General features: G+C 41.0%; 6 protein-coding genes across 11 annotated transcripts; 3 read left to right on the forward strand and 3 right to left on the reverse strand.

The window, feature by feature from the left end:
* Positions 1-16467: 16467 nt before the first annotated feature.
* On the reverse strand, positions 16468-36056 carry LOC134224207 (anillin). Of its 2 annotated transcripts, XM_062703501.1 has the most exons (9): positions 35745-36056; positions 35353-35688; positions 33356-35001; positions 19169-19310; positions 18861-19001; positions 18109-18652; positions 17725-18023; positions 17045-17670; positions 16468-16984 (listed from the first exon to the last, which is right to left on the reverse strand). In XM_062703501.1, exons 1-9 carry the CDS (start codon positions 35760-35762, stop codon positions 16867-16869), a joined length of 3870 nt encoding a protein of 1289 aa, XP_062559485.1. In that variant the 5' UTR covers positions 35763-36056; the 3' UTR covers positions 16468-16866. The 2 variants fall into 2 exon arrangements, with proteins under 2 accessions (XP_062559485.1, XP_062559486.1); XM_062703502.1 differs by lacking the exon at positions 18861-19001.
* A 10033-nt stretch (positions 36057-46089) lies between these two features.
* Positions 46090-47756, forward strand: LOC134219661 (chorion transcription factor Cf2-like). The gene is made up of 2 exons (XM_062698465.1): positions 46090-46323; positions 46410-47756. The coding sequence occupies exons 1-2, from the start codon at positions 46301-46303 to the stop codon at positions 47410-47412; spliced, it is 1026 nt and encodes a 341-aa protein (XP_062554449.1). The 5' UTR covers positions 46090-46300; the 3' UTR covers positions 47413-47756.
* A 12955-nt stretch (positions 47757-60711) lies between these two features.
* On the reverse strand, positions 60712-62553 carry LOC134224218 (HIG1 domain family member 1A, mitochondrial-like). 2 transcript variants are annotated; one of them, XM_062703520.1, is made up of 3 exons: positions 62370-62553; positions 61712-62053; positions 60712-61296 (listed from the first exon to the last, which is right to left on the reverse strand). In XM_062703520.1, exon 2 carries the CDS (start codon positions 62039-62041, stop codon positions 61772-61774), a length of 270 nt encoding a protein of 89 aa, XP_062559504.1. In that variant the 5' UTR covers positions 62042-62053; positions 62370-62553; the 3' UTR covers positions 60712-61296; positions 61712-61771. The 2 variants fall into 2 exon arrangements, with proteins under 2 accessions (XP_062559504.1, XP_062559505.1); XM_062703521.1 differs by lacking the exon at positions 62370-62553 and having other exon boundaries at positions 61712-62059.
* Positions 62554-64546: 1993 nt separating this feature from the next.
* Positions 64547-66108, forward strand: LOC134222457 (uncharacterized). Its single transcript, XM_062701602.1, has 4 exons — positions 64547-65105; positions 65180-65425; positions 65477-65845; positions 65894-66108. The coding sequence occupies exons 1-4, from the start codon at positions 64547-64549 to the stop codon at positions 66106-66108; spliced, it is 1389 nt and encodes a 462-aa protein (XP_062557586.1).
* Positions 66109-67750: 1642 nt separating this feature from the next.
* LOC134219664 (uncharacterized protein K02A2.6-like) lies at positions 67751-68783 on the forward strand. The gene is made up of 2 exons (XM_062698468.1): positions 67751-67973; positions 68345-68783. The coding sequence occupies exons 1-2, from the start codon at positions 67751-67753 to the stop codon at positions 68464-68466; spliced, it is 345 nt and encodes a 114-aa protein (XP_062554452.1). The 3' UTR covers positions 68467-68783.
* A 5836-nt stretch (positions 68784-74619) lies between these two features.
* Positions 74620-109546, reverse strand: LOC134224258 (uncharacterized). Of its 4 annotated transcripts, none has more exons than XM_062703587.1 (4): positions 109418-109546; positions 76074-76454; positions 75774-76005; positions 74620-75708 (listed from the first exon to the last, which is right to left on the reverse strand). In XM_062703587.1, exons 2-4 carry the CDS (start codon positions 76292-76294, stop codon positions 74764-74766), a joined length of 1398 nt encoding a protein of 465 aa, XP_062559571.1. In that variant the 5' UTR covers positions 76295-76454; positions 109418-109546; the 3' UTR covers positions 74620-74763. The 4 variants fall into 4 exon arrangements, with proteins under 4 accessions (XP_062559571.1, XP_062559570.1, XP_062559569.1 ...); XM_062703586.1 differs by having other exon boundaries at positions 76074-76356; positions 109418-109543; XM_062703585.1 differs by having other exon boundaries at positions 76074-76356; positions 109399-109527.
* Positions 109547-138328: the final 28782 nt, after the last annotated feature.

The following is a 138328-nucleotide window of genomic DNA, read 5'->3' on the forward strand; positions in this document are numbered from 1 at the left end:
AACAAATTCACCGAAGAAGTCGGCCCGGAGACAAGTTCAGCCGAACTGTGGTCAAAAATCCGACGACTTACTGGAAAAAAATCGAACAAACGAAATAACATAATTCAAGATAGCCCAGATCTGGCTAAGGAATTTATAGATCTTCACATCGGACCAAACGACATTTACCAGAACGTAGAAAACAGTTATTTTCCTGCAACCAACTACGACATCATCGATCAACATAAATGGGACGTCATCCTTAGTCGGAAAAGATCGTCGGCCCCAGGAATGGATCGTATCACATACGAAATGCTAAAATCACTGAAACCCCAAGTGACGAAGCTCATTCTAATCGACCTGAACAGCTATTGGAGACGAGGAAGCCTCCCGGACCACCTAAAGGAAATCAGGATCATCGCAGTACCAAAGCCCGGCAAGGATAGCACCACAGCATCTGGAAATCGGCCGATATCGATGCTTCCAACCCTGACGAAAACCATCAATAAGGCAGTATTAGATGGACTAAACCAGTACATTGACAGCATGGATCTATTACCGAAACGATCCTTCGGTTTTCGCAAAGGACAATCAACGAGCACGTGCACCACTTACATCACCAATCTTATCCAAGCAAACAAAAGAAACGGACTCACCACCATTGGAGTGTTCTTAGACCTGAGCAACGCTTTCAATGCCGTCCGCACGGACAAACTAGAACAAATTATGGGTCAGCGAAGGATACCTCAAGAATACATCCGTTGGATATCCAACTTCCTACGTAATCGAACTGCTACAATTAGGTGCGGAGAAGAGGAGATCAAAAGAACAGTAAGCAACGGTTTACCGCAGGGTGACGTACTCTCACCAACACTCTTCAACATATACACGATCGATCTGCATGATACAGAAGATGAAGAAGTCGTAATAGTGCAATATGCGGATGATTTTACAATCATTGTCGCTGGAAGTAACGAATAACGCCAAAACAAAGGCGCAGGCGTGCATAAACAAATTTGAGGATAAAGCTAGAGAACTGAATCTGGAAATCAACCCGGACAAATCCAAGTTGATTCTCTTCAAAGCGGTCAACGTAGACCTAAAATTACAAATTGGTTCAAAGACAATCGAAACTGTTAATAGATATAAACAGCTAGGAGTATACCTGGACCGCACCAATAGCTTTGGAATTCACATCCGAGAACTTCGCTACAAAATACAGGACCGTCTCAACATGTTGAAAGTACTTTCAAGAATAAGACATGGAGGACACCCAGAAACCATGGGATTACTGTATAAGGCTTTAATACGCAGTGCCCTCGAGTATGGCTGCACGGTTTACGGCAACGCCTGTAAATCAAACAGGGAAAAATTGCAGATCATCATCAACCAATGCTGGCGGAAATCTACCGGATGCTCAAGAACCACCCCAAGGAACACTTTGGCAGCACTCGCTGGAGAGAGTCCTTTAGATCAACGTCTTGAACAAGCAACCTGCAAAGAAATAGCCAAACATTTCCAGAGTAACAGCGTAGTCGTGAATCAACTTACGGAACTGAGAGGACAAAATATTCCAGAAGAAAAACTCACATTAGTAGAACGAACCTATCTTCAACACCAGCACATTTTTGAGGCAATAATTCCGGACATGACAGGACATCACCAACAATCACTCGAAGTACAAACCGCGCTACTAGAGGGGATGGCTGCCAAGAAAAATTGCGATCCGCGAGTGCTCAAACAGGCATTTTTGTATTTAACAAACACTAAATACAAACACAGACCCCACATCTATACAGACGCTTCAAAAATAGGTGAGGCCTGTGGTGTAGGGGTTTTCTGCATTCCAACGAATCGCAGGATCAGCTTGAAACTGCAGCGAGAAACTTCCATAATGACTGCCGAACTCTACGCTATACTTGTGGCACTTAATCATCTAAACGAAGAACACATCACAGGAGCGGTCCTGTTTACAGACTCTCTATCATCGTGCCAGCTGATTGAAGGTGCACAGCCAGGTGAGAGACGTAACATAATGATCCAAGAGATAATTGAGAAGGCAACAACACTAAAGGTGACCGTTCAATGGATACCAAGTCACATCTCTATCAAGGGTAATGAGGTGGCTGACGAACTGGCTAAGGCAGGAATCAACTCGAACCTCATCCTGGAAAATGGAATATTTATAAAAGATGCACTAAATATTTTCAACCAAAGGCGAATAAAGAACACCAATGACTGGTATACCACATACGCGGAGGAAAAAGGAAAACACTTCTTCTCCATCCAGCCACATTTTAACGACACACCCTGGTACAAAAACAAACCATTGAACAACAAAGAGGTTCGATGCATAAATCGTCTGATGGCCGGACATAGCTTTGCTAATAACTGGCTAGCAACAATGAAGATTGTCGAAGATCCAGACTGTGAGGTGTGCCTGACCATAGACACAGCCGATCATGTTATTTTGCACTGCAATAAATACGCTATAACCCGCTCGAAGTACAGTTTCGACGGTAAATTCTGGACGCTAATTGACCTCTTCAAAACAAATGATATGAACACTTTCCGAGACGTCGTCAACTTTCTAAACGAAGTGAAAAAGGAGTTATAAACAATCCCACGGGTGCTGGAGTTTGTGCCCAATAACGGACGATGCCCGACTGCGAGACATCAACAAAACACGCAAACATCCAAACTCACTGGGCATATGGTCTCTGTCACCGGTCCCATCACAACATAGAATGAAGAAGAAGAAGAAGTGTAGTTCATGAATGATTTATTTTCTACAATTTTTTTTTTTCGAGAGTTGACCAGTTGTAGTCTTAATAGACTGGTATCTCGGCTGGGCTCTCCATGTGATACACAATACTAACAGACGACTCAAGCTATGTTTCTCACTAGGTCACTGCGGTCTGGGTTCGTATTGTGATCATACCGATACATTTCCCTTCCCGCAGTCTGTCAGTTTAAAAAACAAATAATAATAATAATGAAAGCTCATCACGCGCATGAATGTTTTCCAAATAATTAACATGTAAAGTTGATTTAATGTTTTCTTGGAGCCGACATTCAATACCGAATAGTAGTCTATGTTGACAACGGGTGGTACTGATGCCATCTCCAAGTAAAGGTCGTTCTACAGCGATTAACGCAACGGCGCATCTTGACAGTAATTCTGTATAAGGCATTTTATGAGACGTTTCGCGGTGGCCCGTTTATTTACTTCTGATGTTTTGTTTTGGTATGATTCTGCGTGAACATTCCGTTAGGTCCGAACACAAAATAATGTTTGTAACGTTTTACTGTTGGTGTTTTCTTCAGCATTTCATGCTTAGAATGCAATGGTATGAATTATCTAACGATACATTTTAAGAATCATATGAAAATCTATGTTCTAAAACCCTGGTAGACGAAAAGTAAAACAGGCAGAATTGATGATGGGACCCATCGGAATGTACGGCGCGAAATTACCAAGCAAACGGGCTCCCACTAATTGTCAAAGTAGATAAACACGAGAAAAACAGCTGTTTCGATCTGTCTCATAAAATGCCTTATTCTCTGTCAAAACGCGTCACCACGCCCACCACCGCAGCCGAGCCATAACACTTTGATGTAATGTGATGGGATCATACTAGTGGACTTTGTTTCAACATGGAATAATTTAAATGGTATCGTAAATATACAATAAATTAATTTAAGTACTATTGCAATAAATCGACATATTAATCTGAGAGCTTCCATTATTTGGCGGTTGATCAAGATTATGGCGTCATATCCTTTACAGTACTGTCTGATATAATAAATTTCAGTAGTCAAATGATCATGTTCTATTCCGCTCTTCAAAATTCAAGTCTTTAAAGTCTGGTCCAAGATTCAGTTATCAATGGTATGGTAATGCTTCATTGCGTCTATTTCCTAGCTAAATGAATGAATTTTACGATTATGAAGCATTGATTTATATGAATAACATCATTAAAAATATGTACTACTCGTTGGATCTTTTGGTCACATAAAATACAATTATGTTGATGTGTATATGGTATAGGTATACACGATACACCTCGTTAAATTTGAATTGCTGACTATATTTCTAATAAACACCTTTCATGAAAACTTATTTTGAAACTAAAATATCGTATTACAATTTGATGAATATCAATAATCGTCCAAAGTTTTGAAAGTGAAAGCAGTCGAAACTGAATCGAAAAGCCAAAATTGGCCACAGTTTAGAACCGTTCATCAAACAATTTTAAAAAAATTGAGCCTGCTATTTTAACAACTACATATTTTGAACCATGTTCCAAGAAAACGCCTAATACTATCTTTGTGGACTTATGACGGCCTTGCATAGCATCATCATCGTCTCGGAACTAGAATCAGTCAGTAAAGATTTCAAACCATTTCGTGAGCTTCCATTCCATGATGGGCTCAAAAAGACATTGATTGATCCTCCTCACTACCTTAGGTGGTGAAACTATTAGTCATGTAGAGAAAAGGATAGTGGATGAAAACATCATAATATGGTCTATATATATGGTCTCATGTACATAGGTGGCTAAGGTCTCAGTTAAACGTGACTCTATCTCTTGTTTTACCGTCTAGCGCTGATCATGAGTTCATTCCCTATCGGTCATTTACTGTGTTATAAGGTAGTCAACTAATTTTATTTGTTTTTCAGAATACACTTAGTCACGTCTCCTATGTCCTTCAATCTTTCTTTACATTGGAGTATGTATTATTTTTTCCTAACCCAAAAAAATGAAGAGCGAAACAGGTTTGTTTATACGTTTATCCATGCAGTAAAAGTAAGAGTAAAATAACAAATATTACTGAGAAGAAATAACGAATACAATCTCCGTATATAATGCAAAATTAGTAAATCTACAGTATCTACTTTCACTACTTACTGTATACTGAACTATGAACTACAATTGGTGCAATGGATGATCGTTTGCTTCCCAGTCTTTTGTGTTAGTATTTTGTTAGTTAAGACTGGTACTAGACCCTGCCGGAACCTCCGCAGCATATACTCAAGAAGATGGTGTTAGATCATGCGACACCTTCTCTAAGTATTTGCATGGAGGTATGATATATCAAGTGTTTAATTATTTTCTATATATTGGCAAAAAATACTCGACGCGTTTCTGTTAAATTGAAATGTTACCGGGATTAAAATACGTACTTCAGTACTGCTTATAGTGTAACCTTACTCGGATGCAATTAAATTCAACTCGTTTTCGTCTAACGGTAATGTGGTGAGTACTAATAATACTAGCAATGTGTACTATAAAAGAACAAATTATTTCACAATGACAGACACTTGACTTATCAACGTTGACCCCATCATCCGTGGACAGGGATTTATTTTCTACAAATTAAGTGTATATGTCAAAGAAAAATGTAGCAGGTTGTCTTTTACGATCAATGAATAGCTTTGTACTATTGGAATAGAAAGCTAAGACAGTTAGACTGAACTGAAGACGGTCAACTAAAACTAATTTATTGATTCTCTTCATTTCATATCGATTACATCCTTAGATTCGGGTTTCTACGATTCGTTAACTCTAACATGTACAGGGTGTCTGCAAATTATCCGTATAACAAGACAGGTTTATAATTGTGTTTTAAAACAAATTAAAAAACCAGCATGCTTTGTATGTTATCATAATAGGATTATATGGTTCAAAGTTAATTGCCTATATTCCGGGATTAAACCACCCGACTTGGACATTGATTTACAATGTTGTGAAAATTCATATGTGAATATGTTTCATTTTGTGGAAGATATTGATTTGAAAAATGTATTGGAGGTAACCACTCGAACCCACGACCCTCAGTACACTAGACTGGTGCTTTAACCAGCTAAGCTACGAAGGACCTCCGTCGGCCTTCGCAACTTAGCGGCTACTGAATGAGCTCGAGATTCCCAAATTGGACGCATAGTCAAATCACTCACAATCCATTTGTCAAGCAAACACTTCCACATGTGCATAGTACACGTTCACATTAGAGGAGCGTGAGTATTTAGAATGTCTGGCGGCTACACACATTCTTTATCAGCAACTGTACTGATCAGGATTACCGTCAAACGGGGTGACTTGCAACACTTTTCAAGTTTCTCTTTCAATAATTCTGAATTAAAATGATTTATTCATTCTACTAGTACAAGATACTTTTAATGTGTCCTAATATTAGTGATTAGACATATAATCAGATATTTAACAATAATAAAAATATGAAAATAATATCAAAATGATGGGTGTTGCAAGCCACCCCTACTGCGGAGTGACTTGGAACACTTCATCGTATTCAATCATAACATGTTTTAGAACAACTTAAGGTGATTATAGAATGAAGCCAGTGGTGAATTTCAAATTCACCACACGTTTATCTACATACACTTCCAAAAGCCCAAATCTGGCATAATAGTTTTCGTACAGTGCCGAAACTCAAATTATGATTGTTCAGCATAACTAAGCAAACGATCTACCATTATTTTAGCCCCATACGCGTTATGGTTCTTTCATCTCGTGTTCTTGAAAAAAAATATTGGAAAGGCACGTGGTTTACAAAATGGCCGATTACTGGCTTCATTGTATAATCACCTTAATCATAGTGATTTTTCATCCTGGGTCATTCTGCTCCACTGTCAATGCAGGGGCCTTACTTGAGGGATCCCCCTCCCCTCATTCCGATTTTTTTACGATTTCAACGGATTGATTGATATTTTTAAGTCATCGGTTTGAAAGTGCTTTATGTCGGTTTAAGAATGGTGTGCACCATCACCATTCCCTGGATAGTTGTTTTTAGAACGGTTTTCCTTTCTTTCCCCGCCATCAAAATTACCACGATTATGTTAAGATCATTATTTTGAATCAAAGTATTCTTTGAAAAATTAACATACATGCGACTTCCTGCAGGTTTCTTGTAGTTTCGCGGCATGATAAAGGAATTCTGTAACATAAAATCAATGCTAGTTTGAAAAAAAAGTTCAAAAACTGAATCAGCAGTTTTTGAAAAATAAACTATCGTGTATCAGTTGTTGCAAGTCACCCCGCAGAGGGACAAATTTTAAAAAAAGTTGATATTTCAAAAACAAACAAATTTATTATTTTATAGTTTTTGCGGAATTACATACCTAATTAGGTACTGTAACTGGAGAGGGGATCGATTTTGGTGATATTAATTTCAATTTGTTACACGAACTTACGATTTACGACGTTCGACTTTCAATTAACGAAACAGTTTCACAAAATAATACAAAAAACAAAATTGAGTTATATGTTCACCTAAATACCAACTAGGCACAACAAATACAATGTAAACTAGGGATGCGTGATGACATAAGTCGATGTTTGGGTATATTTTTATTGTAAAAAAAAAAACAAAAACTTGTGGAAAACCCAAGTGTTGCAAGTCACCCCGTTTGACGGTATATGAATCAAGCTGAATTTGTTCACTTCAAAATGACGCTGTATCCCGAGTTATACGCCTTCGACCTTGTCGGAAAAAATACAATGGTCGCAAGTTTCTATACAGATACTTTTCAGACAACGATTGTGCCATATTTTGCTGGTTGTTGTTTTCAAGCTGAATGATAAATTCAATTCAAATCCGGTTGGCAAGCAGGCAGCAGGGACTAAGTCCAAGGGCTTGACGATCCCTCCCCAGGCCATTTGTGAGTTGTGGCGCCTGCCTAGGATGTGGTGGGGTTTGACAGTGGGCCCTGTTAAACCTCTATAAAAAGCTGCATGTATCCGCAAGTATCCGCCAAAGCGACCGTGTACCGCTCAAAACGCACAAGCCCAAGTCCTGGTGTTAGGTGGGACGCTAAACAGCCCTGACCCGACGGCCCTCCGACGAGACAGGAGGTTTGCGCAGGCCCAATAAGCCGCCTTTAAAAGCAACCATTACGAACGACATAGAAGATAATACGACTCGATACAATCGGCAACGACCTAGGCGACGAATAAAGGATCACGATTGAAAGCTTGGAACATGGAACTGCAAGTCGCTAGGCTTCGCAGGTTGCGACAGGATAATCTACGATGAATTACATTCCCGCAACTTCGACGTCGTAGATTATCCTACAAATTTTATGCCGTCGACTAACACCAATTGCAAGAGAGTTCGTGGGGCAGTACCAGGCGGGATTTATGGGTGAACGCTCTACCACAGACCAGGTGTTCGCCATACGTCAGGTATTGCAGAAATGCCGCGAATACAACGTGCCCACACATCATCTATTTATCGACTTCAAAGCCGCATATGATACAATCGATCGGAACCAGCTATGGCAGCTAATGCACGAAAACGGATTTCCGGATAAACTGATACGGTTGATCAAGGCGACGATGGATCGGGTGATGTGCGTAGTTCGAGTTTCAGGGGCATTCTCGAGTCCCTTCGAAACCCGTAGAGGGTTACGGCAAGGCGATGGTTTTTCGTGTCTGCTATTCAACATCGCTTTGGAGGGATTAATACGAAGGGCAGGGATTGACACGAGTGGTACGATTTTCACGAAGTCCGTCCAGTTATTTGGTTTCGTCGACGACATTGATATCATGGCACGTAACTTTGAGAGGATGGAGGAAGCCTACATCAGACTGAAAAGCGAAGCTAAACGGATTGGACTAGTCATCAACACGTCGAAGACGAAGTACATAATAGGAAGAGGCTCAAGAGAGGTCAATGTGAGCCACCCACCACGAGTTTCTATCGGTGGTGACGAAATCGAGGTGGTTGAAGAATTCGTGTACTTGGGCTCACTGGTGACCGCCGATAACGATACCAGCAGAGAAATTCGGAGACGCATAGTGGCTGGAAATCGTACGTACTTTGGACTCCGCAAGACGCTTCGATCGAATAGAGTTCGCCGCCGTACCAAACTGACTATCTACAAAACGCTTATAAGACCGGTAGTTCTCTACGGACACGAGACCTGTACGATGCTCGTGGAGGACCAACGCGCACTGGGAGTCTTCGAAAGGAAAGTGTTGCGTACCATCTATGGTGGGTTGCAGATGGCGGACGGTACGTGGAGGAGGCGAATGAACCACGAGTTGCATCAGCTGTTGGGAGAGCCATCCATCGTTCACACCGCGAAAATCGGAAGACTGCGGTGGGCCGGGCACGTAGCCAGAATGTCGGACAGTAATCCGGTAAAAATGGTTCTCGACAACGATCCGACGGGAACAAGAAGGCGAGGTGCACAGCGGGCAAGGTGGATCGATCAGGTGGAGGACGACTTGCGGACCCTCCGCAAACTGCGTGGTTGGCGAAGTGCAGCCATGAACCGAGCTGAATGGAGAAGTCTTTTATGTGCAGCACAGGCCACTGCGGCCTTAGTCTGATGATAAATAAATAAAAACTTCGACGTCGTAGCGCTGCAGGAAATCTGCTGGACAGGACAGAAAGTATGGAAAAGCGGGCATCGAGCGGCTACCTTCTACCCTGAGACGAGACCTGCAAAGACGCTGCTTCTTTTCTCTTGTTTTGACACTTGTTCTTCTTTTCATCACAGTTGACCATCGAGTTTCAACTGTTTACTTGACTGTTTCACCTAAGCCCCAGGTGGACCCTTCTGAGCACAATAAAAGTGTATCCAATTCACGAAATAGTTAATTCATTTTCATAAGGATTTTTATACCGGGAACAAAACACAGGTTTATTACTGATTATTAACAAGTAAACGGAAGGTTTGGAATACTCGTTAAAGTAAAAAAGTCCTGGTAAAACAAAAATGATGTGGAATATTTTATTTGGGATACCAATACTTTCACTCAAAAAGCTGCTGGTTGCACCTGACAGTTCGTGACAGCAGTTGACTGGCAGCAGCTGAAGTTACATTTTACCCTCTTTGCAGGTCTCGTCTCAGCTTCTACCAAAGCTGTGGCAAAACCAACGAGCTGGGAACCGGTTCATAGCGCTGGGAAAGATGCGCCAACGCTGGGTGGCAGCCAATCAACGCAAGGATGTGCAAGCTGAGGATGAAAGGCCGTTTCTTCAACTATAGCATCATCAACGTACACTGCCCACACGAAGAGAGATCCGACGACGAGAATGAAGCGTTCTATGCACAGCTGGAGCAGACATACGATGGATGCCCACTGCGGGACGTCAAAATCGTCATCGGTGACATGAACGCTCAGGTAGGAAGGGAGGAAATGTATAGACCGGTCATCGGACCGGATAGTCTGCACACCGTATCGAATGACAACGGCCAACGATGCATAAACTTCGCAGCCTCCCGCGGAATGGTAGTCCGAAGCACCTTCTTTCCCCGCAAAAAATATCCACAAGGCCACATGGAGATCACCTAACCAAGAAACGGAAAACCAAATCGACCACGTTCTAATCGACGGTAAATTCTTCTCCGACATCACGAACGTCCGCACCTACCGCAGTGCGAATATTGAATCCGACCACTACCTCGTTGCAGTATGCCTGCGCTCAAAACTCTCGACGGTGTACAACACGCGTCGAAGTCGGACGCCGCGGCTTAACATTGGGCAGCTACAAGACGGTAGACTATCCCAAGATTACGCGCAACAGCTGGAAGTGGCACTCCCAACGGAAGAGCAGCTAGGCGCAGCGTCTATTCAAGATGGCTGGAGAGATATTCGATCCGCCATTAGTAGCACTGCAACCGCTGCACTTGGTACGGTGCCCCCGGATCAGAGAAACGACTGGTATGACGGCGAATGTGAGTAGTTAGTTGAGGAGAAAAATGCAGCATGGGCGAGATTGCTGCAACACCGCGCGAGGGCGAACGAAGCACTATACAAACGGGCGAGGAACAGACAAAACTCGATTTTTCGGAGAAAAAAGCGCCAGCAGGAAAATCGAGACCGTGAAGAGACAGAGCAACTGTACCGCGCTAATAACGCACGAAAGTTCTATGAGAAGTTAAACCGTTCGCGTTATGGCCACGTGCCACGGCCCGATATGTGTAAGGACATAAACGGGAACCTTCTTACAAACGAGCGTGAGGTGATCCAAAGGTGGCGGCAGCACTACGAAGAGCACCTGAATGGCGATGTGGCAGACAACGGTGGTGGTATGGTAAAGAACCTAGGAGCACGCGCGCAGGACATGCGACTTCCGGCTCCGAATCTCCAGGAACTCCAGGTACTCTCCCAAATTTTATGCCGTCGACTAGCACCAATTGCAAGGGAGTTCGTGGGGCAGTACCAGGCGGGTTTTATGGGCGAACGCTCCACCACGGACCAGGTGTTCGCTGTACGTCAGGTATTGCAGAAATGCCGCGAATACAACGTTCCATCATATCATCTATTTATCGACTTCACAGCCGCATATGATACAATCGACCGGGACCAGTTATGGCAGCTAATGCACGAAAATGGATTTGCGGATAAACTGATACGGTTGATCAAGAGGAAGATGGATCGGGTGATGTGCGTAGTTCGCATTTCGCGTATTCAACACGAGGATTAACACGAGTGGTACGATTTTCACGAAGACTCCGTTAGTGATTATGATTTTCCTTATGTTAATCTTCATTCTTCGATTATTACTTAATAATTTTTCCGAAAAGATGTACTTTGTTTGTTTATTTCGATTATATAAATTTGTCATCGGGTCATGTTAAAGTCCCTGGATAATGTTTTGTAATATAAAATGGAGCAGATCTAATAAATACGACATTCAAATCAATCGCTATGTTTCTTAATAATCCTAACATCCGAAAAATGCGTATGCTTTTATGGATCGGTATGTTCATCAAAGTCTCACTCTTCTTTGGAAGCGAAACATAATTTATGTGAGGTTTGGAACTCAAAACCATATTTTTTACTGGCATTTTTAAGCAAACTTCACTGTATTAAAATAAAAATAAGTCACGATTGCGTGAGTATGCGTGAAATGTTTTTTATGGAGTGTATGAACGAAACTCCAATCTTTCCAACGCTGACAACTTTGTTGCTTGGAGTGGTTTGGAACCTAATTAAAAGTTTCATTTTGTAAAACATATTATTGTGAAAAGGTAGGAAAAAGCTAGCAATTAATATCATGATTATTGATCACTTGAAAATGGTTCCAGTTCGAATCATGCTTGAAGACGTTTTAGATATACTCATTATTGATACCTATATTGATTTTTATCTGAAAAATTATTATAAATCTAGAAAAACATGATAAAACGTGAACATTTTTCAATGCACAATTGCGATAAAACTAGCAAATTATGGTGAAGTTTTTACAGCCAGCATCGCTCACAAGTAAACAATATTGTTTCGAAAATTCCATTGGAAATTAGTATCACTATTTGAGAAAAACGATAAATAATATGGAAATATCTAAAATTTTTGTTTTTGATTTTTGGCCAGGATTTGGGCTGAAATACTCCTTAGAGTGCCGTACCAAACTATCTGCACGTACGACTATCTACAAAACGCTTATTAGACCAGTAGCTCTCTACGGACACGAGACCTGGACTATGCTCGTGGAGGACCAACGCGCACTGGGAGTTTTCGAAAGGAAAGGTCTGCGTACCATCTATGGTGGGGCTCAGATGGCAGACGGTACGTGGAGGAGGCGAACCACGAGTTCCATCAGCTGTTGGGAGAACCATCCATCGCGTAAATCGAAAAACTGCGGTGGGCCTGGCACGTAACCAGAATGTCGGACAGTAAACCGGTGAAAATGGTTCTCGACAACGATCCGACGGGAACAAGAAGGCGAGGTGCACAGCGGGCAAGGTGGATCGATCAGGTGGAGGACGATTGGCGGACCCTCCGCAGACTGCGTAGTTGGCGACGTGCAGCCATGGACCGAGCTGAATGGAAAACACTTTTGTGTACTGCACAGGCCACAAAATTAAAAACCAAGTGTACAAAAAGGCTTATAAAATACGGCAGATTATAGTGGGCTGGGCATGGAGTGCGTATGCCGGAAGAGATACTAGCAAAAGTGATGTTTGCAGAGAACCAGAAAAAGAACTGAGGCTCCGAGGTAGATCCCGCACTTGCTGGTTGTGTGCAATCGGGGAAGATGCGCGTGCGGTCGGTGTGCAGGGGGACTGGCGATTAGCGGCCCAAACACGAGCGACATTACATTCAGTTTTACAATCTAATTGATTAATTCAGTTTTATGTCTAATTTCGGGCAAATACATACTTTGAAAAAAGGAATCGTACTATTTGCCCTATTTTGGGCATATGCGTACTTTTAAATAAGAAATCATATACTTTTGGCCTCACTCCGCACAAACGCGTACTTTCAATGAAAAGGGAAAAACTGTTTCCTTATTCCAGGAAAATGCTTCCTTTTAAAGAAGGAATAATACTCTTCGCCTTATTCAGGGCAAATGCGTACTTTTACAGAAGAAATCACCCTTCGACCGATTTCTTTGGGTCGATTTCTTCACACGACCCCTTAAACCAGGGGTGGCATTGTGCATCTCGATTCGAACGTAATTCTATCGAGTCGAACATGTTTGGCATTACGGGTTTCGATTCGATCTCGAAAACGACTTATCGTTCGAGTATGCTCGAGGAGGTACAAGAATAACGAGATGTTTTGGCATTATGGAAACTCGTTAGCACACTGAAAAACGACTCAAGTCGAATGAAAAACACTCGTCACCTTTATAGCTTTCGAATGTTGTTCGAGAGTTATTTCTTGCTGAAAGTTTTTAATTATATTTGTTATTATTTCTCTACGGAAAGAGAATAAATGCTTTTATAGTTTCCAGACAATATGTGATCTCTAATTATCCCGAAATCTGCGTAAAAACGACTTCAACTAAAATCGTTTTTTCGCAGTTTTTACGTATTTTTTGACGAATTTGTGTATATTCCAAAATTTACGTAAAAACAGAGTTAAATAAAAAAAAAACGCGCGTGAGATGACCATTTTACTAAAATACATGGAAACATCAAAGTAATTTATTATCGAATCCTTCTTTAGCTTCCAATATTTAGCTCAAATGTGGATCTGTGGCATACACTCGAATAAACATAAAACTTATAATTTGTGTCGTAACAATATCTCAATTTACAAAACATGTCGTATCGGCATAATGTTTTAATCAGTTGCAACTACTCAATAAATAATATTGCTGTTTAAAGTCATTGATTGTGCTCGTGCTTGCTTGTTTATAAATTAACCGCCAATTCATGCCCTGAAGGATGCCTTTCCAACAGGCAGCATACTACACGCAGATGAAATTACTCTTATTCTCTCTGTTTACTCACATTCGCCATGCGCTGAAGGTTGTCTCTCCAGCGGGCGGCATACTAAACACGGAGACAGCTATCTTTATTCTCTCTGTTTACATTTCGTTTGACAGAACATACTCGATTGAACTAGTACAGCACCATTCGAAATCTTGTACTGCGACTGAATGAAGTCGAACGAAATAGATAATGCCGCAATTTTTTCGAAACGAATCCAAAAACTTACGAATCGAGTGATTCGATTCGAGATGCGCAATGTCACCCCAGCTTTTCCACGCGCGCGAGCCATTTCGTTCGAGATGTCGCGGAGAGCAGACCGTGGTACCACCTTCGGCATCGGCGGAGCTCCTACCGGAAATTTTATTCCCGGCATAATGTTTTAATCAGTTGCAACTACTCAATAAATAATATTGCTGTTTAAAGTCATTGATTGTGCTTGTGCTTGCTTGTTTATAAATTAACCGCTAATTCATGCCCTGAAGGATGCCTTTCCAACAGGCAGCATACTACACGCAGATGAAATTACTCTTATTCTCTCTGTTTACTCACATTCGCCATGCGCTGAATACTTGTGACACATATATGATACCAATATCACTGTACAGCATAAAATCATATGTCTGTCACCCAAAATCACGCTGGTATCACGATAGCACGATGATTTCCGTACCCTGCCCTTCGACCGTTGTATTGTACGAAACAGAACATAATTTGTTGTTTGAAATGTCAAATACGCCGTTTGACATATGAAATAAAAACAAACATTTGCAAGCTGACTGAGTAAAAATCGGGTTTTCTGCAATTCCGGATGATATTTTTCACAACATTGCCAAAATAATTATTCGTAAGCCCATTACTTACTACAATTATGCTCTGAAGATGACTTCCTATTGATTTTGCCAGTTCTTGGGTTGTTACCGGGAAGATCTACAGTCACTTTTGCATGATATTCAATGGTTTGAGTTCTGTATCGTGTGATTTCGAACATTTTGTGCAAGGATTCCATTAGTTTTAATTGGTATGAGGTCTAGGGATTCGAAAGGATGCGGGATCTTTGATTTGCCATTAGTCAGCATCTTCTTCTTCTTATTGACATTACATCCCCACACTGGGACAGAGCCGCCTCGCAACTTAGTGTTCATTAAGCACTTCCACAGTTATTAACTGCGAGTTTTCTAAGCCAAGTTACCATTTTTGCATTAGTATATCATGAGGCTAACACGATGATACTTTTATGCCCAGGGAAGTCGAGACAATTTCCAATCCGAAAATTGCCTAGACCGGCACCCGGAATCGAACATAGGCAGCATGGTGTTGCTTTGTAGCCGCGCGTCTTACCGCACGGCTAAGGATTAGTCAGCATCTACTTTTTAAATGGGAAGAATGTTTTGTACCGTTGTTTTGGACAAATTCAAAATTGTATCTATGACCCAATTGAACGGTGCTGGCTTTATCCTTCAAAAAATCTAAATGAATTAAATGATCAGTGCCGTTTGCACTGAAATCACCCCAAACCATAGAATAGAGTGATTAACGTCCGCAGAAATAATCGTCCTGCGGAATATTTGCAAGAACTCGCATATTTCTGCTAAAATACCAATACGAAGAATTGGAAAACTATGACGTTTTCATATCGATGAATGAACTGCCGACGCGAATTCACAATTTATTCAAAAAATATGGGTAAATATTGTGTAATACTCTTAAAAAACTATAGTAACAGTTTATGATTTCTATACATTTTGATGAAAAATATAGTTTTGGAAAGCAGTAGAATCAGTTTCAAAACAAGCTGTCAAATAGATACAACGGTGGAAAGAAAACATGTGTGTCACTGTCATCTTGTCACTGTACGCGTACAACATGATACGAAAATCATTGTGCGGAAATCATATATCTGTCGATAGTAGAAGGTTGTCTCTCCAGCGGGCGGCATACTAAACACGGAGACAGCTATCTTTATTCTCTCTGTTTACATTTCGTTTGACAGAACATACTCGATTGAACTAGTACAGCACCATTCGAAATCTTGTACTGCGACTGAATGAAGTCGAACGAAATAGATAATGCCGCAATTTTTTCGAAACGAATCCAAAAACTTACGAATCGAGTGATTCGATTCGAGATGCGCAATGTCACCCCAGGTTTAATCGTATGGGTAAGCATCGCTCTGACTATCGACCGTCTTTCGACGCTTGCTTTTCTTCGATTGCTCGACGGCTTCCCTGATTTGTATACAAGATTGGACGATTTCTTTTGCTCTATTCAACATAAAGATTTGGTACTAGATAAAATAAAATACATATATTCATTTTCCAATGGATCTTCGAGACTTGCTAGCCACTGGCTGAAAATCTCTTTTATCAATATTGATAGTATATTTAAATAGTTAAAAAAAACAAATGTATTCAATTGCCAATAAGTTGTTTCAATAGTCGTAATATCCTACAAGCTACATAACGTTGGTGGATGTTTACGTAATAAGAATTTCGAATTTTGTTTTTTGGTCTAATAACACTCGGTTGAAAGACACATACTTCTAATAGTATGACAAAAAAATGTATCGCTTTTGCGTATAAGCACTGATGCATGGCAAAACTTAAAACTATAAACTAATCTGATCAGTAAGGATATATAATACTTAATCAATGACTGTACAACACTCACCCTTATGGTCCCGTCAATCAGCAACTTGTAGTTCGATTATTCGGTTGACCCCATGCTTTTAAGAGAGCTAATGTTTTATTCAAATGCGCGGTCCACTCTTCTCGTTCTTCCTTCGAGTCGGCTGACAGTAAATGCCTGTATGATAAAAAAAACAATAAAACGTTTGCGACATATTTGACAAAATCACGAGCATACCGATGGATCGTAGTGTTTCCCTGTCGAACCAAAACTAATGATTCGACATCATCGGGCTGGGCTGGTCTTCGGAATTCCAGCAACAATGTATTCAATCGAGCGCACACATCTCGTGGTGCAACTGACACTTTCTGAGTGCAGCAGTGCTGCAAATCAATGCTCCCAATAGGAGCTTTCCGCTTCTCATCGTCCGGATACTTCCAGTAGCTAATCACGTGGCCGTACAGGCGACACCACCGTCGATGCCATGCGCCAAATCCGGATATATCTTCAAACATGGTGAGAAAACCTCGATAGTCGACGGTGACTGTCAGCTCGCAGTTCACCTTCATGTGTACGGTTCCCTCCAGGGGACTAACACCGGCCACCGGATTCAGCGTCCAGTTCGTGCGTTGAATTTCTCTCAAAGAAAAGATAATGAAGCCATATTGAACGAGTGCGGGAGTGCGAACCGCTTGGGGTCCAGCTGGCGATTGAACTGGTGGCATGATAAGGCGCGAGTTGCTTTTCACTCCCTTCGGTGTGTGCAGTTTGCTCGATCCCTTTTTGTTCATAGCGATGTGGTATTTGATCTCATGCGGAAGAACTTCTCTCTGGGCGGTCATTCCATAAATCTCCATTGTTATCTGCAGGAGAAAATTATAAAAATGCGGAGAATGATGGGGATTCAATAATCGTACCTTAAAATCAGCGAAGACATTGTTCAATTGGAGCACATCGGGGAATCGAACCGAGAGCAGACCTGGCAGCGTTGGTACCGATTGGGTAGCCAGAACCGTGTCGTTGTACTTGAGCAGACAAACTAAATGGTGCCCGCTGATGGCATCGGAAGCAAGTTTCCTAATATAGTCCTGCTTCAGCGGTATTGTAATTTCTTTGACCGTTAGACGTCCTTTTTCGGTCGGGGCTCCAGGTGGCCTGATGCATCCTTCCACCCGTAGTCGTTGAACCTCGTCGAGGATCGCTTGCCGGCGATGAGCTAAATTAGAACGAAATCGGTTAATTAATGAATGTGAACAATACTGTTTGAGAGTTGGAATTATCAAATAACAATATGTACTCACTTGCAACCAAAAGGTGACGTTCACCTTCGACGGATTCGGTGGAGCCGGAAAATTCGATCGTAGCTGCACACAGATTCAATGCTTGGCTTGTTTGCGATATAATCGTTTGCTGTTTGCAAACTTCATCCAGAAGCTTCTTCACTTTTTCCTGCACCAGGTATTCGTTTTCGTTGTCCGTAGCCGTATTGCTGGAATTGCAATCGTCCGAATCTTCCGTAGTGGAATCCACACTAGGTCGTGCTCGTACTGGTGTGCGGAGAATTTTCTTGACGGGAGTTGGGTTGTTCGAACATTGCTGGCGCCGGTAGAAGCTAACAGTGTGCACCAGAGTGACCATATTATTGTCATCCGATGGGTTGATCTTCAGTTCGGATTTAACGGGGCTGCCAAATTCTTCGTTAACCATTTGCTTCTGTTTGGGCGTAGGGGATGGTTTTTGAGGGTCTGTCTTCTCTTCCGTTTCTTCTTCATTGATTGTGTGACATTGATTCGGATGGGGATTCTTCTGGTAGGAGAAGCTGTTGGAAGACATCGACGATTTCCTCTGAAAAAATATTTCGAATAAGTGAGGTTCAAATACACATTCACAACATTTAAAAATGAAAGTAGTTCAGTTAGTAGTTTCGACATAAGTTAAGTTCTACCAATGCTCGTTTCCCATGAATAATCATGCCTAATGGTTAAGGATTCCGGAATGAAAGTCAGAGTCATGCAACAGTCTTACAATAATGCCAATCAACACAGATTCTTACAGGTGTGTCGAAATCTCCTTCTTCATCATCGTCCAGTGCTTCCTCCAGGTATTGGTCCATATCGTCAAGAACGGCAGAGATTTCGCTCGTCGAGCTGTTCTGACTGAACCCGGATTGGCGCTTACCGTTGTCAGGATTAATCTATAAAATTTTGACCGATTGGGGCAGGGTGCGCAATTAAAATCTCTCAAACGTGCTAATTCTAAATACACTACTTTATACAAAGTCTAGAATCTATTATTTCAAACTAATTTGATACTCAAACATAACAAAATACGGGATAATATGGATCTAATACAATTACATACCCTCTTGTCTTGGCTTTGCCGTCTTCCACCGTGACTGATACGGCGATCTTGCAGCTTAACGGCCTGCATTATTTCGTGACCGAGACTAACATCGCCCATGTTAGTGTCCGGATCAGAGTGATCGTCATCGGAGTACATATAGCTGAAAGTAATTTTGCTTTAATAGTTTAAATAACAGACTATGGGATAAATATGAAATAGATGCAGAATGCTCGTTGTTGGTTCATTATTGTACCAGAATCTGATGACCAGATCGTCCATGACGGTATCCAGTAATTTTGCAAAGCCATATTCTATAACATGTCTGTGACATTATGGGCTTTAAAATGGTGGGTTGACATCAAGGAAGGAGCGCCAAACACAGCACTGGTCCCCACAAGTACCTATCTCACGCCTCCACGGCTCGACCATTGACAAAATACCGCCATCTAAGGGTTGCGTACTTAGCTGCTAGTGCAGCCTGGGCACTGTTGTTCTTCTGACATCAGCTAGAGTGAGAAGGTACGCTTGGAACGTCTGTTCACCAGGAGGTGCTACTCAAAGAGCGACTGTCTGTTACTCAGCGGTTGATTAACGAAACGCTGTATCGGGTCAGCTATACCTAAGGTGGCAGCCCCACCAGCGCAATGTAGATAACGCGACCCCGGTAGGGTAGCTTACTGAAGCCTTTCAAACACCACGAAAAATTAAGATAGAAGAACGTTAGAGAACGGTATTTTTGGCAACCGGCAACGAAAAAAGGACTATGATTGGAAACTCGATACCTGGAATGTCAGCACCCTAAATGAACCTGGACGAGTGAGTCATCGGGCTCAAGAACTGCAGAAGGTTGGAGTGAACGTGGCCGCTAATCAAGAATTCCGATGGCCTAGATCCGGAGAACGTGAATTCAGAGCCATATCATGGGCCCTACGGCCAACACTACATTCAAATATAACTTCTATCACAGCGGCGGCGAAAAAGTGGAGCATTGAGTTGGTTTCGTAGTTAACGAACGGATTTGTATGTTAAGGATACGGGACAATTTTGACGTAAACTACGTCTAAGAGGAAGACTCGGATACAGGGTGTAAACTGAAAATTTCAAAATTGGGGACCGTCACGAAATCATGTAAGATTTATAACATTAATACGTCCTTTAACTTTCAATGGATTTTTAAGATTTATATATCAATCGATTCGCAAGCTCTCCACCAATTTGCCAGTAGTATTGAAACTTTTGATTATCAACGCTAAACTATTGAAAATTTTAGTTCTTTCATGCATCATGCATCCCCTATACAGCGTGTTCCAATCCTTGGTAATTGCCTACTTTTAGGGTATTATCAATTATTGAACTGGGGTGGTCCAGTTGCTAGACAGTGGAGTTCCTATTCCCTCACAGAGTGGGAGGGCTGCTAAAACTGTGAAGTTGTGTCGGTGGGATGGTCCTTTCTCTTATATGTAGAGCGGAATGATTTGTCCGGTATATTGTATTTGGTTTTACGTAGTTTACGTCGAGCGGTCGTGTCTTGTATACAACCCCATGATTTTTTTACCTAATTACAGCCTAATCCAGTGGCGTAGCCACGGGGGTGGTTTTGGACATAAAACCCCCCCAGAGACAAAATTTTTAGAATTTTTTTTTAATTGGGGTTGTATACAAGACACGACCGCTCGACGTAAACTACGTAAAACCAAATATAGCAAACTGAACCAATTATTCCGCTCTATATAGAAGAGAAAGAACTATCCCACCGACACTACCCATTCATACACCCAGGGCCGGATTTAGCCGGAAGTGGGCCCCGGGGCCGACAGCTTGTGGGGGCCCCAAAATGTACCAAAAAGGTTGATTTTGGTACACAATATTTGTGGGGGCCCGGGGCCACGGTGTCTATACTTCGGAAGTGTCTATAATTTCACTTTGTATGCGTTACGCAGGTGTGTTACGTATTAATCTATCAAGAAATCTCGTTAATTATTAAATAAAATGTATGGTATTTGAAACAAATTCACTTTGACATTGAAAATATTATTATAACAAATGATATGATATGGAATTATACCTATTTTTTTGATTTGTTTCAAAGAAACAAATGATTTTTATTGAGGAACATATAGAAGCATGTACAAAAAAATCTTCTCAGAAAAGCAAAAACGTAAAAATTGAAAGGGATTTCAAAAATTTCTTCAGTAGAAACTAGATAGCAAATGTGAGCATGTTTTGAGACACTAATAGATCACTTTTTTTTTTTTTTTCCTAAACAATGGAGGGAATCTGCTCAACAGACATCCTGGGTTGACCAGGAAGTGCTGGAGTTAGGGGCCACCTCCAATGAGGGAAAACAGGACTGCATCCCCGACCAGCTAAACCGTTTCCATTGCCAAGCCCATCGTCCCTTCGGTACAACCAAGTAATGCTTCAAAGAGGGGCCAGTGCATGACGCACCCTCGAGGTTAGCTGCGTGTCCTTGCAGCATCGAACATCGTGACTCGCTTTTTTAGAAGAACACCATGGTATCGTGCCAGCGCATTGCCGGCTTTCCAGGTGGCCTTACCACGCCCTATGTCCTCGGAAGGTGGGCAGGGTCGACTTCGCGCCTGCTTCCCTCTGCACGACTGGTATCAAGAATGATGATGCCGCGTGCACCCCAAATTGACCTTTCTGCGATAGGGCCTATTCGCCAGCACACAGAGGGACTTGCCGACGCGAGGCCTACGCCTGCCCCAGCCTTGACGATAATAGATCACTTGTATGCATGTATGTGTGCGTATGTGTGCAAATTCTGAAATTTACTACCATAAAAATCTCGCTCATTTTTAAGGTATTGAACAAGTTTAGTTTTACCAAATTAGGCATCTATAAGGTGAAATATATGTTATTATTGAACGCTATTGAGTTTCGCTTAGATCAATGACTGATTTAGTTAGTTCTGGATTAATTAATATCGAGGTCTCTGGAAATTACGAGTACAATATATGCAACCAGCGTTACGATAGTTGCTAACCATGTCATAATAGTTATTCAATCCTGTTGAATAGCAACCGAGCGCTATGAGCTAGCAACATTAAATAACAATTACTGTGGTAGGCTAGAACTTGAAAGAATAAAATTATGTCACTTCCATTGTTACCGTTACACAAACCAGACCTGTTTTACTACCAACTCTGCCTATCTCAATAGGTTATGGGCCCAGGTCAATTTGAAAAGGAACTTGTAATCGGAACATTATTAGCAAGTGTCTAAACTTATCAAGATGACGGAAGATAAGCTTTGGTTGTTCGATGGAACAAACTTCGGAAATTGGAAGTTCCGGATCGAAGTTCTTATGGAAGACAAGAACATGCTAGGTTGCTTAACGAAGGCCATCGGCGATGAAGAGTTTGCGAAGGATCTTGCGACGGACACTCCCGAAGTACGTGCCGAAAAGAAGAAGAAACTCGAAGCGCGATGGGCCCTGGATAGGAAATGTAAGAACCTACTGATTCATCGAATCGCGGAAGACCAATTAGAATATGTCAAAGACAAGAAGACAGCAAAGGACGTCTGGGATGCATTGCGGAACGCTTTCGAACGTATTGGAATTACTGGAAAGTTGATTTTGAAGAAACAATTTCAAGAATTGAAACTCTCTGAATCTGACGATGTGAAACAGTTTTTACTGCGTTTCGAGAAGATATTAAGAGAGCGGTAGGTGTGAATTTGCAGGAAGAGGACGTTGTTTGTCAACTGCTGCTGGCCCTTCCAAAATCGTATGATGCACTAATCACAGCACTTGAAACGATCCAACCTCAACAACTGACCCTGGGATATGTCAAGAAAAGGCTTCTGGACGAACAGGTCAAGCGAGCAAACTCTAGCCAGATTGGTAATACAGAACACGTTGGTGATTCGGCGTTTGCAGGCAAGAAGATGGGCGGCTTCAAGTGCTATGCATGCGGCAAATTTGGCCACAAGCGAGCGGAATGTCCAGAAAACGGCTTATCAAACGATCCTGGACGTCAAGAACACTGGAAAAGTGGAAGAAAAGTGAATCGTAAATACAAATCAGGAGCTAATATTGCGAAGGAATTTGAAATGGCATTTGTTGCGAACGATGAATGTTTGTCAACGATTACTACGACAAACTTGAAAATTAACTGGTTTCTTGACTCTGGTGCAACTGACCACATGGTCAAAATCAAGATGTTTTTCGAAGAGTTGCATTCATTGGAGGAAAAGGTTCATATAGCTGTGGCAAAATCTGGACAAGCGCTTATTGCGGAATATGCGGGAACCATAAGAGTAAACATGATGATTGGAGACCGTAAACTACCGGCGGTGATGAAGGATGTACTGTATGTGCCAGAATTACAGTGCAAATTATTTTCCTTGCGACGAGCTGAAGACAACGGTATGGCGGTAAAGTTTTCGAGTGGACGTGTGACGATTACGAAAGATGGTCGTGTAGTTGCTACCGGAGAGAGCTGGACAACTGTACAGAATAAACGTTGAACTACGTAGAAACGAAGGTGAATTATCCGAACAAAGTTCATTGATCGCAAACCAAGATTATTTTGAACTGTGGCACCGGCGCTTAGATCATCTCGGGGGAGCAAATATGAAGATCTTATGGAAGCATGGAATGATTGAAACAACGACAAAAATTCTTGACTGGCCTGAAAAATCCCTCTGCGAAGTATGCTTGAAGGCGAAACAAACTAGGCAACCATTCGGTGATGTTGGAGAAAGGCGTGCATCGCGGGTCTTAGAAGTTATCCATTCAGACGTGTGTGGGCCGTTTACCCCAACGACTTGGGACAACAAGCGGTTCTATGTTACTTTTATCGATGGATACAGTCATTTTACGGTTGTCTATCTTCTGCGGAGCAAGGATGAAGTGCAGGAAAAATTTTAAGAATATTATGCTCGTGTTACTGCTTTCTTCGGTACCCGGATAGCTCGATTGTGATGCGATAACGGCGGAGAATATTTGGGCAAATCATTTCGTCAGTTTTGTCGTTCGAAAGGAATCAGCATTGAAGCAACCGTCCCATACAGTCCGCAACAGAATGGCGTGGCAGAACGAATGAACCGCACCACGGTGGAGTAGCTAGAACAAATGGCTGGCCAAAAACCCTTTCTCGTTTTTCGAACTTTTGCATAGTATTATATTTTTAGAATATTCTTCAATATTATCTCCATTATGTGTCATTAAAATTTTTACGTTTGTTCCTTATTAGTATTAATGACAACCTATCAAAAGTCATGTTAATTTGATGGTTTTAAGCGTGCCGTAAGACAAAGATCAGTTACCACTGCTGACTAATCTAAACAACACATATAATGTTAGTTTTATAGTACACAAAACATCATTTATAGGCTGTCCTAGGACCTCCATGAGTTGAAATGAATTATATTTAACATTAAGATATTATTACATAAACATAAATAACATGGAGTATTTGACATTTTTGAACAAATTTCATTATTAAAGAGGTAGAAGTACTCCCTTGTATTCCGCTACGAGATTGTACACACATGAAAATATAGGCTTTCATCTTTCCATTGCGGGTTAAAGATCATCCGCACTCGTCCGCAAACGAATTTGCGAGTAACTTCAAAATAGGTTGTTTTCATATTTTCCGCCATTGTTTTCAACAGTATATAGGCAGAAAAATTCCGCAGATAACTTTTCTGGTTTTCGAGGCATTTGACTCATAGACATGATTGAATACAAAAGTAACATACTCTTTTTATGTTATTCATTCGTTCATTTGGTAGGCTCAAATGCTGTAGGGCGTTACGGAGCCGATTAAAAAAAACTTTTTAATGCATTTTTGTAACCTAACCCTCAAATAATAATGTTAGTTTGGGGCATCTGCTGCTCATTTAAATCTCTACAAAGCATAGCGCATGCTCCATTATATTTTATCTCCTTCCCACTAACCAATCTTATGAAATATCTAAATATCAATTGTATTGAATTTGGCGATTGCATTGACAACAGATATGTAAATCTCGATATAACTTAAATACATCATAGTTGATATTATGTACACAGACTGTGTTATGTAGACAAGTTGAAGCAAAGAAATAATATGGGGTAGGGGTTAAAACGGGCAAGTGCCACTTCAAGCTAAATAGAAACAATTCGAATAAGCAGTCTACTTGGTCTTAAGTGAAGTAACCACTTGAGGCAACCTTGTACATAGAACCAAAACAGGAAATAAAAAGAAACATTTCCTCCCCAAAAATAATCGATCCTATGTTATTGTAAGATGAAGATGATTTAAGCAAAAAGTATATGAACGACCCATTAGGGTGCACAAACAATAGCCAGACTTTTGTTTAATCAATTTCAATTTTCCGATGCAACTGATATTATGCGTGAGTAATCAGTGTTGATTGTACGTTCTGGGTAGCTTTCGCTGCTAAAAATATAATAAACTTGTGAAATAAGAGCTGAAAATCTAATGTTTTGTTTTGAATCGATTAATGTTTACCTTTCTGTAATAGGCCCTTATCAAATGCTACATGAGATTTTTCATTTTTCACGATTCCCACGCGAATTGAGGACAAAAGTGAGTGAAGAAATGAACTGTCATGGAGCTGTCGCTTCTGTTTATAATTTCATTTTTGAACATATCAAGAAAGGTCATTTATCACTGGTAGGTGAATTTGCACCTGTAAAAACGTTCGAAAATCGATTGTTACTATGTTTTTGCATCATAAATGCAAAACCTACCAGAAAACGCCGAAATATAATTTTGGCCAGGATTTTGGTCCAGTTACCCCTTAATGCGCACGTTGCTGGAGAAATCGCGGTCAATGATTTATGATGCCAGTTTGCCTAAATCCATGTGGGGCGAGGCAGTATTGACTGCAGCTTACGTGAGTAATCAAAGTCCGACATCAGCTCTAGAAAACAAAATAACACCATTTGAAGCTGGGATTTGAAGCATGGTACGGCAAAAAGCCCAATATTGATAAAATGCGAATTTTCGGGTCGGTGGCGTACTCCTTAGTACCAAAAGAGAAGCGTGGTAAGTTGGATTCGAGATCGGAAAAAAACATCATGGTCGGCTACACCACGAATGGATATAGAATTTGGGATTCACGCAAGAAGAAGATTTTCATATCAAGAGACGTGATATTCGATGAGAGCCAATGTGGTACTCAACATGAACACCAGATGTTATATAAAAGATATACGGAATCAGAAATGTCAGAAGAAATTGAAGAATTGCAACCAAATCCTGATAACCAAGATATTGTGGAACTGACAAATAATCAAACTGATGAAGGGCATGAACAAGTAGAAGATTACCTAACTTCTGATGACGAGGACAGTATCAATGACTCAACAAACGACGCGCTCCCTTCGCAATCAGAACGTGATGATTGCTCTGCAAACACACTCACGAGGCGAAGCGGACGGGAGCGCAGACTTCCCGGTAAGTTACTAGATTTTATTACCGGTTCGAGAGCATCTACTGCTGCAGAATGTTTCTCAGGTAAATCCAATAACGACTATACTGATTCGACGATGGCTTTTGCGCTGAATGCTGAAACGTTCGTGGATGACTTGCCAAGTACGATCATTGGGCTGCAGAAACGGAACGACTGGAACCATTGGAAGGATGCCATCAAAAGTGAGCTGGAGTCGTTGCATAAAAATAAAACGTGGGAGCTAGTTCCGAAACCCCAAGGAAAGAATATTGTCGATTGTCGATGGGTATATTTTAAATCAAAAAAGACGAAGCTGGAAATATCGACCGTTATAAAGCTCGTTTGGTTGCCAAGGGTTATTCTCAGAAGAAAGGCTTCGATTATGACGAGACGTATGTACCAGTAGCCAAGGGAACAACAGTACGTGTGCTATTAGCAGTGGCAAATCAAATGAAGTACCATATCCACCAAATGGATGTAAAAACCGCGTTCCTCAACGGAACATTGAAAGAGGAAATATTTATGCATCAACCAGAGGGGTTTGGGAAAACAGATCCAAGTCTTGTGTGCCGACTGAAGAAATCACTCTATGGACTGAAGCTGGAATTCGGAGTTTCACAACTTTGTGTTGCAGCTTGGATTCAAAAGATCAAATTTGGATAGCTGCCTCTACTCGTGGAGAAAACAAAGGGACGTGATATATATTCTTCTCTATGTCGATGACATCATCCTTGTGTCTAACCGTTTGAACTTGATAAAAGATATGAAGAATAAATTCGCATCAAAATTCGAAATGACTGACGTTGGAGAATTGAAGTTTTTCCTAGGTTTAAAGATTGATCGAGATCAAGATGAAAGAACTTTGAAGATAAGTCAACCAAAGTATGTCAAGGACCTGTTGCGACGTTTTGGTATGAGTGAATGCAAACCAATATCTACGCCGTTGGATGCAAACTATAAATTAGCAAGACGTCAAGATGAACCTGTCACTTCTGAACCATACCGTGAGTTGATAGGATGTTTGACATATCTAGCACTTCCATCAAGACCGGACATCAGTGCAGCCGTCAACTATTTCAGCAAGTTTCAATCTGCTCCTACGAATGTACACTGGATTCATCTCAAACGTATTCTTCGTTACTTGAAAGGGACTGTGGATCATGGCTTAGTATTTCAGGCGAACGATAATTCGGAACCACTCAAGGGATACGCTGACGCTGTCTGGGGTAATGTAATGATCCAGATGACCGTAAATCAATTTCTGGAAACGTTTTCCAAGTTTCCGATGCGACAGTTTCATGGATGACCCGGAAGCAGAATACCGTAGCCCTTTCTTCGACGGAGGCTGAGTACGTTGCACTTAGCAATGCCATATGTGAAGCAATTTGGTTACGAAATCTTATTCTGGAATTTGGAATCAAATTACAACATGCTGTACAGCTATTTGAAGTCAATAAGTCATGTATTTCTATCGCCAAAGAACCACGGGACCACAAAAGAATGAAGCATGTGGACATTCGCTACAACTTTATTCGGGATAAACTACAAGAGGGACTTTTCAAGATACACTATATACCTACAAATGAGCAGTTAGCAGACCTGTTCACTAAAGGATTGGCGCGTGGACCGTTTGAGAAATTGAGAACTAAGTTAAGGCTGTTCGGTTGAGAAGGGGTGTTGAATAGCAACCGAGCGCTATGAGCTAGCAACATTAAATAACAATTACTGTAGTAGGCTAGAACTTGAAAGAATAAAATTATGTCACTTCCATTGTTACCGTTACACAAACCAGACCTGTTTTACTACCAACTCTGCCTATCTCAATAAATCCGACGAGCGCCTTATAGATAGGCAGCAGTACGTTATCATTCGTTAAGTTGTCACTCAACCCAAGACATCCGCCTTTGGGTAGGCAATTATTTTGTCACTTTCACGGTAAATCGCCGTGGGAAGCTGAGTAGTTTTATCTCGTTTTAAATACTGGAGTCTGGAAAAAAAATCCTTATAACTAAGGAAGAGTCAAAATCTCACTGTAGGTGGATTAATCTGTTTTTTTTTTGTTAAATATCTTGGCTGTGCATATGCACAGCATATGTTTCGAAATGGACAAATTGATATGAAATTTGCGAAAAAGAATCCACGTGTCTTGGAGGGAATCGAACCCTCAACTTCCTACTCTCTAGATAGGCGTGATAACCCCTACACAACAATACCACTTAAAGGTCACGTTTGCGGAAAAGCCATCAGAATCCGAGTACCAACCTCCACCGCGGTTAGCTTTCTTTTTTGCAAATTGAATATCTTTCGGATGCTTGATTTGTCCAATCTTCACATGTGCTTTACTGTTGTATATCCACAGTCAAGCGAGTGCACATTGTTTATTAAACGAGAGGATCGCACTCCATGCCGCCGTGACCTTTAAGTGGTCTTGTTGTGTAGGGGTTATCACGCCTATCTAGAAAGTAGGAGGTTGAGGGTTCGAGTCCCTCCAAGACACGTGGATTCTTTTTCACAAATTTCATATCAATTTGTCCAATTCGAAACATGTGCTGTGCATATGCACAGCCAAGATATTTAACAAAAAAATGGTTTCGTACGGCAAATCATGGAACGTTAGTGACGTGCGGTAATGAACCCACGAGATGAAAAGGCATAGAGTAGAGTGGGGCAAGAGTGCGCGTGGGGTAAGAGTACGTTTTCGATTTTTTGAAGTAATAAAAAAAGATAAACTAGCAGCACTGCATCAGTTTGACTGGTATTCTGGCCAACTATTATCATGTGTAATTGTAAACGATTTGAATAAACAACAAGGGAGATATGGAGTTAGATAACTTTTTGGTCATTTTGCTAAAAATAATTGGATTTCCGCAACTAGTATTTCATTACCATATAAACGTTCAATCAGGTGAACATTATACCATTTCGATAACCTATTGTATAGAGTACTTTATGGTATAGAACACCAATCCGGTTGGTTTTCCAAGAAGTCAAAACCATTACTTGAATATTTTTTGGGACTGTGGGGTAAAAGTACGCAGGAACCGGTGGGGCAAGAGTACGCATATGAATCTTCAAGTTATGATGTCAAACCCGTATCTCCGGCCGAAATAAGACTTCTTCCAAAGCGTAAAGATCCACAACTAAAAAAAAAGGGGCAGAACTTGAAATTATCACAAGTTTTTAGGATAAGTTGAATTAATTTGGTGTTAGAAAGGACTTAGCGAACAAAGCACTGAAGCGAAATAATGAAAGTGTATTAGGACTTGTTGTACACCTAAACATAGTACGAAAACACAATTTCATCTAAATGATAATTTCATTTAATCAAAAGAAACATTCATAAATTACGCAACGTTTAGCTGGGAGGGGTTGTGAGATGTGTGACGATCCATATAATTTTTAGAGGATTCATACAAATAGTGTAAGATAGGGGTGGAGGGGTGATGAAATAGCCAAATTTTACGTTACGTGATTGGTGGACTTTCTTTAAGGAAAATGCCTTTGTATACGCCACGCGAAACCTGATATATATTTTTACCTCTGTAGTTTTTTGTATATATAAAAAACAATGGTTTTTCCGTATGAAAGTGCACATTTTTAGGACCCCCTCCCCCTTTTAAGAGTTACGTAATCTTTAAACATTCCTTAATATATGCTCATTAAACATCAATTAAATGTTATTAACTCTTATTTATGTTAATATATACTTAAAGCACATGATTGGATAAATGCGTACTCTTACCCCACCCGATGCGCACTTTTACCCCACCGGTGGGGTAAGAGTGCGTTTTTCACTTGTCTTGCAATAAGGGTTCTACTAAAACGAATCTCAATAATTTCAATATTTTTTCCACTGGGTAACATAAAGGAAGAGTATATGAATCATCGACACTGATTTGAAATGCAGAAGCTTGCTTTATAAGGGCCACATGATCGAATGAAAACTAAGTGCGTACTCTTGCCCCACTCTACTCTATTGCAGCTGCGAATAGGACTTATTACGGACTTCGTAACCAGCTTAAGTCCCGTAGTCTGCAAACGAATACAAAATGTGTGCTGTATACTACTCTGGTTCTTCCGGTGGCTTTATACGGACATGAAACGTGGACGTTAAAGGATACTGATCGGAGAGGCTTCAGAGTGTTTGAGCATAAGGTGCTGCGGACAATACTCGGTTATAAACTGGAGAACGGCATCTGGTGACGTCGCATGAATCACGAGTTATACCAGATGTATAAAGGGCTTATACAACACGGCAGACTATGGTGGGCTGGACACGTTGTTCGTATGCCAGATGAGCGGCAAGCGAAGATAATATTCAGTAGAGAATCCGGAAAAAACATAAGAGAGCAGATGCGTGATTTGGTCGAAAGATCATTCAAGATTACCTTTGTATGGGTCCCATCCCATTGCCTAATCTATGGCAATGAGAAGGCGGACACGCTAGCAAAGGTGGGCGCACAGGAAGGTGAAGTTTATGCTAGACAAATCTCGAATAACGAGTTTTTCTCCTTAGTCCGTCAGAGTACTCTTCAAAATTGGCAAATGAATTGGTCACACAATGAACTTGGACGGTGGCTATTTTCCATAGTTCCTAAAGTTTCTGCGCGAGCGTGGTTCAGAGGTGAGTACTTAAACCGAGGCTTCATTCGCACGATGTCGAGGCTTATGTCCAATCACTATTCACTAAACGTACATCTCTTTAGAATAAATCTGGTCGATAGCAACCTATGTAGGCGTGGAGCCAATTACGATGACATCGATCACGTAGTTTGGTATTGCACGGAAAATGAGTACAGCTATTGGATACCTTTGTGGCCCGAGATAAACATCCCTACAGGGAAGTAAGAGGTGTTTTGGGGGATCACGATGTGGTTTATATGCATGCCATCTATACCTTTCTTTGCTCACCTGACATTAAAGTCTAATACCACTATTTTTTTTTCTTTCGTAGTTTTTTTTCTTGTCTTTGTCTTATTGTTCCGTGTACCACGAAGCTATAACCATCCGGTAGATGCCCCCTGACGAACTGAATCATACGAACCATAATTCGAGCACGACGCTACGCCACACCAGTCACAACGTCAATAACCCGGATGTGCAGCTGAAATAATCTAAACTTAAATCCCTACCCCGTCCGTCCTGAATAAAGTAATCTCTAACCTTGAGTCACCACGAGTATTTTGGTCTTTGTCCCTTCCCAACTAACTGTTAATGATAAGATGATATACACATTGTATTGATATCATACTTAAGAATTGCGGCTCCGCAAAGTGTCACACACGACTGAGCCTTCCAAATAAATGAAATGGTAAAAAAAAAGAGAACCCGGAAGAGGCTATAGGCTTCGTGGAAGGCCGCGTACACAATGGCTTTTTGCAGTATAAGAGGCAGGCGCTAAACTTCAGGGCGACTGGAAATAATTGGCTAGGATCGTGTCCAGTAGAGGAGGATACTCCATTCGGCGTAGGTTCATCGAGGAGCTGTATCCCATCCCATCAAGTATCAAGTAAGTATTGGCAGGCATTGCCTTGACAGCCCTTTGCAATTAGATGGCGGATCTTTGGGAGGCAAATCCGGCGGATTGTCTTTCACAAAATCACATGCGGGTACTATTTCCGCTCAGGTTGATCCAGCGATCGGATCGGCTACTAAATCTCTCATAATGGGACCGGGCGAGAAGAACGGCCCAGATCGACTGTGCAGCAAAGGATTGTGAAACTCAGAACAGTCATCCACCGTACAGTGCTTCCTTATACGACATGGCCGTTCCCTGTGATCGTACATGCAAAACGAACACAGATCCAACCCGCTCTACCGTATTCCATCGTTCTTCCATGCTTTGCGACACGAACTCCGAAAAGTTTCAACCAAAATATTCCAATTTCTGGCAATTTCCGATCGGTCTCAGACTGCCCTGGTACTTTGGTAGACGATTCATATTTGTAGTTGTTGTCAGCTACGGCTTCTCTTGGACAAATTCCGGAGTTTCATCCCCGCTCAATCCCAAATCTTCTTTGCCAGTTCCATCTTCTATGATGTACTTCAATTACAGACGTCTTTGCATCACTTTTTTCTGTCGAGCAATCCACTTCCTCTGAAGCTCAAAAATGTGTCGTTGATTCTCTTCCTCGAGTTCTTTTAAACGGTTCCATTCGTTTAGTTCCTTCATTTACTTCAACGCCAGGATTTGCGTCGACTCCGCCAACGTTACGTTGACAGTTTACTTCACACGTTCACGAACATAACTACTATCTCTCTGAACCGGAACAGACTCGGATCGCTCAACACGCTGACTTACCGACTCCCGAGCTATTACTCTTCATTTTGCCAGCATGCTCAAGTGCCAGTAGATGAATAGCTGTGTAACCTGCAGCACCCTCCCAAATCGACTAAAACTAATTGCATGAGAGTTCGTGGTGCAACCAACCAAGCGCGAATGCTCGACCACGGATCAGATATTCCCCGTATCCCAGATATTGCAGAAACGCCGCGATTGCAAATTGTTCACACATCAAATTGGAGGAAGGATGGTATAAAACCGCGAATATCGGACGTTTACAAAGGATCTGGCCACATAACCACAATGTCGGAAAATGAACCGTAAATTTTTCTCGATAGCGATTCAACGGGCACGAGAAGACAAGGTGTGCATTAATCGCTGTGCGGATCTTATATTTATATTTTTAGTCAGCCAAACATTCGCACAATTAACAATAGAAAATCTTGTCAATTGTAACACTACTAAATTTACAACCATAGAAACATCCTTACCTGTCCTCATCGTCGTCCGCTGGATGTTCCTCCTCGTCTTCGTACTCTTGCTCCTCCTCTCCGTAACAGTCCTGGTAACGACTGTTGTTCCTTTCACCGTCATCCCCGAGCAGGCTAGCCGTAACATAACCCTCCCCATCTTCGGACTCGGTCGTCGTAGCGCTCTCCAGATCACTCAACGTCGGATACAGACGGCCATCTTTCGGGGCCACCACGCGGATCCGTTTGACATCGTCCAAGGTGGACCGAACTTCCGGACTATCGTGCTCCTCGCCGCTACGCCTCTTGCTGCCGGCCGAATCACGATTGGTGGACTTCTTCCCGCTCAGGGTAAGATAGCCCTCCGGGGGCATAGGTGGGGCACACGGAATCGGCTTGTCCTCAGCACCGTCCGATGACATGTCTGTTGGTTTCGAGAATCGGTTGAGCAGCATCTCCATTTCCTGCTGCCGCTGGCGACGAGTTTCTTCCGCAATTTGCGATTCCGAAATGGTGCTGTTGTTGGACATTAGTGCCGCTAGGGTGCTCTTGATTGCAGAGCCGGTCGCATTTGAGTCCGTCAATTGGGGCTTATTATAGTTGTCAACTTTCTGCTTCTGATGGATGACTGGTTCTTTGCTGACTATACCAAACCCAGCACCTTGGATCGGTAAACAGGATGATGATGGTTTGGGGGCATATGAGTTATCGCCGGATATTTGACGAATGGAAGGAGAAATTCCGAAAGCAGCTTTGGGAACCAAGGCTTGACCTTTGTTTTTCTCGAATATGGCTAAACGCTCTTTGAGGGACATTTCCGCAGGGTCTTTCTGGTTTCTAAGAATAGAGTGACGTGGTTTGGAGCTTTCGAACATTGCTGTTCGCCCCGAGACGAGCCCTTTGCTTATTTCAGGTTTTTTCGTCAACGGCTTCGATGGTTGCGTTGCAGTGATTTGACGTTCTCTGGAAGGCCCTGGTACTTCTGGTGCTCGTGACTTTGTCACTTTGACCAAAGCTTTTTCATTTAATTCTGTTTCCTGCTTCTCATGTTTTGGACGGTCTTTATAATCGTACACCAACTTTGAGGTGGTTGACTCACGCCTTTGGAAACCTTGAAGCTCCAGAGCGTCCATAACTTTTTGATCCCACTTCAGGGTTTTGGTACCAGCTTTTACGCCATCTGTTTCAGACGTCTTCGCTGGACTGAGGATCGATTTGGGAGGGTTCGGTGCTGGATATTTTCTTGGCGTTGTTGTAGCTCTTTTGGGACTGTCTTCCTTACGTTTAGGACTCTTCTCTTGCCTGACTGGACTTTTATCTTTCTTTGATGCGCTAATGGTTTCACGGTGATAGCGAATATCCGGGTGAGAAGTATCATCCTCCCAATTATTAATCGTATCTGCAAGCATCGCAAGCTTGGCTAACTTCTGTTTCGGTTTTAAGTTCTCTTTGCCTGACATATTTTCCTCATGGAACTTCCCTTCGGTGCGGTGCACCGGAGATGATAGATCCTGGGTTTCAGAATATAACGTTCCTAAGCGCTGCAATTGATTGCGAGATGAGTCACGTATCAATCCCTTCACATCAGATTCATTTGATTTGTCTTCAGTTCTTCTAATGACTTTTCCTGTTGCATCCATTTCGCATTCCGCAACTTCCACTTCAACCTAAAAATATTGTAATTAGGCCAAATATTACATACGGTTGCGGAACGTATTATAACAGAAAACTATTTTTGATAAAAAAAAATATTCAATATGACTTGAGATGACGGCACCAACATACAAATTCAAATGAATTTAACTTTGTTTGATCAATTACTTGCCTGATTCAAACTTAGTGCCATGATAGCGAACATTACCTACTCCTTATCGGTAGAGAGATTCGACAAATTCACAACCATTTTAAAAAATGGTTTTAAAGTGTTGCAATTTTTTAAAAAGTGGGTGGCAAGTGGCAAATCTAGATTTTTTTTACAATATTGTTCAATAATATATCGTAATAAACACAAAACTGACCTGAACGTTCGAGCCTGTAGTAATATTGATTTCCACCGCCACATCTACATCCTTCCCAGATCCGGAACTTTGCTTCCTCGTTACATTGACGGTTTCTTTCGGACGACCAGGGCTTTTCTCCCCTGTTGCTGCTGGCGAATAACGTTTCTTCGGGGTTTTGGTGTATGTTCCAGTACCACCAATAGCAGCGCTCTTCTTTCCTGGTGATTTTGGAGGAGCAGCAGGACCTGATGACCCGGAACCGGAGACGTCGTAGTTAAATTCCGACAACGGAAACTTGGAAGTGTTGGTTATTCCTAGTGCGGCGGCACGTTTCTCCGCCCGTTCCAATATATTCTACGAAATTAAACGTTTAAAAATAGAAATTTACATGGATTAAAAAACATTTTTACCTGCGTGAAGGGATCCATTTTCCCTCATAAACCCAAGCAGTGAATTTACCAACGGTCGTTGTTTCGCCTTCTCTAACGAAAACACAAAATTTCACCTCAATTCGCACTGAAAATATATCTTTATACTTTTTTTCTACTCGGTACACTTCGGCACAAAATATAAGCCACTTTTCTCAAAGAAAAGTCAGTAATAAGAAACAAAATCAGAAAATAAACAGCATTTACAAAACGAGACGAACGAAATCACCAACGGACTTCTGATTTGACTTCGGCTTCCTGATGTTTGGCTGACCGGGTGGATGTTTGTAGCGAAATTTAAAAACTTGAACTAGAATGCAACCGGAGATAGAGATCGTAGGAGGAAAGAAAGAGATAAAAGCATAATTTTCATTGCGGTGACATTGGTATTTGTAACGGTGCACCGACATATGTGATGGTATGAGTGCAATCAGAATCAGAGGGGTTCAAGCGAAAAGTCGAAAGAAAAAGTCGATTTTTTTAACAGACGCCAGACGACACGATTATTGACAATAATACATTTCTCTTCAATCTTTTTTTCAATATTTTCACTGATGACGACCTGGATAAAAATGTATTGTCTATCCGGAATAAAGTTAGAACGCTTTTTATACCGAAGCTGGATTTTTCTTCAGATACAGGCAATTTTCCCAACTTCGGAAGTAGTGCGCTGGATTCGCCTAAAGATGCGCTAAACAACGCATCAATTAGTTTGACAGATAAAACTTCGGAGGAAAGTTCGGTTCGGAAGTCCCGACTTCCGAATTCTAAGTTGGTGCTACGCCGACAATATTGTCTATCCGGAATAAAGTTAGAACGCTTTTTATACCGAAGCTGGATTTTTCTTCAGATACAGGCAATTTTCCCAACTTCGGAAGTAGTGCGCTGGATTCGCCTAAAGATGCGCTAAACAACGCATCAATTAGTTTGACAGATAAAACTTCGGAGGAAAGTTCGGTTCGGAAGTCCCGACTTCCGAATTCTAAGTTGGTGCTACGCCGACAATATCATTGGTCTCGGGTTGGGTTCAGTTTGTAGGAGTCAGCGACGATACAGGATTCACAAGCATGCCATGATTACCAAACTGTTACTATGTATAGCAAATAAATAATTGTTTTTTTCATTCACTATCTGAACATCGTAGTAGTAGTAGTAAAGTTCTTCTTTATTTAAAACATTTTTTGTTCTACAATCATTTTTAACATGTACAGTGATCGGCCGGCTTGGCCCTACAACTTCAATTTCAATTATTGTTATTATTATTATTATTATGTTTTTACTTGATTTTTAAAATATAATGTATCATGACGGCCTTCAGGAGGCGCTAGTGTGTTTTTTAAAATTTGATAACCTAACTACTGTGTACACTAATATTTACAATAAAAATTTGATAACCTAGATTGGAACTAGCGCCCTAAGCGCTTCTTGGTCCGAGTGCAAGCAACGGACCCTAAACTTTTCTTTACACTCACCAAAGCGTTCATGTAAGGTTTTTATTCCAGCCAGACGGTGGACCTCGGATGTTCTTGTCCTGGGAGGGGTGTTGAGGATCATCCTCAGGAATTTGTTTTGGACCCGTTGAAGTTTGAGGTGGTGGGTTTTAGCGCAGCTCTCCCAGACCGGTATGCCATATTCGATCACAGGGAGGATGATTTGCTTGTAGACAACAAGCTTATTTTTCAGGGACAATGACGACCGGCGGTTGATCAAAGGGTACAGTAGTTTCAACAAGACGTTACACTTTGTCACCGTTTTGTCAACCTGTTGCCTGAAAATAAGCATGCTGTCGAGGGTCAAGCCAAGGTAGTCGGCCTCATTGGCCCATTCCACAGTCGTGCCATTGAGGATGATTTTACAGTCCCCAGGCGGAACATGTTAATACAGATCTTCCAGCTGGTGAGGTACTCTGTCAGGGCATCCAGGCCTCGTTGGAGTTTTGCCACTGGCGCTCTGATCACTCTACCGTTGTAGACGATGGAGATGTCATCTGCGAACAGAGACAAAATGTCGCCTTCTGGAGGTTCTGGCATGTCGGAGGTGAACAGATTGAAAAGCAGGGGCCCGATGATACTGCCCTGGGGGACGTCTGCGACGATGTTGTGCGCATTGGAACTCGCTTTGCTGATTGAGACCCGGAATGTCCTTCAGGTAATTGTTGATGATATGATTTTCATCAGGTAGCTGGGAAGATTGTAGCGTTGTAGTTTGTACACCAGGCCATCATGCCATACATTGTCAAATGCCTTCTCGACATCGAGTAAGGCCATGGCGGATGTTTTCGAGGCAAACTTGTTCCGTCTGAGGACGTTGGTAACTCGGGTCAGTTGGTGTACAGTTGACCGACCGCATCGGAAACCAAACTGTTCCTCGAGCAAGATGTTGAGATTTTCGGCAGACTCAAGTAACCGATGATGAATAGTTTTTTCGAATAGTTTGGATAACCCTGAGAGAAGACTAATGGGACTATAACTTTTGGGAGAAGAAGAATCCTTCCCAGGCTTCCGGATGGGGATGACTTTCGCTGACTTCCAGGACGATGGGAAGTAGCTGAGCCGGAGACACTGAATAAAGATCAGTGAGAGGTGCTCAAAGAACGGAGCACTCATGTGTTTGAGCTCGAGATTCAGGATGCTGTCGAAGCCTGGGGCCTTCATGTTCTTCGACGATTTGATATAGGCCGTCAATTCGCCAGCTGAGATCTCCAACTCCTCCGAGAAGTCGTTGGGAATCAAATTGATGTTGTTAGCATGCTCGTTGACGGCTGCTTCGTGTGGACTGACGATGTTCTGCCCAAGATTGTGTGAGCTGACGAAGTGACGACCTATTTCAGCGACCTTCTCTGCAGGAGTTATAAAGCGATTCTTAGAGCCATTATTGTCTATTGGGATCAAGGGTGGAATGGGCCGAGGCTTGGATTTAAGAATTTTGGTCATTTTCCAGAACGGCTTAGCATAATCTGGGAGAGTGCGGATCTCATTCGAGAAGTCGTTATTTTTTAGGTCCACCATTCTGGCCTTGATAATTTTTGTGATTCGATTGCAGCGTGCCTTAAGCTCAGGCAGTCCAGTACGCTGAAACTGCCTGCGAGTGACATTCCGCAATTGAATCAAATCTTTGGTGAGTGTATCGATGTTTAAGGAGTTGCTTACCTGCCGAGCCGTCGGGACATGCTGCTCTCTGGCCACCGAGATTGCCTCTTCGATGGCGCACAGCTGGCGGTCGATACTTTCCGGCGTCTCCGGACGCACCTCGTAATCGACGGTGTTATCGACGCACTGCTGGAACCGCTACCAGTTCACTCGGTGGTAGTTCCGCCGTAACTGCTGGTGCCGATTGACCGAGGAGCCCAGTTCCGCCACCACCGGATAGTGATCCGAACTGAGCTCCTGGTATACAACCGGCTGCGAGACGTGGTCACTTAGGTTTGTTATGTAGAGGTCGAGCGTTGCGTGGGTACCGGACCGACTCAGCCGAGTGGGGGAATCCGGGCTCAAGATCGTGTAGCGGCCTTCCTCCATGTCGTTGCTACAGATGGTGCCGTTTCGATTTCCGCGACTGTTGCCCCAGGCTTGATGTTTGGCATTCAAGTCGCCGGCAATGATATACTGGCCTTGCCTCCGTGTCAGCTTGACGATGTCCCTCCGAAGGGCAGCCGATGATCCATCGCCGGCTTTGGCTTGCGTTGGACAGTACGCCGCGATGAGATCGATTGTGCCGACCGAAGTGGTAATTTCGACACCGATAGCCTCGATGACACTGAGCTGGAAGCTTGGAAACAGACGACAGTTGATGTTGTAGCGAAGAGCGATGGCCACACCGCCTCCCCTGGTCGGCCGGTCGAGTCGCACGATGCGGAAGCCCGGGATGTTGATGTTCACCTCCGGTTTTAGGTGCGTTTCGGTGATGAACGCCACGTCTATTTCCTTCTCCTCAAGGAAATCCTTCAGCTCAATTATTTTGCTCTTGAGCGAGCAAGCGTTCCAGTTGACCAGGCCCACCCTAGCAGCCATTTTCGATGATGAACATGCCAAGAGTGAAGACCTGGTCGAAGCGGGTTTTGCAGCCGCGCAGCCGAGTGGCGAGCTGCGCGAAGATCGGCATCAGTTGCTCCGGAGTGTACAGCGGAGCAGATTCTTCCGGTGGGACGGCTACGTGCTGGGTACCTTGCGTGGACGCGGCGTGCAAGCAGCTTGAAACGCTACGTGGGCATCGGCCCTAAAAAGTGATCAGCGCGTTTTGTTACCGCAGCAAAACTGACAAATTTAACTAAAATAGTACACTGTGCCACCGCCAGATCAGCCTTCTGTCCAGTCTCAGCAAACTACTGGAACGGCTTATACTGATCCGTATTGAGGCTCACCTGGATACTTCTGGGATCATTCCAGACCAGCAATTTGGCTTCAAGAAAGGGCATTCTACATGTCATCAGTTGAAGCGTCTAGTTAGACAAGTTCGGTTGAATTTCGCTCAAGGGAAATCATCCGGAATGATATTCCTTGACGTGGAAAATGCATATGACTCGGTATGGCAAGAAGCCATACTCCACAAGATGAAACATCAGGGTAACTTTCCAATAGCCATCATGAAAATCATACGCTGTTTTCTTAAGGACGGAACGTATCATGTAACAGTTGATGGTGAAGTTTCAGAGAGAAAACAAATACCGTACGGTATGCCTCAAGGAGCAGTACTCAGTCCGATCCTCTATAACATATTCACTGCAGACATTGTGATGATCGCTGACGTTCAGTACTACCTATTTGCCGACGATACCTGTTTTCTATCATCACATCGAGATGCTTCAGTGTGCTTCAGTTGTCCTGGACAAATTGTAACAAGCTTAGCAGTCACTCGTACCAGCAGCAGTGGAAAATCAAAGTTAACGCCAGGAATACTTAAGCCTTTTTTTTACCGGGAGACGCAGTCCTCGAAACCTTCCCCAACGTGAAATAAGAGCAAATGGTCAACCAGTTCCTTGGTCAGAACCAAATTCCACCTAGGTTGCAGAACCTCGGGAAATCCGTTGCTAGAAGAGTTAGCCAATTAAAACTGTGATATTTTTTTTAGATTTATACACTTTCCTTATACTATCACCCCTCTAATAGTAATTTCGAAGGTTTTTTTTTGTCTAATTTTTCCTTCTCTGAACTAGTCCCACACCTCACTGCTGTCAGGTTAACAACCATCTCAGTCCTAAGCTAAATATACAGAATGTAATATATACTAAGAATTCAATAAAATAATAATAATAATCGTAGCTCATTTTATCGTGATGTTCTTTATCAACTCTACTTCCAAATACCTACCGATCGCTGGTTGACTTGATTAATTAAGTGTTTAAGTAGGTATAATTCTTTTAGGTAATTACAATTGAAGCCTTGGAAACAGTGGAATTTTCATTAAAAACCGTAATTTGTTGCGGTATGGTGATGATGAAAAACCTGAAATATAAAATGTCAACGCAAAAGAACGAAAAGCAATGAGACGCCACTAACGCTGCCAACTCAAACTCGGTCCCACCGATACTCTATCACCGCGATTCAATACCCCTGACAACCACCCTCCCCCTCCCGCGGAATTCATTACCAAATAAGCTGAATTTAAACGAGAAGCATCGTCCGAAAATCTACCTTAGTTACAAGCCATATATTTTCTGTCATATTTCCGTTTCCGCTGGCATTGCCAACCATTCGAGTGAAGCCGCCGGAAAATTTGGCCTTCGTGGATCAACCCTATGCAATCCCAGAAACATTCCCTTTGACATATCAGAAAAACTCAAAGGTGCAGCCCAATCGATTGTACGCAAAGGCTCGATGCCCACGTAGCGTCTTTTCAACGCTGAGTGCACGCGGCGTCAAAAAGACCGGTATGCACAGGGAAAAAGCGTTATTTTAACGCCGCGTGTACGTAGCTTTAAAAAGACACTACGTGAACATCGCGGCCTAAAAGGTGCGTTGTGTCATGACCCACAATATTCGATCTTCTGACATGACTTCCTCGCCAACTTCGAGTGGTCGATGTGAATATCTGTGCAGGGCCCACAAGAACCGAAGTTGCCCATCTCCCAAAAAATATTATGCGCTCCGAAGATGATTATCTTTTCCGGAGGAATGCCTAGCCCAGCCCAAACGTCTCTGCATTCCACATCTGCGGGTAGTACCATTGTCTCATCTCCTTCGAAGTAACTCACTACGCCGTACACCTCAAAAAACACTCGCCATGCCATTCCGCAGTCCCCAAAGGACCCATTTTCCGCAGCATCTCGAAAAACATAATAATACTTATCGCTCCCTCCCGACTATGCTAACGTCTTTTGGCTCCCCGCTTACCTGAACACACTTCTCCGAATTCGCTGCCCTTCGGCGTGGTTCTTCGTTCCCAGGAACACATTTTTGAATTGCGGTTTGTGCGTAAACCAGGATTTCGCAGGATTGAATGCAGGATTTCGGCCGCACTCCAAGTAGCTGCCTTGCGAAACAGCCAACACCTGGCCACGGGTTATAACTAGGGATCCTATAATGAGAGATATGCGAAAGCGGCCATTGTAAGCCAATCGAGCATTGAGAACTGTCAAAACGTGAGCCAAATGAACGTTGTTATTGTTGCAGATTTAGACGAGGTTGAGAGGTATTGAAATAGATTTTAAGAAAAGTTTCATCGAATAAACAATTTGTTTATCTTTCGTGAGTAGAAGTAATCTAGTTTATGTATTGTGTTTCGCCTATTTGTATTGCACTTTAATTTTAGTGATAATGCTTATTTAAACACTGTTAGTGGACAGACAAATTGTTATCAAATGCAAAGTCATATACAAGCTTCAACATTTTGCGCTCCGGCAAGTGCTGGAAGCGTTTGTTAACAAAAGTAACAGCGTTGCTAAATCGTCTGGAAAAGTATTTGCATATCTCTCATTATAGGATCCCTAGTTATAACCTACTGTTTTTTTTTTCAATGTTTTTTACCTACCCCCGATGGTGATGAAAAGCGAAAAATAAACATGAAAGTGCGATAATCAGAGAAACGTCAACACCATGAAAACACCAGAAAAAAACAGTCCGATAAGTTGAATAGCAAATTTACAAAAAAAATCGAAATGTTTTTTTAGCACCTAAAAACTAGGGATCCTATATTAAGAGATGTGCGAATACTTTTTCAGACGATTTAGCAACGCTGTTACTTTTGTAAACAAACGCTGCCAGCACTTGCCATGGCGTAAAATGTTGGAGCTCGAACATGACTTTGCGCATAATGGCATTTTCAGATTTCGTTATCTAACGTCCAACAGTGCATTATCACTAAAAGAAAAGGGCAATACAAATGAACAAAGTACCATGCATAAACTAGACTACTTCAACTTGCCAATGTAAAACAAATTGTTTATTCGACAAAACTTTTCGTAAAATCTTTTTCATTACAATCGCAATACCTTTCAATCCGTAAAAATAACAGTGCTCATTTGGCTCAGATTCTGACAGCTCTCAATGCTCGATTGGCTCAAGATGGCCGCTTTCGCATATCTCTGAATGTAGGATCCCTACTAAAAACCCAGTCATTGATTGTTACGATTTTAAATAGGTTCTTGATATTTAATAGTTGTGATGAATTGTTTAAAGTAGTCAAAATAACTATGTCAAGCCATGATTAATGCAAAACAAAGTAGATAGCAACTGGCGTTTTGGTGCAGTGCGTTGTTCAAAATTCAATGAGTGAAAAAGAGATAGAGATACAAATAATCCACGAGGGGTACTCTGATCTATGTAAAAGGCGACTACGTTGAATAAATTTTACTGAAAATTGAATGAAAAGTACTAGAGTATTCTAGTATCAGGAACCTCTTATTTTAAATGAAATTCTTCGGAGTCAGGGATCTGTAACTAGGTTTGTGGTGCCACCAAAGTACTCTTTAATGGGTGAAAAAGTACCCATTATGAAGTTAAATAGTTCAACTCATTAAGGGTCTGTCTCATTTGGAGAATTAAACTTAAAAGTGACAGTTCGAAAATTAAAAAATCACCCCGCTATAAGAATGGCTGGTGCTACCCAGCAATTCCAATAAGACATCGATGGAAAATGATTCGATATCTGTCAAAAGTAATCTTGCTCTGCGAGCAGGGTTATTTGATAATTATTGAAATGTCACTTTTAAGTTTAATTTCAGTTTAATTATCCAATTGAGACAGAGCCTAAGGGTCTGTCTCATTTGGAGAATTAAACTTAAAAGTGACAGTTCAAAAATAAAAAAAATCACCCGGTCAAAAGAATAGCTGGTGCTACCCAGCAATTCCAATAGGAGATCGATGGAAAATGATTCAATATCTGTCAAAAGTAATTTTGCTCTGCGAGCAGGGTTATTTGATAATTATTTAAATGTCACTTTTAAGTTTAATTTCGGTTTAATTCTCCAAATGAGACAGAGCCTAAAAGAGCTGTTTAAAAGAGCTCATTAAAAGAGTAAACGCTGTTACTCATTAATGGGTAAAGGCCCTTTACGTCAAATTCAGGGGTGTTTTTTACCCATTATCCATGGCACTATTCTTGAAAAAACGGGTATATTTTACTCTTTATTATTTTGAAAAGCTAGTTGAAATTTAGTATAAATCTTATGCAAGCAATTAGGCGGTTTATTATTTTTCATGAAAAAATCTTTATTATTGCACATGATGATAACATAATTTACAATAAATTAAATGTAAATATTCGGGCAAAAGCGCCAATGCTTCTCTTGTTCTTTCTAGTATATATTTATGGTCAATCCTTGATCGAAAGAACTCAGCTAACGGGCGGAGTTTTAGGTATTTCTACCGGAGCAGATACACTTATTCGGCGTCTCGATGTCCAGAGCAATAGCAGCAGCTGCGTCCAGAGCCAATCGCGAAATCTAAGGCATCCCTTAAGTCCCTTAACCGACCACCGTCTACGGCTTCCCGATATCCGGTAGAATACCTATAGTTGCTCCGGGACCATACGCTGGAAGGCTTTCCTTATTGCCGAGAAACGTCTTTGTCTTCCCTATCAGCGAAATACCACAAGCAGCTGCACCAAGAACTACTGCATTTATGCCGGTTGTCGGAATTAGGGCTTGTTGAAGGCTATTTTATTGTTTGCGGATAACATTATAGATCCCTGGGCTGCAATAGACAAAATTTATAAGATATTTACTAAAAATAACAGCAATAAATAGAAGAATTCAAGATAAAATTTTCAAAACGACTTATCTGCTTTTGTAAACAAAGATTCAAACGACGATTTCTCGCTTAACTTTTCAAAAGGACCTAAGTAACATTTTTTTCATGAAATAATTTGAATACTGCAATCAATAGCTTTCATGTTGTTCTGTTGATTGCGCTATTCAAATTAATTCATGAAAAAAATGTTACTTAGGTCCTTTTGAAAAGTTAAGCGAGATTTGACGAATCTGATAGCTCTCCCACGCAAACCAACACCATCAACAGGTAGCGGAAACCTTCACCTACCTATTGGTGGTGTTGGTTTGCGTGGGAGAGCGATCAGATTAGTCAAATCATCGTTTGAATCTTTGTTTACAAAAGCAGATAAGTCGTTTTGAAAATTTTGTCTTGAATTGTTACCTTCTACGCCATCAGCATCTTCGAATGTTTGTTCATTATTATTTCAACTTGATTTTCACTCAATAATGAGTAAAAACATGGAACTTGATAATGGGCACTAAATACACATTATCCTAAAAAATAGTTACCCATTATTTTGACAGTTTCATACATACAAAAATAATGGGTGTATTTTACTCTTTAAAGAGTATTGTCGGGTTTACAGTGATCTTGTTAAAATCGACCTAATGAAATTCGAAAAACGAGGTGCACATCACATTAATATCGCCGATATCTGCAAGAAAACTGCAGAAGAGCGAGAGAGAGCAAAATAGGGATCCTATAATGAGAGATATGCGAAAGCGGCCATTGTAAGCCAATCGAGCATTGAGAACTGTCAAAACGTGAGCCAAATGAACGTTGTTATTGTTGCAGATTTAGACGAGGTTGAGAGGTATTGAAATAGATTTTAAGAAAAGTTTCATCGAATAAACAATTTGTTTATCTTTCGTGAGTAGAAGTAATCTAGTTTATGTATTGTGTTTCGCCTATTTGTATTGCACTTTAATTTTAGTGATAATGCTTATTTAAACACTGTTAGTGGACAGACAAATTGTTATCAAATGCAAAGTCATATACAAGCTTCAACATTTTGCGCTCCGGCAAGTGCTGGAAGCGTTTGTTAACAAAAGTAACAGCGTTGCTAAATCGTCTGGAAAAGTATTTGCATATCTCTCATTATAGGATCCCTAGAGCAAAATATATTATTTTGACAGTTCTTTGCCTCACAAATTCTTCAATCTTCAAACCCAAGCTTCTGTTTACAAAAAAATATAAAATTTACTCCGCGTATAAATTTTATCGGAAGTTTAGTTATTAAAAATTAACTATTTCTAGTTCTGATTCCAGGTAGAGATATCAAAAAAGAAATTCTTCTTGCAGAAGAAACTTCAGGCAATAAAACGCATCGACATGAATGTTAATGTGTGCGATGTGTAAGTTAACTGTACGCAATTTTAAGTGAAGATTTTAAAAAGTAGAACTAATTTTTCACTAATTTCGTCAATTTTGTACATTCTAGACCGAATAATAACCCAGCTACGTATTGCCGATTATGTTTTTCGCAAAATAAAGTAGTGCCGATATTCCCCCTGGGCAGTAATCATAATCAGAAATTAATCAATCAGGTGTATCAGTGGACCGGCGTTCAGATAAATTATCAGGAGGATTTTACCGGTGCAATCTGCTGGAAATGTACCCTTGCTTTGGAAGAATTCCAGCGGTTTTGTGATCGTTGTAGGAAGAACGATTGGATTATAAAGCAGAAACGCACTGAAATGAACCGGGCTATTACGAAGAGTGAACAACCCGAGAATAACGGCAACCAAATGGATGACCGGCGCTTTGGGTACATGTACCCGTTGATGCAGCCGGGCTTGGGTTATGAATTTCGCCTGCCGAATGATCCCCGAGATCGAGCCGCTTTAGAACACCCACGATCACTAGTACGAGTGAATCATGAAGGGCCGGTTCCAGCTATCGGCACTTCGAACCACATAGCCAAGACAGAATCGAGGATAGACATTGACACGGAGTTTAAACATGTACTCCCGGTAGAACGACTTCCTGAAGAACTTGTTAACATGTTAGATCTACCAGCATCATCCTCCAAAAAGGGAATAATCAACGTGGCTGCTAATGGGGTTGGGACGGCGGTCGGCACCACCCCAAAAGTTCGCACCAGTCAGTACCAGAAAGTAGTGGAGTCCGGCGGGGTGCAGTGTCCCATCTGCAAAAAGCCTTATACAACAGATAAAAATCTTAAAAAGCATCTCCGTCTACACACGCTTACCCTGCCATTCACGTGCAACGATTGCGGAGCGAAATTCTCCGAGCGTAGGGACTTCCAGAAGCATCATGAACGATACCACGGACCTAACGCAACCGCGTCGGTGTCGGATATTTTCCACTGCGAGTTTTGTTCCCGGGTGTTCACCCGGCAACGAGATATGACAAAGCATGTGCGCTTGTTTCACGAACCTCCCGAAGATTTAAAAACGCAGACAGGTGCGTCACCTATGTAGGATGGATCCGACTGCGGCTTTTCCACCTTTCATCACTCATTTGAATGCGCCAGGAAGAAAATCTTGCAAATTTTGGAAGTAAATAAATTTCGGTGGGGTTGTAGATCGACCTCATCGGTGCTTCGAGCTGATCGTTGAGCTACCCAACAAGATTGGCGCTGCGATAACTTCACGACTTAGATCTGCTGAATTTGGATGTCATCCAAGGTTCAAAATTTAAACAATAGAGTTTGTCTCAAGCATTTATATTAAGTAAGTCTTCAAAACTTATTTTGCGTTTTATAGTATGTTGAAAATTGTATAACATGTTTTATATAGATTAATTAAAATTTTAAATCGTGAAATCAAGCATCATTCACAAAATTGCTGGACAAATTAAATAAAATCAAAAACGTATCAAGTGAATGAAACAGGTTTAATAACCTGCAAATATTCAGGCTTGTATGCGAACGTTGAGATAAGGCTGTTTGGCGTTACACAGTGAAGTTGATCAGTATGTTATTTGGCAAGTGACCAAGGCCGCTACAAATTTAAAATTTCTTTTCCATAAGCACACCTGAAACATTTCCAATATTCTTCAAATTTCTCCCCTTTTAATATTTGTGCCGGCCTATTATTTTTTTTCTTTTCCAAATATTGGTTCTTTCTCATACATGGCTTAAATGCGAATTTGAAAAATGATTCTCTGCTTGATCAATTCGACACTTGGCCAGATTCGCCTCAAATCACCTTACTCATTGAATAAGCTATATTTGAAGATGAATCCTACTGCAATGTAGAGTAAAATGTGTGAGCAATCCATGGTGCATGTACGCTCAGCAGTAATGCGGAATGATTACATGTAACGTGACATCTGTAAAATCAATTGTGTAATAAATCAACAAAAACTCCGAGTGTTTAATTTCAACAATTTGTGTGCATGATTCCTATGCCGATTTCCCTAGAACAGACCTTTGCATAGTTTGAGGCACTTACTTGTTTTTGCATTTCTCGTACAACGAAGTTGTACCGAAAGGCTATCATTTCACTCCAAAAGCGAACTTTTTATAGAAGGCTCGTAGACCCACAGTGCTATATACCAATCGACGAACTGAGCAAGATGAAAAAAAAATGTGAACAGGTAACAGAACGTCGGCTCAAGGGTCATTAACATTTATTATTTATTCAGACTAAGGCCGAAGTGGCCTGTGCGGTATATAAGAGTCTTCTCCATTCGGCTCGGTCCATGGCTACACGTCGCCAACCACGCAGTCTACGGAGGGTCCGCAAGTCATCTTCCACCTGATCCACCTTGCCCGATGCGCACCTCGCCTTCTTGTGCCCGTCGGATCGTTGTCGAAAACCATTTTCACCGGGTTACTGTCCGACATTCCGGCTACGTGCCCGGCCCACCGCAGTCGTCCGATTTTCGCGGTGTGAACGATGGATGGTTCTCCCAACAGCTGATGCAACTCGTGGTTCATTCGCCTCCTCCACGTACTGTTCGCCATCTGCCCCCCACCATAGATGGTACGCAGCACTTTCCTTTCGAAAACTCCAAGTGCGCGTTGGTCCTCCACGAGCATCGTCCAGGTCTTGTGTCCGTAGAGGACTATCGGTCTAATGAGCGTTTTGTAGATTGTCAGTTTGGTACGGCGGCGAACTCTATTCGATCGGAGCGTCTTGCGGAGTCCAAAGTACGTACGATTTCCAGCCACTATGCGTCTACGAATTTCTCTGCTGGTATCATTTTCGGCAGTCACCAGTGAGCCCAATTACACAAATTCTTCTACCACCTCGATTTCGTCACCACCGATGCAAACTCGCGGTGGGTGGCTCACATTGTCGTCTCATGAACCTCTTCCTATCATGTACTTTGTCTTCGACGTGTTGATGACTAGTCCGATCCGCTTAGCTTCCCTCTTCAGTCTGATGTAGGCTTCCTCCATCATCTCAAAGTTACGTGCCATAATATCTATGTCGTCGGCGAAGCCAAATAGCTGGACGGACTTATTAAAAATTGTACGTGTTAATCCCTGCTACCCCTTCCAAAGCGATGTTGAATAGACAGAAACACGAAGACACGAAAGACCATCACCTTGCCCTAACCCTCTGCGGGCTTCGAAGGGACTCGAGAATGCCCCTGAAACTTTGATCAACCGTGTCAATTTATCCGGAAAACCGTGTTCGTGCATTAGCTGCCATAGCTGGTCCAGATCGATTGTATCATATGCGGCTCAAGGGTCATGTTCATCTCAATTTAGGAGATTTGTGCCATCGCCTTCACACCCTGTCTCATCACGCACCTGACGGAAAAGGAAGTGAACAAAAAGGAAAGTAATGTGGATGGGAGAAAAATGGGATGTTTCGGAAAGGGGGCCTTGAAGAGGGCATATAACGTTGAAACGTACAAAAACTCATACAGTCAAACCTCCATGAGTCGATATCGAAGGAACCTTCGATTCGTGAAAATTTCGAATATTTTAAAATTGGCATAAGGTATGGCAATGGTCGGCAATGGCATGGTCGATATCGAGTCATAGTACATTGATTCATGGAGATTTGACTATAGGTCCTTATCACAACGGGCTATGAACAACAGAATACTCTGAAGGTTCAGGTTTCTGAAGTCCTCGGAGACAAGCCAGCCTCGGGCTGCAAGTCTCTTAAATAAAGACAAAAAAAAAAGAGGTTTCTGAAGTCAATTTTACTTATAAGTGTAAATATTTGCAAACGTAGTTGCGCATAAATTGGGCAGTTACATATCAAATGATAAGAAGTCCCATAATCGGATTCGCAACTATCAAAGACAAACGTTTCAACACATTGCATATTTGCTATGTGATAGTTGAGTCGGCAGTGACCGGTCAAGGCCTTGACTAAGACACTGCAATTCTTTTTAGACAGACCAGGGATGGCTCTCGGATATACAATTTTATTTGTCGACATGAATCCAAACTACTTCAATACCGTTTGTGCTGAAGGGAAGCCCAAGAGCTAATCAAACGCTTCACCCAACACTTAGATATTGGAATAGCTGGTTCGGAACCAATAAAGCCTTGTGTTGCTCCAGTGCCAGCTAACTCATCAGACAATTTGTTTCCAGTTATGGACGGATGGCCAGGTACCTATATGAGGTGTAAAGTATTAGACACATTCTTCGGACAGGTCCACCAGAGCACCAAGTTTTCAAACTCAATTTTTGAGATTATTGATGCGTTTCCCATATTTGCCAATACCTAAATCATCAAATAAAATATTTGGTATGATTCTGCGGTATGATAATAGTTTGGCGAAAATCAAGTTTTTGAATAACAATTAGTATAATTGATATGGGGCCCTCCTTAGCCGTGCGGTGAGACGCGCGGCTACAAAGCAAGACCATGCTGAGGTGGCTGGGTTCGATTCCCGGTGCCGGTCTAGACAATTTTCGGATTGGAAATTATCTCGACTTCCCTGGGCATAGAAGTATCATCGTTTTAGCCTCATGATATACGAAAGCAAAAATGGTAACTTGGCTTAGAAACCTCGCAGTTAATAACTGTGGAAGTGCTTAATGAGGCGTGAGGCGGCTCTGTCCCAGTGTGGGGATGTAATGCCAATAAGAAGAAGAAGAAGAAGAAGAAGAATACTTGATAATACAGTCAACTTTCGCTCGTTGGGCTAAACTTCGTAGCCCATCTAGTGAAAGACTTTCGTTAATTGGACTGAGATTTCATCTGTTAAAACAGCGAATGCAATAGTTACTTCTCAGAAAGTTTAAAATAGTCAATTTTTCGTGACGTTTCAACGCTTTTTTTGTGACAGATTTCACCTTGCTTAAACTCGGATTTTTTACAATTTCAAATCAAATTTCACATAGCAGGGCACTGATTCTATACTTTTAAATCTTTGCATAGGTGAAAACAGAGTGCAAATGTATGTATCAGAACTCAAATTACAGTCAATATGGGAAAACATGTCTCAATAGCCGTCACTCTTCATTACATACATAAAAAAGTGATGGTATTTGATATTTGCCCACAGGACAACCAGCTATATTGATTATTAATTATATTTGACTTCCGGTAATTGAGAAAATAATTAAGCTATTTTACTATTAAGAGGAAAGTAAAAAATATCTTCATACCAAAAGTAGGAAAGCGAGATAAGACGCATCCTAAATCATTCAGGCCCATTAGTCTTTCATCAGTTCTGTTGAAAACTATGGAAAAGGTGTTGAGTGATTATATCAACTCAAATTACATGATTAAACATCCATTGTCTAAGTTCCAGTTTGCTTACCAGTCCGGTAAGTCAACAATTACGGCACTTCATACAGTTGTATCTAAAGTGGAAAAGGCGCTTTCGGTAAAATCCGTCAAAAATTGTAATTGTACCATTCACTAGAAAAAAGAAACTTGATCTAAAAGCTCTTAAGCTTGGAGGACTAGAAATTCAGCTAAGTGAACAGGTCAAATACCTGGGAGTCATTCTGGATTCTAAACTAAACTGGAATGCTCATATTGAGTGTGCGATCGGAAAGGCAACTAGTGTCTTCTGGATATGCTCTAAAACATTTGGAAGAAAAAAGGGCTTAAGACCAAAAATGATAAAGTGGATTTATACTTCCATTATTCGTCCAAAACTGACATTTGCTGCTCTTGTATGGTGGCCAAAAACAAAAGAGGCTACTGCACAGAAGAAGCTGACAAAACTGCAACTGCAACTAGTGTCCATTGTTATAACGGGAGCATGCTACGCATCTCCTTCAAAATCGTGAGATGCAATTCTAAATCGGCTACCATTGTATAAATTCGTGCAGTTAGAAGCGGAAAAAGAATATGCAAACACTTAAATGATTGAAGTTATTCAAGTCAGGCGATTTAGTGGGCCACTTGAGTATTTCACAAAATTTTCAATATGGGCCAGTGATGAATATGAGTGGAGACTGGATGAAACCTGTGGAGAACTATGACATTCCTTATAACATACGTGAGCCATCACGTATGGACTGGTGAAATCGGAGGTCCCACTGTTTGGGACAGTTCCATTAAATTCTACACAGATGGCTCAAAAAAGGAACAAAAACAGGGAGCAGGAATCTTCGGCCTGGGATATCGATCTCAGTGGCAATGGGAAACTATCCAACGTTGTTCCAAGCAGAAATTTTTGCTATAATAAAATGTGCTCATATCTGTGTAGAGAGGAAATATAGATATGCAAATATTTGTATCTTCACAGATAGTCAAGCGGCACTCAAAGCATTGAGTAGCTTTAAATGTACATCAAAACTTGTCTGCGACTGCATTCTTTCATTGCGAAAATTGTTCCAAGAGAACTCCGTAAATCCTGTACTGGGTTCCAGGATACTGTGGCATTAAAGGTTATGAAAAGGCACACGAGCTTGCGAAACAAGGTTTAAATGCAAAAAAATTATTGGCTCAGAACCTTTCTGCGGTATATATCATACTGTACTATAAAAATTGAATTGAAACTCTGGGCACAAAAGGTTGATGACCAACTGGTTGGTTGCCGAAAAGTGTGCTCAATCAAAGAGATTTATAATTCCCAATGTTAAAGTAACCGAAAAGCTCTTGGAGCTCAGCAAGAGAGCTCTTTGCACCTTCACCTTCATATTAAACAATAATTTACAATAATTAATAATAACAATAATTAACAAAAACAATAATTTAGTTTATCGTTTAAAATTTCAAACATCCATGTCATTCATTAGGGTTGCCTCACTTTGAAATTTATAAAATGTCAAGCTATAGCCAGGTAATTTTTTTTTTAACCGACAATTTTAAACTAATAACATTCATTACGCTTTTTTTCTTTGCGAATTTAAATTAAATTAATGAAGTCTAGGAGTTCATTTAGAATCATAATCATCACACACATCACACAGTTTTCCGCGAGCAGTAATGGCCGCCAGCTTGCCTGCAGGTTAGTCTCTGATTTGACATTTCTGGAGGTCAACTGCACCCACCACTTGAGCATTCTGACCAATGTGGCATAAAGAAGGTGCTGATTAAGTGAATTCAAGCCTTTTAATATACCACGTTGATCAAAATGCTCGAAAGGTGGGTGCAGTTGACCTCCAGAAATGTCAAATCAGAGACTAACCTGCAGTCAAGGTGGCGGCCATTACCGCTCGCCGAAAACTGGATACAAACTTAACTCAACATTATTTTCTATACATAATTCTAAGTTACATTTTGTTAGTTACCATGAAAATGTATCTCAAAAAATATATTTTAGTTACTAGATAAAGATTGTCGCTCTCGTCGCTGTCCGGAACATCTTTTGCTGGCGAGGATATGAGCTAAATGTTAGAAGGAAAATCCATACGATTTGACAGGTATGTACCACACATGTTTCGGACAGCAGAACAAAGGGAACCGAAGGGACAATCTTTATCTAGTAACTAAAATATCTTTTATCTCAAATCGTTAATTTGAATAACTTGCATTTCATTCCCTAGTCTCTGATATGTTATATGAACCATAAAAAGATATTTTAGTTACTAGATAAAGATTGTCGCTTCGGTTCCCTTTGTTCTGCGAAACGTGTGTGGTACATCCCTGTCAAATCGTATGGATTTTCCTTCTTTGACATTTAGCTCCCCTATCCTTGCCAGCAAAAGATGTTCCGGACAGCGACGAAAGCGACAATCTTTATCTAGTAACTAAAATATCTTTTGAACCATATCACGTGTCATTAGTTTTCTCAAAAGATATTTTAGTTGCAAAATAAAGATTGTCGCTTCGGTTCCCTTTGTCCGAAACATGTTGGGTACCGAACTGTCATTGTTTGCGCGCGCTTCTAAAGTTCTAACCATGCGTATAGTTGAAATTGTCATACAAGCGAGTGCATTCATCTACATTGCAATGAACCATGGTTCCCGAAATGCGAGAGAACTTAAAAAAAAGAGAGTAAAAAATACAGAGCACGGTGCTACAAACAAACAGAGTGCACATGTGGCAGTATGCTAGCGGGAAAAATCGTCGCAAGCAAAAGATCCGCTCCATGCAAGACACAGCTCCCAGTTCGGTCGTTTGAACTAAAAGATATTTTAGTTACTAGATAAAGATTGTCGCTGTCGTCGCTGTCCGGAACATCTTTTGCTGGCGAGGATATAGGGGGAGCTAAATATCAAAGAAGGAAAATCCATACGATTTGACAGGTTGACAGGATTTGACAGAACAAAGGGAACCGGAGCGACAATCTTTATCTAGTAACTAAAAATATCTTTTTTTTACCACATGGTTTGCTAGAACAGTTCTGAATGGAGCGCAGCTCTCGCTTCTATGTCACAGCAATTTCGAGCTGGACGACGACATGAGCTGAGCTGAGAGTTGTTCGGATCTTCGGATCTTTTGCTTGGTATGGTTCGTTCGCTACCGCACTACTAGGTATCGTTTATGTGTTCGTTCATAGCGCCGAGTATGTGGGTATGGGCTTAAGAAAATGATAGAAACCAAAAAGTGGAATATATAGATGAGCGAAGATAAATCCTCTGTCCAGTGGCGTAGCCAGAAAATTGGTCGGGGTTGTATTCTGAAATTTTTTTCGCAAAAAAATTCTTCTAAAAATGTTGTCTCTGAGGGGGGGTGTTTATGCCTCTGTCTCCAAATGAACTGTTAAACGCGTCTCCAAACGAGCATGACGTCACGATTTTAATAAAAATGTTAAAGGCTGTGACGTCATTTGCGCGCGTGCATGGTCAAAAAAGGACTCAGCCATGCTGCTTTCGCTCATCTATAGATTCTACTTATCTATAGTTATTAGTATTCGACCCCTTGAGGTACAAATAATAGACGTGAAATGCTCAAACAAGCTGTGTACCGCGAGTGTGGTATTTTCGCTTGTGTTGTACAAAATACAACAGAGCACGTACTCGACTGCGTAACGCTCGGGGAAGTTTCTCAAGGCGCGTGTTTTACTTAAGGACTATAGTATCATAAATTTTAGGTGAGCTGAGCTAAAAGATCCACGGTTTATCAGCTCAATGTAAGGAATCGGACCTTCGGAACAGTCGAACACCCATTTCTACGGAGAAGCAACAATTGACAAGTACAGTCAGTCTCAGCTAAGTTAAGCTAAGCTATATCCTTGTTTAGATATACAACTTTTGATTAATCCACAGTTAGCCTGTCAATTCTAATAAAATTTCAAATTCTCTGAGAAATTCTCTGAGCCTCCCTGAACTAGCAGAAATGATTACGTACTTCCAGAAAGTGTTCAATTATATTATGGAAGGGCAGATTCTATTAGAAATTTCAAGACGTCTTGGAAAATCTCCATACATCATTAACACCTTTCGAATAGTTTTCTCCTTTACAAGCCCGGGAAACCTTCACGATTGTCAGTTCGATCTTTGATAAACTTTCAAACCTCTGATTAACTTTGAAACTTTCTAATGATATTTTTATAGATCTAGTAATTGAAATACAGTCAACTCTCTACATCTCGATGTGCTATATCTCGATATATCTCCCTGTGTCGATGGTTTCCTCTAGAAATACTAGAATAAGAGATCGGCGATGACCCCATTTTGTTTCCAATCGAACTGTCAAAAGCGGTTCCAATTCAACTTGTTTACATTTTGCATCCATAAGAAGCTAGCAAAAGATTCAAGTGCTTCCAGTTTTATTTTCACGATTTCACACATTTCCATTCGTTGCCATTTCGGCAGATTTTTACTCCGCCAATCTCTGGTAATAGTGTTGCTAGTTTCCTCAGTCCCTCCAACACACATATGAGCTTTCTACATCTCGATAACCTCCTTATCTCAATATCTCTCTATCTCGATGTGTTTTGATCATATTTTATTCAGGATTCACTCTCCTTATGTCGACATGTTCAAATTTTTAGGCTACTAGACCATCTTCGGACAATAATAAACACATCAACAACAGAACATTTGTTTTGCTGTCGTTTTTCATAGCAACGAGCTTTTTTTGGATCTAGTACCCATTTCAATTTCCCTTCTATCCTCGATCTCTCCCTATCTCGATGGTCCTTTACATATCGAGACGTGGAGAGAAACTTGACTGTAGCATTGATAGTATTATGGAACGTACACACGATCAAACAGTTTGACCAACATTGACTCCACATCTCGTTTATTCAAACATCCATCAAGTTTTACCAACAGCGGCACGAACAATCAATTTATTCGACCAACAATATCACACACGAACGACCATCAAAACCATCAAACCATCAAAAAATATAGGGAGTTTGTGCAACTTCACTACAAACGCTCAAACATGTTCGGCGAACCTCCGACAACTCAAACCAAAATCAAACCGTTTTTTCAACCGAGCCGCCAACTGTCAAATGGTTGTTCAAACAACTTCACACACGTTCAAACAAAGCAGCAACCGAAGCGTTTTCTTGGGGGCGGAGTCAATGTTCGTCGAACTGCTTGACTGGTGTGTACGTTGCATTAGATTTTTACTTATCCGGATTATAGACACTATAGGTTCCATAGACGAGCGCAGGCACGGTTGGGTTATTTCGATTAAAAGTGTTTTTCCACTTTTTCACAGTGTACCACGCGAATTTGACGTCACACGCTGCGTTGCTTTGGGTTGCAATAGTGACGTCATGCTCGTTTGGCTACACTAACTGACAGTTCGTTTGGCTACACTAGCCTTCGCCTCAGCTCGTCTATGGAACCTATAGTGTCTATAATCCGGATATATCACCAAGGTATACCACAAAAGGCCGTAAACCCAGAAGGTCGAACCACGAAAGGCCGAATGATACAAAAGGCCGAATCATTACAAAATTTCAATCTTTCAATTAAGAGAACTTGGAATATTCACAAATTTACGTTTACTTTTATTATGCTGCCCATTAAGAAAAACTTGTCCACGTGTTTTGCAAATATTAGCAGCGATCTAGTCAATCTTATTCGGTTGAGGTATTTAACGTCAATTCAACGTCGAAGCTCAATCTTTCAATTGAAAGTAGTTGATTGACGTTGTTTACAGAGTTTTTTTTATCTTTATTAAGGTGTTTTTTAATCTACAGACTAAGTTCAACACCGATGTTTACAGAGTTAATTTGACTCCTTATATATTGCTTAACAGATCAATCTTCATTGCAGTAATGAAACGTAAAAATATTATCACTTTAAAGTAACGGAGTAATCAAAACACCTTAATAAAGATTAAAAAAAAAACGGAGTAATCCAAGAGCTATCTTTTTTCTTCCATTGCTGATGTAGTAATCATTATCAGTAGTATTGGAAAAAGTTAAATTCCAAAATCATGGCTCACAGAATCGAATTGCTGATTTGCATCAATGTAGGAGTTGTGCGCTTCATGATGCATGGTTGTGCTAATGATGTGCACTACTCATGATCTAATTGCGACATCAGAAGCTAAACAAAATAGACTTTTCCAATTATTATGCTTTTGACTAAAAGCTGAATAACTTACGGTAACGCGGTGTTCTTAAATGTATTTCATTTTCTTCCAATTTAGAAGAAGCTGACTTTACAAGACTTCACTGAGAAATCACGAAATAATCCGAATATTCTAAATTATATTAAGTATTTGAATAAAATAGTAGTTTGTGCAACTAGTTGCAAAAAGATGATTTTTTCAGCACGAGATGTACGTTTATCCAACGAGGCTTGCCGAGCACACGCTATTTTTTGCAATGACGAAAAATGAGCTTAAATATGATAAATCTGTACCAAAATACTAAAGAATATTTACTCCACATGATAATTCTTGCCAATAAATAATGTTATTTGCTGCAGAGAACATTCAGATTCTATGTTATCGTGCCACATAGCATAGCTCGACATGCCTTGAAGCGATAGATAAACTTGCCTTTGAAAAAATCTGATGTTATGTCCATCAAACTATTTCATTTATTACGCGACGCAGAGAATACACTATTTGAACACTATCCCAAACTAATTCAGCAAAATGTAGTCATGTAACTACTGTTCCGATGTTGGTTTTCATTATAGCACCCAAATGAGTTTACAATGTTATGGAAACTCATATGTGAATATGTACGTTATGTGGAAGATATTGATTTGAAAAATGTATTGGGGTAACCACTTTCCCTTCGATGGGACTCGAACCCATGACCCTACAGTACGCTAGACTGGTGCTTTAACCAACTAAGCTACGAAGGACCTCCGTCGGCCTTCGCAACCTAGCGGCTACTGAACGAGCTCGAGATTCCCAAATTGGACGCATAGTCAAATCACTCGCAATCCATTTCTCAAGCCAATACTTCCACATGTGTATTGTACACGTCCACATTAGAGGAGCGTGAGTATTTAGAATGTCTGGCGGCTATACACATTCTTCATCAGCAACGGTACTGATCAAGTGAGGTTGTGTAAGCATTTGCCAGTCGGTCGTCAAGCTCAGACCCGACCGCATTGCGTAGGCAAGAGCACGCAACTCAGGTTCAGTTCAATCAAAGTTAATTGCCTATTTCCGGGGATTAAACCGCCAGACATTCTAAATACTCACGCTCCTCTAATGTGGACGTGTACAATACACATGTGGAAGTATTGGCTTGAGAAATGGATTGCGAGTGATTTGACTATGCGTCCAATTTGGGAATCTCGAGCTCGTTCAGTAGCCGCTAGGTTGCGAAGGCCGACGGAGGTCCTTCGTAGCTTAGTTGGTTAAAGCACCAGTCTAGCGTACTGTAGGGTCATGGGTTCGAGTCCCATCGAAGGGAAAGTGGTTACCTCCAATACATTTTCAAATCAATATCTTCCACATAACGTACATATTCACATATGAGTTTCCATAACATTGTAAATTAACGTCCAAGTCAGGTGGTTTAATCCCGGAAATAGGCAATTAACTTTGATTGAACCCAAATGATTGCTATAATGGATATTATGCAACCCATTTGAGTTGCATATTGTTCATTAAAGCACCCATTTTGTTGGTATGGAAAAGTAGGCCGATTGATCACTCAAAGACGAACTGTAAACCAGGTATTATGATCAGGAATTGCAAAAGTTTGAATGAAATCGGTAGACCAACAAACCAACAAAATTAAGAAATATGTAGGAAATATGGAAATGAAATTTGAATAGAATTATTTTACAAAAATTCTTGGGCACTAGAGGCACTAGTAAGTCTGAGGCCCCTGGTGATGGAAGATAGGCAGCGACTTTACAAAACTCCAAGACATAGCATCCCGTCATGATGGAGCGCAACAACGTGGCAACCACAATTCTATTGAGTGCCTAGTAGGCAATGCTTTTGACATGTAGAAAAATAAGCCTTCTAGAATAAATTGTTCATTCTGCTTCTGACCACTAAACAAGAAGGAAGCTTCATTACGACTACTGTCTGAAGTTCCAATCCAATGCCTGCCCCCTTATTTACGCCAATGAATATCACAAAAATTATTTGCCTTGCATGCTCAGATATTTCCGAGAATACGATATTTTTCTTATCAGAGTTAGATTCCCAAATATTTCCATAAAAGCTGAAACTACGATAGCATTAAACCGAAATTTGCTGTAGAGATAATGCAAAATAAGGGGATCAAAAGTTAGGAACAAAATTGTTTTCTATTTTTTTTTGATCTTTGTCATTATTATCTTCGACAAAAACAAAGCTTTGTCATTGATTCTATTTTGTCGCTTGTTTCGCATGTGCATCCAAGAAAAACTAATTCCCTGCTCTGGATAACCCCGAAAATTCCTTGATATTTCCCTTTTCTACTCTTATTTATTATGGACAATATCCTATTTTTTACGGTATTTTTTTATGGAAATTTTATTTTGCTGCCGGTAAAAATCTAGCCAAGAGTAAAATCGTCAATTTTATAACAATTTTACCCCACCCTAATGAATAATCTCAACCTTGAGGCAGGTTTCAAAAAAACACACGTCAGCAAACGTCCGCCATAAACAGCTGTAGTAGCACCGTCGAGCAAGCATGCGAATAATTTCTATAAATAGCATGAATGTAGAACACATTTTTTTCTGGATTCACCCGAAAATGCAAATATTTCCGCTATGTTTTGATAAAAACTAGAACAAAGATCCTAATTAAAAAAAAGATTCTTTTATACATTGGCCAGTCATCATATACTCCATCGCATTCTATATTATGTTCAGATACTCAGTACCGAGTTATATAAACAATTGACAATACGAGCCAAGGTAATTCGAAAATGACGTCGATTACTTCTAATGCTTTCTAGTTTACTGATCACATACACTAACATCAAAATTTGAATACCCCTCCGCTCTTATCTATAAACTTCCGACGTCATTTTAGAACAACCTCTGTTCTGAACATATCATTAAATAATAAACAAGATGGATTAATGTCTCCATAAACGAAACAATTTATTCACGTGTACTGTACACTAAGTGGAAATGTCTATCACATAGTAACATCGCTCGGTCAGCTTGTCGTTAATGTGCTAAAACCATCTCCCACACGAAGCTAAAACAGATCATTTCTGTGTGTGAAGCCAGTACTAACCCGTAACAGAAAGAAGAGTACAAAATGCGCGTGCAAACTAGGATCATTTTTTCCTGCTGAGTCATTGTGAGTTTCACTTTGCTTATTGGCTCTTCTAGAGTATCAGATTGAAACTTGCTTCCTGTCTAATGTTTCCTGAATCTAAATGATTTGTCCACCTCCTTCGTATCACATTATTATGTCAGGTGATTTTCCACATGTTCTTCTTCCTTTTGGTTTACTATAGTTCACTTATTCTTGCGCTAAAATCACAGTGAATCGGGGTACATTGACTAACTTCGTATTCTTTCTTTTACAATATTCGCGCTTGAGGGGATTTCCCTTATTTTTTGTCAGGAGAAAAAAGATATAATAATCTTAAGGAAAGAACTAATAAATATTGTTGAGTTTTGTTATAGAGTTGATGAATACTTGCTTACAACTGTAAAAAATAAGCCAAGAAAATAAGAAAACTGATATTAATTATAGTTATTTTATCAGTAAACGAAGTTTTTCGATTCATGAATATGTATATTATTTGCTGCTTATTGAAAAATTAGTTTATCACTGCTTGTCTTTTTATACAAATCCAGCAATAAAATGCTTTGCTATAGACATAATGCAATCATTTGTAGTAACATATCTAGGGCCCGGTTTGACGCAATTACATTATTGATTCTATAGTCTATTGTTCTTGTCTCAAGTGGTGTATTTGTATTTGACAAACAAAAAAAAAATGTTTTGGGATACCCTAATATTTGTTATAACACATGATCGAAAAACTTGCTATAGATAAATATGTATGTGTTTTCATTAATAGCATAGTTGAAGTACAGAAATATCCGTGCTTTACTTACCATTAGTCGACTTAAATCCTAGTTAACTCAAAACTGCACACTTTACAGCCACTTATCATTCTATTCCTCCTTCTTTTTGAAGATGTATTCGTTGGCCATTGTATAAGCCAGTCCTAACGATAGAGCCCCAACGACCGTTCCCTGAGCTGCAACACGAAGCTGCATCAGGAACACCGAAGTGGACATACCTTGACGGTTTCGGTATTTGTAGGCACCGATACCACACACGAGCAATAGCCCAGCCAGTCCGATCGGCATGAAAGGAGATTCCCGTGCCTTACGAGCTAGCTTATCGCCACTTCCTTCTTCGATTACTGGATGGTTGACCATTGTAACGGAGTTCTGCATTGTGGGACAATATGTAGTAATTAAAAAAGCGAAGAAAAACGAATCCGATTAGTTCGACGAATAACTGCTGAATGATCGACTGAGCGACAAATCGAGACAATCATAATAGCGATATTTTGCAGACGTCCCGTTACGCACATAGCACATCTACCCCACCATTCAGACGAACCAGATCAAGCTGGATGACGACACTAATCACATACTATCTTCATGTTCGTGCCTTTTTTCCACTTCAAGGTCAAACCCCCTTCTACCTGCAACAGCTGGGGTTTGTTACATCACGTATGCTACTATGGGGTCTTAAACCTACCTGAGCAATTGCACGTCCTACGGAAAGATGCAACTTAGCTGCGATCGCTGGATTGGGAGGAGCTCCGATGGTAACTGCGAAAACGGAATGATGCAATTCCTCTAAAATTTGGGTATATTTGTTTGATGTTCGACAACCATCAGTGTCACATACACGCGGGTCACTCACAGCTCGTTGCTTTTTGGCGTTTTTTGGCTGACAGCTGACTCTTGATGATGGTGATCGATGATGACGATAATAATGATGACAGTTCATCGTGAGTTCGTGAGTCACATATGGCAAGGTGGGTCGTTTTTCTTCGTTTATGAAAATAAAGAGAATTCATAAACACGAAATAGTAGTTTGTGCAACAAGTTGCAAAAAGATGATTTTTTCAGCACGAGTTGTACGTTTATACAACGAGGCTTGCCGAGTAGTATAAATACTACGAGTGCTGAAAAAATCGAGTTTTGCAACGAGTTGCACACGCTATTTTTTGCAATGACGAAAATTGGACTTTAATTTGATAAATCTGTACCAAAATTGTAGTCTAATTTACTCCACATGATCATTCTTGGCAATAAATTATGTTGCTGCAGAGAACAATCAGATTCCATGTTAAGGTGCCACATTGCATAGTTCGACAAGCCGTGAAACGATAGATGTACGCCTTTGGAAATTTTTGACTTCATGTCCGTCAAACTATTTCAATTATCACGCGACGCAGAGAATACACTCTTTGAACACTAACTCAAGCTAATTCAGCAAAATTTAGTCATGTAACTACTATTCCGACGATGGTTTTTCATTATAGCACCCAAATGAGTGCTATAATGAATATTATGCAACCAATTTGAGTTGCATAATGTTCATTAAAGCACCCATTTCGTTGGTATGGAAAAGTAGGCCGTTTTATCACTCAAAGACGAACTGTAAACCAGATATTATGATCAGGAATTGCAAAAAAATAATTTTTCGAAGTGCGTTTACGTTTATGAGGGACCGACTGTTTATAAACATCGTAAGTATACTTCGATGACATTTACTTCCAGGGTGTAGCAGCCGTAAAAAGTGTAGACAACAACCTTCCGTGCACCATGTTGTGGTATCCGCCCCTAGCTACACCACTGGCTGTCTGGTACAGCAGTAGCGATCGATGAAATAAAAGTTCAGTTTTATCACTGACTGCACACCCGAGCAGACGCGCGTTTACCTGTATCACTTACAGTATCACAGTCTCGTTAGTAATTAGTTTAAAGAACCCAATCTCCCACGAGAATATTACAGTGGCGACGAGGTGGAGATTTTGTTTTCGCGTCCCGGGAAGTGCTAATTAGTGCAAGTAGTCCGGTTTCCCAGTGAAATTTTGGTGTTTTTCACTGCTGTTTGGACGAACCTGCGAGCGAGCCATTCATCCGTTCGGCGATTGATTGTTTATTGCCTACGGAGGAGCAACAGTTTGCGCTGCGCGGTAGCAGTACCTACACTGCAGGAGTTGGTTTGTTTTGCTGTTTCACACAGGTTTGCTGCAAAGTAATATTGAAAAGTGGAAATAAACAGAGAAAATCGTGTTTTACTTTGCATGCGTTAAAGTGTTGAAATCAGTTTATGAGCCATTTTCTTGTGCCTAGCAAGTAAAGAAATTGTGTTTCATTTTGTTTCCGTACAGTGATCCGGCTTTGTGTACATAAATAATAGCTAATTAGAACTTGTTTCGTCACAGCCGAAGAATTTGTCACGTACGAGAGTTTGTTTCAACAACAGTGTAGTGCAACGCACAGTGTATATCAGTTTGTTTGCAACTTGTTTCGCATCGCTGATACTGTTGTATTGGTTTATGCTCATGTTTAATAGCAACTACAGTTTATGCTTGTCCATCGTTTTTGTTTGTTTGTGTTTCACGTTTGGTTTGTTTCGTTGATAAAGTTTGTCGTTGAATACGATTGATCCGAAACGGTTGAAGTTTGTTTGGTTTGACACAGAAAGCAGTTTATGTTTTGCACTGTGGAGCAAATCGTTTAAAAAGTTGAACAAAAGGTTTACAAAATAGTTTTGAAAAATTTTGTTTTAAATTTGTCAACTGTTTGTTTCTGATCAAGTTTATTGGATTATTACACTGAAAAAAGTTTTAGTTTTGTTGTGTGTGATAATTTAACTAATCGTTTTTCACAGTTTTCGTCGTTTTCATCGCTGTCAGTATGCCGTTAGTGAATCACGTTGAGCCGTACATACCCGGTACGATTCCGTTTAGCCAGTATCTGGAGCAGATGGACTGGATTTTCATCGATAACAAGATGTCGGATGCGAATGAACAGAAGGCATCGTTTCTGGCGGCATGCGGAAAGGACGTTTACAGCGAGTTGAAGCTTCTGTTTCCTGGAAAGGATTTGAAATTGGTGTCGTTTAAGGAGATTACCGATGCGTTGAAGAAGCGATACGACAAAACTGAAAGCGACATGATCCAGCGTTACAAGTTTTATCAACGAATGCAAGGTTCTACCGAAAGTGCGGAGGATTTCATTCTCGCGGTGAAGCTACAAGCGGAGATGTGTGAGTTTGGCGAATTCAAGGACATCGCAATCCGCGACAAGTTTGTATGTGGCATTCGCGACCCGGATGTTCAACAACGTTTGTTTGATGAGGAAGGTCTGACGCTAGCCAAGGCGGAGAAGATCATCATCAACAGGGAGCTAGCTGGAGTGAATCGAAAGCTGGTTTCTCGTGAGTCCGGTCGAGTGAGTGTGTTGAACAGGCTTGGTAAGCGAGAAGAGAGTGTTGTTTCACGTAGTAGATCCCTGTGGTAGAAGTCGTGGACCAAATAAACGTTTTAGGAGCCGTAGTCGTTCTGGTTCGTTTGATCGTGGACATCGTTCTTCATCCCGATCGCAGAAGTTTCCACTGCAGTTACTGTGGCAGAGATGGTCACACACGTCGCTTCTGCTATGACTTGAAGGATAAGGTTAAGAAATCTGTGAAGTTTGTGGATTCTCCAGCAGCAAAGCCGAAGTTGACAGAGTACCAGAAGAGTTTGCGTCGTCGGCTGAACAGATCTATCTCGGATGATGAGGAGATGGATTGTATGTTGATCTCTTCCATCGGAAAAATCAACGAACCGTGTTTCCGTACAGTTTTGGTTGAAGGAGTACGAGTAGATATGGAGATAGATTGTGGAGCTGCAGTTTCCGTCGTCAGTAGAGAGACGTACGAGGGAGAATTCGCCGATATTCCGTTGCAGAAGTGTACGAAGAAGTTGGCAGTGATTAATGGAAGTCGTTTGGTTGTTGAAGGACAGATTCCGGTAACGGTTGAGCTGAATGGACGACGTCAGGTCGTTAAACTGGTTGTTTTACGCTGTGGAAGCTCGTTTACACCGTTGTTAGGACGAGATTGGCTGGATATCTTCTTCCCTGAATGGAGGAAAACGTTTGGCAGTGGTGCAAACCTGAACCAGCTGTCTTTGCCGACTTCAGAGGAACGTGTCGTGGAAGATATTAAAAGTAAGTTTGCCAATGTGTTTTGTAAGTCTATGTTTACTCCCATCAAAGGTTTTGAGGCAGATCTAGTGTTGAAAAAAGGAGCAGCACCGATTTTCAAGCGTGCCTATGACGTTCCATTACGTTTAAAAGACAAAGTAGTCGAACATTTAGAGAGTTTAGAGAAAGATGGCGTCATAACACCGATCGATGCAAGTGGAGTGGGCATCACCGGTGATTGTTGTAGTGAAGAAGGATGGCGGAATCAGGATGGTGATCGACTGTAAGGTTTCGATCAACAAGGTGATCATTCCAAACACCTATCCGCTGCCGTTGGCACAAGATATGTTTGCTTCACTAGCTGGTGCTAAAGTGTTTTGTTCCTTGGATCTGACCGGAGCGTATACACAGTTGTTGTTGTCGGAAAAGTCGAGAAAAATTATGGTGATTAATACAATCAAAGGTTTGTTTTTGTATAATCGTTTACCACAAGGTGCTTCTTCAAGTGCTGCTATATTTCAGCGAGTCATGGATCAAGTTTTGAAAGGCATTGACGGAGTTTATTGCTACTTAGACGATGTTTTGCTAGCTGGTGAGGATTTTGAAGACTGTTTAAGAAAGCTTAATTTGGTTTTAGAGAGACTTTCTAAATTCAACATTAAAGTCAACTTGCAAAAATGCAAATGGTTTGTGACTAGTTTGCCATTTCTGGGTCACGTGTTGACTGATAAAGGTTTGTTGCCGTGTCCAGAAAAGGTGGAGACAATTCGTAGAGCCATGGTTCCGAATAATGTCACCGAGTTGAAGGCGTTCTTGGGTTTGATAAATTACTACGGTAAGTTTATACCCAATTTATCCTCACGTTTAAGCTGCTTATATGGTTTACTCAAAAAAGACGTTAAGTTTGTCTGGACTGATGAGTGTCGTCGTGTGTTTGAAGAAAGTAAGCATTCGTTGTTGTCTTCAAAACTTCTGGAGTTTTTTGATCCGCAAAAGCCTGTCGTTGTTGTGACAGATGCTAGCAGTTATGGGTTAGGTGGTGTGATTGCTCACGAAATCAAAGGAGAGGAGAGGCCTATTAGTTTTACCTCCTTCAGTTTAACTAACTCGCAAAAATCCTACCCAATATTGCATTTGGAAGCGTTGGCCGTTGTGAGTACCATAAAGAAGTTCCACAAGTTTTTGTTTGGAAAGAAATTCACTGTGTATACCGACCACAAACCGTTGATAGGCATATTTGGTAAAGAAGGCAAGAATTCGTTGTTCGTGACGCGTCTGCAAAGATATGTAATGGAACTGAACATATACGACTTTGACATTGTTTACAGACCGTCATCGAAAATGGGCAATGCAGATTTTTGCTCAAGGTTTCCTTTGCCTGATGAAGTGCCAGTTTCGTTGCAACGGGAGTTTATCAAGAGTTTGAACGTTTACGATGAGTTTCCTTTGGACCATGTTTTGATTGCATCTGAAACAGAGCAAGATGAGTTTATTCAAAGAATCGTTTCCTACATGAAGCATGGTTGGCCAAAGAAGTTAGAGCGTAGTTTGTTGGATGTTTATGCTCAGCATCAAGATCTTGAACTGGTCGATGGTTGTTTATTGTACCAGGATCGTGTGTTTATTCCTGCTAGTTTACAAAAGCAGATGTTGAAGTTGTTGCACAGGAATCATTCAGGAATCACCAAGATTAAGCAAATGGCAAGGAGGACAGTTTACTGGTATGGCATGAACAGTGACATCGAGAGTTTCGTCAAGTCATGCAGTGTTTGTTGCCAGTTGAATGCAGTTACGAAGCCAGTTTCAAATTCTAGTTGGATTCCTACTACAAAACCGTTTACACGTATTCATGCAGACTTCTTCTACTTCGACAAGAAGGTTTTCCTGGTCATTGTAGACAGTTTTTCAAAATGGATTGAAGTTGAATACATGAAGTTTGGAACAGATGCCAGGAAAGTCAAGACCAAGTTTTTGAACGTTTTCGCAAGGTTTGGGTTACCTGACGTAGTTGTTACGGATGGCGGACCACCGTTTAGCTCGAAAGAGTTGATTGATTTCTTCGAGAAGCATGGAGTCAAGGTGATGAAGAGTCCACCGTATAATCCATCGAGCAACGGTCAAGCGGAACGTATGGTCAGGGTTGTGAAGGAAGGTTTGAAGAAATTTCTGTTAGAACCGGATTTGGCTGGTTTAAGTACTGAGGATATGGTGTCGTACTTCTTGTTTGGCTACCGGAATACTTGTTTGGAGGATGGATATACGTTTCCTTCCGAAAGGTTGTTTAGTTTTAAGCCGAAGACGCTGTTGGATTTACTCCATCCAAAGAATAGTTTTAAGCATCATTCGACGAAACCAAAGGAAGTGGATAAATGTATTGTAAATAGTCCTAGTCCCAAGAAACATGACTGGATTGACAAGTTGCGTCCTGGAGATATTGTTTACTATAAGAATTTCAGACCTACGGATATTCGTAGATGGTTAGAAGCCAAATTTCTCAGACGTATCTCCTCACGTGTTTTTCAGGTTTCCGTTGGAGGGAGAGTTTACTCCGCTCATCGAAATCAGCTGAAGCTGGTGGGCACCCCAAAGCGCCGAGGTTTGTTCTTGGGGAGGAGCGAGAGGGTCCAGCGAAGAAAGCGTGCTAGAGAGGACGATGACGAAGACGTTAGGTTAAGCGACGACGAAGACGACTTTTATGGTTTTCCTTCGGATTCTTTCATCTACGGTGACGGGGATGGTCGTAACGGGGTCACGGGTCGTGGTCCTGAGGCGAGGTTTGGTGTTTCGCGCCGTCGAAGTGAGTCGTCAGTGGACGATGATCAGCGAGGGTCGTCGAGTTTGCCGCCTGAGCAGGTTGATCCGCAGGCTGGCCCATCGAAGCGAGTGAAGAACCGATCGTCACCATCGAAGAACCGTGTGGAAAGTGTCCGACGTTCGGAGCGACTAAAGCGTCTCAAGAAAGATGTCGAATTTAAATATTATTGAACTATTGTGTGTTTTAAAATGTTTAACTGCCACGGAGGCGGTCAAAAGTGGACTAGTTTATCGGTAGTTATGTTTTGCCGAGTTCTGATGTTGTTTAGCGGTAGTGAAGTTTAGCCGCCTGTTAAAATTTACGGCAGGCGAGTTTTGCTGGTTGTTTAGAGTTTAAGCAGTAGTGAAATTTTGCTGCAATCGATTGTAAATGTACATATTTAAATGTACACTAAAAGGGGTAGAACTGTGGTATCCGCCCCTAGCTACACAACTGGCTGTTTGGTACAGCAGTTGCAATCGATCAAATAAAAGATCAGTTTTATCACTGACTGCACACTCGAGCAGACGCGCGTTTATTTGTATCACTTACAGTATCACAGTCTCGTTAGTAATTAGTTTAAAGAACCCAATCTCCCACGAGTATATTACACATGTTTACGGCACTCGTAACTGAGTGGCGATGCCGGCGTTTCTATCTGTGTTGTTAAACCTGCTAGAGTAAAATGCCCAATCGTGGACACCCTAGTAGCGAAATTATGCTCATTTTGTCATAAGGAGTAGAAATTTTCAACATATTAATTCTGCTTGACATCTAATAACAAGTTCTGCATCTCCTTTTCACGATAAATACATAAAACACGACGTTATTCGTTGAAATTAACATTTTAAAGTCTGACTGAATTCGCCCTATAGTAGACCCCCTGGGGATCCATAATATGAATTTGCTTCCCTATAGTCGACACTTCATTTGATTTTTATGTTCCGTTTTGGGACGTTCTTCTTCCCTATTATGGACCCCCCCCCCCAAATATTCCTAATAATTCCGTGTTTATTTTTTATAGAATTGTATAAAATCATTTAATTTTACTTTCCATAGCATTTCCAATGCATGTAATCAAATCCTATAGGACTGTAAGGTAGGTTCTCCCGATGGAATTTCATAGCAAAATATTTACATTGTGCTGTAATAATGCTAAAATGGCTGGAGGGTCCCCTATTGGTTGGGGGTCCACTATTGGGCACTTTACCCTATGTTTTGAGATTTTCACAATTTTCACCATGAGCTCATGGAAGAATGGTATGGTAAAACGACCTATTATGGAGGGGTTAAGCACCGTGTCAAAATAAAATTGATTACAAAAATTCTTAAAAAATTACCTGTTGGTCGATTTCCATATTGTAGTAGTTGAATAGGAGGCTCGTAAACTATAGTTTCGTAAATATTACGTGAATTGTGTTGAACTTATGTTGTTTTGTTTTTATCAGATTAAAAACAAACTACCGCAATAATAGGACGCAGTTGCCTATCGTTGCGATATTTTTTGAAGGTCAGTCCTATTGTTGCGGTATTGCATGAAATTCTTATGGAGAGCGATACCGCAACAATATGACCTTAGCACTACCGCAATAATAGGCTCAAGGGATTCAAATTTTAACGAAAATGTTGATTTTTCATCATTTTGAACGGAATTTTGTGAAACAAAAGCTGTTCTAGTCGTTAATTCGAAGAGTTTTAGCGTACCCACAATTGTTTTCAATGGTATTATATCCAGAATGGACTACTTTAACACTACCGCAACGTTAGGGCATACCGCAACGATAGGACGTTTTACCCTAGTTGGAAATCGATAAAATGTCTGAGAAAATCAGGTACAGTACACCCCCGCTGATCCGACAAATGTATGGCCGGACTACCGGGGTTTCTCTCGTTAATCCGACTGTCAAATCCATACAAATGAATCAAAACAAAATCACAGCACAAATTTGAGGAGGTTAACTCATGTAGTGTGGGGATGGGTATGTCATGTATGTAATTCTTACCCGACCCACTAAAACCAAAACCCTTTCGCCAGTCCGTACCCCCGGCCCGCAATTAAGCAATACAAAAGGGGGCGAAGGGGGGACTATTGAGAACGTTCACAAAAGATATTTTAGTTACTAGATAAAGATTGTCGCTTCGGTTCCCTTTGTTCTGCTGTCCGAAACATGTGTGGTATTACATTTAGATCCCCTATCCTCGCCAGCAAAAGATGTTCCGGACAGCGACGACAGCGACAATTTTTATCTATAGTAACTAAAATATCTTTTACGCTCACACCTATGCTAAAGCACTTGACGTTAAAACACATCGAATTAAAGGGTGGTAACCTCACCACCCGTCGATCGCAAGCTATGATAGTAACACATAACATATAGGCATCATTGCTGTGAAATGTGGTCCTTTCAGGATTTCGAAACGCTAGCGAACCTAGCGGTGGAAGTCAAGCTTTACTGAACAACAAGCATAAGACAGAACAGCATCGCATGCTTTGCTGTCTCTTTCTTTCGCCTTGGATATACGGGAGTGCCGTTTGTTGAGGGTTGATAAACAAAGAGCCTACTTTGAAACTTGCAGATTGTTCTATGATACCTATCTGTTTTGTGATAGTAACCTAGCGGTCCGTATCATAATCTCACGTTGGAGACGAGCACCCCGACAACAACCACCGCGCATGAACCGCAATGACCTCTATATCCACATACGGAGGTCCCCGCAGCCCACCCGCGACATGCTGGTTGTCGGGGTAAGCAAAGTGTTCACTGCATCACAGGTGCCCTTACTGCATTCGTTGGTTTTGTTCAAGACGCCACCACCGCTGCAGTTTCGACATAATCTGTTGAGATGCTCAAGATGAATACACCACTAGGTGTTCCAATCTGCCAAATTCACGATTCAGCCATCTTGGATTTTAGTATGGGAGAGCCAGCCGGTTTGTTTTCGTTGGGCACGGAAAATGAATTTTTCACCCCCGCCTTGTCCGGGGTTGTATCCATACCGCTAACAAGCAGCATGGCATTGCGTTCTACCTCGAAACGAGGGCATGCGAACATCACATGCTCTGCCGACTCTACCTCACCTACACATTCTGGACACTCCGCAGAATCTGCGAAGCCAAACCTGTGTTTTTTAAAGCAACCATGTTCAGACAACACCTGTGTTAGGTGGAAGTTGACCTGACCATGTTTTCTATCGACCCAGTTGGACACATCCAGAATCAGTCTGTGGGTCCAACGACCTTTGACTGCGGTGTCCCATGCTCTTTGCCATTTGAGCAGCGAGGTTGCTCTCTTGACACGTCGCACTTGCACGATTCCCTTTCGTTGTAGCACTCCACATCTTCCTCTAGGAGTATGTCTATCGGCATCATCCCAGCTATAACGAGGCGGTGTTCATATAATATGGTGCGATATGCGCTGGCGACACGTAGGCACATCAGCCGGTGTACTCTGATCAGTTTCTTCACATTGTACTCGGCCACGGGCCATGCCAATACGCCATAGCGGATGCTACGCCCGCTATCAACCTACGCACTTGACTATGCAACGCCGATATGTTGGACATCATTCGTGATAAAGATTTTATCGCTAATGAAGCCCGATGACATGCATAATCGACGTGGCTCGTAAAATTGAGCTTATCGTCGATCATCACGTCCAGATGCTTAAGAGACCTCTCGGAGTTAACTGTGCAGGTCCCTACTCTTATCCTCGCTTGCTGCAACCCATGGCGGTTATGCACCACCACGACTTCTGTCTTGTGATGTGCAAGGGACAACCGCCTCGAGTTGAGCCATTCATCCACTCTGCCAATCGCGTATGAAGCCTTCAGTTCGACTTCGTCGAGAGTGTCTCCTGTTACCTGTAGCATTACGTCATCCGCGAAGCCTTCTTTTTTCACACGGGCCGGGAGACTTAAGCGTAATACTCCGTCGTACATAATATTCCACAGAACCGGTCCGAGGATCGATCCCCGTGGAACACCCGGAGACACTACGATCGACTTTTGACCAGCATCCGTGTCGTATATCAGCACACTATTCTGAAAATAACTTTTCAGTATCCTGCACAGGTAATCCGGAACTCTCAATCGGTGCAGGGAGTCAGCAATAGCTGCCCAGCTAGTATTATGATGATATGGAAATGCTAATATCATCTTCCAAACTTAGACGTACATGTTCATGATAGAATTAGAGGCGAAAGTATAGAACTGATAGTTCCGTTAGGATACGGCAGGCATGAAGAATGTTTTTATAGAAAGTTGATTTGAAAGCGAGCGGAGGGCAATATTTGTGATGGCACATATCACACGACCTTCCTTCTGCCAAGCTCCCGTATGAAGGGGGAGGGAAGAATATCAGCTGATATATCTCCACTGGCAAAAGGAAGGTGGTTTGATTTGCTCATATGCCATCGCGTGCGGAAGGATTTTCTATCGATGCACATAAAAGTCTTCTCCATTCAGCTCGGTCCGCGCCTCCGAATTTCTCTGCTGGTATCGTTATCGGCGGTCACCAGTGAGCCCAAGTACACGAATTCTTCAACCACCTCGATTTCGGCACCACCGATAGAAACTCGTGGTGGGTGGCTTACATTGACCTCTCTTGAGCCTCTTCCTGTCATGTACTTCGTCTTCGACCTGTTGATGAGTAGTCCAATCCGTTTAGCTTCGCTTTTCAGTCTGATGTAGGCTTCCTCCATCCTCTCAAAGTTACGTGCCATGATATCAATGTCGTCGGCGAAACCAAATAACTGGACGGACTTCGTGAAAATACCACTCGTGTCAATCCCTGCCCTTCGTATTACTCCCTCCAAAGCGATGTTGAATAGCAGACACGAGAGACCATCACCTTGCCGTAACCCTATACGCGTTTCGAAGGGACTCGAGAATGCCCCTGAAACTCGAACTACGCACATCACCCGATCCATCGTCGCCTTGATCAACCGTATCAGTTTATCCGGAAATCCGTTTTTCGTGCATTAGCTGCCATAGCTGGTCCCGATCGATTGTATCATATGCGGCTTTGAAGTCGATAAACAGATGATGTGTGGGCACGTTGTATTCACGGCATTTTTGCAATACCTGACGTGTGGCGAACACCTGGTCTGTGGTAGAGCGTTCACCCATAAATCCCGCCTGGTACTGCCCCACGAACTCTCTTGCAATTGGTGTTAGTCGGCGGCATAACATTTGGGAGAGTACCTTGTAGGCGGCGTTCAGCAATGTGATTGCGCGGTAGTTGCTACAATCCAGCTTATCGCCCTTTTTGTAGATGGGACACGCGACACCTTCCATCCACTCCTGCGGCAGAGCCTCATCCTCTCAAACCTTGGTAATCACCCAGTTCAGCACTCTAGCCAGTGCCTCACCACCATATTTAAACAGCTCTCCTGGTAGTTGGTCAACTCCAGGGACTTTGTTGTTTTTCAGCCGGCCGATCTCCTCCTGGATTTCCTGGAGATTCGGAGCCGGAAGTCGCATGTCCTGCGCGCGTGCTCCTAGGTTCTCATTACCATACCGCCACCGTTGTTGATGGGGTATACACGGCAGACTATGGTGGGCTGGACTCGTTGTTCGTATGCCGGAAGAGCGTTAAGTGAAGATAATTCAGTAGGGAATCCGGAAGACGATTCGTAGAAGGCCACGTACACAATGGTTGTTTGCAGTTGAAGAGGACCCGAGGGCGCTCAACGTTTAAGGCGACTGGAAGCGTTTTTCCCAGGATCGAGTCCAGTGGAGAAGGATACTCTATTCGGTGTAGGTTCATCGAGTAGCTGTAGCCCATCAAGTAAGTAATGACTGGTAAATTGATGCAAGGAATGGATGGAGAACTATCTGCCAGAAGTGATGAGTAAAAACTTCTGAACATTGTGAAAGAAAAACCCGTGTCTAAACATGGATCAGTAGAAAACTAATCAAAACAGTAAATATATTATTTATTTAACAAACAAAGCGTGAATTTGAAGAAGGTGATATTCGCTAAATATAATTGTATAGATTATTTCAATTTATTAATTTTATTTTCAGGAATTCTTATTCACAACAGGCCCTATCTCGTTATTGCGAGCGATTGTCATATTAAATCTAATAGAGATTCGTAGATTTACTGATTAGAGTGCTATTCTTCGAATACGCCTTTCCGTATCCATTATTCTAACGTTTTCTTTTTATCTGATGTTTGCACGGAGCTTTTAGTGACTTGACTGTCTTTTTCGGTGTTCCGTTTGTACACATGGTTACTGGCTGGAATTTGCACGTAGTCGTAGTCCGTTACTGGTTGACTGCTTTGTACCGGTACAACCGGAGTGTATGTAACGGGCCGTGGCGTGACTTGATTGGCGTAGATGGTTGTCCGACGCACTGTTGGCCCAATGCTGGGCGGTGTCACGTTAATGTCCCTGTAGATGGGGTATACCGCGGGTTGAGCTGTTGTTACTACAACCGGAATAAGCCCTCCCTGGGCTATGGTGTTGGATTGAATTTGGGATGGGTTGGGAGTGGAAGACACATATGCAATGTTCGATGTCGGTTGAAACGTGACGTACGATCCGTGGGACGGCGCTATGGTGGATCTGATAAGATTATTTGCATGTGGACCAGTATTGTAGCTGTGGATCTTGACATCGTTGACGCGTAACTGAGCTGGGTAATAAGGAGCAGGGATTTGGGTAGGAGATGCTTGTGAATAATAAATCCTCTGTCGGGGACGTGGTTGTTGAACAGGAACCGATTGTCCTGTATATTGCTGGGACTGTTGCAGGCGTTTGTAATAGTTATAAATAGGTTGAGCTGATTCCAGAGGAGAAACTACTGGAACTACGGCTATCGGTCTTTGAATTACGGCGGGAGCTGCGGTCACGTGGTTGATCGAATTCTCACCGTTATCATTCTCGTAGGTCACATCGGCACGATACCCATTATTGTCAGCGACATATTTAACGATCTGCATTCGTCCATCGGGTAGTTGAACTTTATAACTGCCTTTGACTGCTCCGTCGACCTGCTGTTGCTGGGTGTGGGAGAAATCGTCTCCAGACGCCGAATCCTTCACCGTGTAAGAAAAGGCGTAATGTTTCTTGAGATTGCTTGCTTCCTACAATGGTACAAATACACTAATTAGATAAACAGCCAAGGCACGTGGTGCTGATAGCTAATTACATTGTAATTATCGTAATCATTGTCTGCGAGGTTAGTTTCTACTTGGCGATTCAGAACACGCGCAGCATATTTAGCCAGAGCCTTGTACGCTGGTTTGACGATTTGATTGTCTGCTCCGGAAAAGCGTTCCGTTTTGGCGAGTCGTTCTTTGAGGGCGAACTTCTCGTATGGATGGGGTAATGCATTCATCGCTGCACTATTCGTTATCCGTGGGAATTGGATTGGAGCTTGGCTGCAAACAGAATTATTTGTTATAATTAAAATGGTTTCTATCTAATGTCTTGAAAATATAAATCGTACCTTAGTAAATTTTCCATATACTTTCCACTGTTAATTATAAGACTTTTATCAAAAATGCTGACTCCGTCGTAGGCATCGTCGTAAGGATGTGGATTGATGTCCCGAGGTCGTAACAACGATGAAGGCTCTGGAGTTTCAATAGCGCTCACATAGATGTGTGATATGCTCAATGATAGTAAGATCAACACCATTCGGAGATTGAGATCAGTCTGCTGCAGCATCTTTTTATCTAATTGTTCACAACCTTATTTAATTTATGATAATTCGCCCTCTCGTGCTGGACCTGTGATTATATTTTTTCCGAATTTTGAACCATTCATCGAACGTTCCAACAAAAAAATTCAGATACAGCAGACAACCATCAAAGAGCACCGTAAACCTCTTTCAACGGAATAATTTTAAAGAGAATGGTTTGGCTTATTTTGATTTTGATTATTATTGCTGAACATGCACACAATTGCCAACTGACTTTCAGCCCACACGTGAAGTCCATTCCCTTCCTTAAACGCGTTTCGCCGCCTCGGGTCATGCATACACCTATTTGCGGACACCGAATTGCTCTTGTCAAGCTTGTTCTATATTCGTAAATGTGCACATTAAAGAGTATCGCAGTTCAGCCTCTCGTTTCGCAGGCTGCAATCAATGTTGTAGCGAAATTGGCCTGTGAGGCTCTTTTTAGTGTGGTACCAGGAAAGGTGCAATAATAATTACTTCTGGGTGTTATGCTTTATTATTCCTCGCAAAGTGTTTCAAGTGTAAGTACATATTTTAGTTCGATAATAGCTAAATGCGGTGGGTCGTGGGTGTATGTACTTATAATTTTTATACCACTTAGCTAAAAACCTTTCATTGCAGTGGACCCTCATTAGCCTAGTGGTAATATGCGCGGCTACAAAGCAAGATCATGCTGAAGGTGTGGGTTTGATTCCCGGTCTAGAAAATTTTCGGGTGCGAAATTTTCTCGACTTCCCTGGACATTTAAGTTTTATTTTACCCTCATGATACACGATTGCAAAAATGGTAACTTGGCTTAGATTGCTCGTAGTTAATAACTAGAAAGAACACGTAAAAAGCCACCAAAGTGTATCAATCATTTAAATTATTAAATGAGGAACGAAATTTCATCAAGGTGATTAGTCATCAATCCATTGATAGTTATGAACCAATAAGTTTGAAACGAATTGAAAATTATTTTCAAAACGTCTGTATTAGGGTGGCTCAAATTAGTATGGAGAAATTTTTTTGATGAACTGCCCTCTAATTCGGTTCTATTTGATGCCCTGATGCTCTGGACAAAATTTCAGCCAAATTGGCCAACGTTTGGGCGGTGCTAAACTCATTGGAAGTTTATATAGAAAAATATATGAAGGAACAGGTTTGTTTCGCTCGGAGGACGCACCGATCATCATCTGAATTCGGGCTAGGATAACTTTGCATAGGGCTTTGCGAACGGTACACAGCAATGTATTGCCTCGCCAGTTATCGCATAGAATCAGGTCACCCTTTTTGGGCACCTTCGCTAAGATACCCTGCATCCAGTCGACCGGGAAAGTTGCGGTGTCCCAGTTATTACAAAATGAACGATGCAATAGTTTAGCGGATGTCATGGGGTCAGATTTGAGTATCTCCTACCGTAATTTTCCCAAAATAGGTATTGAGGGGGCAAAAACAAAACTTTTTTTTCGGAAATTTTTATTTTTTTTTTAGTTTTGAACTTTATGCATCGCAAGGATGTTATCGATCATTCAGTAATTTGTGTTCGATCATTTAGTAGTTTGTCAATAACTCATTCCAGAAGCTGAATTTCAAAATGTGTGGACTTCTAGTGCGAAGGTTTATCTACAACTTTGCAGAATGGTTTGTTGTTAGAATTCAATTAATAACGGAGTAATAGCGCTAGTTGCAATAGCTTTAACTAAATGATTGGAATTTTGTTATCATTTAGTCTAAGTTGATGATCACTGTTTTTATCTTGATAAGAAATAATTTCATTTCATTTATTTAGTTTACATCTAAACAGATAACACTGAATCAACAATTTGACGCCACAATACACGGTTCGAGGCCGCATCTCTTCATCCTCGAATGCACCCACGCTCGCCAAGTCGTTTTCTCACCTCGCTGCGCTCCACGCCGTCTCGTACCTGCCGGATCGGAAGCGAACACCATTTTTGCAGGGTTGCTATCCGGCATTCTTGCAACATGCCCTGCCCATAGTACCCTTCCGGCTTCAGCTATTTTCTGGATGCTGGGCTCGTCGTAGAGCTGGGCAAGCTCGTGGTTCATTCTTCTTAGTGCTTGCAAGTCCTCTCCGAGTATTGTCCGTGTTTCATGTCCGTTTATTAGCGTCTTGTACATGACACATTTGGTGCGGTGGCGAATCTTTTTTGACCGCAGTTTCTTCTGGAGCCCATAGTAGGCCCGAATTCCACAGATGATGCGCCTTCGTATTTCACGACTAACATTGTTATCAGCCGTTAGCAAGGATCCGAGGTAAACGAATTCCTCGACCACCTCGAAGGTATCCCCGTCTTACGTAACATTGCTTCCCAGAAGGGCCCTGTCGCGCTCGGTTCCGCCCACAAGCATGTACTTTGTTTTTGACGCATTCACCACCAGTCCAACTTTTGTTGCTTCACGTTTCAGGCGGATGTATAGTTCTGACACCTTTGCAAATGTTCAGCCGACAATGTCCATTTCATCCGCGAAACAAATAAATTGACTGCATCTGTTGAAAATCGTACCCCGGCTGTTACACCCGGCTCTCCGCATGACACCTTCTAGCGCAAGGTTGAGCAACATGCACGAAAGTCCATCACCTTGTCCTAGTCCCCGACGTGATTCGAACGAACTGGAGTGTTTACCCGAAATCTTCACACAGTTTTGCACACCATCCACCGTTGCTTTAATCAGTCTGGTAAGCTTCCCAGGGAAGCTGCTCTCGTCCATAATTTTCCATAGCTCTACGCGGTCTATACTGTCGTATGCCGCCTTGAAATCAATGAACACATGGTGTGTTGGGACCTGGCATTCACGGCATTTTTGAAGGATTTGCCGTACAGTAAAGATCTGGTCCGTTGTCGAGCGGCCGTCAACGAAACCGGCTTGATAACTTCCCACGAACTCATTCACTAATGGTGACAGATATCGGAAGAGAATCTGGAATATCACTTTGTAGGCGGCATTAAGGATGGTGATCACTCGAAAGTTCTCACACTCCAGCTTGTTGCCTTTTTTGTAGATGGGGCATATAACCTCTTCCTTCCACTCCTCCGGTAGTAGTTCAGTTTCCCAGATTCTGGCTATCAGTTTTGCAGGGAAGTGGCTAAGTTTTCCGGGCCCATCTTGATGAGCCCAGCTCCGATACCATCCTCACCAGCTGCTTTATTGGTCTTTAGCTGTTGGATGGCATCCTTAACTTCCCTCAAGGTGGGGGCTGGTTGGCTTCCATCGTCCGCTGAACTGACGTAGTCAGTACTCTCAGCGCCATTCAAATGTTCCTCGTAGTGCTGCTTCCACCTTTCGATCACCAAACGTTCGTCCGTCAAGATGCTCCCTTCCTTATCCCTGCACATTTCGGCTCGCGGCACGAAGCCTATGCGGGATGCGTTGAGCTTCTGATAGAACTTGCGTATTTCTTGAGAACGGCAAAGCTGTTCTATCTCCTCGCCCTCCGCTTCTTCCAGGCGACGTTTCTTCTCATGAAAAAGGCGGGTCTGCTGTCCCCGCATCCGTCTATAACGTTCCACGTTCTGCCGGGTACCTTGCTGCAGCGCGACCGCCTGCGCTGCGTCCCTCTCCTCCAGAATCTGTCTGCACTCTTCGTCGAACCAATCGTTCCGTCGACTTCGTCCCACATACCCGACGTTGTTCTCCGCTGCGTCGTTAATGGCTGCTTTGACTGTATTCCAGCAGTCCTTAAGAGTGGCTCCATCGAGCTCACCCTCTTCCGGCAACGCTGCCTCGAGATTGGTGCGCGTATGCAGTGGCGACATCAGGTTGCTTCAGTCGCTCTCAGTCGATACCGAACATTGTTGATGACGGATAGTTTTGGGCGCAGTTTAACCATCACTATAGTGATCTATAGATAGTGGTCAGAGTCGATGTTAGGGCCACGATATGTCCTGACGTCGATAATGTCGGAGAAGTGCCGTCCATCAATCAGAACGTGGTCGATTTGTGATTCTATCTGCAGTGGTGATCTCCAGGTGTACCGATACGGAAGGCTGTGTTGAAAGTAGGTGCTGCGAATGGCCATATTCTATTATTATTATTTATTCAGACTAAGGCCGAAGTTGGCCATATTCTGGGAGGCGGTGAAATCAATTAGTCGTAGCTCGTAGGCCGTTTCCGTTCGTCAGCCGGTGAGCGCTTAACTTTCTAATAGTCGGTCTAAGCTCCTCCTCTTGGCCAACCTGAGCGTTAAATCTCCTATGATGATTTTGACGTCGTGGCTTGAGCAGCTGTCGTACTCACGTTCCAGCTGCGCGTAGAATGCGTCCTTATCATCATCAGTGCTTCCGGAGTGTGGGCTATAGACGTTGAATATGCTGAAGTTGAAGAACCGACCTTTGATCCTTAACCTGGCACATTATCTCATTGATCGGCCACCGCCCGATCACGCGCCTTTGCATATCGCTCATCACTATGAAAATTATTCCCAGCTCGTGTGTGTTGCCGCAGCTCTGGTAGATGGTACGATTACCTCTAAACGTTCGCACCATTGATCCCTTCCAACAAACCTCCTGCAGCGCTACGATGCCGAATCCACGGTCCTTGAGCACATCGGCGAGTATGCGTGTGCGCCCGATGAAGTTGAGAGATTTGCAGTTCCACGAACCGAGAATCCAATCGCTAGTCCCTTTTCGTCGCAGTGGTCTTTGCCGATGGTTCCGGTCCGTACTCTCTTGTTGATTGTTCGTTGCGTGAGTTTTTTTAAAGTCGCCCCTAACATGGAGAACAGTCGCTGTTGTGAGTCTCTCCTAAAGCCCTCTGTACACCTCCCGTGAACATGAACATGAACAAGAGGTGAGAAAGAGCGATAATTTCACAGTGAACATCGTCGTGGACAATCGAGTCTAGTTGGAAGTGTTGAATTATTGCCCACGAATGCAGGCAGCAAGTAAGTAGTAAACGAAGAAAATAAAAATGAAACATATTGTCGCATATATGTATATGAATTATTTGAGTGGGTAATCTACGGAACGATATTGATCAAGTTGTTTAATTTTAATCATCTTTTCGTTTAAATGTTGGGGAATTTTTTTATGAAAAGCCAGTAGGTACATATTCTTAATGATTTCTGAATGGCAAATGTTAAACTGTGCTACCAAATGTATACATTTTGCACCGTTCAAAGCTGAATTAACAAGTTCTTCATCTTCTTCTTCTTCACTGGCATTACATCCCCCACTGGGACATTGCCGCCTCGCAGCTTAGTGTTCATTCAGCACTTCCACAGTTATTAACTGCGAGGTTTCTAAGCCAAGTTACCATTTCTGCATTCGTATATCATGAGGCTAACACGATGGTACTTTTATGCCCAGGGAAGTCGAGACAATTTCCAATCCGAAAATTGTCTAGACCGGCACCGGGAATCGAACCCAGCCACCCTCAGCATGGTCTTGCTTTGTAGCCGCGCATCTTACCGCACGGCTAAGGAGGGCCCCAACAAGTTTCGGTGATTAATTGACCTGAATCCAAATATTATCTTTCGATTGGTTCGCATCAAAGGAGTTCTAACAAAACTACCCACGAAGCATGTAATTCACATGATTCATTCTGTTCCACACGTTAATACAATAATGTTCAATTATGCAATTATAGTTAAGAAAATACGAATTTACGAAAAGAGAAGTAATTTCTTCTACTTTTCTATCTAGTGACTTCTATCCCATTTGAACGATTGATTTTAACTTGTAGTAACAAGTTTAACTTGATGAGGAGTTATTTAATTTTTTTTTACTTTTGCTTGATATCATTTTTGACTTTCTCTTTTGGCTTACATTTGTTCAATACTTTTCTTCATCTCATTTTTTTAAATTTATTATTCATTTGTTCGAATAGTGTTAATTAATGTTTGAATATTTGACCAGTTCGCCAATAAAAATCCCAATTTTGCTCAAGTTTTCGTGTATAAAATTTAATTGTTCACGTATCGTATATCCGTACCGTATTTAATTGTTGTGTTTACTGTTGAAAGTCTTAAAATGTATTCAATAATTTTTGCTGTGCTGAGATTTTGTTGATAGTCATTACCCAAATTATGTAAATTACTCACATAAACTGTTTCAAATAAAAACTTTATTGATAAACTCATATAGGCATACCTAATCACAAACATTCTGAATGATAATTATTATTAATATCTGTACCTCGTGGATGAACATAACGCAAAGAGCATACAAGCATGTGTACCAAAAAACAAGAGCAGACAGACAAGCAGGATGAAAACGATAGAGAGGCAATCTACACATCTTGTTAGATTCTTCATTCTCCCTGTATTGCTGTGGTGGATATATGACGTATATGGTGTATATATCAGAGAGGAGAGAAGCTTCTGGTAAATCAGGTAAAAAAATCCGCGGGGCTCGTTCACGTTCGAATGGCAAAAGCATTCTGAAAATCTGTTCACCGTGAACAAAGAGACGATGCACAAGCATATCGGAAGCATATCAAATGATTCAGTAGTAGCAAAGCAGAAAAAGTATGCCAAGCATTTATAACTAATATAGCTAAGACTTTGAATAAACAAAAGAATTAGTAAATAAATAAATGACTTCAAATTAATGGGTTGATTACTTAAAAAATAAACAATCGATTAAATTACAAAATTATTGATTTGAAAAACTAATAAATGGATAATTTTTTAGATTAATAAATTCAGAAATGAATGAATTTATAAATTATTGAATAAAAAAAAATAAATATAATACAATAATTAAAAATAAAATAGTAAAATAATAAAAACTATTTCATAATAAGTCTATAAAGGTATGTTAATAAATCATTAAACTACCAAATTGATGAATAAACAAATTTTTAAATCAATGAAATAATAAATTAATAAATTGATGAATAAAAAAAATTGATGAATTGATCAATTATTAATTAATAAATTACTAAACTGCCGCTGCAAGCATATCTGTCCAATATTTACATGATTTGCTATCTATATGGAAAAGTTGTTCTTTTATGAACAATAAATTAATAAACTAAAAAGAAATTATTAAACTAATTACTCAAAAATCTAATATATCAACAACGAAAAATAATAAATCAATAAATTTATTTTGAAACCTAGTAAATCAGTGACTCAATAAATAAGCAAATGAACAAATTATAATTAATGAACAATAATGATGGTGTTGTGAAAAATACACAAAAAAAATGATATTTTTTCCTTCATTGCACATTAGGTAATCTGCTTTCAAAAAAGGAAAAAATAATAACTTTTTTTACGGACAACTTACAGAAGTGATTAAGGGCTTATTCAAAAAGGAATTTTCCAAAGAATCAAGGGCGTGGAACACTTTTGTATGTAGTTATGAGGCTCGTTTTGCCCCAATGTCCCATACATCACGAGTTTACATATTTTTGTCATTTTATCTTTAGGACATTGCTCTAAAATTGTGTTTATCTCTTCACTGTGGATCGACAGAAGGGCACTACATATATTTTGCTGGAAAAAGTTGAAAATTTCAGGGATTTTGTTGTTTAATAAGTGTCAAAATTGGTCAAAATGCATTTTATTTGAATTTTTCGGCCAATTTGAAATCGTCGCAAAGCAAATTGTCGCCAGCAAACATGGCCATAAGATCTGTCAGATCAACTACGAACAAAATTGTTTGATTTCAATAATCAGATTATTTCCAGAAGTTGAGTACTTTTTTTGCATGTTTCAATGATTTGGCTTTGCATTAACACAGATTTAAATTATAGATATTGGCGACGATTTTAAAGGTGCATCGTGATCGACGCGATTTGTTACCAGCGAAACTGAAAATACTATTAATTTAAATGATATTTGCCAATGATATAATGAAAATAACAAGTAATCATATATTTCATTGAATGTATTGAATTATAGGGGACTTTGGGGTCATACAAGTCTAAAAGCTCATTAAATATATATATTTTTTAGAAAATAGGACAACTTTTTTCACGGACGACAGAGGAGAATAAGAGCTTATTCAAATAAAAATTTTCAAAGAAATTCAGTGCGTGATTTTTTATAGACGCGGGATACTACTGTATGTAGTTATTGAGCTCGCTTTACTCCAATGCCCCATAAATCTTTTTTTTCATATTTTTCGTCCTTTTATCTTAAAAATATTGTACTAAAATTGTGTTGTTGTGTTGGATCCTCAAAAAGCACTATACATATTTTGTTGATAAAAATTGAAAATTAAAGTGTTTTTTGTAAAATAATCATTAAAGCGCATTTTTGTGAATTTATTTTAAATATAAAATAAGCTTCTGAGCTTGTTGACCTCAAAAACCCCTCGAATCAATATTTTCAATGCAATATACGAGTATTTGTTGTTTTCATACCATAATTGATAAATTATCATTAAATTAATATTACTCCATCATCTATTAACTCACAATTATTGAGCTATATAATTACATAGAGGAATTTGGGCGAAAAGGCATGAGAAAAGAATATTTTCGATCTCATTCTATTTATTGTTACATCGACTCTCAAATAATATGATAACTCTTGTCTAGTTGTGCGATCAGGTATGGTTTGGAAATGTTCGGCATCGGATCTATCAAGAAGTATTTAAAAATCGTATTTTATCCAATAAATCACAAATCAAAACATTTGCGAAATGATTTACTTCATTAGTTATTGTTTCACAAACATTTATCAATGTCTGTACAACATTTTTGGACAATAATATCAACAATTATCTGTAAATATCATTTATTTTTACAGAATACAAGAAAAATTCACATAAAATGCACTTTGATGCCTATTTGACCCCTAAATCCCTTAAACTTCTAACTATTACCATATTTAGTGCACCTCTATGGATCCACAGTGAAGAGATGAACAAAATTTTAGAGAAATTTCCTAAAGATAAAATATAGAAAAAATATGAAAACTCGTGATATATGGAACATTGGGGCAAAACATACTCAATATCTACATACAGAAGTGTTCCACGTCCAATGAAACAGCACTCACTGAATTTTCTTGGAAAATTCTCTTTCGAATAAGCCCTTGATTTCTTCTGTAAATCGCTCGTAAAGAAAGTTAAAAAAAATTTCCTCCTTCGAAATCGGATTTTCCCATTGTGCATTGGCTCTACATTCCACTGAAACTTGGCTTACCTTCTAGAGTAATAATTTGAAAGCTGTCAATCGCATAAGTAAAAAATCTTCCAGTCGTATTTCTTTTGTATATAAATTAACTATTACATCAAATATAAATCATAAAATAAAAAAAAATAAAATTATGAATAAATACAATGGTTTCTAGTTAGCCTTGTCAGCAAAGGCGGAGTATTCTCGATTTTCGTTGCGGTCTTTCGTTGCGGTCGGATTTTTTCGGATTTTCGGCAATCTCGATTCACTGGCCATAGCGTATCTTTGTACTTGCTACATAAGACACATATCCATGCAATGGACGGGTACAGAATAGAAACAATAAATAATAACTGTGGAAATGTTAATGGAATATTGAGTAAAGAAGCAGGCCAAGATTCAGTGGTAATATAGAGCCATTAAAGAGGAAGAAGAAGAAAAATAATGAATTTTTTTTTTATGATTGAAGTGATCTATCTATGAAAATATAAATTTTTCGATTGAATATACGAATGATAGAAGTATTAAAATAAGAAAAAATAATATTACCAAATAATTAAAAAGGAAAAAAAATCATTTATGAGAAACTACTGAGTTAGTTTCCTTCCTACCAAACCGATACGAGTAGTAAAATGAGCGACAGCGACACACAAAGCAGGGACCCACCGAAACCGATTCAACGAGAACAGTAAACACTCTCGGTCGGTGTGAACTCCCAATCCAAATCAATCTATTCTCCTTGTAGTTCACCGCAGATACGATTTCACGATGATTTCACAGGCATGAACGTGGAATGCTCATAAATCTGATATTATTGATGTTTTTCATGTTTTTATGCATCTCACTACTAAATGCAGCATCTGCCTTTCATTTGAACATGATTCCCTCACGATTTGAGTATGTATCAAGAAGTTATTATCGAAAAACAGTTTGTTCACGTTCACGTTCACGGGAGGTGTAAAATGCGCTTAACATGGAGAACAGACGCTCAGTAATATTTGCACCTCCGGAGAGGAGCAAACCCCCCCTTCCCTGTCAGCATACGACCATAGTTCCCACCGGGGTTGGTTACCCGATCTCCCCTAAGGTTACTCGTATCCTGGCCAGCGCCACGAGGAGGTAGGGATATGAGTTGCTGGGTAAGAGACTAAGGACCGCGAGATGGGGTCTATTTTATTCCTTCAGGTACGCGAAGTGCCAATGGTACGCTTTACCCAGCATTTGCCATGACTAACAATTACCGATTTTGGTCATGCCTTCTTGTGTTTAGTTTTCCAGGCTCCAAACATTCTTCCAGCATCAATTTCTGAAAATATTGATTTTTTTGTGCCCATATTTACACAATATGGCATACACACTAGAGTTAAATATTATTTTTCAACAAAGGCATTGTTACTAAACTTTTTATAAGTCGTTCAGATAGAGATTTTTTTTCATTTTTCAGCAGTCTTCTGTTCTTTTGTTTTGTTTCATGTTTTCTTTGTTCATTTCCAGATTTTGAAAGTGACATACCTACTGGTGCTCCTAATCCCTGTCCCTTTCTATGTGAACTGTTCATGGCTAATCTTGAAAAGGATTTGAAGGAAAAGGGCCATTCCTTAAGCGATGGTGAGATATGTAGATGATATCTTCAGCATCATTAGGAAAGACGCACTTCCATCAATCCTAGAAGCCATTAATAGTGCACATAGGGATATCAAGTTCACTTGTGAACAAGAGAAAGACGGAAAATTGCCCTTTTGGATGTTTTAATAGTTAGAGAATCAAACCAAATGAATTTCGAAATTTACAGAAAACCCACACACACACAAAGAGTTATACCCAACACTTCAAACCATTCACACCAACACAAAGCAGCCGCATTCCAACACATGATACATAGACTCGAGACTTTTCCACTTAGCGTCACAGGGAAACAGAAAGAATTAAATTACATTTTTGAAACAGCTAGACTAAACGGATACTCAACTAGAACTATTCAAGCTATTATAGACAAACATAGAAAAACCCAGTACAGAAAATCATTAACTACATTATCACCAATAACAAATGAATTGTGACGAGTATCCGTTAATTTTGACCATAATATAACCAGACCATTACGCTCAAAATTTAGAAAAATTGGTATCGAATTAGTTTTCAGTAGCAGGAACAACCAACTGAAGACACTACTTGGAAGCACAAAAGACCCCGTTGACGCATTAGGAAAATCTGGAGTTTATAAAATATCATGCCCACACTGTGACAAAATCTACATAGGACAGACAAACGAACACTAGACACGAGGTTCAAAGAACATTTGGCAGAAGTAACTAAAGCAACCAACGACACTGAAAAGGGTATGCATGCATGCATTTTCATTTCAAATATAAACTAGTTGAACATATATTTAACGAAGATCATCAATTAACCAAAGACAACATATCACTTCTCAGACAAATACAAAATCCTTGGAAACTTGACGTAGCGGAAAGCTTAGAAATTTACAAACAAAAACAAATAAACTTACTTAACAAAGATCAAGGAAACGGATATACCTGGCTGTTTAGATTACTACCCACGGACGACGACGAATCGGTCCAAGGACGTGCCCTAATTTTTACCTACAGTTCTACCTACACACCATATTTAAAGTTAATGAGCAATGTTTTTCTTCAGTCGATAACAAACACTGAAGAAGTTTCCAAGTAGGAAACGATATACGTATCTGCTTGTTGATACATAAAAAAGTTAATAGTGGAAGTAAATGGAAGAATAATAGTATTTTAACCTTGTAGCATTTCCCCTAAGACGCTCTAAAATAATTAATTACTCCAGAGTTGCCTTTTTTAATTTGAGTTTTCTAGGCTCAAGTCTTCAATTCATGTATTTAAAACTGACTCTTTTCCAACTCCCGAGTTTATTTATTTTTTTGACCCGACCAGATCCGATGGCATATCCAGCCACCAACCAACCCACTCCAGAGTTGGATTTTCTTTACCCAACTAGGTCCGAGGGCATATCCAGTCACCGACCAACCCACCCACAAGCATCACAGAGTGCAAAACAAAATTCACTCGCGTTTTCAAGAAAACACAACTCAATATGAAAGCATCGCACAACTGTCATTTTCATTATTCCACGCATGCTGCGATGCAGCAAAGCTGAAATAATAAAAACAAAAGTTGTCCGCTGCCTCCGTATTGAGTGGTGTGCCCTTGAAAACGTGAGTGAATTTTATTTTGGATTCTGTGATGCTTGTCCTTAAGGGAAGATCCATTAATTACGTTGCGCAAAAATTGACCACTTTCAACCACCCATCCCCCCTATGTCACACTTTTTGTATGAATCATTTATTTTTTTCTATGGATTGTCACACTTCGGTCAACCCCCTCCCCCCTCTAAGCGTTACGTAATTACGGTTTGGACATAAACCCCCCCCAAGAGACGAAATTTTTAGAAGAAAATTTTGTTTAGAAGAAAAAAATGTTCAGAAAACCCCCTCCAGACCAATTTTCTGGCTACGCCACTGTCTTGACTACCTAGAACGATTTGCACTGCCGACTGCTCGGCAATATGTTTTAGATGGTGTAGTGTACAAATGAGTATGATTAAAAATGTGTTTAGAAAAGAATATTTAACATAAGAGACACAGGCATCAGAGTAGTTGAAGTACGCAGTACATAACAGAATGCGGAAGATCGGCTAAACAAACAACCTACCATTTTATTAATTGAAATTCAGTGAAAAGGCTCAAATCGAGATTCGTATACACCGCGGTCGGTGTTTCACTTTTTCGATCCACCATAAAATATTACACACTAGGTCGAATTGTTCAAAATAATAGCAGTTTTGTTTTGGGAATATCTGAAGAACAATTGATTGGAAAGCTATAAACAATAAGTAGATAATAAAGATAATAAGTTTTGTGGAATATGACTGGCTATTATTTTGAAGTATTTTTTTAACGAGTGGATTGAAACATTTGTTGTTTAGTATATGTAAAATTCAACATATTTGTAGTTCACTGCCAACATTTCAGCCCAATGGGTTATCGGGGAACAAAGTTACAGCTTGCCAGAGTTGGGCATTTCGTATGAAAATTGGACTGCGCCGCTATTCTTCCGAACACAGGTGTATGTACGTACACCAGTGAAGCAAAAAAAAAAACATTGATGGAATCAGTCTTATTTTCGGCTTGATCCAATAAAAATTCCTTACAACCTTTCGATCGATGGTACCCAATTTCTCGCCAAATGTTGATTCATTTATTAACAGGTTGAAGCCGAAGTGGCTCGTGCGGAGCAAAACGTTTTGCCTTTCTCGCTTTTTTTGCACTAAGATTTAAAAAATAAGTTTTTAATTTTATGATTTTATTGGTATGTATACCAACTAGTGTGTTGGATCATGGGGTCTTCTTCCATTCGTCATATCCACCTTTTGAGGGGATTTCACTCATGATACATTATCCCCGGGCTTACTACGAAATAAGTTTATGGACCATTCGACGATGTTAGTATAAAAAATTAAGGGCTCCGCTTGAGCGGTAAGTAGCTTATTGTGACCTATCGCAAAACAGAAATACGCCATAAACCAACAATTTACCTTGGGCGTAGTGTCTACATTGTTTTAATAAGTTAAACTCAGGTGCGTTACATCCCTTATTGACTTTTATAAATTTTCGATAGCTAAAGCAAATCAATCACAATCTGTGGAAATTTGCAAATAATAAATTGACATAATGCTTCAAATGAAAGCTCTCAATGTATAAACTCCATGAACATCAACATTTGAAGAGTCTTTCAGACAGCATCATTCGCGCACGTAAACACCTCCTTACCAATCAGTAGTACGCTTGTCAAGAGTCTCCGTGTACGAGTCCGATCGTTTCATCACGATAATGATATCTTGATAGATGTTATTTATTTAACGCATAATAAAAGCTCAGCTCATGGCACGAGGCGAGCACACTCCATTCATAAATGAAAAAGGAATAACGATAATGGGAATGGGCTTCACAATCCCACTTGAAACGTGATGCTGGGCGGTCTCATCGGGTTTTGTGCTCCCATCACCGTAGGATTCGTTCGTTGATTTTGTTTTTCTTAGTCGAGGGTTTGCTAATTAGGACGCGACTCAATTGGGAGACAGTATAAGGTAAAACACCGGTGCCAAAATATAAATTAATTTATAAGCAGATTGCTTGAAATTAATTTATAGAAAATTCTACATTTAATCGTGAAAATATACGAAAAGCACATGTCAGTTAGGTTCAAAAGTTCTAGACTTATGGGAGGCAAAATTCCCTACAAAACATATCACTACTGTCAGCGGTAATTGTCCGACTGTTCGCATAAAAACAGCATGTGCTCGATCTTTGGTAAAAACAATTAGTAACCACCTTCATTCAAACAGAATGAAACCCAAACACACTCGCACGGTGTGAGCCACGCAGAGTTCTCACGCAATTAACACGCCTGTGTTTAGTTTGGCTTCGGACGAATGCATAATACTAAACCAGGCATACGGCTATCAAGATTGGCTTTTGTTGCGGGCGCCGCATAAATTATGACTATCTTCAAGGCCAGTCAGAATTAGGATGCACTGTTGTTCAGCGTAAATATCACTCCTCCATTAGCCTTTGAATTCCGATTGGCTGTGATTTGGTTTGGAAATATGAGCAAGGTCGGAAATGTAACCCATCCCATCCATGCCGTATTGCTTTGTCATTGCCTCTAAATTGCCCTGTTAACGTGTCACGAATTAAATTGAAAGATTTGGTGATAGGTTATTAACATTTATTAATATCGTGGATTATGATCTTTGGCTCAGTGTCTCCCGAAGTACTGGATTGAGTTGCGTGACAAAATATCGATACCCAACCCCAAAAATATCGCATTTACAGAAGTTCATAAACTATACATATTTTTAATGTTAACTTAAAAATTCTACATTTTAAGAAATAAATTTAAGTGAGTATTAGAGGTATTTCTTATTAAATAATTACATTTGAAGTCCATTTATATTTCCCTTACTTAATACTTGATACATAATGGGCTGTCATTTATTGATGCGTCTACGACTCATTGGATATCATTCGCCAGCAAACGAAGCCATCATATACACGGCCTCCCACAAAACCTGCGGCGGCTTCTTCTGGGATCTTTGCTTTCTCTATTTTATCTTCACTTCACTGACATACGAATGAATTGGCAAACAGCCCATCGTAGTCTGTCGTGTATTACAAGGATCTCCATAATAATTGTTTCAAAACTAATGATTTTTTCCCAAAAAGTGGTTGGAATCATATTATTTGCATCCATAAGCAGTTGGAATTGTTTTTTGATACCTTGTGGGAAGTCCAAAGAAAAAAGAAATGGTATATTGCTGCAAACCGCAATTCGGGACAACGTCTTACCCGAAGGTTACTGGGTGTCAAATCAGAATCTAAAATTGGGGACCGTAACGAAATCATGTAAGATTTTGAACGTTAAGAGCCTCCTTACCCGTGCGGTAAGACGCGCGGCTATAAAGCAAGACCATGCTGAGGGTGGCTGGGTTCGATTCCCGGTGCCGGTTTACGCAATTTTCGGATTGGAAATTGTCTCGACTTCCCTGGGCATAAAAGTATCATCGTGTTAGTCTCATGATATACGAATGCAAAAATGGTAATCTGGCTTAGAAACCTCGCAGTTAATAACTGTGGAAGTGCTGAATGAACACTAAGCTGAGAGGCGGCTCTGTCCCGGTGTGGGGATGTAATGCCAAAAAGAAGAAGAAGAAGAAGAAGATGTGTATGTTACAGAACAATTTCACAGAACATTGTACGATGATTAAATGAACTTTTACTTAGCTTTCGGCTGATTTATTAGGAGGTTGCGTACTTTTGGATTTATTGATCGAATCTAATCAGCCGAAAACTATATAAAAGTTCATTAATTCATCGTACAATGTTCTGTGAAATTGTTCTGTAACATACCAACTGCCAACTGCCATACCATTTGGCAAAATATACGGCTTATTGGTTACTTGGGTAGAAACGATTATTATCACCAGAAATTCATAACCAATTCAATTTAGTTCACTTTTCATTTTATAGTCACCAATAGCAATTGGCAGAGGCGCGGCGACGTTCCGAGACGTGGGTAGGACAAAAACTGGATTATCAAATCTATAGAATATTTTATGGAATTTCAAAACCTTTTCGGAGATCCTCTCGGATTTCAAGGGAATTTTCCGAACATTCTCAGATAAGTTATTAAACTCCCTATGACTATTAGGACAATAATTATCGAATATTTCTAAAAAGCGTGTCTTCAAACATTTTTACAAATTTCCAGAAGTGATTATGGATTCCTGTAAATTTTATAAAATATTGGATGATTTCCAGCAATTACCACTAACTTCTAGGAATTCGAACCTTTAGAAATCTTCAGAAATTTCACAACAATCTACCAGTAAAGCTTATGATCGTCCAAAAATCTTTAAGGGTGTTTTGTTCTATTTACGGGTTTTCAGAAATTTCAAGAACAATGTTACTCCGAATTTCAGACTTTTTTCTTCTAAAACTTCTAAAATTTCTTGCAAACGTAGGTATATTTGTGATTCCTATAGATTCCAATAAACTCTTAGAAGCTTTCAGAACCCTTCTTCTCATAGGCCTGCTACCAGACATCCGGATGTGCTACAATCATCATAAATTGCTTCATATTCGCAAATTTCTGCGATTGTTCTCTCATATCCTTGTCTAGTTTCTCAACTTTTGGAGATGAGTTCAGCAGTCTAGTGACCTTCTGTCTTATAGACATTATTACATCACTTTTCTGAGCGAATCCTTGCTCTCTATATTTCTGTTCATCTACCGAGTTAACGAAATCTTTTTTCCGTGGTATTGTGGGGATGCAGAGGTTTTTTTTTATGGTCTCTAGTAGCAACAATAACTACACACGAATATTCCTCTCCTTTCCCAACTGACTGAAGCCGTAGTCAGTAAATACCAACCGTTAATCACTTGGATCGTAGTGCAACTTACACCAGTTCTAACCAGCCTCGGAGAAGCAACTATTGACAAGTACAGTCAGTCTTAGCTAAGTTAAGTTAAGCTTGGGGAGATGCATACAGGATGGTGATGGCTAAGACTAATACCACGCCACCTGAGAAATCTCCGGGGATGTTGGCCAAAATAGTCGACGGGTTGTTTCCGAGGCATGAATCATCGAACTGGCCCGCTACACCGTATGAGTCAGTTGACGTGGTACCGCTAGTGACTAACGAAGAGCTTATCGTAGCAGCAAGAAAACTTAAGCTCAATAAGGCGCCAGGCCCGGATGGTATTCCAAACCTGGCCCTTAAACACGCCATTCTTGCCAATCCAGATATGTTCAGGAGCTGCCTCCAGAGATGCATGGATGAAGGAAACTTCCCAGATCGATGGAAACGGCAGAAATTGGTGCTATTACCGAAGCCTGGCAAACAGCCGGGAGATCCTTCGGCATACAGACCAATTTGTCTACTCGACACAGCTGGAAAGCTGCTAGAGAGGGTCATTCTGAATAGATTGTCGGCCTATACAGAGTGTGCTGGTGGCTTATCTAGCAACCAGTATGGCTTCCGTAAGGGCCGTTCTACCATCGAAGCAATTCGAGCGGTAACGGATACGGCCAAGATAGCGAGAGGTTTAAACAGAAGAGGTATTAGGTACTGCGCGTTGATTACACTCGATGTAAAAAACGCGTTCAACAATGCTAGCTGGGCAGCAATTGCTGACTCCTGCACCGATTGAGAGTTCCGGATTACCTGTGCAGGATACTGAAAGCTATTTTCAGAATAGGCTGCTGTTATACGACACTGATGCCGGTCAAAAGTCGATCGTAGTGTCCGCGGGTGTTCCACAGGGATCGATCCTCGGACCGGTTCTGTGGAATATTATGTACGATGGAGTATTACGCCTAAGTCTTCCGGCCGGAGTGAAGATAGAAGGCTTCGCGGATGACGTAATGCTAGAAGTAGCAGGTGACACTCTCGACGAAGTCGAACTGAAGGCTTCATACGCGATTGGCAGAGTGGAGGAATGGCTCAACTCGAGGCGGTTGACCTTTGCACATCACAAGACGGATGTCGTGGTAGTGCATAACCGTCATGGGCTGCAACAGGCGAGGATAAGAGTAGGGACCTGCACAGTTGACTCCGTGAGGTCTCTCAAGCATCTGGGCGTGATGATCGATGATAAGCTCAATTTTACGAGCCACGTCGATTATGCATGTCAGCGGGCTTCATTGGCGATAAAATCTTTATCACGAATGATGTCCAACAGATCGGCGGTGCATAGTCAAGTGCGTAGGCTGATAGCTGGCGTAGCATTGTCTATCATCCGTTATGGCGTGCCGGCATGGGCCGTAGCACTAAAAGCCAAGTACAATGTAAAGAAATTGATCAGAGTACACCGGCTGATGTGCTTACGTGTCGCGAGCGCATATCGCACCATATCATATGAGGCGGTGTGCGTTATAGCTGGAATGATGCCGATCGACACACTCTTAGAGGAGGATGTGGAGTGCTACAACGAAAGGGACTCGGTGCAAGTGCGACGTGTCAAGAGAGCAGATTCGTTGCTTAAATGGCAAAGAGCATGGGACACCGCAGTCAAAGGTCGTTGGACCCACAGACTGATTCCAGATGTGTCCAACTGGGTTGATAGGAAGCATGGTCAAGTCAACTTCCACCTAACACAGGTGTTGTCTGAACATGGTTGCTTTAAGAAATTCCTACACAGGTTTGGCTTCGCAGATTCTGCGGAGTGTCCTGAATGTGTAGGTGAGGTAGAATCGGCAGAGCATGTGATGTTCGCATGCCCGCGATTCGAGGTAGAACGCAATACCATGCTGCTTATTAGTGGTATGGATACAACCCCGGACAACCTCGTCGAGAGGATGTGCCGGGAAGAAGCTATATGGAATGCGGTGAACACAGCATCTCAACAGATTATGTCGAAACTGCAGCGGTGGTGGCGTCTTGAACAAAACCAACGAGTGCAGTAAGGGCACCTGTGATGCAGTGAACACTTTGCTCACCCCGACAACCAACATGTCGCGGGTGGGCTGCGGGGACCTCAGTATGTAGATATAGAGGTCATTGCGGTTCGCGCGCGGTGGTTGTTGTCGGGGTGCTCGTCTCCAACGTGAGATTATGATACGGACCGCTAGGTTACTATCATAGCTTGCGATCGACGGGTGGTGAGGTAGCCACCCTTGAAGTCGATGTTGTGTGTATTGACGTCAAGCGCGTTAGCATAGGCGTGAGCGTTCTCAATAGTCCCCCCCTGATGTATTGCTTAATTGCGGGCCGGGGGTACGGACTGGCGAAAGGGTTTTGGTTTTAGAGGGTCGGGTAAGAGTTACATGACATACCCATCCCCACACTACCTGAGTACCTCCTCAGGTGTCTGGTTGCAGATTTCCGTTTACCCTTGCTCAAGAAAAAAAAAAGTTAAGTTAAGCTATATCCTTGTTTAGATATTCAAATTATGATTAATTCACAGTCAGCCTGTCGATTCTTAAAAAATTTCAGAAATTCTCTGAGGCTTCCTGAACTAGCAGATATAATTACGTACTTCCCAAAAGTTTCCAACAAAATTTATGGAAAAGCAGATACTAATAGAAACTTCAAGACTTCTTGGAAAATTTCAATACATCATTAAGCACTTTTTGGAATGAAAAGAATTCCTCTTAGACTTTGAGAAGCCTTCGGATTAGATTTTTCCTTTACAATCCCTGGAAACATCGACTTTGAAACGTTCTAATGATATTTTGTAGATCTAGGAATTGATAGTATTAGAATTTGTAGTTATCCAGATGGTATATTCTTACCATAATCATGGTTAGGACAATGTTTCGACTGTCCTACCCAGGTATTTTCATGCGTAGGACATATCGTACTTGTCCCACCCACTTCCGGCACCACTGGCTATTGACAATCACTTTCAATAACATTTAGCTTGACTTGCTGACGACCGACTGGCAAACAGCTCACACAACCTCACTTGATTATATAGTTGCTGATGAAGAATGTGTGTAGCCGCCAGACATTCTAAATACTCACGCTCCTCTAATGTAAAGTAAACAGAACTTTCTAGGGACACCTTAACCTCACGCGCTATAAATTTTGAAAGTGTAACAAATCGTTTCAGAACGGATTATTCTCCTCTCAACCAAAACATCCAGCATGATGCTAATTTCTCGATTTCATAGAAACAGCTTAATCTTTGGATATTCCAAAAACATGAAATGTAAATGTATGTGTACACTAGGCAAACTGGTCATGTGAGCATCATAAAATTTTCTTTTGGAATTACGACATAAGAAAACGTGTTGATTTTCATAAGTCTATTTTTTAAAATGCATTCAATAAGACAAACTTATAAAATACTTAGGGTATTATATTTGAAACAAATATAATCTGGACTCGAACCATGGACATCACGATTAAAAGGCACGTGGTTACTCTACACACTCATCGAAAAAATCGAAAAAAATCATCTTGCTGGATAGCCGGGGAAGAATTTTCTTTTCGTTTTCGTCAGACAAATCAATTTGCCGAAAATGCCGTTTGCAAAAATGGCCGGTTTACCGAAATTTGCAGTTGGCCAAACATGACATTTGAAGCAAAAAGTCATTTAGCAGGAAGCGCCATTTGGTCGGAATTGTTGTTTCTCTTCCAGCTATATATACTCTTTGGCCAAATGACATTTTCAGCCAAACCGTTTTGGCCTAATCTTCGTTTCGGCCAAATGGAATTCGGCTAGATTATTTTCCGCCAAACGCGATAGTCAACCAAGTGGCATTTGGACAAATGGCTTTTGGTTGAATGACTTTTGGTCAAATGACCCTTTCCCCTCATTTGATTAGTCCTATGAAAATCGTATCAGACATTTCTCTCAGTGTACTACCCGGTAAAAATCGTTTACTCATTAATGTTTTTTTCTGCTATCTCTTTCTCTCTGCTGAAAAATTCACCCATTTTGAAGGAAAAAGGTGAATCTACTAATTTAAATGAGTAAATCCACCTATTCTCCCAAAATGGGTAAATTTATCAGCAGAGAGAAAGCGATAGCGAAGGAAAAGTACCCATTAATGAGTAAACGATTTTTGCCGGGTAGAAGGAGAGGGTTAGATGACCGCTCCAGTCGTGAAATAAGCGATAAGCGGAACATTCTTCACTGGTCTACTGGGTATTGCCTTTGTTTAAACCGTTTTCCTGCTTTTTCTGAGATCTTCGCAGAATTAACGATGTTTCAAATGTTACACATTTCCTGGCTTTCAATTTTCCAATTTTAGGAGCTAACTCAAGTCCTCACGATTCAGATCATTGTCATAACCAGGGTTCGTAATGCTCACTTAATCTCAGGAGCACATGATTTTCCCTCACGAATGTTCTCGGGGAGAAATCGCTTTTCGGGAAAGAAAAACAGCCTGGAGAGTGATAACAATTTTTCGCTCACTTCGATTGCCGCTAAACGTTGGTTTGCTCTTTTTCTTTCATATTCGAGTCTTTTCGTGGCATCATCAATGCAAATGGTTGTAGCTTATGTGGAACAAATAACTTAACGCTTTCATACAGATAGCGTGGTGGTGTGGCTAAAGTAAGCGCATCCCAACAGCTATTATGTATTGTTACTATTCTGGGTTCGAATCCCGGCGCGGCCATACAATTTTGTAATTGTTCTGCGATAATTCTCCAGCCCCTGAAACGGTTGTCATCTGCATACAATGCGATTGAAGCCGAAAACTTGGTGCTAAACTTGGTGCTAGCTGTCAAGTTGTGGCTTTAAGCACGGAACACAGTGACGCATGCGGTAATATCGCTCGAGGGCAGATCTAATTCGAATAAAAAAATAAACAGTTTTTTTCTTTTTAGGCTGTTGAAATAAAAAGCGCACCATCTTAAATATGTTTCAAAACTGTATTGCAATTATCTCTAGAACTGACTCGTTTATTTCAGATACACCTAACGCAATCTAAGTAGACGAAAATAGCTCAACAATATCAAATGTTGATAAGATAGCAAAATGAGATATGGACATGATTGATATAAGAGATAACATTGATTTTGATTAATTTTTTATTATTAAATTAAATTAAATTAGATTTTGCATTAAAATATCATGAGGAGATCAAGTTATGCTATTTGTAAGAAGTTATCAATATAATGTGCCATTAGTTTGTTCTTATCCATAACATATCTTGATTTTTAAATAATATTTCGGTGCAAATTTTTGATATTGTTGCCTGTTATTTTATTTCTTATATCAATGAAGTCCATATCATGTTTTGTTGTACTGTTCATGACTTCTGCCCGGGAAAAGTTATCCGCACAGTTTTTGTCACAATAACAAATATTTGTTAAGACTTGTCGATATGTAAACAGTTTGATAGATGTCTGAAGGAACTTGAGAATATTTGTCATTGTGACAAATAGTGGGCTATACGGGCTTATTAACATTAGAAAGCCTTTAATTCCTAATGCATCTTCCTGTTTGAAAACCAATTTTCGAAAATGGAAAAAAATAAATCAGGCAAACCAATTGACCTTTCCCGTCAGTTTTTTTTGTTGGCATGTAAAAAATGGGACGTTTAAGTTTATGATATGTATTAGTATGGAAATCTAATTAACTTTCTAAAAATCGCCAAAAATTGCAAACAAAAATTCTTTTTTGTGATCTTTGGTAGCGACATGCTTTATTTGAGTGCAAATTAATTACGAAACTTCCTGTTCACGGCATTGCGGCGACAGGATTTTCCAGTGTTTCTGTTATTCGTCCATTTCACTCAATGTTACAAAACATCTTAGCAGTTTTTCGGGATTTCTAGAACAAACTTTCTGATTTCATTAAGTCAGCTCAAAGAACTGACAATTTGGAGACAATTCTTGAGATTTACTCATTATCGACAAAAATATAAATGTTACACATTTGCATGGGTAATATAGTTAGGTTTCTCTTGAGCTAAAAATAGCCTATCTCCGGTGCATGTTAATTGGCAGCTCAATAGTTAATCTTTTTAATCTCCTGACTTTTACGTTTAGTCCATTCCCAAGTAACAATTTCCATTCTTGTTGATTTTTTAAGCATTTGATCTTATAAGCAGCTCTGCGATTGTAATGAAGAGCATAATAAATCCTATTTTTAAAGCTCGATCAAAGCTACAATTTTTAGTCAAAATGTGTATCTTATCATGATAACTTCAGCCAACTTCATGGAGCGCAATAAATCCCGTTAGTTTTTAGGGTTGCTTTTCAAATATCTTATCTACGCTTATTTTCATTTACAGCAAAAAATAGGAGGTACCTCAATTAATGCAAAAGTTTGAAGTAGTACCTCTAAAGAAAAAGGTTGAGAACCGCTGCTATAGCGGAATAAAACTTGGAATGTTACTTGGGCTGGGCTTCAAAAAACTATTATTCTGTCAACACACAAATGATCCAGTTTAAAGCAAAACTTTATCCACAATGCGATATCCACCACAGTTGGATCAGATCAAAGGCAAAGAAAAAAGATTTTCCTTAGAAATAGACGCGGATCCAACGGTTTTCCAAAAAAAAAACAACTATCGACGACTCGTAAGATGACTATGTAGAATAATTTATATTAGTTTCGACGCTCTACTGGATCCATATTATAGTGAACTCGAGTTTGTAACCAAAGAGTTTATGTGTCAAGATCAAATAGATTTACTGATGTCGTCAAACTGAAAAGTATACACCTATAATAGGTGTGTTAGACGCTGTCTCATATATCATAGTGACAGTTCAATAATAAATTATCAAAAAAAAAACACTGCTTGCAAGTAAGTTAACTTTTGATAGATTTATGTTTTGATGGTTTTGCTGGGTGGCACCAGCCTTTTTCAAGACCGGGAGTTTTATAAGCCTTCGAACTGGCACTTCCAAGTTTAATTCGATAAATGAGATTGTGTTTCGATAAATTGTGTATTTCCATTCGGATTCTGCTAAACTTTTTTTAAAAGGACCTTAGCCACACTGAGAAACAATTTTAAATTTCCAGTTCAGGCATCCGTAAATTGTCAAAATCGGATGATAATTGACAGAGTTACAATATATTTATTTAATTTCACCCAAATTTTGCTTGTTCCAGTTAATTTGGTCATGTCCAACGCTTTAATAGTGCTAATGGCCGCCACAATCGAACTTAATTTTTAATAGCGTAGAAACAGGTTGAAGTTTGGCTTGTGTCGTTTGATATGTTTCCATCATCATAATGCTTAATTCATGATGATGGTGGTCGCTGCGATGTCAAACGACACAAACCAAACGTCAAATAGACTGCACCGTACCAGAACATGAGTTAAATTTTGGCAGCCATCACCGCACGTAAAATGCTGAATAAATGACGAAAACAGAACAATATAACTTAAGTTGTTGAATTTTTTTTTTCATTTTACAAAAATTGAATACCCGCGCGAAATGTAATGTGCAGTATGAACGGAGCTTTAAACTTCATAAACAGCACTAGCGCCACGCCAACAAACGGTGGCTTCAAGAACTAGTGCTTGTTTCACGGGGTTGTAATTCTCACGAAAAGTGAGTGAGACGTAAAAGTAATGAAACGAAAAAGGATTTCATCTAATAGGCAAGATTTTCGTTCATCTTCCAATGCTAATTCTAGAGAAAAGATTGATGGATGAAAGATGATCCTCAACATAAACAACGAAACAAGATTTTCCCTTGGCTCGAAAAACGCTTGCTTTGGTCTCATTGAAACGAAAAGTTGAAACCCTGGTCATAACTTAAACTTTTCAGAATATCTAGATATATTTTAGTTTCTGTTTAGTTTTTGTTTAGTATTCCTAATATTTCTGCATTCTTTAGACCATCCTGGTTATCTTAATGCTTCAGTTTCCTAATATTTCTATGTCTGAAAAAATCAACTTAAATTCTGTTGCTCCTTTAGAATCTCTAGATTCCTAGACTAGATTCTTTAAAACAATCAAAACTTTATTCTCCAGGTTCAAAAACCCTCTAAATATATTTTTTTCTACTAATTGTTCAAATCTGTAACAAATTTTCTAGAAATCCTTTTTTTCTACGGATTTCACAGATTTTCCAGACTTAACAGATTCGACATAAAATCCGGGACGTTTTCCGGGACGCCTGGCATCCGCCGTGTAATCCGGGACGTCTGGTCACTTTAAGGTTCCCCCAAACACACGCGACGCGACAGTCGCGACGCGATTCTATCGCTTGGCGATAGCGATTCTGTCGTTGTTGGTATGGAAGCGTACAACAAACATTGCCTGCAGCGACCCAACGATAGAATCGCGGCGTCTAGTTGTTGCCGTCGCGGCGATGAAATCGCTTAGGTCTGGGGGAGCCTTTACTCTAATGTGAACGTGTAACTACTATACACATGTGGAAGTGTTGGCTTGACAAATGGTGTTTCGTCCAGGGTGGGACGACCCTACGTTGTGTACTTTTAATGGTGATTCTCCGGGCGACGAATAAAGAAATACTTCTGCTTTGAACTGGACGGTTGATTTATTGCCTCCGAGAGGCAGCGTGCCTACTCGGAGGTTACTATGAACACTGTACATTACATGACATTGAGAGTCGCCTTTTATAGGCGACTCTAAGTACGGATTTTATATAAACATTTATTAGGGACGTGTGTACAATATTCAAATTTAATTTCTAATAGGACTAAACAGCGCGCCAAACGCTACGCATATAACGCGACCACTTGGCGCGAGAATGGAGAACAAAAAATTACACAAATGAGAGGCAGCACACACGCTGCTTTGCTTCAATCCAGCAGCAGCTACGAGTGTAACGTTCGTGCCCGAACAAATGGATTGCGAGTGATTTGACTGTGCGTCCAATTTGGGAATTTCGAGCTCATTCAGTAGCCGCTAGGTTGCGAAGGCTGACGGAGGTCCTTCGTAGCTTAGTTGGTTAAAGCACCATTCTAGCGTACAGTAGGGTAGTGGGTTCGAGTCCCATCGAAGTGAAAGTGGTTACCTCCAATACATTTTTCAAATCAATATCTTCCGCATAATGTACATATATATGAGTTTTCACAACATTGTAAATTAATATCCAAGTCGGGTGGTTTAATCACCGGACTATAGGCAATTAACTTTGATTTAACTGAACTTTTAATCATTTGCAAAACAATTCAAATCAATGGAAAAATAATTGAATTTTGAGCAATCCACTTATGTAAATTCTTAATGGGACTGGTATGCGAGTACATTCAATATGGGACAAGGTTGGTTTGGTATTTTTTCACATTTCTCCCGAACAAAGTCTCATTTTTTATCATGTTATGCTATTCACGGTAACTCAAAAGCGACGAAAACCGAAATGGGACTGATATGCGAGTAGCGGCAGTATACAGCTTAATCAAAATTATTTTTAATATCTATTTCACATCTCAATAAAATTTTCTGCGATGAATCTATTTAAATAACATACTTGCAAGAACATTTTATTCTACGAGTTTTATCACCGTAGCTGCCTTTTAGCTGATATTAACAGATACTTTTGTGGTAGCGGACTTGACACGAGAAAAATCCTTTCGCATCAACATAAACATCATATTATGTAGTCCGATTCTAAGATTCTGATTTTTTGTTGTAGGATTATTGTTCACTACACACAACGATAACGATTCCTTAACCCTTAAATGCGCAAAGTTGGTTTAAAACAACAAACCAAAAATACGTTGAATGTTAATGATTTCAATGGTTATTTACGTTAAAAATAATTTCGGCTATTTAAAAAAAAATCGCCTTGCGCTTTTAAGGGTTAAACCTCATTCTATCGGTTCAAGAACTTTAAATATGCATAACTTATGCGCGTAAATGCATGGAATAAAGAAACTGACAATTTTATTTCCTTTTTGGGCAGTCAAAATATTGACATCTCCCAATTTGGTGTCATTGAACAGATTCAAATTAAGATTTCGTGACAGTACTGAGCATAACTTTATCGTGTCAAATAACAACAAACATGTTTTCAAAGCCAGGTGAACTTGCCGGTAGTTTTGAATAGAAATGGAATACACGGTTTATGTGGAAACCTCTTAAAATCATTCTCTTAACTTAAACTAACTCTAATGATTTTTCACATTTTCCGTCTCTTCTACAAAGTTGTCAAAACAGCAAAATTACATGTTTTTGCTGAACATTGTAACTTTCTATCTCTTATAAAACAAAAGTTATTCAAATATTATGATTTTTCATAGGTTTACAAATTTTTAACACAGCATTCGAGAAGACTCTTGTCGACAAAAGTTTTCAATGTCAGTATAAAAATGAAATAAGCGATTTTTAGCATATCGTGAAGAAATTTGCGACTTTTTGCAATTAAGGGAGTAATCACAGGTGGAAATACCTCTAAAAATATGTTTAATTTAAAGATAACTTTTGTTGTATGTGAGATGGAATGTTACAATGTTCAGCAAAAACATGTAATTTTGCTTGTTTAACAACTTTGTAGAATAGATGGAAAATGGGAAAAATCATTGGAAAAAGTTAGAATAAAAAATAAGATTTTAATGGGGTTTTTACATAAAACGACTTAAGTTTGTTATATATGAGAGATAGAAACTCTGGATGTTCAGCAAAGTTGCTCGTATTAATATTTACTACAACTTTGTGGAAGACACTACGTGTCTATCTCATTCTGGTGGAAAAATAATTTTCTCAACTCACTTTTAGGGGGATTAATCATCAAACTGTTTTTATCGAAAGATGCGCTTCTAAATATCTTGAAACTTCTGTGAACAAACCCTATATCCAAAATCAACACTTTTCGAGTTTTCGAATTTCGATCGTGAAAATGACGAAATAAAACACTGTGGTGTGTCCAGATTTCCGATCAATTGAATTTTACAGAAAACTTTTATTCATCAAGTAATCTGAGCATGGAAAAATTCTTGACTTTGTTAAATATTTTAGGTAGGTAGGTACCATCGTTCGAGGGTTTTTTTTTACAAATCGGGGGCTACTTTGGACAGTTTGAACAAGAATTATAACGTAAATTATTCTCAAATTGCCATCATCACTATTCGCGTGTCGTATCCCGTTTAATTTTTTCCGGTAAAAGGAATATCCATTAATTACGTAACGCAAAAAAATGGACATTTTCATCCTCCCCCTCCTCCCTATGTCACGCTTTTTGTATGAAACATTTGAAAATTTTGAATGGATCGTCACACTTTGGTCAACCCCCTCCTCCCACTAAGCTTTACGTAATTTGTGGACGCTCCCCCGGAGTCAAAGAAAGCCTTGCACGACGGTAGCCTAAAGTACATACGTTATGTTCTGGATTTGAAAATAAAACAAATTTAAATTTTCCCAAACCCTAACTTGTATTGGAAGTTACCTCATTTCTGAGCAGTAGTATGACACCATTAGTTTGACCAGAAGTTCAACATTTAGCCCGGGGCAATACCCTCGAAGTTTTTTTGCTGTTGGCCTACGTAAAATCTACGAAGTGATGCATTTATTTAATCATGCTGGATTTATTTAATCATGCAAATATCGTAATGATGTGAACTTGACAGATTCCCTGAGTATAACAAAAAACTGAGAAGTATGAAAATCGTTTCATGTCATCTAATGCTTATCAACGGGCCACATCAAGTGTATATTCTTAAATCCTTTGCGGGCCGCAGGAAAATGCTTCGAGAACCGCATGTGGCCCGCTGGCCGCGCTTTGGTGATCACTGATCTAAAAGAAAGAACCTAGATTAACAATGATCAGAACCGTAATTACAAAAAGCTTTACCAATGATTAAGAACCCGCTAATATTTGTCAAACGTCAATAAAACAAATGTGTTCATTACTTTCAAACCCAAAAAAATCATGCCGGAATGGGGGAGGAATGCCAAGAAAACATCTAACCTAAAAATTTCCTATACCGAACCGGGGCACAGTGGCGGGCCCCCATACAAATGCCGGACAAAACCTTATATGTTGCCCGAATCTTTTACCAAAGAGTAATTTTAGGACGCTAAATTCATGTTGAGGTTAGAATTGTTATCCAACATGTACTATGCTACTCGAGTAGTTCTGGAGGCGCAAGCCTTAAGGTCTGAAGCATTAGCAGCGTACTCATTCTAGCATTGAAGCAGTCAATTTCAAGCTTTGGAGCAGCTATGAGCAAATCACCACACTAACCACCGGAAAGAAGACCAAAAATAGGTTTCAATACATGATACCAGATCGTTCCGAATCGTTCTCGAAAAAACTTTAGTCATATTTTTGTTTTCCATACAAATTTGTTCGGGAGACGCTTTACAGCATTTACTTTAACAAGCCACCAAAAATCAAATTTTCAAGCAACAATCATCAAATTTTGGAATTTTTTTGAGGTTTTGTCCGGGCTTCCGCCATTGTGCGGGGATACAACTCAGCCATCTCCAGCATCTTTCCAAATGTGATAAAAAATCGTCAGATTTTCAAGAATCCTTATGTCTTAAATGTCGGAATTCCAACGTTTTTCGAGCTCAAACAATCAATTTGTAAATTCTCATATATCTGGATAAATTTCTACGAATTTTGCAAATTTGCAGTTAAATCCAAAAAGCGTAACAATTATTATCTTATATTTATATTGTAAAAACATGTTGATTTTTCTCAAAATTGAGCCCACAAAATTTCGAAATGAAAAGTGGTACGGAACGCATTTTTAATCATCTTTGAGATGCATTGATGAATTAATACTAAATGATAATGAAATGATAAGTTCAATCCCTGCTAGTAACATCGTTTAAATGGTTTCATACCACACTTGAAGCGTAAATCGCTATCTTCAAGAACATTATAAATATAAAGCCATAATTATTACTTGGGATGTTTGATCTTTAAGGGCCGATTTCTTCACCCCTGCTTAGTCACTAAAGCATCTTGTCATAAGACGAGTTTATACAGTCCCATTGAATTCCACCACTTAATTGTATCTTGACAGATACGTATTTCGACCTCAAAAGTAAGGCCGTCTTCAGTGTCTTGTACTTGACTCGACTCGACTCGACTCGACAAGTCGAGTCAAGTACAAGACACTGAAGACGGCCTTACTTTTGAGGTCGAAATACGTATCTGTCAAGATACAATTAAGTGGTGGAATTCAATGGGACTGTATAAACTCGTCTTATGACAAGTGAAGACATTCCACTAAAAAGCTCAACATAATTTTCTTTTTTTTTTGTTAAATATCTTGGCTGTGCATATGCACAGCATATGTTTCGAAATGGACAAATTGATATGAAATTTGCGAAAAAGAATCCACGTGTCTTGGAGGGACTCGAACCTCAACCTCCTACTCTCTAGATAGGCGTGATAACCCCTACAACAAGACCACTTAAAGGTCACGTTTGCGGAAAAGCCATCAGAATCCGAGTACCAACCTCCACCGCGGTTAGCTCTCTTTTTGCAAATTGAATATCTTTCGGATGCTTGATTTGCCCAATCTCCACATTTGCTTTACTGTTGTATATCCACAGCCAAGCGAGTGCACATTGTTTATTAAACGAGAGGATCGCACTCCATGCCCCCAGCAACGGACTGGGCGGGACGGTATAGAAGTCGAAATCAAGCCCACTCTAATGTGCCAATGGCTAACTTCGCTAAAGCATTTGGAGAGGTTGATCTCCTTTGCGTAAACGGTCGCGTGTACAGAGACGTATAATGACAGAGAAAGACCGACACATGCATACAATTAATGGCATATTATTCGGCAACTCGGCCGTACGAAAACCATTTTTTGTTAAATATCTTGGCTGTGCATATGCACAGCATATGTTTCGAAATGGACAAATTGATATGAAATTTGCGAAAAAGAATCCACGTGTCTTGGAGGGACTCGAACCCTCAACCTCCTACTCTCTAGATAGGCGTGATAACCCCTACACAACAAGACCACTTAAAGGTCACGTTTGCGGAAAAGCCATAATTTTCTTATCACTAAAGCATGTTTAAGCGTATGGGTGAGCAAAGCTTAACCCTCTCTTTCCCACGACTTTTTTCAAAGATTTCAATAGGAAGGAATCCTTTATGATAAAAATGCTAGAACAAAAGTTATTTGGCGTAGCTAAAATTAGTGGAAAACGAAAAAAAAAGTTTTTGATTGTAAATCAATAGTTACTTGATTGTTTTCAATAGTTTGACTATTTTTACACAAAATTGATTAGATTTGCAGCCTAATGAAACCATAAAGTTGTGCCAAATACTGCTTTTTGTTGTTGAAATAATTCGATGAATGTTGGAAGGTGCAAAATATGATGGAGCTCTACAGCTACCATGGGAAGGAAAGGGTTAAGAGATAAGCCGAGGTGAAGAAATTGGCCCTAAAACGTAAGTAACCAGTTTACTGCCCATAAAAGCATGAATAACCCCCGCAGATATGGAACGAATCAAATATGAGACTGTCGAGCGTGTAGCAGCAGCTTAGCTTCCGTAATACACATACAGAAATGAAATTCGCTCTACATAAAACATTAGTTCATCCGGTAGCCATTTTCGGACATGAAGCATGGACATTTTGAGAAGCTATTGTGATTTTCAAGCAAAATGTGATGTATACCGCAGAAACTATGAGACAGTGTATCAAGAGGAAAATATTATGAATCCTATAAAATATGGCAGGCTGACAATGGACTGGCTATGTAGTACGAATGTTGGAAATAAAAAATCAAATGCAACATTAAGTAGAGAACTGGATAAAGGCTGGAAATAGATGATAATTGCTGGAGAAAGATTGTGATTCATGCAAAAATTAAAAAAAAAATGCTCAAAAAATACTTCTTGTAATTTTTCAACATTTTTGTTCCTTTTTAAAAATTGGTTTTCTATAAAGAAATATTACAAATGTGCATATTTTCAATTTTGAGGGTTAATTACCATGATTCATCCATTGCTGAGTTATGAATTGACTTTCTATATGGTAAATTCGAGAAGAAAACAATAAAAATTACTTTTTTCAAAAAATCGCCGGTGAAATATTTTGAAACACCTGTTGAGAAAGTTCAGCTTATTGGAAGAAATATAAAATGACTCGTCGGTTGGGAAAAAAAGGTCAGCTAGATTATAATACTAGAATGTAAGATTAAAATATGAATTTATAATATGAACGAATAATAAATTAATTATGTTATAGCTTTGAAGCTAATCGAAATGTAATCTGCTCTCAAAAAGTATTTAAACGTGACTATTCCCAACAACACCCCTTGGCTCATTTTTAATAACCTTGCCTAACTTTCTGTGAAAAAAATCAGAGCTACATGAAACTTCGATAATAATCAATTTTTTTGCACCGTGATCCCATTCAATCTAGCGATTCTGATGCTGCACTACCGTGGACTCGAATTTCAAAAAACGATACGTTGCTATTGAACCTTAGCACGGGAGAAATGAACACGTTTCCCGAACTTACAAAAGGCGTTATTTTTATTGTTTAACCCCATCTAACTGTTTGGCAAGAAGACAAAATATTGGTTCACCAAATGGTTAAAAATTCCACACACATTCACCCACCACTAATCAAAGTACCCATCCGTGGGAAAAGCATTACGTGCCTAGAATATGGGTATCATAAGTGAGAGTAAAGAAGCACGTAGGAAACGCTTAACAACCGGGACTGGCGAATTCGGCCAAATGTAGGTAATGTCTTTAAAATTCCATGCGGTAATATTAATTTCATTGGCCCAGACATTATGTAGGAATTAACCGGTGCAATATGTGTCACAAGCATGCTGGCTGTTACGTAGTTGGTAGTCAGTTGGCTGTAGTGTTGCATTTTCCTATTTTCATCATTATTTTGGCACTAAGGTGATAAGCAACGAAACGAAAAACCAAACACTCCCACTATCACTACGTTTCAAAGAGTCCTTGGAAAGTCTTTTTTAATGATGGTCTTGATTCATCCACACAGTTTGGGTGCGCTACGATCGCACAACCTGATTTAACACCGTTTTGAAATCACAGAACCGGTAGTAATAAATGTGCAAGTTTTTATTACACTAATAATGTTTCGATACCGTTCGGCGTTGACCACGCTCTAGGAACCCACAACCCGATGAGGTGTCCAAAACAATCGACGGTTTAAATGATACTAACGAAAGCTCACGCGCTTGCGCGCCAAGTTTCCGCGCCAAACCAAAATCTCGACGACCGACGACAGCGACGGCGTTGGTGCACGGTGGCGAATCGACAATGCACCTTCAACAAACCTCCCGCGCACAAATGAATGGAACCAAATGGGGAGGGAAAATCACACAGAACAACTGGGCGCTATCCGTATACGGCACACGCTACGATAGCCAAATGCAGGTTGAGTTAGACGTAGTGATTGCCAATCATCGGCGTCGCGTCGTAGTGACTCTTCTGTGTGTGGTCTATGATGATGCCGATTGATAAGAAAATGCAGATATGTGGTTCGTCAATTTTTCCGGAATATACAAATTTGTTTTTTGCAATTCCTAATCATAATACCTGGTTTACAGTTGGCATTTGAGTGATAAAACGGCCTACTTTTAATTACCAAGGACATGGGTGCTTTAATGAACATTATGCAACTCAAATGAGTTGCATAAAATCCATTATAGCACTCATTTGGGTGGTATAATAAAAAACCAGCATTAGAACAATAGTTACATGACCACATTTAGCTCAATTGGCTTGGGTGAGTCGAATAGTGTATTCTCTGTGTCACGTAATAAATAAACTAATTTTATGGGCATGACATCAAATTCTCCAAACGCAGGTTTATCTATCGCTTTATGGTTTGTCGAGCACACAATGGGGCACAATAACATGGAATCTGTTTGTTTTCTGCAGTAACATGATTTTTTGGTAAGATTGATCATGTGAAGTGAATACAGATACAGATTTATCATATTTAAGCCTATTTTTCGTCATTGCAAAAAATAGCGTGTGCAACTCGTTGCAAAACTCGATTTTTTCAGCACTCGTAGTATTTATCCGTAGTATTTATAAACGTACAACTCGTGCTGAAAAAATCATCTTTTTGCAACTAGTTGCACAAACTACTATTATTCCAAATTTCGTTCTTTGTAACTGTTAAGGTAAATAGTTGGCTGTTTTTCTTGACTTCTGTGTACACATAAACACATTACACATGGAAGGACAGTCATTTGCCTAATTCATCGTGTTAAATCCATTGGCACAGTCAGTGGCGTAGCGCCACGGAAAGAATTTCGGTTCAACTGCCCCCTTAGAGTATTCATTTTTGCAAAAAAAGATTTGCCTTCGCGCTAAATATACTATTTAGTAAGTACACACATATCTCCTCCCTTACTTGATGTTAAGATGACCATCGAGTAAGAGTGAATGTCGAGTTAGCGAGGTATTTCTTAGCATACTAACAAGTCAAAAAAACTCCCGTGGCACCTATCATTGGTCGTAGAGTTCTCTACATCTTTCTTAAATAGGTGTCCAACTTAATATCATTCCCCTTCTTCAGCATTGGCAAGGACGTAGCCAGGACAGAGCTCGACTATTGGAGAGTGCATTGGTTCCATCTAGGAGATAGTGGTTGGTTAGTCCCAAATCAATATCTGTGGTAACGGATGAAAGCGATGCTACTATCGTACAAGGGTGTATTACCTACCAATTTGTGCGAATTGCTCAATGCTAATGACGTTCTATGACGTTCAGGGCTTCCACCTTCTCAAGATCTATTTTCTGGCTACGCCACTCATTGATTGATTGTCTTAATAATTATTAATTGTTTATTCGTCTTCGATTGGATCGTACAGACTACTCTTATTCTAAGTTCCTTATTCTAGATTTGAAACAATACTTGGACACGTTAAAATCAAACAAATTTCAAACATTATTAAAAGCCCTAAGGCAAGAGCTAAAGGGATTATTGTATCCGTACGTTGTTCGGTGGGTTGGGACAGCGAGTAAATCAGCATGACGCAGGCTATGGCTAGGTATGCTCAACTGTTACATCCACGAGCAAGTCCGGACAGTCTATGTTACTGCTGATGATGTCATACACTACAAGTCTTCTGAAGTTGAGTCGTCTATTTGAGAGTAGTTCCAGGTTGTTTAGCTGACATCGGGCTCTATGTTAGGTGAGTGCATTGGATCGTTCCACGGTAGCTGCCGAACTGAATGAACTGTTTTTGATGAATCACTTTGGTCGTATGGTACGGCGTCCAAATAGGGGCAGCATATTCTAAAATACTCCTCACAAGTGCACAGTATAGAGCATTCAAGGTGTAAACATCGGTGAAATGAGCTGCATTCCTACGAAGAAATCCAAAAACTGCGAATGCCTTCGCCGTTATTGCAGAGATATGTTCGTTGAACCGCAATTTAGAGTCCATTGTAACGCCCAAGTCACGAATCGACGAAACACGCTCCAGGGAACGTTTTTTCACCTAACCATCTGTTGAAAAGTAGTGTTAGTGGAGCCGCTAGTGATTCAGCATAGGCTTTCAACAGGAAAGGTATTAGACCATCAACTCCGGCACCTTTTGAAGCATCCAAATCGCGAAGAGCTTTCATCACTTCTTGACCGTCTTTTGCGATTTGATAAATCTTCAAAACCTGAACGGATTATTTTTAAGATTTGATTGGAGGTCGTTCATATATCTTCGGTAACTGGCATCGAGGCTACCTGATGGAGGGAAACTTTGTTCCCGTCAGTTTTGTTAGCGATGTACCGTTCGCGTAGCTTCCTCAATCTGTTGCGCAGGTTTCTGAGTAGAGCATTCCAGCAAGGCTTGTTATTAACACCTCGATTAATGCGACGACGGCGAGGAGCTATTAAATGCAATATTTCGTACAGCTTGTCGTACAGCAACCACAGAAATCTCTGTATTAAGTGAAGTAAAATCGCACCGCCGCAAGTCGTAATCCATGGGATCCGGTTCCTGGTCTGAATAACGTGGTATGAGGTAGCAGGTGTCGATATGTAACACTATCGGCGGATGATGCTCGTCAATTGTTATGAGCCACAGAACGGGCTGAGAGCTGTCCATATTGTCTGAAGGATTTGTGAAAACCAAGTCGAGGAGCCTATTGTTACAGTTAACGAAGGGGTTGATTTGCACTGCCGTACAGTAAGTAGCATAAAGCTCGTAATCGTAATTCGGACGAAGATAGATGCCGAAATACGCAGAGAGTTATGAGGGAGTTTCAACGTGACTGCGACTTGTTCATGCGCACAGCAATCAGATAGGGACACTTCGAGACATGCAATTCACGTTTGACTGCAACAAATACACCACCGCCTCTAGAAAGACCATTGGTAAGCTCGCTACGGTCGCAACGGAAAATGGAGTAGTCCGATGAAAGCTCCGAATTACAAATATCGGATTTGAGCCAAGGTTCTGATAGCACAACAACATCGTAATCACAGGATGAGAGTCGTAACTTCAAAACGGTTGTCTTAGTACGCAGACCCCCGACGTTTCGGTAGTAGACGCTCAGGTAGCGGGAATCACTTGCAACGGCGTCCTCTGCTGCGACGATCCAGTTATGACTGAGAGATGACTGAGAGCCATTGAACAATGCACTGGGAAGGGCGTTTGATTGAGGAATCAAACTGTTCGAATCTTGAAGGTACTCGCCTGATAATTGATTTTGGAAGACTCCTTCCCCAAACTCAACCTCAGGGCCAGGGCGGCTGATGAACGTTGACGGGATGGGCACGACTGAGTTGGGAGGGTTAGAGTCTTCAATGAAGCTTGTGATAAGAGTGCGTCCCGGAGTCTTAATAACTGAAGAGCTAGATGGTGTCAGTGATGGAGAGCGATTTGTCTTTCGGTGAGCTGCCTCTGTTGCTTTCGGTGGATGCTGCAGTCGTCGGAATTCGGAAATTGAGACGAAAGAAGATTGAGAAAGCGCATTGCTCGCAGTGGAGTGGTACTTGCCTGCCTGCAGGTTGAATTCGGAAGACCCCATCTTCCAGCTCACACACAGGACCGGGACGGCTGCAGATCACTGGCGGGAAGAGCAAGACTGCGGTGAGAAGAATAGGGGCTTCCTTAATGCATGTGCCAAATCTGCGCCCCAGCATCTGCTTCAATATGTAGAACACGACTTTGGAAAGTAGCAATATCCATGTAGCTCTTGACTTTTGACAGGTAGGCGTTGCGGAATCCGAACTTCTTTTTTTTTAATCTTTCGTTTATTTGGAAGGCTCATTTGCCGTGAAGCGTAACGGAGCCGAAATCAAGTTTAATAATACATTTCTTGATTCTTATAAATAGTGTTAGTTTTGGGGAACCGAAAGAATCGCGGTTTAGTCGAGGTTAGGGAATACAATAATACAGTAGGAAAGGAAAGGATTTTAGGGTGCTTAAGTAATTACGATGCTGATGTTCACAAAGTTGACATTCCTCGCATTTTTACATCTGTAACGGGATAAACAAACTTTTTTTGGGAGACAACGATGAGAGGAAGACATACGGGAGGGATTATCGACAGACATGGAAATGTACAACAAGAGGAAGACATTCGATATGGGGTACGACAGACAAGGGAATGGGCAGACAATGATTACAGTTTTACATCAGCAACTTTCAAAAATTGGTGGACCAGGGACATGTACTCTAGATCAAGGCCCGACAACACTTCCCTAATAGGCTTTGGTTGTTTTCCTCGGACCCGGACATGTTCAGTTAGCGCAGATCTGGGGCCACGATGCTCCTCGCATGCCCACACGACATGATCGATGTCCTGATAATCCTCGCCGCAAACACAGAGATTTCCTTCCGAGAGCCCCACTCTGAAAAGATGTGCATTTAGAGTGTAGTGATAAGACATTAGACGACACATGGTTCGAATGAAGTCTCGTCCCATATTCAATTTTTTGAACCATGGACGCTTCGACACCTGCAGGCGAATTGAATACAGCCATCTACCCAACTCCCCATTTGTCCATTTCTGTTGCCAGCTGTTCAAGGTTTCCTGACGAACTAATGTGATAAATTCATCGAAGGTGATTTTCCAAATCGTAAATATCACCTTCCATAGCGCCCACCTTAGCCAAAGAGTCCGCTTTCTCATTTCCCGGGATCGAGCAATGAGAAGGGACCCAAGCCATGGTGATTGTGTAAGACCGTTGTGATAAGGCACTCAAAGCTTTCCGTATCCCATTCAGAAGATACGCTTAAGATAGTGCTTAACCGGTTTCATTGAACGAACAGCCTCCAAGGAACTTAGACTGTCGGTGAAGATGAAAAAGTGGTCAGGAGGTAGGTATGCGATTTGTTCGAGTGAATAGTGTATAGCTGCTAGCTCAGCAGTATACACGGATCAAGGCTCTTTGAGCTTAAAATAGGCGCTATGAAAAACGTTGAAAACACCGAAACCAGTGGAGTCATCCATTTTTGACCCGTCTGTAAAAAAGCTTCTCTCCTCACTGGCGTGCCCGTATTTGCTTGCAAATAATGGAGGTATGACCTCCGCACACAGAAAGTCTGGTATTCCATGAACCTCCTGTTTCATGGACAGATCAAAAGTAACAGAGGAACTGTAAGAGTCTAAGAAGTTAGCACGATTGGTGTCAACCAAAGATGGGCTTACCTCCAGCGTTATGTACCAGTGGTAAATACTCATGAATCGAGATTGAGGGTTTTGTTCGAGCAGCTTTTCGAAGTTGTCAATGACCAATGGATTGAGAACCTCACTGCGGATGAGGAACCGGAGCGATAATTCCGCGCAACGATCTGTTAGTGGCAGTACTCCCGCAAGTACTTACAAGCTCATCGTATGTGTCGAATTCATACATCCTAACGCAATACGAAGACAGCGGTACTGAATCCGTTGAAGCTTCAGCATGTGTGATTTAGCCGCGGACTGGAAGCAGAAACTACCGTATTCGAGGACCGACAAAATGGTTGTTCTATACAACGTCATAAGATCTTCGGGATGCGCTCCCCACCATGTTCCAGTTATTGATCGCATGAAGTTGATCCGTTTTTGGCATTTTTGTGTCAGATACACAATGTGCTTCCCGAAGGTACATTTCGAGTCGAACCAGACCCCGAGGTATTTAGAAGACATGCTATGAGTGATTGTCTTACCCATCAATTGGAGCGGGAACTTTGCCGGCTTATGTTTTTTTGAAAAAAAAAACCATCTCAGTTTTCTCCGGAGAGAATTCGATACCCAGCTTCGTAGCCCAAGTGGACAAATTGTCCAGAGTATCTTGCAACGGTCCTTGCAGATCAACTGCGGTTGGCCCCGAAACGGATACAACACAATCATCTGCAAGCTGCCTTAACGAGCAATTTGGCATGAGACATTCATCAATGTCTCTGACGAAATAAATGTAAAGAAGGGGGCTTAAACATGAGCCCTGGGGGAGACCCATGTAGCTAATTCGTGAAGTTGCCGAGTCACCATGAGAAAAACTCATACGCTTCTCTGACAACAAATTGTACAAATAATTGTTTAAAATTGGTGAAAGTCCACACGAGTGGAGTTTGTCGGATAAGACATCAACGCAAACTGAATCAAAAGCCCCCTTAATGTCCAAAAAACTGAGCCCATTTGCTCTTTTTTAGCGAAAGTAAGCTTAATTTCTGAAGAAAGCAACGCAAGACAGTCGTTCGTTCCCTTGCCCCTGCGGAAACCAAATTGTGTATCTGACAAAAAAACTTTTCGATTCAACCCGTTTGTCTAGCCGGAAGAGAATCATCTTCTCCAACAACTTCCAAAGACATGACAGCATCGCGATGGGGTGATACGAGTTATAATCCGACGCGGGTTTTCCGGGCTTCTGGATGTCTATCACCCTCACTTGCCTCCAATCATCCGGAACAATGTTGCACTTCAAAAACTGGTTGAACAGGCTCAATATGCGCCTCTTCGCGACGTCTGGGAGGTTTTTAAGCAAATTGAACCTGATTCTATCCATCCCTGGAGAGGAATTGTTACATGAAAGGAGACCAAGCGAGAATTCAATCATCGAAAAGGGGCGATCAATGTCATCCGTGTCAGCAAAAGCATCACGTAGTTCTTGTTTCACCGGCACCGAATCCGGACAAACTTTCTTTGCGAAGTCAAGTATCCACCGCGACGATCTTTCACGATCTTCATTTACGGACGACGCGTTGCGCATTCTTCTCCCGACGGTCCACAGAGTTTTCATTGAGGTCTCGCGCGATAAACCTTCAACAAAAGTGCGCCAATATCCACGTTTCTTCACTTTGACCAGTTTCTTGAACTGGATCTCGAGCGCGATGTACCGTTTGTGAAGAACGATCGAACCGTGTTTCCGAAATTCTTTGAACGCGGCGGATTTCTTGCGATAAAGTTGTGTACACTCGACATCCCACCACGGACTGGGTGGTTTCCTACGAAACGAAGCTCCTGGCACTGGCCGGCTTTGTGCCTGAAGAACACTGTCAAGAATCAACTGGGATAGAAACTCGTACTCTTCTCGCGGTGGAAGTGCTTCTATCGACATTACGCCATCAATGATGGCCTCCGCATATGTGCCCCAATCGATGTGCTTCGTGAGGTCATATGAGAGGTCGATAGAAACAGATTGATTACGTCCATCGGCAAATGATCACTACCATGGGAATCTTGGACCACCTTCCAAGTACAGTCCAACGATAATGAGCTCGAACAAATGGAAAGATCTAGACGGCTATCTCTGGGCAGCAGGGACTATGTCCAAGGGCTTTACGACCCCTCCCCACTGCGAGTTAGGGGACCTGCCTAGGATGTGGTGGGGTTTGACAGTGGGCTCTGTTAAACTTCTACAAAAAGCTGCATGTATCCGTAAGCAGGTCCTATCAAAGCGACCGTGCGCCGCTCAAAGCACACTAGCCCAACCCAGTGGCATCGACAACGGCAACGTCAACGGACACGAGCGGAAATCGAGATATACAACAAATCTAGGGCTGACAGTTGTGTCATTCCACTCCATGAGTAAAGCCGGGTGACACCGTCTTGAAATGGCGGGTGGGCTAATGTCACAGCTGCCTTCCGTCCCGTAAAACCGTGGCAGGCCTTGGGACACGCCGTCAAAATCCAGCCGTCTGGCTTAACCAACCAGATGGGAGTAGGACCAGTTGATTCCTTCCTGGCTTACGCCGATCCGGCTCTGAACACCGAAGTGTCAACCCCCGCATGGCCTCACTGCATCTGCAAAGATAACCATGGGATCAAGAAGGCGACTATTCCAGTTGGGTTCGAGGGCAGCCCTAAGGGGGACCCAACAAACATGAATAAAGCTAAAGTAAACAAACAAGCATCGGAAGTGAACCCCTTCGCAAGGAGAGGTTTGGAGAGATCTCCACCCAACGCATCGGGTGCGAGAGAAATGGAGACGAAGGACACGAGTAGCGAAGTAGTCGTCGTGGAGAGCGATAACGATACGCCAATAGTCGATAAGCAGCAGCACAATGCAGTGGAGATAGGGTCGAGTGGCACCCTGCCGAGCTTGACCGTCGTCATGGTGCAACTCGATGACATTATCGACTTCACCAATGAACGGGGCAATATGTCGAGGGAGCTGAAGCTGGAATTGCTTAAGCTTCGCAATTTGGTTCTTGCTGCCAAGCAAGAACAGGAAGTGCTTGCGGCCAGGCTGGAAGGCTGTGGTAAAGCGGAGAAGAGTGCACAGACTGCTCCCTTCTCCTTCCATAGCACCACAACCATGGCACAGGAGGCGTTAGATTTTGCCCTCAGAGACAGAGCGGTAGAGAGGAGAACAGATAAGCGAGCCAGTGACTCGCCTGGCATTAAGCGCTTTAAACAGAACGCAAAAAAGCGTCGGGAGAGCGCAAATCAGAAGAGCGGGCCCACGGAAGTTGCAAACATGGGAGAACGGCGTAAGAAGAAAGCGAGGACGAAACGAGCCAGTCGGCCACCGGAGGAGGGAAGCCAACCCGACCAAGACAACCTGCGGTCGGACGGTCCCTGGCAAACGGTAGTAAATAAACCGAAGGTGAAAGCGGCAATCACGCGCCCGGCGAGAGCCAGACAGAAGGGTGAAGCACTTCTCATTAAAACAGAGAAAGAGCGCTACGCCGACGTGCTCAAGGCGATGCGCAGCGCCGAGAAACTGGCGGACCTTGGTAAAGAGGTTTGTAGCATAAGGCGGACGAGAGCGGGCGAGATGATCCTTGTCTTAAGGAAGGGCTCACAGACGAACGGTACCTCATATGGAGCGCTAGCCCAGGAAGTCCCTAGGCGAGAGCGTAGAAGTGAGGGCTCTACACGACGAAGTGACTCTCCAATGCAAGCAGCTGGACGAGGTCACGACATCGAAAGAGATCGCCTCGGCCATCAAGGACCAAGGTGGAGTGGTGGTAGCAAATGCGTCCATCCGTCTGCGAAGAGGACCGCAGGGGACGCAGATTGCCACGGTGAAGTTACCGGCCATCGACGCTAACAAGGTGATCAAAGTTGGTAAGCTGAAAGTTGGCTGGTCAGTATGTCCAGTCAGCCTCTACCAACCACCGGTAGTCGACAAGTGCTTCCGCTGCCTCGAACCGGGACACAAATCGTGGGCGTGCAAAGGGCCGGATAGGAGTAACCTATGTAGGCGATGCGGCGAAGAGGGCCATAAGGCGCACACGTGCGAGAAAGCACCATCGTGTACGCTATGCGCGAGCAGGAAGCAGGAACATAACCACGCTATGGGTGGACCTGCGTGCCCGTTGAGTGGTTATACGAGGAAGCCGTGCAAGAAACGCAGCTCAACCTAAACCATTGTGCGGCCGCCCAGCAGTTGCTGTGGCAGTCGGTAGTAGAAGCGAGAACGGACGTCGCTATCTTGTCGGACCCGTACCGCATCCCCGCGGATAATGGGAACTGGGTAGCGGATAGATCCAAATCAGCGGCAATTTGTACGACGGGAAGATACCCGATCCAGGAAGTGCTGAACACAAGAGCGGAGGGTACTGTTATAGCGAAAATAAATGGAGTGTACTACTGCAGCTGCTACGCCCCACCAAGGTGGCCGATAGAACAATTCACCGAGATGGTCGATCGGCTAACATCAGACCTAGTGGGTAGCAAGCCAGTAGTAATTGCAGGAGACTTCAATGCGTGGGCGATAGAGTGGGGAAGTCGCTTTACTAACCGGAGAGGGCAAACGCTGCTAGAGGCTTTCGCCAAGCTGGATATCGTGCTGTGCAACGAAGGCTCCAAAAGTACCTTCCAGCGAAACGGAGTGGAATCGATAATAGACGTAACGTTCTGCAGTCCAAGTTTGGCCGGTGATATGCAGTGGATGGTCGACGACGGTTACACCCACAGTGACCATCTAGCTATCCGGTACAGGATAGGCAGCGAGGCAAGAAGAGAAAGCCGGAGAGCTACTCCCACAACCCGGTCGTGGAAGGTCGCCCACTTCGACGGTGGGACCTTCAGTGAAGCTATGGGTCTGGAAGAAAACACGGGAAGTTTAAGCGGCGAAGAACTGATTGCGGTCCTGTCTCGAGCTTGTGACGCGACCATGCCGAGGAAGGTGCGCCCACGGAACTGCAGGCCGCAGGTATACTGGTGGAGCGATGAAATTGCAGCCCTTCGAGCAGCCTGTCTTCGGGCTAGAAGAAATACGCAAAGGACACGCTTGGCGGAAGTGAGGGAGGAACGCATCGAGCAATTCAAAGCAGCGAGACTGGCTCTAAACAAGGCCATCAAAGAAAGCAAGAAAGCCTGCTTCGACAGACTGTGCCAGAGCGCCAACTCGAACCCATGGGGAGACGCCTATCGGGTGGTGATGGCCAAAACAAGAGGAGCACTGGCTCCTCCCGAGCGATGTCCAACGAGGCTGAAGACTATAATCGAGGCACTATTCCCGCACCACGGCCCAACCCACTGGCCGCCAGCAGCGAGGGTAGCAAATGATGAAGCGGTGGAGAGGGTGACGGTAGAAGAGATATTGACGGTGGCAAAGTCCCTCGACCCGAGTAAAGCACCTGGTCCGGACGGGATCCCGAATATGGCATTGAAGGCAGCCATAACGACTAACCCGAACATGTTTAGGTTGGCCATGCAGAAGTGTCTGGACGAGAGGACATTCCCGGATATATGGAAGAGACAGCGTTTGGTCCTGTTACCGAAACCTGGCAAGCCACCAGGAGACCCCTCAGCGTACAGACCAATCTGTCTTATAGACACGGTAGGGAAGCTACTGGAGAAGTTTATCCTGAACAAGCTGTCGCCGTACGTCGAGGAGGTAGGAGGATTATCGAGCGAGCAATTCGGCTTTCGGAGAGGAAGGTCTACTCTGGGTGCCATTAAATCGGTGGTTGACACTGCAAAGGTCGCCATCGAATGCAAGCGGCGCGGTATACGTTACTGCGCAGTAATAACACTCGACGTGCGGAATGCATTCAACAGTGCGTGCTGGATGGAGATCGCGAACTCGTTGCTTCGGCTGGGAGTACCGGTAGGGCTGTATAAGATTCTGGGAAGCTACTTTCAGAATCGATTATTGATCTACGAAACAGACGAAGGCTTGGCTACCGCCCCCATCACGGCAGGTGTCCCACAGGGATCAATTTTGGGTCCATTGCTGTGGAACGTGATGTACGATGGCGTGCTGCGGTTGAAGCTCCCGCCAGGAGTCAAGTTAGTGGGATTCGCCGATGACGTAACCATGACCGTGTACGGAGAATCCGTCGAAGAGGTCGAATTGACTGCAGCCTATTCGATCAGCCTAGTGGAGGAATGGTTGCGCAGCAAGAAGCTACAGTTGGCGCATCATAAAACGGAGATGATACTCGTTAACAATCGGAAATCGGTTCAGGAGGCGAAAATTAGAGTCGGCGGCTGCGACATCACCTCCAAGAGATCTCTGAAACAATTGGGGGTGATGCTCGACGATAAGTTGAGCTTTAAAAGTCATGTCGACTACGCCTGCCAGCGCGCGTCGACGGCGATAGCGGCACTATCGAGGATGATGGCGAACAACTCTAGGGTGTGCTCCAGCAAGCGCAAGCTGCTGGCAAGCGTGGCGGTTTCAATACTACGATACGGAGGACCAGCTTGGGTGTCAGCGTTGAGCGTAAACTGCAACGTGCGAAAGCTGGAGAGTACTCATAGGCTAATGTGCCTGAGAGTTATCAGCGCATATCGCACCGTATCTCGCGAAGCGACATGTGTACTCGCGGGCATGATGCCTATCAAACTGGTGGTAGAGGAAGACGAGGAGTGCTACGCCCTCAGGGGCACCGATAACGCTCGAAGGAATATAAAGGCAGCAACGGTAGCCAAATGGCAGAGAGAGTGGGACAACTCGCCTAAGGGAAGGTGGACCCATCGCTTAGTCCCAAGTGTGTCGGCATGGATTAGCAGACCTCATGGGGAGCTAAACTTTGGCTTGACCCAGTTCTTAACAGGCCATGGATACGATCCGACGGGCACAAGAAGGCGAGGTGCGCAGCGGGCAAGGTGGATCGATCAGGTGGAAGATGACTTGCGGACCCTCCGTAGACTGCGTGGTTGGCGACGTGTAGCCATGGACCGAGCCGAATGGAGAAGACTCTTATATACCGCACAGGCCACTTCGGCCTTAGTCTGAATTAATAAAATAATAATCGACGTGAGGCGACTAAAATCGAGAAGCGAATCAGGAAGCGAATGGTTCGTAGAAGCATGATACTTGCCTGGATGAAGAGTTCGGAAGCCCCAGTTACCAAGCTCAAACACAGGACCGGGACGGCTGCAGGACGCTGACGGGATCGACTCGACTGTGTTGAGAGGATATGAGGCTTCCTTGGCTATAGGCAAGTTTGCGTCCCGGTGGTCCGCCAACAGTAGATGGTTGATTTACTCTATCACCACTATTTCTGCTACCACTGGGATGTTCAGCACATCGTTGAATGCTGATGGAAGTCTTGGTCTCCAAAAAATGAATTGGAGCTGTCGCCTGAGAATTCTCAGGATACGATTCCTTTCGGCCATTTTGTTGAACAGAGTGTCTGCACGGACTGATAGTCACAATCTGGGAAACAGAACAGCTTCAGAAGGAGTGGACGAAAGGGGTCGTAAGTTAAATTTCAGACACTGATCTCCAAATGCGGGTTTTGAAAAATGTCATATAACCACTGAGACGATCATTTTACATGACAGCTAAATCTCGTCACTTTATGTGTAGCTTTCAGCATGTTTAGCTCTCTTACGAATTGATTATATGGGCATACATCTATTGTAAATTATCTAAGTGTCCGAAATTACCCGTGAACAGGTTTTAATTCGGACTAAACTAAGTTCCAAACTGTTCCAAATTACAAATTTCACACATATACACACATACAGATATCACCTCATTTCGTCGAGCTGAGTCGATTGCTATAGGGCACTGCACGGAAACATCTCTTTCTCTTTCGTTCCTCATAAATTTTGACGTTTACTGGCCTTGTTGTTTTCTAATTTCTTTGCAGCGAGAAAGAGACAAAGCAGTCCGTGCAGTGCCCTATACACGCTCATTTTTTTCTACTCAATAGTGAGTAGTTTTCTATTGCCGTCTCTTTTTTTCCCACAGAAATTTTACTCACTTTTGATAAAAAGTGGAACCACTCAAAATTTGAGTAGTTCCATTTTTTTTAAAAGTGAGTAAAATTTCTATGGGATAAAAAGAGACGGCAATACAAAACTACTCACCGGTGAGTAAAATCGAAATGAGCGTGTATAACACCAAGAATCTCCAGGCCTACTATCATAAGTTATAGCCTATAAATGCACTTTTACGAGAAAGGCAAAATTGGAACGCGTGTAACAACAGACTGCGTTGAAAAGAGCGATCACGTTAAAACATATGTTACACGACATCGAAATGTGGTGATCCATTTAGTGCTGAGTTTACCAACCCGCTTCTGCGGTACAACGATGTCGAAATAAGACGGTTGTTGAAATCTATCCTCCCACACTTAGCGCAGGGCAGTGGCTGGAGCAACATATTTATAGGGCTCAATTCGTTAATAAATGCGGCACACGATCCGGCCAGTCCACGACGGCCTGGCGGGCAACAAAAATCAGAACAAGAACGCTCGCTTATTGAGAGGCTTTTCAGAGGTAAATATCCTATTGTCTGCTAAATTATGGTACCTACACTGCGGTTTAGTAGTTTGGGATTACAGTCCTAAAAATATGACAACGTTGTTATATGAGCTTATAACGCACTACCGCCATCTGGTTGCCGCTTGGCCATATACCGTGCTTTTAGCATTCGGCGGCAATGTTTCCGTGATGATAATTTTGACAGCATTTTGTTCTGAGTGAGACGTCTGCTTCTCAATATGCATAGCAATTGTAATATGCACTCAATACACTCAAACCTTTCAAAAGTGTAAGAAGGGTTCCATTCACTTAAGGTGCATAAAGTCGGGCTTTTTCAGTGCATACTCAGTACAGCTTCCGGTATTTGTGAGTTATGACACAATTGACACATTTTTCGTGCATGCTGCCACTGAGCAAAGAGGAAAAACTGATTTTCCCTGTTGCTATCACTTGTTTTTGGAGTTAATGTACCCCTGAAATCGTGATGTAGTTGGAAATTGTAATTTATAACGCGTTTCACCTTAAACGATGGTAAATACACCATGGAATTTGATTGTGCACAAGTTTGTATGGAAACTACTGTTTAAGGATTTATTTATTGGCCCTGACGAAAGCGAGAAAACAAAATGGGGGCCGGCTGATGCTTTTTTATTTCATCCAGCAAGGGATATAGGACGTCAATTTTAAAATGCTTATTAAAGCATTAAAACAGATTTTAGCCTAAAATTGTTCACTTTTTTTGGGTTAGAAATTTAATTTACTTTCATATAGGTAACACGAAAGTTGAATTATTTTGATTAAAAAAACATGTGTAGATGAGGAGCCTAACATGTAGTTTTTCAAAATTCTAACCCTACGTATTTAAAAGTTTTCAACATATCACTGTTTTTTTTTTGTTGGGGCGTAGAACCACTGCATCCATTGAGTTGAACTTTTGTGGTAGAAACATATCACTGTTAATAACATTTTAAAAGCATTTTAAAATATACTTCCTATACTTCACCATGTTGAAAAACAGTGATTTCACGCACACGTCCGTCGCCGCTAGATGGCAACAGCGCGGCTGCGTCAAAGCGGATTGAAGTGAATTTTGAGATCCATTCCTTAATTGTGATGGAAGTCATTAGAAAAGTATATAGAATTGCGGGTGATAAGATTAATTAAATAATGTCGTTTTGCGTTTGCAACTAAATTAAGTTAGGAAGAAATATTGAAATAGATAATTTTCTCAATTCGTTGAGCTTCATCTTTTCTTCTTATATGTGCAAATGGGAAATATGAAGAAAAGAGTAACATACGTAGGAGGAGCTAATTTGCTTGCTAGTCTCATGTAGCTACACACTACCTCTCACTACAAAGAAGAACAAAAAAATGAACAAAAGCCAGAAATATATACTTTCACCACCGACGAACCGACGTGTCACCCCATAGAAAATAATTCAAATTTGCTGCCCACGACGCCATGCTGAAAAATCATCGAACACTACCGCCACCCCTATAATGGCTCGCGAAGTTTTCGTAGCTCAGCCACCAACCTACGTATATTAATATTGCAGCGGAGTTGTGTCTTAGCTCATTTGACAGGAGCGATCGCCCGCTGAAGCGAATGACCATTAAAAAGCGAGGGACAATCAGAGAGCGCCAGTGACACGTCGGTTCGTCGGTGCTTTCACTTTGTCGACTGCTTAGACCCAAACTTATGGCCGGGAGTGTAAATAACGTACACTGTACACAAGTCGTTCCTTGCAGAAGGAAATTATATTTATGACGAAAACCATGAATCACGTAGCTTAAGTCCTATAGAGGACTGTACTGAAGTGAACTCAGTGTTGCTTCCGGGCATCATTTTAAAAATAATGAAGTTGTTAACGTACAAATATGCTTTCTGTAGAACTCTCATACTTGCCATGAAAGAGGCTAATTGCAGAGTATTGAAGGTCATGTCGTATGTATGTACATATTATATACGTTCGATAAAAGGTATTGACATGGCAGAGCTGTTTTATCAATGTTAAGATCAAGATTATTGAATCTCATTTACGCCTACCTCTAACAAAATTCATTCATGATGATAAAGCGAAGTGTGTTGCGAAAAAAAAACTTTTGCCATGGGGTATCCTAATGGCATATATATACCATCATTATCGTATCCACTGAACGAAGTCTAGTTTCAAATTTACATAACAGAAAACGTGCTATTATTCTTCAGCCATTTTCATGCCAACTGAAATTGAAGCTAATCGCTAGTGTCTCATGTATGCTGCTGTGTTGTAGTGTCGGTTAGTTGTTTTGATCGTATTTAATTTGTAGAATTTACTTCGAATTGGTTTTTTCGCTTCTTTTCATATAAACTTGGATTTTGATTTGTATTTCAATTCTTGATTTGTTATCTGGTGAATGGTGATACGTTTGTACTGGTATTTTATCACTTCGCTGCAGTGGAAGCTTTAGCTTGGCTTTAGCTTAGCTTTAGCTTAGCTTTAGCTTAGCTTTAGCTTTAGCTTAGCTTTAGCTTAGCTTTAGCTTAGCTTTAAACTTTAAGCTTTAAGCTTAGCTTTAAACAACTTTAGCTTAAACAGCTTTAGCTTAGCTTTAGCTTAGCTTTAAACAAGCTTTAGCTTAGCTTTAAGCTTTAGCTTAGCTTTAGCTTAGCTTTAGCTTAGCTTTAACAACTTTAGCTTAGCTTTAGCTTAGCTTTAGCTTAGCTTTAGCTTAGCTTTAACAGCTTTAGCTTAGCTTTAAGCAACTTTGAAACTTTAGCTTAGCTTTAAGCAGCTTTAGCTTAGCTTTAGCTTAGCTTTAAGCAAGCTTTAGCTTAGCTTTAAGCTTAGCTTTAGCTTAGCTTTAGCAAGCTTTAAGCAAGCTTTAAGCAACTTTAGCAGCTTAGCTTTAGCTTAACTTTAAACAGCTTTAAACAGCTTTAGCTTAACTGGCTTAGCTTTAGCTTTAGCTTTATTTAGCTTAGCTTTAACTTTAGCTTAGCTTTGAGCTTTAGCTTAGCTTTAGCAGCTTTAAGCAACTTTAGCTTTAGCTAGCTTTAAACAGCTTTCCAGCTTTAAGCAGCTTAGCTTTAGCTTTAGCTTTAAACAGCTTTAACTTTAGCTTAGCAAGCTAGCTTTAGCTTAGCTTTAGCTTAGCCTTAGCTTAGCTTAGCTTTAGCTAGCTTTAGCAACTTTAGCTTTAGCTTAGCTTAGCTTTAAGCTAGCTTAGCTTTAGCTTAGCTTTAACAGCTTTAGCTTAAGCTTTAGCTTTAACAGCTTTAGCTTAGCTTTAGCTTAGCTTTAGCTTAGCTTTAGCTTAGCTTTAGCTTAGCTTTAGCTTAGCTTTAGCTTAGCTTTAGCTTAGCTTTAGCTTAGCTTTAGCTTAGCTTTAGCTTAGCTTTAGCTTAGCTTTAGCTTAGCTTTAGCTTAGCTTTGTCAATAAGGCTTAGACAAGTTACATTGCAGGCAATCCTTACATACATAGGGTTTCTTACCACATTCCCGGCCTAACATGCGTACGACTACATTATTCAATTGATATTCATGACAGGAAGCAACTTTTCCTGAATTTCTTGGGCTGTATAATACTGCATTGGGGTTCACTTCTGCTTAAAAAATAGCTATTCGTGCTAAATATTTTACTCAATCTCTCAACATTTTCCTCTCATTCTCTCTCGGGACGGTAGAAAATGCGACGTAAACAAAAATATGCACGTTCCACGACAACAAGATGCCAGATGGAATTATTCATAATCATTTTCATTTGGTTGAAGAAAAGATATATTTACTCATCCAAATTTCTTCCAAATACTTAAAAACAATATTTTTTCACCTTTTGAAATCGAGAGAATTATAAATAACATGATAACGTCAACGTATTAGACAGTTTTCCTATTGACGATGAAGGATCATTTTCATAATCCTGGCCTTTTGGCAGCACGGTGCGGCTAGAAGTTCTTGGGCCGAGGTGAATTTTTGTTCGGTTTGAGAATACATTTTCAAATGTATTCTAGTATGTTTATATAAGTTCTAGTGATATGTTCTAGTGATAAGATTGAAGTGCGTGTGTTTAGCATTATGGTGTGGTGATTAAAAGCTTGAAGCAATGATTGTATCGAGCACTGTGACAATTTTCAGGTAGGTGTTTATTTGATGATACCGTTTTGTAAAAGTAGAAAGAATCACTCCGGCTCAGTGGTGTGGCATCGGAGAGCGAAATTTTGAAATCTACATTTTTATTTTCTACAATTGGATCAATTAGAAGTAAAACAAGTGATTGAAAAATATTGAGTATTGTGAAAAATAAATACGAGACTTTTAAAAAATTATCTATCATAAACCTACGGCTTCCAAACAGTTTAAATCATTAGTTTTCTGTGCAGTGAGCCGGAAACCGGGTCCATATGCCCAAGTAGTGATTTACCCTATTTACTCCGCCTTTGTTGTATGCTTATGATCTCCGAAAAAGCAGACGAGATTAAAATGGACATATTGATTGTTTCCCTTATTTGCCTAGCCTTCCGCGAAATGTATCAATTCCAGACCACACCACAGATCGCTTAGGCTACGACGGCGACGCGGTGGTCAAGTACGATAGCTGTTGAGGAAGAATGTTAATTGGCGTGTCTTTGACCCGCGCACTGATCAGACTGGCTGCATCAACTGTTAACAGCTGTGATGTGATCGTGTTCTCGGTATGTTTTTAGGTGTCGAGGTTGGTACCGTTGAATGGGTTCTTCAAAACACGCCAATCATCGCATCGCCACCAATCTGTGCCCGGTGCCCTACATAATAAAACGGAAGGTTAAACCTACATCATTTGCAATGAGAACCATGCCTGGCTGTGCCACCAGTTGGAAACGAAGTCAATAATCTTTTTATCTACCATATACGCATAGCGTGCCAGGCTGCAGGCAGCAAGCAGGAATTCAATTTGCTTTTGCTTGCATGCATGTGGGGACACCAAATGGATTGCGGATTTGCAAATTAGTCAAACCATGGGCATGGCAATTTATGAAGATTTGGAATGTGAAACTGGCGTGTGGTGTCCAGTGCGACGTGTTAGTTCGATCCAGCGATCTAATGGGAAAATGAACATTCTTCCGCAGCACACTGCTCACTGCAAGATTTGCCAAATATGTTAATAATAAATATCAGAAAATCAATATCGAACAAGCATTTATATTTTCCGTCGCACGGAAAGGCTATGTCGCGGTTAGCCGAATTGAATGTCTAACCAATCTAGAGTTGGGCGGTGAGTAAGGCGTAGCGATAGTTGATTTGCTACATGCGGAACTATTCGGAAGTAGGTCATGGGAAATCCAACCGACAAGAATGAACTTTGGGAATACATTAAATTATTATAATTATCTTATACATTCCTGACTCGCACGTTTTTTTTTCATTTGACACTGGGACACTGTATGCATTAGAACTTTTATATTGTGTAGGTTTCAAATTATTCCAAAAGCAGGAGCGACAACCTCTATAACAGAATTTGGTATGAACTAGATGTACATAAGAGGTAAAATACTAATTGAAATAACAGAGTATGTTATGCATGAAGTATTTGCATATTAATTTTTGGTAGGGTAAGAGGTTCGGTTGTGGACACCTTTTTTTTCTTTTTTCATTGATTTACGTTTATTGCATTAAAAAACTCTGATTTATCACCCTAGCGATAATGGTGTCTTTTTCGCTCATTATAAAAAATAATAATATTTTGACCATAAATTTTAGTCGGATCTGAACAATTTTCAATAGAAAGCAATAGGACAGGATTCCCCGTCGAATGCAACTTTTTGCAAGCAAATCGGTCAATGATTAGTTTCAAAAAGTATGTGTATATACAATACTAGACATGCCGAAAAAAATAAAAATATGAATAAATTATACTCATTATTTCTATCAATTATGTCTAAAAACTGCATAAAAACGCAATTAAAAATGTGTTAGGGGACAACTAAAGCGACATTGATTGGTTTGTCAATAAAATGGGGGTGCCCATAACCGAATTTCGCAGCCTTTTTAGAATGTGAAGAAAAAACAATTTCGCTCTCAAATTTTGATACCTATCGTTATTGTGTGTATCTTCAATCTAACCCCCACTGTCCGGCAGTGGTATTATGGAAGAAAGCTGTCTTTAATAAAGTCAGCTTTAGCCCGGGAGTTGGAAGGTGTTAGCTCTACTGCAGCTCCAGTAACCCATTTCAGACTGCCTGGTAACTCACGTCCAGTCCGAGGTCACTTTCACTTGCAATAAGCCCCGCCTGTTTATGCTACCATTATCAATTGGATAATGGATCCATAAACAAACTTCCGGATTTTTAAATCCAGCGCGTATTTAGTTTTGGAATCATATAAAAACAAATTGAAACAATCTCACCAAATTGATCAAATTCCGTATAAATGAACTGAGGAAGAAAAGACCACAACTAGTGTCCACGTAAAAATCACTACTCTTCCAGCTCTAATCCAAGCAGTTCGTTAATGATTCATATTTTCCTGGTATTATTACACATTCAAACATATTTTCACCAAACACATCAGCGTATACAAAATACACAAACGATTTCGCGCGTTCTAATAAGAATACACTTGAGTCAATGTCGCCAAACTCGTAAATCTCAAACTTCAGATAACTTAAACTTTTTTCTTCTAGTACATATGCAAAAAATATACATCAGCCGAATTTATTTCTTGCGGAAACGAACAAAAACGTGACAGCAAATTTAAAAGCAACCATCCGCGCGCATGGCTTGCTGCGATCTCTCTTTTGATACCTATCCTTATTGACCCTTAAAATAGATTAAATTTACTGTATAAACATTGGAACTCATTTTTTCAATAAAATCACTTTATATGACACGTTCCTATCTCATCTTCCACTGGTCGTCCGATGACAAAAGACCGCCAGCTAAGGGTTGTGTACTTAGCTGATAGTGCAGCCTGGGCACTGTTGTCCTTCTGACATCAACTAGAGTGAGAAGGTACGCCTCGATCGTCTGTTCACCAGCAGGTGTGGCTCAAACAGCGTCTGCCTGGTACTCAGCGGCTGAACAACGAAATGCTGTATCGCGTCAGCTATATCTAAGGTCCCAACAAACAATTTCAGCTGAATAAGCTAGTTATTTAGCTGAAGAAGACAATTCTTGGTTGAATAAGCGCTCAAACAATTTCCAATGTTTGTTGGGGTGGCAGCCCCACCAGCCAGCGCGATGTAGGTAACGCGACCACGGTAAGGTAGCTTACTGAAGCCTCTCAATACCACGAAAAATGGAGATAGAAGAAAAAGAGAACGTTATTTTTGGCAACCGACCCGGCAACGAATTAAGGACTATGATTGGAAACTCGGTACCTGGAATGTCAGGACCCTAAATGAACCTGGACGAGTGAGCCTTCTGGCTCGCGAACTGCAGAAGGTTGGAATGAACGTGGCCGCTATTCAAGAAGTCCGAAGGCCCAGATCCGGAGAACGTGAATTCCGAGCCGTGGACCCCACGACCAACACTGCATTCAAGTATAGGGGAAACTGGACACACATGATCCCCGGGGACACATGATCCCCCCCAGTTTTCTCGAAAACTAATCACATTTTTATACCAGTGATACCGTGCTGTGCCTTTATTCCGTTCACCTAAGACAATGCGCTATGTCTAAAAGCTCTAAAAAATAGCCGTTTAGTATTTTGAAGCTGCAATTTCGCTGCATAGTGTCATTTTTATATACAATTGAAAATAAAACATGCTGAGATGCATTCATAGACTTAGGTTCCAATAGTGAAAACAAAATTGACCAATTATGCGGTCCTAATTCCAATCCGCTGAAATGGCATTGTTCCTAATTCCGTTCATTCGTGTTCCTAATTCCAATCACCCGAAAAACATTTGATTTCTTGGAGATGCTAATACCAGGCATCATTTTTCTCACAAATCCATCTTTTCATTTATTATAATATTGCAAATAAAAAGCTTAAAATGTAATTTCCTTCCAAATTTGAAATACAAACAATGAATGATATTTTCTTATATAGGCAAGTTGACTGTTTTTTCGTTTGTTTCACTTTACCATTCGAGATATATTCAACATGAACATTGATGCTAGCTGCCCAGTTGCATTATGTACCACAGAAAAAGACAGATACAATACCTTATCGGAGTTTTACACCTTATCCTCAACGTAATTTTTACTTGAGCCTGGATACTAGGTCTTTAATTCCGACCTGAACCTTCCAAAACAATGTCTCTGTTTGTTTGGAATTGTTCGTACCACTGTTTCGTTCCGATTTAATATTATTCAATGTTTCGGTTCTTTAAAGTAAGGGCCCTCCTTAGCCGTGCGGTAAGACGCACGGCTACAAAGCAAGACCATGCTGAGGGTGGCTGGGTTCGATTCCCGGTGCCGGTCTAGGCAATTTTCGGATTGGAAATTGGCTCGATTTCCCTGGGCATAAAAGTATCATCGTGCTAGCCTCATGATATACAAATGCAAAAATGGTAACCTGGCTTAGAAACCTCGCAGTTAATAACTGTGGAAGTGCTAAATGAACACTAAGCTGCGAGGCGGCTCTGTCCCAGTGTGGGGATGTAATGCCAAGAAGAAGAAGAAGAAGAAGAAGAAGAAGTTCTTTAAAGTACCGGATAACCCTTTTTCTACGAAGTATTCACGGATTTCGGTAAAACATAATCTTATTTGCAGCTCAGAGAGGGCAGTGTTCTTTTTATAGAAATTCGCCAAGAAATTTCCGGATAAAGCTTTGAAACAAGAACGCCACTATTAAATGGATTGTGCTGTTTAAAACTGTCCGCATTCTTCGAAAACCCTTTCTCAACATTTTCAGCATTAACTTTATAAATCATCATTAAATCATTAACTGAAAAACCTGTATTTTCCCGGCACGAGTTGAAAAAGATCCCATAACCTTTTCGCGTAGTCGTTCCTTTCGGTCTGCCTGCTTGCGGGATAAAGTTTCAAATGTTCACCATTCATATGGTTTCATGTACGATGTATTTTTCTTGCCATTGATTATATTCTCAAACACGGAATTTTCAGAATCCATCCTCCAAACCCGATGAACGGAATAAGGAACGAGTAGATTTAGATGTACCCTTATTCCGGTCAAGATATTTTTCACTTTTCAGCATTTTCTGTCGAGAAAATACAGACAACAATTTGGTAATACGCTATAATATTACCTGTTTTGTCTTATTATGCTGCTGTGTTTGAAATCCAGGACAAATTTTCACTTAAAAATGCTTAAATATTATGACAGACGTTCTTAGCAAGTGGGTTAATGAAAATAGTCAAAATGGCGCTCGTAGTGACGACCAACAAATTTTGTTTAAATTTTCACTATTAATCGCTATAAATGACGCTGGTTTTCATTTCATTTCATGCATACATAACCATAGAAAAGTACAAGGATATTTTTCTGATGTCTTTAGACAAAAACTCTTTATTATTTATCATTTTGTCTTGCGTGAACGGAATTAGGCGCTGATTGGAATAAGGGCACAGCACGGTATGTGCAAACGAATCCGTTAGATAGATTATTGAATCTGAGTAACATTTGATATTAGTTACTTTATGTATATGGGTTTTACAGAGGTTTTATTATTTAAGCATTCTTAATCCTTTTTTTCATCAAAGGAGAAAAGTTTAATGACTTTGAATATGTCCAACCAAAACGTACCAATTTTTTACTGGACAAAGTTTTATTATTTTAGAATTGAATAAAAAAAAACAAAACAAGATAAATCCTCAAAATGGACACACTTGATCCCCCACAGTTTGGACACACTTGATCCCGATATTGCATATATTAAGGTGTTTGTTGTATACCGTCGCATATTATTGTATTGTATGTAACTAATTGATCTGTTAAAATTATTTTCTAGCTAAAAAGTATAAATAAATTTTATTTCTTTTTAATTTTGTTAATCGGACAATACACGCGCAATTTGAATTTCTCAATAACCTTATTTCATTAACCAGAACAAAGTGTAGTTGAACATACTTAGTTTTGATTAGTTTTATTAAATGCATTTTACATTATTTTCAATGAGAAAGAGTGTGAATTAAGCTTTGAAAATATTCAACAAATCACAGGGCTTAAAATCAGTATTGTTCGATCTATCGGTTTTTTTTCGATCTTTTCGATTTTTTTTGCGTTTGAACGAGGAGAAGTTTGCTTACAATCACCATTTATTTGTAAATCTTCTTAAAGAATTTTTAATAATAGGCTCATTCAACATCTTTTGGTCAGTCGTTTAAGAGAAATCACATTTGTGCAATAATAACACTCACTACAAAAATGATGATACGTGATAGTACCATATTGATGTATGAAGTCATCATCCATGGTATGATCACGGTTGTGGTATTGGTAGTAGTCTGGCGATCTCGATGTACCGTCGTCGGGGGAGGCAATGGGTCAAATAGGGGTGAGAATGGGTCACTGTTTCAGCTACTTAGAATGATTGTAAAATAGATTGAATGCATCTGAGGGCAAGAAGATCAAAATATAAGAGACTTTTTTGAACAATTTAAAAGAATAATTAGATTCTAAAATTACAAAGATATATTTATGTATCGATCAACCATTTTTGGTATCATAACTTGGTATCAATCATAAAGAGAGATCCTCTTGGGAACATCATGGTTGTCGTGATATGACCACTGTATTTTAGTGGAGTGAATGGTTTGCAGATAAATCATCATCACCATGTCAATTTTGTTGCTATAGCAGACATTCTATATGTCACTATTACTCTATTCGAGAACTAAAATACTTGCCTTGCTTAATACCCACAATATTTAGTTTTCGCACAACTGATATTACGGCAGACTATGAAGAATTATTAGGATTTGAGGCTCGACCAACTCAACCTTTCATTAGACTTGAAAGAACCTAAACATGTTAAGCTCATAATGGGATCAATTTCCCCCTATATGGGGATCAAGTCTCCCGCAAGTTTTGAAAATTCCAAATTTTCTATCTTTCGGCAAAATCGATTTTTTGGTAATTTTCATGGACAAATAATTGCTTCCAATGACGTTTTTGAATAGCTCATTAAATTCTTTATCAAGTTCATCAAGAAGCATGCAAATCGGTCCATGTTACATTAAGAAATATCCTAAACAAAAAGTGGGGATCATGTGTGTCCAGTTTCCCCTAACATCTATCACAGCGGCGGCGAAAAAGCAGAGCATGAAGTTGGTTTCGTAGTGATGGGCAAGCAGATGAAGCGAGTGATGCGGTGGAAACCCATTAGCGAACGAATCTGTGTGTTGAGGATATTCTTCAATTACAGCCTAATCAACGTTTACGCACCGATAAACGATAAATCCGACGACGTGAAGGACACGTTTTATAAATGTCTTGATAAAGCCCATGGAGAGTGCCCAAAGCATGACGTGAAAATTGTTATCGGAAACGCTAAAGCTCAGGTCGGCAGAGAGGACTTTTTCCGTCCCATAATCGGCAAGGAGAACCTTCACTTCGCTACCAATAATAACGGCAAATGGCTAGTAATTTTTGCTGCTGCCAGAGGAATGGCCATCAGTAGCACCTACTTTGCATGAAAGAACATCCGAAAGCACACCTGGAGAAACCCAAATGGTGAAACTTGTAATCAGATAGACCATGTTCTGATGGCTGGGGGCCATTTTTCGGATGTTATCGATGTGCGGACATTCAGAGGTCCGAACATTGACTCTGATCACTACCTCGTTGTCAGTAAAATTCGATCACGGTTGTCAACTGTATCGAACGAAAGATCACAGCGAACGATGTGTTACAATATCCAGCGATTGTCGGCGGAAGGAGTATCGGCTGAGCACCGCCAGAAGCTCGACGAACGAATAAGTGCAATCAATGTTAGCGACAACGTCAACGATCTATTGGAGTCGATCCATGGAGCGGTGAGCACAACAGCACGAGAAGTGGTAGGCACTGCACAGAGGCGACCCAGGACGGGTTGGTTCGATGTGGAGTGTCAGAGAAGAACAGACGAGAAGAACGTTGCCAGAAGCCGGATGTTGGTGTCGGGTACCCGATCGAATAGAGATCGGAAGCAAGAGCAGCCGAAAAACGAACCCACCGCATATATAGAGAGTAGAGAGTACGCAGAGTACGGAGAACAAGTTATTAGTGAGGCGCAGGAAAAAATGGAGCAGAACGATATGCGGAGATTTTATGAGTGTCAATGGCATGCGGAGAAAGACAATGCCATCTCCTGTCATGTGCAACGACCAACAAGGGAATTTGCTGACAGATAAAACCGAAGTGGCTGCCAGGTGGAAGCAACACTTCGAGACTTTATTGAATAGTGGAAGTGACGGTGCATCGGTGAACAGAATAAATATTAGCGACGATGGACAAGCTGTGAAGTCACCTACACTAGATGAGGTTAAAAATGCTGTTAAAGAGCTGAAAAACAATAAGGCTGCGGGGAAGGACCAGCTCCCGGCTGAACTTCTCAAACATGGCAGTGAGCAGCTTTATGAAGTTCTGCACCATATTGTGTCGAAAATATGGGAAGACGAGGAAATGCCTACTAGCTGGTTGGACGGCCTCATTTGCCCTCTCTTTAAGAAAGGGCACAGACTGGAGTGCGCCAATTACCGAGGAATAACCCTCCTTCTTCTTCTTCTTATTGGCATTACATCCCCACACTGGGACAGAGCCGCCTCGCAGCTTAGTGTTCATTAAGCACTTCCACAGTTATTCACTGCGAGGTTTCTAAGCCAAGTTACCATTTTTGCATTCGTATATCATGAGGCTGATACTTTTATGCCCAGGGAAGTCGAGACAATTTCCAATCCGAAAATTGTCTAGACCGGCACCGAGAATCGAACCCAGCCACCCTTAGCATGGTCTTGCTTTGTAGCCACGCGTTTTACCGCACGGCTAAGGAGGGCCCCTCCTTAATTCGGCGTACAAAATTATGTCCCGTATTCTGTTCAACAGATTGAGACCGCTTGAAGAGTCCTTCGTCGGCGAATACCAAGCAGGTTTTCGTGAAGGCCGATCAACGACAGATCAAATGTTTACTCTGAGACAAATCCTTGATAAATTCCGAGAGTACAACTTGCAGACACTTCTTCTTCTTATTGGCATTACGTCCCCACACTGGGACAGAGCCGCCTCGCAGCTTAGTGTTCATTAAGCACTTCCACAGTTATTAACTGCGAGGTTTCTAAGCCAGGTTACCATTTTTGCATTCGTATATCATGAGGCTAACACGATGATACTTTTATGCCCAGGGAAGTCGAGACAATTTCCAATCCGAAAATTGCCTAGACCGGCACCGGGAATCGAACCCAGCCACCCTCACCATGGTCTTGCTTTGTAGCCGTGCGTCTTACCACACGGCTAAGGAGGGACTTGCAGACACATAATCTGTTTATTGATTTCAAGGCGGCGTACGATTCAGTGAAACGGAATGAATTATGGCAAATTATGCTTGAACATGGTTTTCCGGCGAAACTGATACGGCTGATTCGTATAACGTTGGACGGATCGAAATCAAGTGTAAGGGTTGCGGATGAAATATCGACGTCATTTGTTACCTTAGGCTTAGATGGATTAAAGCAGGGTGATGCACTCTCGAATCTACTGGTGTGCAAAGAAGCGGCTCCTGGGATTTGCGGACGATATCGATACTATCGAGATTGATCGCCATGCCGTGGAAGAGGCTTTTGTGCCTTTTAAGAAGGAGACAGTATACAATATATATAGTTTCAATGCGTATTTATACAGTATATTTAATCTATTTTGAGCTTCAATGGCGATTGCCATCAAAATATTTGCAACAAAATTGTTTTATCACGTTCCAAAATGGCTGCAAAATTCGGTTGGTGCCCTGATTGGTTCGGTAAGCCATCCTTGTTTTGTTGACAAATCGTTCAATATCGCTATGACTTGTTTATACAGTTTTCTACACCCAACCGGCGGTTGTCAGATTTTCTAACAATTCTGTATAAGAATCTACCAACACCTGTATAAGAACTGGGCATATACGAAATTGCTTGATTTTTATACAAGAATTGTATAAGAATCTAACAATTTTGTAAGCTTTTCTTACAATATTTATTTGATAGCTTAAATTTTTTGTATAAGAATCTAACAATTTCGCAGATGCACAGTTCTTATACAGGTTTTGGTAGATTCTTATACAGAATTGTTAGAAAAACTAACAACCGCCGGTTGGGTGTAGAATTATTTAGATATAATTTTATCGAAACAATGAAGTTTTTTTTAAGTTCCTAGGCTTTCCTAGCCATTGTATACATATTTTATATAACTAAGCATCAGCCGATTTAGTCGCAACAAGTATTAAAAATTAAACCGATCGGACATTGCCATCTGAAATCATTGAAAATCATCTTTTTGCCTTTCTCGTACAACTAAGTTGTACCGAAAGGCTATCATTTCAGTCCGAAAACAAACTTTTTATAGAAGCCTCTGAGACCCATAGTATTATATACAAATCGACTCAGCTCGACGAGCTGAGCACATGTCTGTCTGTCCGTGTGTATGTGTGTGCACAAAAGCTATAACAAGACTGGTAGCGATAAATGCCGTTTAAAATAGTGACTTAGTGACCAACGATGACGAAAAAGGTGGCCAAATAGTGACTTTCAGATGCAGAAAAAGTGACCAAATAGTGACTTTTGTATGAAGTATTAATTAGGTAGTGAGCTGAGTTGCATTTGCATTGTCACTGTGTAACCCGTAGTAGATTGTAAACTAGTGATATCACGTTTTTCTTTTGAAATCCTTATCTAGAATGCTATCAGAAATCAAGAAAAGACTAATATAAAAGCATGAGGATTACTACTGCTGGCCGTGCCCATCTTCACCATAACTAGGGAGAGGATGAAGCTTAGCAAAAGGCAACCGACTTGGCAACACCCTCATAAATATCACAAAGTTGGATATTTAGGAAGGTATCT

The sequence above is a fragment of the Armigeres subalbatus genome, chromosome 3 (assembly GCF_024139115.2).
Source record: "Armigeres subalbatus isolate Guangzhou_Male chromosome 3, GZ_Asu_2, whole genome shotgun sequence".
NCBI classification, from domain to species: Eukaryota; Metazoa; Arthropoda; class Insecta; order Diptera; family Culicidae; genus Armigeres; species Armigeres subalbatus.

Excerpts from the sequence above, each read along its gene's own strand:
- LOC134224207 (XM_062703501.1), bottom strand. Across the intron at positions 19,311-33,355 it reads GCGGACGACGATGAGGACAG|CTATATGTACTCCGATGACG; the intron begins GTAAGGATGTTT and ends AATTACTTTCAG. Across the intron at positions 18,024-18,108 it reads ACGTCACCTTTTGGTTGCAA|CTCATCGCCGGCAAGCGATC; the intron begins GTGAGTACATAT and ends GTTCTAATTTAG.
- LOC134219661 (XM_062698465.1), top strand. The coding sequence starts at position 46,301 with ATGAATGTTAATGTGTGCGATGT. Across the intron at positions 46,324-46,409 it reads AATGTTAATGTGTGCGATGT|ACCGAATAATAACCCAGCTA; the intron begins GTAAGTTAACTG and ends TGTACATTCTAG.
- LOC134224218 (XM_062703521.1), bottom strand. The coding sequence starts at position 62,059 with ATGCAGAACTCCGTTACAATGGTCAACCATCCAGTAATCGAAGAAGGA.
- LOC134222457 (XM_062701602.1), top strand. The coding sequence starts at position 64,547 with ATGCCGTTAGTGAATCACGTTGAGCCGTACATACCCGGTACGATTCCG. Across the intron at positions 65,426-65,476 it reads GGATGATGAGGAGATGGATT|TTTTGGTTGAAGGAGTACGA; the intron begins GTATGTTGATCT and ends GTTTCCGTACAG. Across the intron at positions 65,846-65,893 it reads TGTCGTGGAAGATATTAAAA|GTTTTGAGGCAGATCTAGTG; the intron begins GTAAGTTTGCCA and ends CTCCCATCAAAG.
- LOC134219664 (XM_062698468.1), top strand. The coding sequence starts at position 67,751 with ATGAAGTTTGGAACAGATGCCAGGAAAGTCAAGACCAAGTTTTTGAAC. Across the intron at positions 67,974-68,344 it reads GGTCAGGGTTGTGAAGGAAG|GTTTCCGTTGGAGGGAGAGT; the intron begins GTTTGAAGAAAT and ends CGTGTTTTTCAG.
- LOC134224258 (XM_062703587.1), bottom strand. The coding sequence starts at position 76,294 with ATGCTGCAGCAGACTGATCTCAATCTCCGAATGGTGTTGATCTTACTA. Across the intron at positions 76,006-76,073 it reads TATATGGAAAATTTACTAAG|CCAAGCTCCAATCCAATTCC; the intron begins GTACGATTTATA and ends TTCTGTTTGCAG. Across the intron at positions 75,709-75,773 it reads ATGATTACGATAATTACAAT|GAAGCAAGCAATCTCAAGAA; the intron begins GTAATTAGCTAT and ends GTACCATTGTAG.